The following is a 140,350-nucleotide window of genomic DNA, read 5'->3' on the forward strand; positions in this document are numbered from 1 at the left end:
AGTAAGTTTAGCGTGTTTTCGCGTGTCCACGCTTCACGCTTTTTAGCCTTTGACGGGAATTTATTGTTGGCGTTTGTGAGCGAGCAAGGCGCATTGGCTATGCTAACGCGAGCTCAGTGAGAGCTCCGGACCAGCGTTACTTAAGGAAGGAAGAGGGGTGACTTATGATGTGGGCTGAGGGAAGCGGTGGGTTGTCAGGCGAAGGGGAGCAGCAGCAGCAGCAGCAGCAGCAGCATTAGTTTGAACCAAAATCACTTCTGTCACGCTGCCCGATTTAGCGTAGCGTTCGCCCAGCTCGCGCCGGACGGACGGTGGATGGGGAGGAGGATTTGGGACCCTTGATTTTTTTTTTTTTTTCTTTTTCTGCGTGCTGGCTGGATGAATAGTCTCGCTATAGCCGAGTCGTGAGTCGTTGGCGGCCGAGCCAGCCTCAAGGAGAAGGGGTGTGTGTGTGTGTGTGGGGGGGGGGAGAGGAGGTGGAAGACAACCGCTTCGATTTCCACGCCGCCGACCGCAGCGACCCGGCCACCTCGCCTTGAACATGGCTTCGGCAGCCAGCATCGCCGCGTCTATTGCGAGCAAGACGAAGACCAAGAAGAAGCACTTCGTCGCCCAGAAAGTGAAGCTGTTCCGCGCCAGCGACCCCCTGCTCAGCGTGGTCATGTGGGGAGTCAACCATTCGGTGAGTGTCCCGTCCCATCCGCACACACACGCACACACACGCACACACACATGCGCGCACACACCAAATCCATCCCCGTCTACAATTAGATTTGCAACATGATGCGGTTTTTCATTTTGCCGTCAACCTCTGCGTGACCGGAGTTGACTGAGGGATGCGAGGTGACAGTTGTCCAGCGGTCGGCGACGCAGCTGTCAGTGGTGGATGTTGACTTCCTGCAAAGCCGTCCCGGGCCACCTCAATCCCGATCGTTCATTTATAATGCCACCGCCAATCCGCGCCCTTGCGTCCTGGATGCTGTGCGATCACCGTTTTTTCCCCCCCATTCCTTTTTTTTTTTCATTTTTTTTTTTTTTATGTAAGAAGCACAATCGTGCGTGCGTGCGCGCGCTCGGCCGACCCTACATTGGCTTCCTGTTGTGCACATGTAGGATAAGCTCCTCGGCCCCCGGTGTCATGAGAGATCTTCCCATGCAAGACAGCTTATCTCTGCTCCATAGCCTCCTTCTCTTCCTCTGCTGCATGTTTGCACTGGGCACATCGCTCTATCTTGATAGCATGTTAATGCCACTAAATCCAGAGGATAACAATAAAAGTATCGCGATAAATCATTTTTGTGTCCTTCCTTGGAGTCTTTTCTTCTTCTTTTGTTTTGTCTGTGATCTCCTTTATCTCTTATTCTCATTTTGATTTGAAAGGTCCAGTGCGTGAGTTTTACGAATGAAGCCAACAAATGGACTCCATTCCTTTTATTACGTCACTTCAGCCTCGACCGCTAGACAAGAATAAGACAGATCCAGAGGGAATGAATGTATCAATCATTTTGAGGCCTGCATCACTGATCACAATGATGAAGTCAGGTGACATCTGGCACCAGTCAGCCTCTTTTGATACAAACCATTTTTTTTTTTTTTTTTTCTGTTTCAAATATGGAATTAAATTGTCATTCGTGGTGGATGGCACAATTCCAGTTTTACTTGTACTAATTTGTGATTAATACCTGTTATATAAGCAAGTCGGTGCTCCTTAATCTGGCCTGGATGATGCTGCCGTGAGCCAGATATCTCCATACGCAAATATGTGACTCAATTTTTATCATTCATTTTCTTCTCTACCAGCGAAGAACAACGGGAAAATAACGGCTTGAACTATACTGCCTGTTAGTTAGAATTGAATGCGGCGTGTATTGCATTTCTCGCATTGGTTCAACCTCAGCAACATGTACGGAATGTTTACGACCTTTCAGCGAGGTCGTCTGGTCAAGGTGCAAAGGTCGTTGACCTTCGTCAAAAAAAACTTGAGTTGAACTCGGCTTTTTCTCTTGCCGCAGGTGAAGAAGGTGAGCCTGAGCTTTGGTCTAATTCCACCTCATCCCGCATGAGTAGTTTGAGTGCTTAAGAGGTGTTAAATGCACTTTGTCTTGCAAATATTATTTTTGATATAGTGCCAAAGGTGTTTTTCCGTGCTGCGGGACAGAGGCGCTATTGTTTCGATGGTTCTGATGGAGCATCGCCTCCCGATCGTCAGCACATCATCGGGAACCGCACGGGGAAATTAAACTTGATCACCGACCGAATGTCATTATGCACTGTAATCCTTCTCATCATGATGACAACTAAATGCTATTTGGGCTCTGAATAGCGGGAGGCAGAGAGACATGGCGAACGCGAGAAAATCAAGCAGGAGCCCCTCGGATGGTACTGAGCCAAAAGCTGTGAAGATCTGATGAAGTTCACGACGAGTGGAGGATCTGTCCATGTTTCATTTTTTTGGAAATTGTGTGTGAAAAATCTCATTTGCTGTCATAACATGCAAGTCTGTCAGCTTTCGCAGCGGTTTTAATTTGAAACAGGCCAGTACCTCCCTGCTTGTGAACGGTCTCGGTCCAATAATTTGGTCCTGTCAGCTGTCGGAGCTCCAAAAGCAAACTGCACCAATTTGGAAATTGGACCAGAGTTGGTGTAAACCAAAATAGCGTGGATAATTAAAAATCCCATAGCACTTTTAACTAATGGCCTAATAGAGTCGTTAGGATTTCTCAGCCCTTTTGGAAAACTAAAATCCCCTTTCTGATTCCCAAATGGTGTGTAAGCAGAGTGAGAATGACTGCGTCTGCTGTAATTACCGCGTTAGGTCTTAAGAGGGAGCGTAAAAAAAAAGAGAAGAAGATCAATTTGAATATACACGACGCAGCTCCCTCTTGCCTCTGTTGTCTTGTAGATAAGGTTGGACTGTGCGGTGCGCGTTCACACCTGGGCCGTTTATTCTTCCCAGTCCCAGTGCAGATGATTTGTTTGGAATAAATTAGCATATTTGCTTTGGACGGTGCGTTATTGCAAAGTGGGCTGAAGCATCCTCCTCCAACGTCCTCGCAGGGCTTTCCTGAGCTTTTGCCAATCCAGATTTTTCGATGGACTTGATCTGAGACCACCTCACTGTATCCACTCAACTGTAGCTGCCATTTCCATTACAGCTTTCTCGCAAAAAATAAAAGCGGTATTTCTAAAATTTCGACAAAGTACAATTGCGATTTGCAGATGTTTCCATTGAATGGTGTGAAGCGCGTAAGCCGCAATTCCCGTAAAATCTCATCTCGCGGGACGTAGTTCTCGTCAAATCTCGTCCCACAAGGTTTTTTTTGAAGTCCATTATCAGTTTTTTATTGCGATATTTAGGTTTTGCGCTATTCTAGGGGCAATGGAAACGCAGCTCGTTTAGCATTTATTTTTTTGTCTGTGTCTGAGCTACAAAAAATAAATTCTAAAATATATTGCTTTGGTTGTTTGGCTAATATTGCTTTGTATATCAAGTATAAAGATGATCAGATGTCTGAATTGCATGTATTAGCCTCGTGGGCCGGATCGTTGAGGACGATCGTTTTTTTTTCGCCTGACCTTTCGCGTCGTGCGAAAACAAAGAGAGAGAACGAGAGGACGCCCGGGATTGGCTGTTGGGTGTCGTAAAACTGTTTTACAGCAGCCAGATTTCCAGTTCAGCGAGTCACGTGAACGCTCACCCGCTCATCGCAACAGTCAGCAGCACTGAGAAAATGTTGGCTGTCGTCGGCAAGCATCGGAGCCGGCGGATCGAGCCTCGCGTCTCCCCGACCTACACAGGGTTAAACGCTTTGCTTTGCGCCGCGCGCCCGCAGCCCCAGTTGTGTTAAGTCTGTGAATTTTGTTAGGCGGGCTGGATGGCGGAGGTTAGCTCAAGTAGGCCAGCAGTGAATGCCAGCTGCCAGCCAGACGGCCACACAAAAGATATTTCCCAGCCTACTTTAGCATAATTGCGAACCACCGAGACTTATTTGAAAAAAAAATAAAAAAATAAAAAAATGTTTTTTTACGTACCCACGGAAATAGCTAATGTAATCGGACGCATGCATGCTAATGTGCCTGACCTAAATTTGTGCTGGCTGAGCGTTCCAGAGTTTGGGAGCTGCTTGGTTGGAGGTGATGAGATCACCTGCCACATCACAGGGAAGATAAACCAAAACAAACAAAAAAAAAGAGTCACTCTATTTTTTTTGTTTTACTCAGTTCCTCATCGGGCGTCAGACTGATTGCCGTCGTGTCGCCACTTACGCTTTTCCGTTGAAATTTAAATAGAGGATGTGAGTTGTGGAACAGTGTAGAATGTCTTCAACTGACAAAAAAAAAAAAAAATGATTTCCAGCAGTTTCATGTGTCTGTCAAAGTATACGTCTACTTCCAACGCAGCTCCCCCTGACTTTTCTTTTTCTTTTTTTTTTTTTTGTGAGTTGGGTCTCTACATGTTCAAACTCCAGCGGTGCATTTCTCCCTTGTGCCCTAGGCTGTCTCACTCACTTCCTCCCTGCTACCTGGTGGATCACAATTATTTCTCACATTGCTGGCAACAGGAAAAAGACATTTCCCGGGGGGGCCAGTGCGGCCGCCTTGTCCGACCGCCGGTTCCGTCCCAGACGGGTCGGACGACGCGCTTTGAAAGCGTTGCGGTGAGGCGGCTTTGAAAGCTGTGAAGAGCAGAGTCATAAGAAAAGCTGGACACTGCGACGGAATGAGCCGCTCGTAGCTGAGAATGCAGCCGGGTTACAGAGGCGACATGCAATCACACGCTCCGCATGCATTCTTCTAGACCAACCCGGTCCAACCTGTGCTTTTTTTCCATAGGCTGTGGCGTCTCACGAGGCAGCTTTACCTTAAGGTCCCTATGGGGGAAACCCGACAAATAATACAACGACAAAAAACATTTTGTTTTGTAGTCTTTAGTGTAAATTATGATTGGTTTGCCTGTGATATCTGCAAATATCTAATCGGCAGGATGTGATTAGTACGAGTATGTAGCAATGCAAAGTGAGTAAATGAACAGCAACCTAATATCCCGGCACCCTGAGGCATTATCAGATGCACAAACTCAACCTGAAAAAAAAAAAACCCAGGTCGACCGACGCTCATGTCTCTACAAAGCTCGACTGAAAACCTTTTTTTTTTTTTTTTTTTCCTTTTCGTAGTCGTTCGCGCTCGCCAGAACGCTTGCAGGCACAGAAAAAAACCTCATGCACTTGGTGCGCGTGTGTGTGTGTTTTTTTTTTTATCCTGCGCTACACAGCTTTCTCCGCCGGAGCCCCTAATGCAAAGTGACAAGTTGCTGAGCGGCCTGATTCAAGCAACAGGACGGGCCAGACGGAATTAGCGTGTTTGTTGCCTAAGCTGAGTGGAAAGTAGCGGATGCTGCACCTAATGTCTAATATTGGGCTGCGCCGGACCTGGATGCTAATTTGTGTACATCAGCGTGCGTTTCTGTGTGACAAACTAGGCTTTCACCATGTCTGCAGTGTTGCAGCTTTCACCGTAAACCCTCACAGAGCGGAGGTCTGTGGTAATTAGCGGCTCGTGTGTCTGCGGTCACTTTTCTAGACGCTTTTTACCTCCATTTGCACCTGCAGACATAGTCCTCTGTTTCAATGTATTTTTGAACCACTGCTCTACTTTTACGCTCTGTGTAACCTTATTATTGCTAACCTCGCTTCCGTGTGCTTGTGAGCATGTGGGGGTGGGGGCGCGGGGGGATTAAAAAAAGGTGCAATGGTGACTAGAAATAGGACGGAGACCTGATGTAACAATTTTTTTACGGGCAGGTCTCCTCGTGTCGTAATCCACGCAGTCTGGAGAAGGTCGGGGGATTATGTCACACGGGCCGGCCTTATAGAATTGGGCGGCGTGAGATCGCGTCCGCGCTCCAAACAATCGGCCCGACGCGACCTTTTCACACGGGCCGGCTGACTGGGAAGGGCAGAGCTCCATTTAGCCGCTGATGGCCGTGTTTTCATAGAAAACAATCCTGATAATAGTTGGATTCATGCTAACGTTGGGGGAACGTGTTCGACCGCAGCTTTTTACGTAATACACACATATGTATATGTGTGTATTAATGACAATCATGTCGCTCACAGTTTCAAAAGACCATTAAAGCTAAATGTGGACTCCTCGGCTTTCTGCTCGAGTCTTGTGATCTGTGATCGACTCCCAGCTCTATTTCTATTACACGCGGGCAGATTGATTAATTGCGTATTAAGTCTGTCTTATTTACACACTAGTTGGAGGAGCTCCGACTGCTGAGCAGCGTAATGGGGATGAGTGCAGTGCGCGCCAGGGTGGCACGCTGCCAAGTGTCTTCTCCGTCTCCGTCTTCGTCTTCGTCTTCTTCTCCTCCTCCTCCTCCGTTGATAAATGTTTTATTGTGGCAGTTTCTTTTATTCCAACGCTCCTGTCGCTTTTTTTTTTTTTTTCTTCCTCCAGACCCTAAAAAATGTCGGCGGGACAAACGGATGAGTCACGCAGAATTTTTCGCTACATCCTGGCTTTTTTCTTTTTTTTTCTCGGCCCATTTCTGCTGATGAGGTGGAAATCGCCGCTGTTTCTTCATGTGCTGATTTGTCACTGGTTCGGTAGTGCTTGCGGTCGCCCGGCCTTGTGTAGATTTTTTCCTCTTCTCGAACCAAACCGTGGCCCGAGGCCGACTGACTGAAGAAGAGGGGCAGTATTTTTGAATAGTTTCCAATGAGGAGGTTTTATTTTGAAAGCCTTCGATCGTCGAAAGGTCTCCCTCCGCGGAACCACACTGAGCGTCGTCTACCCCGAACGCCGCTGTCGTGTCGGATTTGCGCCGTCGACAATTTTTTGGGCGGGATGTCGCCATTGTTTGAGGGAGATAAGGCCGTGCCACGCTGCTGACATAGCACGCACGCCCCTGCCAAACTTCCCGTCCCAGCAGCAGCAGCGGCAGCGGCAGCGGCAGCAGCAGCAGCGGCGGCGGCAGCAGCAGCAGAGTTTTCTTGCCTCACTCCGGGGCCGGAAAACCCAGTTCTCGTCGCCTTGGCGACGAAACAGGAAGTGGTGGTGTGAAATTTTTTCTGCGAAGCTCGATAGCGGCGGCGAGATAAGCGGCGACGCTGGAGGCGTTGCCATCGAGCCGGGCATGGACGGAGTTTGCGGAGGGCTGAGGGGGCGTAAAATAGAGAGAGCGCGTTGCACTTTGCAGCAGGTCTTAGAGACACACGGGACGCGCCGGCTCAGTCACGCTCAGCGTGGGTACGAGCGGGGAAGTACAGAGCGGCAGAGGGTCGTTTATTTTGGAACGAGCAACTGCTCAGTTCAGTTTCTGCATCGTCGCCCTTTCAGCTCACATCAGCGCGGATGCAATTGTGAATTGAGACGCCGTTAAGCGACCCTCCTGACCCCTGTTCTTGCGGCGTTGCACGCACGCTCGCACCTCTGCAGGGGCGGGCACGGGACCCCGCCCCTCGTGCGGCCACATCTCCCCGCTCACTTCCGAGGCGGCGCCTGCGCTCGCCCGTCACTGCGACGTCGCCGCCTGCCACCCCACAGCGCCCAGACGGCTTCTTCAAAATGTCGTTGTGAAGCAGTGTGCTTGATTTTCCTTCAACTTATGTTTGTAGTAGTTGTGGTGTTTTTTTTGCTTTGAATTATCCCTTGTAAGAGTAGAAAGATTCCTAAATCTATCGGTTACATTTTTTGTTGTAATTTTGTTGGCTCTTCCTAAACGGCGGCCTCCTTTCAAGCCCGCCCGACATCGTCTGCGCGTCTTTGGCCGCTTTGTTCGAGGCCGCGTGCACAAACAACTCCTACTGAACAGGCGTTTTGTTGTGCGCGTAAGCTGATTCTCTATCGATTCGTCCTTGTCGTGGGAGGGGGAGGGGGAGGAGGGGGGACAAGTAATGCTGCGCTATCGCAGAAGGTTAGTCTGGTTTATTTTTGGATCCTGTGAAGATGGACCAGAAGATCTGCAGGCCACCTTGGCCCAACACTCTGACTCCCCGCTGCCGGCGCGCTCACCGTTTCTGTCTCTGTTGTCGTTTCTTCACATATTGAGCCAGCGCCGCCGCGGCTTTTTATAGCCGACAAAGCGGTATTTCCAACGTGGGAAGTGCTCGCGCCTCAACTTTCGCAAAAGCCGCGTTCGGCTGCGTACGTTTTTTTTTTGTTTTGTTTTGTTTTTTTTTACCGTTAAATTATGCTGCCAGGTCCGCCGTTCGGAACTTTCTGAGCGCGATTACAATGTGCCATATGCTAACTGAGAACACACACGCGCACGCGCACACACGCACGCGCTCGAGCTGTGCCTGAGTCACACAACCAACGTCGGCTCTCTGTGTCGCGGCCTCGTGACGAGCGCAGAGCTCCGAGTGGAAACCCCTGCGACGCACCTTATGCCCTCAGACTGCCGCTGCTGCTGGTTCAGGGTGGAAGCTTTCCGAAGCCTCTGCCCCACTTTGCAGCATCGTAGACGCCTTTGTTCGGGTCATTTCATTCAATCTATTGTTTTGTTGGGTTTTTTTTCTCACAACGAAGAGAGAAGAGAGCTTGGTGTCCGTCTCCCTCTTTCCGGACATTCAGAACACTGAGCTGCAGCGTTGGCAGCCCTACAGCCGTCCTTCAGGCCTGCTGGCTATGCTGGCCTGGGAATACTGCTGCGTAATCTGTCCCATCATCGGCTCTCCTCTTCCAAGACGTTTAAGTGATTTGATGGCTTGCACCGCTCGCTGTTATTGTTGGTCCTTTTTATGAAGACGATGAAGGAAAGTTGTTTCTCCTTTGTTGCTTCCGAGCGGATTTCATTATTAAGAGCATTTTGTTCAGGTTCGCTCTTCTTCAGCAATCTGCGATGCGTGAGATAAAATCTGCGCCGCCGTAAATTTTGCACGCCGCGGCAGCGGGAGGCTCACCCCCCCCGTTCCCCGCCGGTGCCTCGGCGCTCTCGTCCCTCTGTGAAATCGTGTTTTAACGGCGACGTCTTCCGCCTCTCCCCCTTGTGTCTCTCTGCCCAGATAAACGAGCTAAGTCACGTTCAGATCCCCATCATGCTCATGCCCGATGACTTCAAGGCCTACTCCAAGATCAAAGTGGACAACCACCTCTTCAACAAGTGAGTTGCCTTCAAACCGCACTTCGAGTACGGACAGCGGGCGAGCTGCTAATTCTGTTGCCGCTAATCTTTTGCAGTGTCTCACCAACTGTCTTTTCTTTCCTGTCTCTGCTGCACAGGGAGAACATGCCGAGTCATTTCAAGTTCAAGGAGTACTGCCCCCTGGTGTTCCGAAACCTCAGGGAGCGCTTTGGCATCGACGACCAGGACTTCTTGGTACGGAAACCTTCACATCCAGCCTCTGTTTGTTGCCACAAGCACAAGCACAATCACAATCACACAAGGCACTTTCCCTCCACCCCTTTTTTTTTTCTTTTTCTTTTTTTTCTTTTTTTTCTTTCTCTTTCCACGGCAGGCCCTGTTATTCTCTCCTTTTTTCCCTCCGGCGGTAAATCCCCGCTTCCCACTGCTGGGAGGCTATGAGTTGGCAGTATCTGGAGGTCATTGTGTCTTAGCTGGGTGCAGCTGTCCGTCTCATATGTTTACATTATGGCTCGGCCGGCTGCATTGAGTGGGCAGTCGGTTGGCGGGCGGGTTAATACAGCAGCCGGTCCAAAGGAATGCCATAAGGTCCCCGGCATTGAAGTCTTCACTCTTTTATGAGCATTAGTCACACTGTAGCCATAAAGCCTCTTGTGTGTTTTTATATCTCCTTATGCCGCAGCCATAAAAGCAGCCTCGATGGGATTATCTTAGACACTCTATTTATAATATTGCTCATTACACCTAATGGGTTTTTACGAGCTGCTACTGCGGCCTCCTCCTCCTCCTCTTGCGATGAAGTCTTAGCTCGGCTGGGTCGCCAAAGCTGCGTCACACCCGCTTTCCTTTGCGGTTGAGCATCTTCACACAGCGGTTACCTGTGTTACCGGTGTTCGGAGCAGGACGTTTAGCCCGCTGTTTAGAGGCTGGGAAAAAAAAAAAAAGTGTGAACTATGACTAGAGGGTCGTGTCTCTAACCCAGTGGTTCTCAAACGTTCTCTGTCACGCCCCACCTTGGAGGAAGAAAGTTTTCATGCCCCCCCCCCCCCCCACCCCCAAATTTGGGGCTAGAAGCCTCAAATGTGACGTGGCTGTGTCTTGAGGGATCCCGATCAACCTGCAAGTGGCCCCATGTCTCTAGGACACAGTTGACTTTTGACCCCATGGACTTGCATGGCATGACCAGCGAAGGTGTCGATGAGGTGCCTGTGATATCCCAGAAGGCTGAACAATGTGCCTTTCGCACGCACTTTCAAAAGAAAGTGGAGTGAGCAAAAGCAAGACTTCCTTTTGATTCCTGGTTTAGTGTGTTAGAAAGTTTTAAATACGCCGGCCGGTGAGAACATTTATGAACGCGAAGAACATCTTTGCAGAAAGAAAATCTTCAGAAAAACGTCTCTTGTTTTTTTTTTAAAAATAAGGATGTCAGTTTATCCTTCGACGTGAGCCTGGGATGCTATGACCTCAACACTGGAGAGGGAACTGCACTGGGGGCAGAGGACAAGAGGAATTCTTCCAGAATGAGGCATGAAGCCAGGGGTGTTGGATCAGATTACTTTTTAGCTCTTAAGTCTGGGCAGCAGCTGTTTGTGTGTGTGTGTGTGTGTGTGTGTGTGAGAGAGAGAGAGAGAGTGTAGGTTAGGACAGGCAGCAGGAATGGAGGTCAGAAAAGCCCCCCCCCAACACACACACACACACACACACACACACACGTTTAGAGTGACGAGGAGGCGGCCTGACAGCAAGGAGGTAGACGTGGAACAAAGCTCCCTCTTTAAAATTCAGCGCATGAGCAGCTCCCCAGACCGTGCGACGAGCCGCGAGTCTTCAGTGTCTCCGCCAGTCTGCTTTGAACAGGGGCCTCTGAGTCACAGTCAAACGCAAAAACATTCCGTCTGATCAGAGAGCCTGTTCGGTTCAAGTCGCACAACCGAGGTACGAAGTGCAGACGACGCACGCGCCTCACTCGCTCCGTATGTGTGTGTGTGTGTCACCCCCCCCCCCCCTCCAGAACTCCCTGACGCGCAGCGCCCCCCTGAACAGCGAGGCGCAGGGCCGGAGCGGCGCCCGCTTCCACACGTCGTACGACAAGCGCTACGTCATCAAGACCATCAGCAGCGAGGACGTGGCCGAGATGCACAACATCCTCAAGAAGTACCACCAGGTCTGTGCCGTCGCCGCCCTGGTGGCGTGACCATGCTTTTTTTTTATTATCGGGTTTATGGATTGACGGAACCTCTCCCGTTGCGTCCAGTTCATCGTGGAGTGCCACGGAAACACGCTGCTGCCCCAGTTCCTGGGGATGTACCGGCTCACGGTGGACGGCGACGAGACCTACATGATCGTGACGCGCAACGTCTTCTCGCACCGCCTCTCCGTCTACAAGAAGTACGATCTCAAGGTAGGAGGCGCTTGGGGGAAAGAAAAAAAAAAAAAAGAAATGTTTTTTTTTTGAAGGTCCCACATCGCGTGGAATTGACCTTCTTCTTAGAAATTCTTTTTTGGATTTGCTCCGCTGAGTCCAGGATAAAGATCTGAAAATAGCTCCAGTGTGTCAGCTAGCTTACCTGCGTCTCCCCGGGCTCACGCCACCTTGAAATATTTCACCTAAAAACATCGGAGACGTCCGTCAGCCGCGGATCGATTGCACTTTGATATGAATAATCTTCCATTGTAGAGTCACCAGCCTTTGGGGGGATTCCACGTCGTCTCGAGGCGTCTCGAGGCGTCTCGCCCTGCGCCGCTAATTGGGTCAAACTATTTTAAAAAGGCGTTGTAATTAGGTTGATGAAGAGACAATCTCCTCTCTCTCTCTCTCTCTCTCTCTCTCTGTCCCTCTCTCTCTCTCCCTCTCTCTCTCCTGTTTCCAGGGTTCGACTGTGGCGAGAGAGGCCAGCGACAAGGAAAAGGTAGAGTTGCCCCGCCCCGCACACGCCGGCGCCGCCGCACTGAACACGCGGAGACGGCCGACGTGTTCAGACATCACTTGCGTTTTTTTTTTTTAATTTTTTTTTTTTGGACTTTTTGACTTGCCATACAAATTAGCCTCAGGTTCCAGCGGTGTCAATCAAACACATGCGTGCGTCGGCCGTCGCCCAAACGGCCCGATGGATTTCAAACACCGGCCCCTTTGGGTGCACGCGGCCGCCGTCGCACACCGTGACTCATCTTCTTTCAGTTGGTGCCTTTTTTTTTTTGTTTGTTTTTTTGTTTTCATCATTCCCCTTTCTGGTCCCCCTCTGCACGCTACCGGTGCCCCGCCCCCTGGTTTTTTTGTTTCATTGACTTTATCTCCCCCCACCACCACCACCACCACCACCACCCCCGACCTTGCTTCCGCTGCTACAGTGGCTCCTCCCCCCCCGGCTTGCCGTCTGTGCGTTCCGCTTTGTGTGTCGTCGTGTTCGCTCGCGTGTTTTGTTGTGTTTTCGGTCGTCCCGTCTCCCAGAGGGATTTCTGTTTGTGCGTGCGTGTGTGTGTGTGTGTGTGTGTGTGTGTGTGTGTGTGTGTGTGTGTGTGTGTGTGTGTGTGTGTGTGTGTGTGTGTGTGTGTGTGTGTGTGTGTGTGTCGTCGATAAATGAGCAAGAGATTTCTGTGTAACCGACCGGCAGGAATGTGGATGTCGCTGGCAGTTTGAGAATGGCCATATTGACTTTTTCAACGTTTGTTTAAAGACGAGCGGTGGTTGAAATTCTCTCCTCCGTTTTGGTTTTTTAAAGGCTTTTGAGCGATTGAAGCCCCCGAACCGGATCATTCAACCCTGACTTTGGCCTTTGACCTTTCAGCATCAGTTGTTTTTTTTGTTTTTTTTGTTTTTGCAATAGCTGTATTCCGTCATCCTGCGTGTAAAAAAAAAAAAAAGAGTTCCCTGATTTTTTTTTTTTTTTTTTTTTAAACGCCCGAATGCCACAGCAGTCGACCCAGAAAGGGTTTCGAAGTTTCCAGCAGGTTTTTTTTCCAGGGTCATGACCACAGGGCACCATTCAGTGAGGCGCAGAAGACTTCAAGGAATCCCTAAACTAAATATAGCCGTCTGTGCTGGAAAAGGAAACAAAGGCGCTAGCGGGCCTAAAGCGAGGGGCTGAAAGAGTGGAAAACCAAAGCAGCCCAGTTTTCTTTGTACTTACTGTGTGATCCCAGCCTCTTTGACTGCTGGCTCCTTCCCGAATGAAAAGTCACCGGAGCACCTTCACACACCTGCAGACGTGTGACATCGTCACCGTCCAGCTGCGAGCCCCTCGTCCTCCCCACGTTTTTCTTCATTTCAGTCGGTGCAGTCATGTGATTACTGCGAAGGTCGCACACACCGACAACAAGCACGGCAAGGTTCCCGTCCCCTCTCTCTCTCTCTCTCTCTCTCTCTCTCTCTCTCTCTCTCTCTCTCTCTCTCTCTCTCTCTCCCTCTCTCTCTCTCTTCTCTTCTCTTCCTGACTGCATGACCATCTCCTCTCCATGCATGCGTCTGCACGGAATGTTGACCCGCATCTTTTTGGTTCTTTTTTTTTCTTCTCCAAGTCCGGGTTTTGGAAACATTCTCCCATGCAGGGTGGAGATGTTTTGTTCGGCCCGCATATGACATGTCTCATTTTGTTTACAGGCATATATATATATATATATATATATATATATATATATATATATATATATATATATATATATATATTATTTTTTTTTCTCTGTTTGGTTGCTCTCCTCAAAGCTGCCGTCTGAGTTTTCACCGCCACCACCATCAGCAGCAGCAGCAGCAGCAAGCAGCAGCAGCAGCAGCAGCGTTGGGCTCTGACGCGTTCTATGTGCAGCCATAGCGGTTTATCAGTGGCCTTGGCATTCAGTGATCCTAACCATTCGGCAGCTGTAGCAGGTCAAATAGGCTACGTTTGTGATGAGTTTCAGAAAAGTGCTGGCGTTGCGTTTATTGGGCCTCCAGCTGCAGAATTTTGCTACACTTCCTGGAAAATATCTTTAAAAAAAACAAAACACAAAAACGAAACTAGTTGCTCTCAGTAGAAAACATTTGTTTCCGTAACATCTCTGCTTCTTAGGTCTTGTATCATGGTGAAGGCTTGGATGAGTTGGACCCCTCCCGGTGATGTTTCAGTTGTCGTTGGCAAAAATCAATAAGCCTGTAGAAACGGGAAGAAAAAGAAATGGCAACACCTGTACGAGCCGAGCGGGTTCCTGTGTGTGTGGCGCTCGACTGTTACCTGTCTTTGGCATTTTTTTCCTCTTCTTCTCTTTTTTTTTTTTTTTTTTCCAGCCTGATAACCAGCTAAAACGGAACTGTTGTGTTTACACTTTAAACACTCTGCCTTTACTTCCAACTTCCTTCCTCCCCTCTTCCTCTTTCCTCTCCTCAACCCCTACCGTGCCCCCTCCCTCCTCCTCCTCCTCCTCCTCACCCCTCTCTAGCAGCCGCCCCAACCAGAGGATGTGCCCCCGCGGCCCAAATCTGGTAATGTTCAGCAAAGGCTGCAAACACTGCGGATTGCCACGCGCTTTTATTGCGCCATGAAACACGTAAGAGATGTAAGGAAACCAGGGCTTATATACCAGGCATGATCTATTCTACCAATCTTATGTTTTGTTTTTTTTTGTTCGTTCTGTTTTTCTTTCCGTTTTCTTTTTTTTTTTCTTTTTGAATGGCCGGGCATTTTTCACTTCCTCATTTTCGCCGAGCTTGAGGCAGCAGAGGCTCTAACCTTGCACATTTCATCCATTTACAGTCACTTTTTGCACAAGTTGCCAGCTGGCCTTGCCTTTTTTTTTTTTTTCTGCCTGACCGTGGGGAGTCCCCCCACCACCCAACCCCCACCCCCACCTCCGCACCCTTCACTTGAGTGGCATCGCATGTTTGAAACATCGGATAGCAAGAAGGGCCCACCCCCCATGACCTCCCCCCCCCCAAAAAAAAAAAAAAAAAATTTGGATGGCAGCGTGGAAACAGAGACACTTGAAAAAAAAAAAAGAAGCTGTTTCCTTTGATTCCCCATCCGGGTCAATTGGGCAAGCGTCCGAAAACAAGGGAGCCGTTCGTCTTTTGCCGGCTCGAACCTGGACTCGCTGCCTCTCGCTCCTCATTTGCTCTCGCCGCCGATGCCGCAGAGTGCGCGACGAGGCGGCCAGGCCACGGTGAAGCTTCGTCTTAAGCGTCTCAGAGCGCTTCTTGATCCCCTGCCACGGTCTCCTTTTAAATTGGCCGCGAGCGTTTTCCTGAGGTCGGCTGACGACGTCTAGCTTCCAAATTTGGATTCATTTTTCCACAGACAGCAAGACACTCTGGGTCTCCTCTTTATGTTTTTGGATTCTGTGATACCGTCCACGTCCGTACAGGACCTCAGTCGCAGAGCGGAGCGGTGAGGCGGCAGACGCTGTGAGAATGGGATGGAATCAAACTGCGGTGGGATGGATGAACATGAGGGGTTGAGCCGTCAGCTGGGTCGGACGGCGAGAGCCGCGGGAATGCTCTTCGGTCATTTCCAGTCCCCTCGCCGTCGAGCCTTTTGTTGCATCTTCATTTATTTATTTATTTATTTATTTATTTTTAATGTGGCGTTTCTATATGTGGAGCTCCTGGTCTGTCCATCCCATGTTTATCGCAAATTGGAGGTCTATGTCTGTGTATATGTATATATCTGCTCTAACGTCCTCTTGGGTGATATGTGTGTGTCCCCCGTCTGATCTGCGCGTATGTGTGTGTGTGTGTGTGTGTGTGTGTGTGTGTGTGTGTGTGTGTGTGTGTGTGTATGTATGTGTATGTGTTTCGTCGCCCCCCCCCCTCCCCCCGCCGTCGAAACTCTGCGGCTGCTGCCCCGTTGCCACACTTCCTGTTCTCGTTCTCTTCCCTTCCGTGACTCAGAACTTGGCCTCAGTTCATCCTCAGGCATCGCCTCCCTCCCCCTGCAGGCTGCTGGCAGCCCTGCAGCGGTCGGATTAAGCGCCGCACGTACGTGCAAATCGGGGGCGGAATAAAAAAAAATAAAAATAAAAAACCCTGTCGCGTCGCTGCGAGGAAGATGAGAAATTGTGTTGCCTGTAAAAAGAGAAGAATAATAGGATGTAAAAGCTCACAGTGTGGTAGTGTCTAGCAGCGTTTATTTCTGTGTTCTAAATGAAAGACAAATACTTTGGGGGGGGCAGTACAAGGGAACACATTTCTGTAGATGTAATAATAGTACAACGTCATCTGCATTTGTTGTGCTGCCACATCTCTAGATGAGAGTGGAGCACTACGGTCCCCCACTTCATCCACTTTGCTTTGCAAAAATAAATAAATAAAATGAAATTGTCCACTGAAACACTTAGCAAAATACCACAAAATCAAAATAGCAGTTTTGCATCCAACGCGGTTCCCCTTTTCAATTCGTTTTTTTTTTTTTTTTTTTTTTTTATCCCCGGATGCATCGGATGGATCTCCGCCTCCTTCTGAGCATGCCTGCATGTCTCCTGGTTCGCGTCGAGAAGCACGTATGGAGAGGCCGGTCGTGGTTTGGTGGAGCCAGCCAGACTCCGACTGCCAAACCACAGGCTTAAAACCTCGGCGGTGCCAAGAGGGAGGAGGGTGGTGGTGGTGGTGGGGGGGGGTTTGGACTGTCGTGTCGAGCGCCGCGTCCAAACCGTGCTGCCTCGGCCTGACTTGGCTCACCTGGACTGCTCTTTGTCACGCACCTTGAAAGGCACCTTTCACACACAGCCGAGCGCTGTCCAGATATTGGAACGGTGTTCCCTGATCGTTCTGGAGAAAAGGACGATGAATACTGATGCTGGTGTTACTTCATTTGACACGTCACGTCTAAAAAGGCTCTTCTTATTATGACTTTTGACAATTCGTTGAAGATCAAAACAAAAACAAAAACAAAACAAAAAAAAAATCATCCGCCAGGCACTTTTTGGCAGGCGAAAACCAAAAAACAAGCACCAGAATTCTGTCGTATTCTTTGTCCAGGTCTGCCGTGGGCCGCACCAGTCTGGTGCAGACAGTCTCGCCTGTCGGTTGTTGACTCTTTGACTCTTTCTGCTCTCTGCTACTGCCGGGCAGGCCAAGGAGCTGCCCACCTACAAGGACAACGACTTCATCAACGACGGCCAGAAGATCTACATCGACGAGGAGAACAAGAAGATGTTGCTGGAGAAGCTGCGGAAAGACGTGGAGGTGCGTATTTCAAACTTTAGCGTTCCGCACTTCTTTTTGCCCTCTTCTACATCCGTCCGTCTCGCCCCCGTACCAGTTCCTGGCCCAGCTGAAGCTCATGGACTACAGCCTGCTGGTGGGCATCCACGACGTGGAGCGGGCCGAGCAGGAGGATGTGGAGAGCGAGGACAACGAGGCCGAGGAGGAGGGCGAGAGCGACGGCGGCGGCATCGGAACGCCGCCCGACAGTCCCAGCAACACCTTGGACAGCACCAAGCCGCTGTCGCCCGGGGAGTTTGACCCCACCATCGACGTGTACGCCATCAAAAGCAACGAGAGTGAGTTGGCACGCGGGGCATGTTCAGCTCTTATTGCACGTATTTAGGCTGCGTTCACACTGCGGGCGAATCCGATTCAGATCAGATTCCTTCTCAATTCCGATTTTTTTTTTTTTTTTCTTAAGGGCTGACCATCCACACTGTTTTTAGCAAGTGTCCAAATGGGATCTGGCTCTGTTCAGACTGGGCCACAATGAGGCAATGAGTTTCCTCCTCTGTCCAGGGACTGTTGTTCAATACTTTTTCTGTCTTCAATCTGTTTTGCCAAAAATCAGATTTCATGTGACTTGTGACTGTCCGGTTTCAATCTGGATGGGGCTAAAATTCGGATTTAGGCTGGCAGTCTGAATGCAGCTTTAGAGACCCCACTGGGGAGTACAGCACATACGACTCCCCCTAGTGGTCACTTTGGGTGTAGCAATCCCCCAAAGAAATGTTGTTTCATCGATCGGCTGTCTTGCAAGGATTCTCATCCGGGGTGTTTGTTTCGCCCCACAGCTGCTCCCAGGAAGGAGGTGTACTTCATGGCCATCATAGACATCCTCCAGCATTACGACGCCAAGAAGAAAGCCGCCCACGCCGCCAAGACGGTCAAACACGGGGTACTTGAACGCCGACGATCGCGATCGCAGCGCGTGTGTGATTTCCGCCACTGACCCGCCGCCGTGTCCCGTTGTTTTGTTTTTTTTTTTTGTGTGTGTGTGTGTTTTGTTTTGTTTTTTTTTGTTTTTTTTCCAGGCCGGAGCGGAGATCTCCACGGTGAACCCGGAGCAGTACTCCAAGAGGTTTTACGATTTCATCACCACTATCCTGTCGTAGTCCCCGGGAGGGACGGCGGCACGGAGGCACGGTTGAAAGAAGAAGAAGTGGGGGGAAGGGAGGGGGGGGGGGGGACGGGGCGGCGGCGGCGAGGGAGTCGTAGAGGTGGAGAGGTGAAGGAGCGCGGCCGGGAAAAAAAAGAAAGAAAAGAAAGAAAGCTGCGTCCAGACGCTTCACAGCCGTGGAAGCGCCTGGACTGGCTTCTTGGTGTCGGCCTCCCTCCTTCGTCCTCCCTCCTCACTCATCCACCAAGCCCCTCTCTCTCTCTTTGTCGGCGGGGTGCCACGCTCTGCAGCTAAAGATGAAAAAGAAAAGAAATTACATCATCCGTTTACATTTAACCCTTCCTCTGTTTTTGTTTATTTGCTAACGTGTTCTTTTTTTTTTTTTGGATGATAAGGGTGTTTGTTCCTCTGTCCGTACGGTTGTTACTGTGGGCTTCTCGCTTCTCTCGCTCTCTTATCTGACATCCACGACCATTCACTTCTTCCACGCGCTTGTTTCCCCCCCCCCTTTCCGAGGCTTTGACGCGACGTAGGTAGGGGGCGGCGGGGGTGGCGGGGGGGCGAAGGGGAGGGGCGGAGCCCGGCAGAGTTTGAGGCCCCTGTCGTTCGTTGCGGAGAGAAGAAAAAAAAGCGTGCCGAGCCCGTTGCAGTAACTTGACTTTTGCTGCAGGGGGAAGCTGTCTTCCAGTCGGCCCACACGCTGAACAGGTCTTCCCATCATCCTCCCTTCCTCCAGACGAACAGACTGTGGGTTCTCTCCTCTCTCTCTCTCTCTCTCTCTCTTTTTTTTTCTCTGACTCAGTCGCATCAATAACGCCCATCGCATAACGCCCGCGCTCCGTCCCCTCCGTCCCCTCCGCCGCTTTGCCACTCCAGAATGATCAAGGGAAAGGACGGGTGCGCTGAAACAGGAAGAGGAGGGATCCTAGCCGGCGTTCGCTCGCGTTCGCCTCTCAGTATGTCGGCCGTAGAGCCAGAGGTCAGCCAGAGGTCACGTGTGGCCGCCGGGTGACGAGCGACTCGTTGAAGCGCAGTGAAAAACATCAGCGGCCCCGCATTATTATTATTATTAATTTTTTTTTTTCTGTTGCCATATGCACCTTACGAGTAAAATCAACAAAAAAAAAAAAAAATTGCACTTTTATTTTATATGACACGTCGGTAACGCCTGTTCTGTTACATGTGCTGCAACAAAGGGCAATAAGTGAATCTTTGGAGGCCGCTGTCTCACCTTCGGACGCCTCCTCCTGCAGGGATCGGTTGGGAAAACGCGACTGCAATATTAGCAAGGGAAAGTGCTCTCACGGCTTTTGGTAAAGAACCTGTCTGATGCTTTTTTTTAATTATTATTATTTGTTTGATTGTATTTTTTGTTGTTCTTTTTGTGCCGGTGTCGCCGGGTTTTTTTTTTTTTTTTTAGGCTCAATCCCATTCGACCTCTTACTCCTAACACTTAGCGCCCCCTACGGCCCTACGGAGAATCTGAAGGGACACTCTTCAACAAAAAAAAAGGGCTACGAACATTTTCCCGAATGGCTTCCGAAGCTGTCGCTGCAACAACGGAAAAACATTTTTAAACTTCATGACTGGAGTTAAATGTCACGTCTATACATCACGACCCTCTTCTCCACGGGGGGGAAAAAAAAAAAAAAAAAAAAAAATCCAGAAATTGTATGCGTCAGCTTTGCTTGTGGCAAACTGGCAACCCGTCCAGGGTTGACGTGCAGGATCCCCTAGCGCATAACATGTCTCGTGTTTTCACACATTTTAATGATCTTTTCCAACTTCACGTGTCGGAACAGATGGAGAGATGAACTCGTTCTTTCTTTCGGACTTCCGACCTTCGCTCTTTTGTAAATCGATGCCCAACGTGGTGGCGGTAAAAGCGTTGGCGAATGGGATTGAGCCTCGGTCGGAACCAGGCGACGCAGCGAGTCCACGTGCTTCGTCCGTCCGCCGCGGACAAGAGACGGCTTTACCTCCGGGCGTCGCACCAACACACCAAAATAGGCGCACGGGCAGACTTGTCGGCTTGCGTTTGCGCGTCGGTGCTACAATGTCTAGAAAAAAAAAAAAAGGGGTCCGAGAGGCTGCAGGTCGATCGCTCGAAGAGCTGCGAGTGTTATTTTTCCTTTAGCGGCGGTTTTATCTGCGTTCTCTTGCCGTTTGTCGCCCTTTCTCTTTTCTCTCGTTTCTTTTGTCGTCGTCGTCTTTTTTTCTTTTTTTTTTTTTTTGTACATTTTGCACAAGGAGGAATGGAACCAAATGTTACGAAGCCGTTTCCGTCGACGCGGTCTCGACAAGGGAATTGCAATACGGGAGAGCGCGAGAGAAGGCCGCCGCGGCGCCACCCAGACGCTTCACCGAGTCGTCCTCCTCCACCATTCCAACGCCCCCCCCCCCCCCCACCCCCCCTCTCGCGAAAAAGCTTCCATCGTAATCCATTTTGTTTGGATGTCATAGATTATATTCACACTTCTATTTTTACATTGGATTTTAGTCATAGAGCATAGTTGTGTTGAAACTTAACGACGAATAGAACATGGAGCCACCCCCGAGGAGTGACGGTGCTATGGAAAATGAAGAATGACACGGCTTGAACCCATTCAAGCCCCTGCTATAGGTGTACTGAAAATGAAAAAAAAAAAAAAAAAAAATGAAAAAAATTGCATGACGCAGGACTTTGTCCCCCCCCCTCCCCCCTCCTCTTGAGTGTGTTGTTGGCTGTTCGGGTTTCTCGTCATATCCTCCCACGTTAACCAGGTCTGTGAGCTTGTTTTTTGACGTTCAGTAGCCCCTCCCCCCCACCACCACGCTTTAAAATAACTGTCTTCGTTGTATACACTGTGCAAGATGTGTGCCTTTATACTCCGAAATTATTTAATTTTATATTTTGTAATCTTTTTTTAAAAATAAAAAATAAAAAAGCAAAGGGGGAAATGTTATTTTGGTAACAGGGCGCGGCGCTCACGCCGACGAACGTTTCGCTCCGCCCTCATTTTCTCCCCCCCGCCGCCCTCCCGCCTTTGTATTTAGCTTTATAACATTATTTGGTCAGGTAAACAAAACCATGCTAATGATTGTGTTTAACCGGACAAAAAAAAAAAAAAAAAATCAAATATATAGATGTATGTATGTATGTATGTATGTATGTATGTATGAATATAAAATGTGGATCAATGTCTCCGTTTTTGAATTTGGTGCATCGGTTTAAAATTGTATAAATGCAAACTCACGGTGAAGTCAGTTTGTAACGGGTGACCCCCATGACCCCGCTCCTCACCCTTTGCCCCTTTGTCCATGTGAGGTGGTGTCTGCTGGTGTTACTGATATCTTTTTGTTTTTTTGTTTTTTTTAATCGGGTCCTGCCTTTTTTTTTTTATAATGAAGACCGTCGCGTGTGTGGAAGTGCATTGTGGAACGTGCATGTGCTGTGGTCGTGGTTTTTTTTCCCCATCGTGCCCCCCCCCGCCGCCCCCTCCTCCCCGGCCACAACCCAAACTTTGCTCGACTCCCCACCTCAGGAGCTCGTCAGCCTCTCGCATCGCGCTCGACGACGCCGCCACGCAGCCACGTTTCAGGAAAAAAAATCTGTTTGTTTGTGAGTGTCGCTCTTCTCTTCTCTTCTCTTCTCTTTCCATTCCTTCATTTCTGAAGCAAGTTTGTGTTCTCTTGCGTTCTTTACCTCTTGTCTATTTTGTGCGTGACCCATATCAAATGTTTTTTATCAGGGAGCTTATCAGCTGGTAGTTCATCCTGAGTCGGTGATGTTACGGTTTTATTTTCTATATTGCCCTGCCGTCTTGCTTCCATTGACACATGGTTCAAACTGTACAGGTTTATGTCAAAAGGAAAACGGGGAATGAGGGAACACAGTTGTGTTTTTCTTTTTTTGAGGGGTGGGGGTCTGTGTGTGTGTGTGTGTGTGTGTGTGTGTGTGTGTGTGTGTGTGTGTGTGTGTGTGTGTGTGTGTGTGTGTGTGTGTGTGTGTGGTTTTCCTGCTTTGCTCTTTTCAGCCCAGGTGCCTCCCCAGGCATGACGAGTACAACACAGAGCAATACCTGCAGGAAGGCAGAGAGTGACATTTTTTTTCTTCACTCCCCCCCCCCCCCTTTTTTTTTTTTTTTTTTTTTTTTTTTTTTTCAGTTTTGGGTATCTTGCGTTGAGGAGGCCAGATTTGAACAGAAGCAAATTGAACACGAGTGCGCACCCTGCAGCTCCACAGCGAAAAAGCTTCGCCTTTGTGACTCGCTCCACGAACGAGCTGCGCGGTGGCCCGTTAACGTGCTTCTCCCGGTCACCTGCCAAAAGCATCTCTCCGCAGTCCGAAATTCCACCCCCCCCACCCCGCCCCCTTGATATACGAGCTCAAAGAACATTGTGAGTGTCCCTTTGTTTGCGTTTTGAAATGTTCCTGTTTGCTGTATTCAGAGAAGGAGCTGACTTTTCAGCACTTAAATACACACACCTGCACATATGGGAAGTGGGGCCTTTCAGGAGACAACTTGATCTGAAAAAAATGCAGCTGAATGTAGGCCAGTGCAGAGGGACAGAGCAGAGGGAAAGAAAAATGTTCTCAGATTTTGAAATCAATCAAATTTAAACAGAGAAGTTCAATAATAATAAATGAAAACAGTATTTGATTCTATTGAATTTGCACACCCCCCCCCCCCCCCACCCCACCCCATTCTTCCTGTGACTCTGCTGCAGTGTGTCTACAGTTTGGGACGCCAGCATCGTTTCAAGTATTACAGTGTGTTTTTATGCAAGGTGTGTCTGTTTAATTGCTGTCTGACAGTGGTTGGTGAGAGTAAACCTTTCAGTGATGGAGAGGCCAAAATGTTGTATGTATATTGTTCTTCACATTTAATGATGACGATGATAATAATACACTCATTCCATAAGCTTTCACTCAAACCAATTAAAGCACTTGTTCTGCTTAACCCACAGTCCTCTGTCGTTGTTTCCAAACACATTTGCTCAGATTTATCACATATGTTTGGCACTGAGACATTCAGACATCATGAAATGTTTCACGATTTTGCATTACTTGCACCAACAGTGGCACTGAGCTATTCTCCGACTTTGAAAAAATTGAAAAACTCGTTCAAAAATGTTTCAGACACAATTTATTCAAATGAATCGTTCAAAATAAACACTTTCAGAAGAGGCAATGTTGCGACCACAGTGGATGTAAAGTCTCCCACTAAAAGTGTGCGATGTGCTGCCATCTAGTGGACAAAAAGCAAATGGTGGGTTAGCGTTTGGCCTCTTGATGGGCATTTTTGAGCACGGCATGAAAAACTTTACCGAGAAAGCGTAATTTGTAACAACCAATTCCACATTATATAAACACTTGTGTTTGTGCCCAATGAATTCAGATGGATTTTGTGTGTCCCTGGTTTAATAATGCCATCGCTGTGTGCACTGGGGTTAATAAAATGTACTTGAATGCAGCAGAGCGGCAGCATGCGTGAATTGCTGAATCCGACTTTACATCAAGAGTCACAACAAAGCAGAGGATAATCATGACAACACATTCAAAAAAAAAATCACAAACAACGACGACGATCCTTAATGGAGATAATTTTCTTTGATGTACTTTCCCGAGAATTTCAAGCTGCATTTACACTGCTTTCACATGTGCTGTTTTTCATGTCCGTAGAAGCTGTGCACAGATTATCTATCGCTGCTAAAAAAACAAACATGGGAAGGGAATGATTTTGGAGCATCCTCTTACAATCATCAGGAATAAGAAAATATATATATATATATATATATATGTATATTTTAAATAAGCACATAATATCCCTTCCTAAAGCTATACGAGAATCAGTAAAAGAGGAAATCCAGTTCATGGACCTCTTTGAGCCTGTGGGCACATTAACATAACGGTTACATGGTACAGATGACCGCAAAAAAAAAAAAAAAAAAAAAAAAGGTTCATTAATCGTTCAGTCCATCCATTTGCGGAAAGCACAGAAAAACACGACCCTTGTCTCAGCTTCACGTGTGTATTTTCATTGGCTTCTCAGATATATTTTTCATTTAATCGTGTATTACATCACAATTCTTCACAACAAATCTGATTATCTCACAGCTGGACTCGGGGTCCCTTCCTAGTTCTGGACCTTTGGGTCCACTGCCACTAAAATACGAGATACGCTGGGATCGTCTTGGCTCTTCTCCGTCGGGACGGAGGCGAGCGAGCAGACGCTCGCGTCTTTCGTTCCGTCGCCTCACCGCCGCTCGCTCACTACCTGTGGCAGATCATAGACGATCGCGAGCGCCGACGTCCCGGGAGCCAACGCCTGCTGCCACAGGCAAGCGGGACGTTTCTCAAACCGACGGGGGAAAAAACAAACGGCCAAACGGGCTGATTGTGGTTTGTGTCAGTAGACACAGTAGGCAGGGTCTGCTGCTTGCGGGTATAACGAGACAAACGCCACAATCAAGTGAAGACGAGGAAAAATAAACAACAACAACAACAACCTATCACTTTGCTCTAAATATGACCCCCCACAGCCCCGCCCCCCCCAAAAAAAAACTAAACACAAACTCACACGCTTACTCACTTGCATCAAGATAAACATCTGCTCTCACAGGATGAGAGTTAGGCTGGTAATGATCACTCAGGTTGAATGTCAGAAGGCAGTGCATCGGGGGGGGGGGGAAAGGCAAAACTGGCGTCGAGGAGGGATCAGGGCTGTTGGCTCACGGGCGCGATCGGTGCTGGCGAGTAAGGGGGCGGGGCCTCGTTCCCGCTCACCGAGTCCGCTCCCTGAGAAATGACCTGGCTGTGATGGGGCGGCCGGGGGGCGGCGGGGCCGGCGCTGTGGTGAGCGCACTCGCTGTAGGGGGGGGGCTTCAGCTCGTCGCCTAGAAGAGAAGAAGAAGGAGGAGACGACAGCGGCGAAGAGAGGTTAGTTTCACCTCCTGTGCTGAAGGAGGGGAACACAGCGCCACCCTGTGGACTGGAAGAGCAAGTGACTTTTCTTTTGTCAACGCATTTTCCTCTCGAGAAACACTGTGAACAAGCGCCTTCTGTTTGAACAAGCAGGTCGAAAATGCAATAATTTTTCTTTTTTTTTTTTTTTTTAAAGGCGCAGGGAGAAAATGTGCAGCTACAATGTCGGCTAGTGCAGGGGCTGAAATGCAAGCGCTTCACTCTCTGTGAGCAGACCCAGCACCCTGCACTGAGTGAGGAAGCACGTTGCAAAGAGGAACTGAAAGTCTTCAAATCCCTTTTAAAGACTTGTCTCTTTTCGCAGGCTTTGGAGTCGCTCTCCTCAGCGGTCTCTTAACTTACTAATTTACTATTGTTGTTGCTATTGTATTATTTTTTATATATATATAGGTCAATGTGTCCATGCGTGCGGCTCTGCCGGTTGTAACTGTGCTGTGTAAATAAAAATGACCTGACTCGCACTTCAAAATAAAACTCTGTACGAGACAGAATAAAAACACGTTTTGAATCAAAAATCAAACTCCAAAGGCGCATTTTTTTCTCTCTCTGAGCTTGCGAGCGAGCTGCGTTGGGCTGCGTGTGCTACCTCCAGACACTGCCTCGTACGGCGGCGGCATGTCCAGGTTGGAGAGGGACGCGGCTGGCGGCAGGGCGGCCGAGGGCTCTTCTATCGACAGGTCGTCCTGAACGCCGTACAAGCTGGGCCACACTGACGTCTGCTGCAGAGAGAAGAAACACACAAGGTGAGGGTGGGAGGGGGGGGGTCACTGATATGTGCAGGAAAAAAAACACACGTTTGCTGTGTCTAACAACAGGCTGGCCAGCATGCATCGTCTTTTTCACCCCGAACCTGATGAACCGTGCGCGCCTCAAGGGAAATATTTACGCCGGAGTGCGACGCCGGAGTGCGACGCCGGAGTGCGACGCCTGCGGCGTGCAAAACAAAGACAGGCGCCGCCGTCGCACGACAAGAACACGACTTTCTCAACGGTGCCTCGTCAGAACCCAGTTTCCAAAACTGTGTTTCTCTCACCCCGCTGCTCCAGTAGAGAAGCAATGGCGCGATTTGCTCATCAAAAGAAACGAACAGCCGAATGGAAGAACGAGGAATTTACAGACGCACGTAATCCAACTGAACGACGATACGCTGCACAATGAAATTGCCCGCTTCAAGCAGCGCGTTCCATTTCAAATGCAAACAAACACGACGGGGGCGAAGAACCACGGAGGGCAGCGGCGGAAGAGGAGATGGACAAACTGACGAAGACGGCACCGCTTTCGGTCCGGACGTCTTAATAAAAAGCCAAACAGCACTTCCAGTGAACTTTGGCCTCAGAAATATTTCCAAGATCAACAGCATAAACTTTGCGTGGGTGCGTGTGGGCATTTCCTGTCACACAGATATTCCAAACACGGCTAAAATTAGAGAATCAGTCGGCGCGTCTTCCAGGGAACTGCAGCAGCCGCGGGAGAAATAACTCAAACGCAGAGGAAGCATCGAGATCAACCAGTCACCGTTTCTGGACAAATTCCTCTTTTCGTTGAAGAGGGAAAAAAAGAAGAAGAAGAAGAAGACAAGAATGTGAACTTCTGGTATCTGAGCGGCAACCTTTTGCATGACTCACAACATTATTGAAATGAGGATGAAGGAAGCCAGAACACGATATAACTCGGGGGCATTTTGAAAAACGCAAACTGCTTCAAGGCGCTTCGAGAGAAGCAATAAAAAAACCCAAGACGGCCCCAGAGGGGAATCGCAATCGTTAATAGCGTCTCAACATGTGTTTATGGACCACAGACGAGGCTCTGTACAAACACATGCCAATGTTAGCCAAATGCGGCTAATCTTAACACGCCGGTGATATCATTTCTGCAAAAGGAAAAAAAGCCTGCGATCGGGAGCCAGTTCTTTGGAATTTGACGCAAAAAGAAACGAGTGAGAACGTCAGAGAGCAACAACCAAAAAGTGAAAACGCTCTTTAAGGGGAGGCAAGCCAGACAAACCACCTGAGCTAATTGTAATGTCAAGTGAGCAACATGTCAGAGAAGGCCATCATTCTCTTAAGCACCTTGTGATTTTTAGCACTGGCGGCTTTTTAAAAAGAAGAAATATACGTGTGAAAGTGAAGCACGCAGGAATATGTGTCAGTGAGAACACTCCCTCGGCTTCTGCGGCCACATCATGTTTGCACTAGAAAGAAAGAAAGGAAGAAAGAAAGGAAAAAAAAAATTTCACATGCACGGTTGGAATTTTACAAAGTGATCCGAGTTCCCCTGAAAAGCTGAGAAGTGAGAAAACAGTCGCAGTCGGATGTGCTGTCTGGCCCTGCGACACCTCCGACGCTGAGGTGAGTGCAAGAGGAAACACACGAGGACCCTGCGGCGGTTGTCAAGGCGTGAAACTGACGTGAAACTCGAGGAGAGAGAAAAAAAAACCCAAACTGTCGACAGAGTGGAAAGCACCTCGACTCCCTCCCACAGCCCTTTGATGGAAATCATCAACTACGCCGCACAGAGTATGCTCGACTAGCCAGCGCCTCGTTTGTGGTTCCCTGTCAAATAAGGCCAACAGCTCTGTGGGGAAAGTGTGGCAAGCGCGTCCCTCCTGATCACAGCACTAAACACCGTCTCTCCTCATTGTCGAGCCGGATAAAGGAAGCGGCGCGCGGCGAACAAAGGCCACTTTATCGTCTAAACGGCACCTGTGAAACAACACACAACAGGGCCATCGCAGGGCCGGGTCGTTCACCAATGAACATGACTCATTCCGGGATCGCCTGCTTGGACGGGAATCCGTTGGGAAGAGGGTTCACACGGGTTTGGACAGAGCTGCGTTGTGTTGGCGCGTCTTGACACTTACACTCTGCCTCTCGCACATCTGATGGAGGTAGGCCCTCCCTCCGACGATGACTATCTGGGCATTGCGCGGATTGCTCAGGTACGCTGCCAGCTGCCTTTGTCTCGACCGGTACCAGCACACGTAGAAGAATATCTTGATGATGATGAAGATTATGACAACTCTGACGAGGAAAAGACGAACAACAACACGTTATTTAACCCTCAATAACGAGTTTTTATTTTATTTTATTTTTTTTAAGTTGTTTAAAAGTCACTTGTTCTAGGTATATTATGACATCACAGTATCTGCAGGTGAACTGCTCTTTCCTGCCACTACACTGTTAAAATGATATTAACTACCCGTGTTAAAAAAAAAAGAAAAAAAGTTCCATTAATTACGACTAATTGAATTTAATGGATTCAATTCTAAATCAACAATTAATCGATTGTCGATTAATTGTTAACATCCCTAAACCAGACGCAGCAGTTAAATTCAAGAGGAGAGACTCACATGTACCAATACAGCTCCATTTCCATGGATTTTTGAGTCACCGAGCCCCGGCTCTCATAGCTGGTGAACAACTTGCTGATCCTGGACCAAAAGCTCCAATTTGCCTGAAGGAAAAAATAAATAAATAAAAATCAATGAGGAGTTTCATCAGAGGATTCGGACTTTATTTACACAGACGGAAATAGCAACAAACAGCTTGCTATACGACCCGCCCCCCTGACTTGGTTGCTGTATATTATACACAAATACAGAGGTTTTACTCACTTTAAAGCGACAGCTGGAGCGCCTGGGTTAGCCGGAGAGACGCAGCATAGTCCTTGACGTCTGAGGATGTGAGGAGACAAGAGCTCCAGGAAACAGCCTCGGCTACGAGGAATCTTAGCAGCAAGGCCACAAGAGCAACAGCCCCCCTGACTAGTTTTGACCGCGCTGAAAACAAAGCGTCCCTCAGCATTAACCCTTCACCGTATATACATATTTTTCTGGTGAAATTCAAAAAGTCAGACGCCCATTTCTCGGCCGCTTCTCCTCACCGAAGCAGCAGGAAAACAGGCAGAGCCTCGCAGCTAGCGCTAAGTGCTAACAGCTCAGCTAGCCTCGAGCGAGCGAGGCTCCGTCCGTTCCGCCTTGGTTTTTTTTTTCCAGTGGGCGGTGCTCTGTTGCGTTCAAGGCTTCCCGGAAACACGAATTTCCCCTGAACCGCCATAACAGTACACGGTGTAAATACACGTTTCATGTTCTTAAAAGCAGAACTTCCCATCTGGAAATCATTTTGGACTGACTTATTAAATAGAAAAGGGAATGGTAGTGATTTCCGTCGCAGGAAACGTTTGCTATGCATACCATGACCAGTTTCGGCACAACGCTAACATTTCTTTCTAGTTGATTCCCCGATGGTCTATCATTGTCTGAGTGTCTGAGAAGGGGGCACAAGTTGTCGGGTTAAAATAAAAACACACAAGATTACAAAAAGAAAAAAAAAATACATGTTTCTGTTTGAACGTACAGTCCTTGTTAAAAAAAAACAACAACAACTTTATAGCTACTACTAGTAGTTCTTATGAATGTCCGTTTCCGCCTACGTTTTGAGTCGAAAATACGGAAGGTCAAATAATAAACTCGTCTTTGCCGATGTTGTCTCCATCTGGTGTTCATTCTTTAGTACTACAACGGTTAAAAGCCAAGAAATGTACCTCTTGGTTTAAATTGGAAACATTTGTTGCAAAGCACTACTTACATTAAAGAACACCAACTATTGTAATAGAATCGTTTTGTGCACATCTTTTTTTTTTAACGTTAGTTTAAAAGGTCAAATCAAAATTCATTACAAATTTACATGAAATAAACCAAAGCAAAAGTTGGAAAATGAAAAGAGGCAGAAAAGGCAGATTATCAGATCTTTACCATTGTTATTAAACAATGACAATGAGTACATTTATTTTATTTTGCAGACATTGGTGTGACAGTTTATAATGGTTGAGACTGAGTATACTTTTCTAAAAAAATATATCAAATTTAAATTAAATTTACAGCCTATTGTCAATTGTGTCTCCTCTGGAGAAAAACAATGCTCCGTTGTAAAAAAAAAAAATAAAGAAATACATTTGCTTTTTCATCGGTTGTCTTCGATGATGATAGTTCTTCTTGGGTAGGTGTCAACCTCCACAAATATATAACGGAACTCATACTTTCCGCTTTCAGGATTCTGCAAGGAACCAGGGGGAAAAAAAGTTTTTAAACTTTGCTTCATGACAGAAAGATTTCAAACGCGTGAAAGTACTTAAAGACTTTGGTATTTGTGTACATTTGTTTTGGAATGACACATAAATGAATCTGCTTTAGTAGGTCCTGTCTACACGAACCTCTTTTGACTCTGAATGCACAATCCCTTTGAGGCCTGGCTCGGAGCCTTCGATATAAAACTTGAGCTGCATATGCTTCAGTCCATTCTTGATGTACTCCATGTGCCTATTTTGAAATTAAACAAACAACTAAATTATTTGGTTATAACAGCATTCAAATTGTCCAGTTGACTTTTTATTTTCTTTAAAAGAGATACTGAATGCTAATTTTGCTTGGGTGCTAATAACCAGAACTCCCACCTCACTTGCTGTCTTCTTCCCCGACGGGTGGTCTCTCCATAGCACTTAATTGGCTCCCCAAAAGCACCAATCACCTGCAATTTAACATCAAATAACACTCATTTAATTGTATAATTTTTCAGAGTGAGCATTCACGCAGAGAGCACACTGGTGATATCCATTGATAACAAAAACAGAAAGTGTTTGACTTTGTTCAACTGTAATCTCATTCTTACCTCTGGGTCTAACTTGACTTTGTGGAAGGCTTTCCCATAGATTTTATTTGGACTTGACGAGGAAAACAACTCCTGAAACACCACATAAAGCAGACCACCTGGAGGAAAGACACAGCCACAAACACAGGACAGTGCGGATTGAAGCAGAGTTCACCTGTCGATTAACCCATGGGTGTGAATGTGGGACTTTAAGAATCTGAAAAAAAAAAAAAATGGGGGTTACCTGTGACACCAAGGCCGACGAGAACAACAATCAGATAGGTGAAGTCTCTGCCAGCTTCTTTAACTGCAAAATGTCAACAGATTATCAGCAACATTAGAAAAGCCTTCATATAAACGGTTCACCTCAGTGTTCATTACAATGCTAAACCAGACAAGCTACCCTAGAAGGTCTTCATTGATGCAGAAGAACAACAGTGCTTGCTTGAGTCAAGTAGGAGCTTGATCAGCAACAAGCGTGACTTTCGTGTTGCCTACCCTTCTGTGCAGTTGAAGGCTTCGGGCTGCTACCCTGAAACCTGGATACGGACTTGTCTCTGTCGTCGGGGCTGCTTTTATTCCTGGCAGCGGCTGTGAAAGAGATGCACCGACGTCGGTCCGTCTGCATGTGCATCAGGCGGCCCATCACGGGAACAACACACAGAGGCGCCTCTGTTTTTCCGTAGCTCAGCCGTGGCGTCGTTGACACCGTCCTGTTTGCCTGGATGAGCAGACATCTCTGCAAAGACGTCTGGCTGATCATCTTGCAGAGATTCACATGCAGAGCTTTGGAGAGCTGCGTGAAAGCCATGGCGGTGTAGATCAGGACGTCAGCGCCTAGCTAGCGAGCTAGCAAGCCGAGCTCTATAGCACGGTCAAGGGTTGCCTTTTACAACCTGTCGCTGCAAAACACCGCAAATTCTATTCATTCGCTTCGAATAACATTTACGCGGATTTTGTGCGTGTATTAATATCTGGCCAGTGCCGCAAACATACTGAGCGAAGACTGTTTTGCAAAGAATTTAACTTTCGAGAAGCCGAAAGGTTGTTGTGGCCATGTTTCATTGACAGCAAACACTGCTGCTAGACTGCCGCGGCGCACAATTATGACGTCAAACAGGGTTTGTGGGTTCGCTCGCTGGGAAATGGAGTTCTCGACGTCGCACTAGCAGCGCAATCGTTGTTTTATTTTCTGAGTATAATTTCTTTCCCCCCCTGTCTAGAGCACAAACCTAAATGCAACCAAATAAGAAATTGTGCCTAAAAAAAAAAAGATATCAGAGTGAAATCAGTAAACATTAGTTTATTTAAACAAAACATCTTTCCAGCATCATCTTAGTGTTTTTAATCAAATAAATTTATGAACAATCCGAGAAACATCACAATGCAATGGAAATTGTTATAGAGAAAGAGAGAGAGAAAAAAAATGCTCAGACATCAGTGAAGGTTGACAAAATCATTTGACTCGATCATGTTTTTGCACCTATTTGTGAACTTGAGCATCATTTCGTTTCATTCAGTTATTTTTGTTTTTGCAACAAGGCTTAAAAGTAGAGATATAAAAAGAGCCTGGTCATCTAAAGTCAAAGGGTGCAAAAAATTAAACAGATTCCATGGGAAATCAGCAGCTGAATAATGCAGATTTCTATTTGGTTATATGGTCGATGATGACATGAAAATGACTTTTAAAAATAAACTAACAAAAAAAACCCTGAATCTGATCCATTCCCCTCCCCCTCCCCCCCACCCCCACCATTCACAACTTTACATTAAAGGTACTCGATTTTTCAAAAGTTTCAGTCCCATTTCTGAAATGATCAGTAATTCCATGGCTCGTCAAATCCCAGCCAGTGGTGGAGCGCAGGTCAGGGACAAACGCTCCACTCTGGCCCGGAGCAAAGAAGGAGAAACTGAATGCACACACCACAAACCTTTAATCAGACTTTTTTTTTTTTGTTCATCACCACCACACTCTACACTGACTAGGGTGAGAGTTCATTCGAGATGCAAGGGGGAGAAACCTTAGTTCCGAATGCTGTCAAACCTGGCAAGATGCAGACGAATGGTGCATCTGTCTGATGTATCTGCAGAGAAATAAAAAGACTATTACTTGAAGCTTTATTTTCTCCCCCCCCACCCCCTGGTCTGGAATTAGACCTAATTAATCAATGAAGCGTCTGTCTGTATTTGTATTCGGGAAAGTGTGTTTGGACACTTCATGTTAGCAGATTTAGAGAGGAGAAGAAGAAGAAGAAGAAGAAGAAGAAGAAGAAGAAGAAGAAGAAGAAGAAGAAGAAGAAGAAGAAGAAGAAGAAGAAGAAGAAGAAGAAGAAGAAGAAGAAGAAGAAGAAGAAGAAGAAGAAGAAGAAGAAGAAGAAGAAGAAGAAGAAGAAGAAGAAGAAGAAGAAGAAGAAGAAGAAGAAGAAGAAGAAGAAGAAGAAGAAGAAGAAGAAGAATTAGATGAGAAAAAAAAAACAGAAATATGGGCCTGTTTTTTTATTTTTACGTTTGCAGAATTAAAACTCAGGAAACATACAGACATCAGCAGAACGTACACGTAGAAAAGAACAATTTTATTAAGCATCTGCAGAAATCTGTCTCTGTTTAATCATATGGAAGTGACAGAAAATGAAAACAGACACAAATGACCTATACAATCCTGGATATAGAAATGACACTAACTGTAGACACCGTCAATACTGTCGTGACTGCGATGCGTCCACCTGGACAATAGAATCACTCTTGTGGATCGTATGTGTGTCTGTGTGTGATGTCTTTGTGCTCTCCAGACGAGATATTTTTTTTAAAAAAATGTTACCTTCAGCTATTTTTTTTATGGGCATATCCGTCTTTATACATTTGGATCTAACTTACTTGCATTAAGACCAAGTCTCTCAGTCTGGCAGATTATAGATTAAAAGCCCTTGAACTGCCTTGCCTTGGGAATGGGGGGAAAACGTTGTGGTGGATTTTTGTTTGAGCTACAAAATATTAAGAGACACAGACAGTTTGGAGACACGTTAGAGGGTGAAAAATGAAGGTCTGTCTGCAAACCAACTTAATGAAGTAGAAAATTGACACTTAAATGTTCTTTTTTTTTTATTTATTATTATTTACAATGCATCAGTTAAATCAGCCCTGAAAGATAATTAGAACAACACCAAAACTGTCATTCTTTTGTTTTGCCTCTGTAAAAAATGTTTCCATACAAAGATCTCAGGCTTCTACAGGAGAGTTAGAAAACAAAGAGAGGACAAGTATCTGTTCAAAGGGGGGGGGGGGGGGGGGGGGGGGGTCAATTAATCTGCCTAAGTCTCTTTAACAATCATCTAACCAGGCAACAGCATGCGGTGCAGTTTACTTTGAAGATGGCTTTTTATTCGGCTACATTTTATGAACTTCTATTAGTAGGTGGTAGCTCCTCCTTATCCATGGTGCTATGTTAGAAGATGGCCAGAGGAGATGCATGCGCATGCCTTACGACTTGACTTTGAAAGTCTCAAAATGAAACCATTGCAGCTTATTCTGGACAGAGAGTTTATTCTGGAGGATTTAATTCAACTAGTTCAGGGTTTAGCTAAAGTTTGTTGAACTGTTTGCAAAAAAAGAATATGGATAAAGACTAAAAACAAACAAATGACAATCTCTAAAATCAGTTTGATCGAAATGTGTCATCGCACTGCTGTCGTTACTTTTGGATAATATTGATGACGGTGCTTCATATGCTTCTAACTAACATTCCAAATTTGAAATTGACGTATGAATAAGTGGTCACTTTCATTCTAAAGATACTTTCTATCCAATGCTGGGCAGCTGACTGGCTTTGAGGAAAAAAAAAAAAAAAAAAAAAAAAAAAAAAATGCTTCTGCTCAAATTGCTTTCGTCTAGTCCATTGTGTTCCTCATCATTCGCAGGGCTCATATGGAATTTCCTCGGCTCAAAGTGTCCCTTCATCAGCGTCACGCTGGTGTAAACCTCCGCTCCGCCCTTTCGCATGTCAGTGACGCCCGTTCGTACTGATCCAGGATTGCACTATTCTCAAGAAGTCTACATGGTGGAGACAATGCGACACAACGGACAACATAAATGGACAACAGACACAGGACAGGGGCGGCACAGCGTTTCCACACTCCAATAGAGAGAACAATGGGCGGCGGTTTGTGTGACTGCTCCACGACGTGCTTGGCGTGAAAGCAACGTGCATCGGTCGATTCACTGGGAGCCCAATTGAAATAAAACCCAATTGCAGTTTCTCTCGTTCTTACGGCCGTCACGTTGCGTAACGCGAGCACGTTCGCGGAGCGTTTAACACGAACCATTGCACGTGTGTATGCAAGGCTTCACAGAAAATCAAACTGAAAAACCAATCAGTACAACTCACATCAAACATGCAACTCTGAGGAGAGTGTTTTTGTGTGCACTGTAAATCTATAGATCTAAATCCAAGAGCAAAAACAATTGTTCCACTGTGTGCAAAATATCAGTAAGTATTTTTTTTCTTTTGCCATAACTATCTGAACACTGTTTCTTTCAGATTCTTGTTGGCCTACTGGGAGAAAAGTTCATGGATTAATTCAGTGACAATTACTTTTTTTTTTATTATTATTATTTTTTTTTTAACAACAGTTTCAACTAAGGTTAAGTGGAAAAGGTGTCCATGCTAATGAATGCCCACCGAGCAACACATTGTATGACCATGAGGACATACAGCTTCAGGAAGACTTGTTGAAGAGAAAAGAAAAGAAAAGAAAAGAAAAGAAAAGAAAAGAAAAGAAAGACACACAACTCACCCAGAAGGCAAGATGGCCGCAAGCAAGAAAACCATCTTGGTGAAAACAAGCCGACAGATAAAGAAAAATATATAAACTTGCACTAAAACCACAAAAAAACGGGGACATACAAAACATAAAAAAAAAGTATCTCTAAGTGGGCAAACAATGACTGCACAACATATAAAAATGGCGATAGCTGGATAAAGGTGCTTACCTTGAGATTGTCTCTTAGACCCTAGTTGTGTTGTACTCTGATTCATGTTTGCTCAAAGAGCCAATGAGGCAGAACCTGAAAGGTCACGGCTCTTTCGTTTAATATCATAAGTCCTCTTGCATAGGAAGGTAAGCATACGTCAAACGAGAGCTACGCGACAGCATTGAATTTCACGGCGCTTCGTCCACCGGGGGCGAGTCTGGCATGCAAAAAAAAATGAGGAACATAAATGAGAAAAAAATAAAATAAAAACCAAACCGTCGGGAACCGTCGGAAACTACAAATGCCTTTAGAAGGAACCAAAAGGGCTCAGTCAGGTCAAGTTCTCCAGAAGTGTCACGTGACACCTTTATACACACACATTCCCAATCATTTAACGTTCAAGCAACCGGGGCCTGCGTATCTACTGACAGACTGACTTTGCCTCTTTCTCATCTAGGTATAGTTCTTGATACAAAATCTATCTGAGGACCAGATACAGGCCCACGTGTGAAAGTTGGACTGATTACAGAATCAATATACTAATATAAACAAGGTCAGTACTTGCCTAAGGAGCACTTACATAATCACAGAGAAGACAAGACCTTGTTTGAATGATGCAGTACGTTACCACTTGGTGGAAACAGGAGGCTTGGGTTAGGGTGAGCATGCAGGAAGGGGGGAGGGGCTAACTGCGTGTCATGATGTAGCCCTTCATGGAAAAAAAAGTGCAAAAAGGGGAGAAAGATAAACGAGGATCGATGCAAAAGATAAAACAAAGAATGAAATGACAGGACGGACAAATCCGAAAACAAAGCTATCACTCGACACGCATTCCAAGCTGCCCCCATCAGAAACTCCGAGCTCCCTTATCAGAAATCTATGGATACTGACCGCTGCACTGCCTTTTCGTGGCGCGAGAGCCGGTGGCTGGTGGTGGGAACTTCCTCCAGGTCGTCGTCCAGGTCGCAGCTGTCCGCCGCCTCCTGCGAGTAGCTGTGCTTCATGACCAAGATGCTCCTCCTGTTCCCGGCGGTGGGCAGCAGGGGGCGCACCGCCATGGGCGGCTGAGGCAGGTCCGTGAGCAGGGCGGCGGCGTCCCGGGCGCTCAGGTTGCCCCGGCTGCCCCGCCCGCTGAGCGACAGCTGGGACATGTGGGCGGAGCCGGGGTTGGGCGAGGAGCCACAGTGGTGGTCGTGGATGCAGCGCGACGAGGCCCGGCGGAGGGCGTGGTAGTTGTCGAAGTCCTCCGCCAGGTCCACCAGGTCGGCCGAGGCGGCGGCGGCGGCGGCGTTGGCGCTCCGCAGGGTGCACAGCTCGTAGTGCGGCGGCTCGAAGACCTCCTGGAACATGGTGGGGTCGAAGTCCTCGCGCCGCAGGATGTACTTCTTGCGCGGCTGCTTGATCTGCACTATGACGGAGACGATGAGGAGGATGAGGACGATGCAGCAGGTCACGCCGATGATGGTCCCGTTGGTGTTGTTGAGGTTGTCCAGGATGTTGGCTTTCCTTTTTTCTGCGCCAAAGAGTAACAAAGGTCACCTGTAAGATGCTGCGGCTCATCGCAACGACGGCGTCCACGTCAACGTGATGCTGCGCTTTCATGATTGTACACAGTTCACTGACAATGCAAAGTCAAAGGGGATAATAGAGGGAAAAATAAACTTAATAAAAACAAAAATAAACCAAAGAAGAAATTTGTCACCGGCTCAAACGTAAGAGTTAGACGGTCAGAGGAACTGTCTGTTCATCTACAAACAGGGAAGTGCGTTGCTATAGCATGCTATATGATTAAAAAATAAATAAAATGACAGGAGGGATAAAATAAATATACTGTGAGCCTCCGGACTCTGGAGAGAAATGTTCCGAGGCTTAAATGACAAAACAAGCATGAGTGATGCAAGGCCTAGGAGCAGATGTGTGCCACTTGGCAGTGTGAAGCGGAGAAGAAAAAAAACAACAACTGACGCCTCATGCACTTCACGCTCGCATAATTATCGAGATTCCATCACAGGAGGAGCAAAAGTGCCAGAAGGAAGAAGCTGCAAATCAATGTGTATATTGAATATCTTTTAGATTCTGAGTGGAGTGATGGATCAAGCTACAGAAAAACAAAACAAACAAAAAAAAAAAACATATGCAAACCGTATCGAGGCATCAGAGGATGCAGATTGCCTAATTTGCCTCAAGGAGGAAAAGATCGGAGTCCGTTAAGTTCGCCAGGATGTCAAGCAAACCCAGTGACACTACTGCATGTACAGTAACACGTAAAACTCATTGAAATGCAATTTGGCCACAACTCACCTTTGCACTGGTTCTCGTCCCAGGGGTAGACGCAGTTCTGCATGCCGTTGCACACCAGTGTGTTGTTTATGCACATGTTGCTGTGGCAGAAGAAGGCGTCGGCATCACACGGAGCTGGAAAAAAAAGCAAACGAAACAAAGCTCATTCACGCCATGATGATAAATCAAGACAACAATTCACAAAAAAAAAAAAAAACCTGTTTAAATATAAGAGCAAGTTCTAAAGCAGGCGACGTCTAGAATGACAGCAGCATGAAACGCACAGGTCTATTATTCCAGGACGACAATGGCACACGTCACACTCTGTTTCCCTCTCAAACACAAAAGCCCGGCACTGAGAACTCCAGCATCTTGTCTGCTGGAAGGCAGAACAGGGGGACTGAGCTGACAGTGTTACCGCCGTGATGAACAGCTGTTTTCACACCAACACTCGTCCCCCTGTGAATCATAACGCACCAAATTATTGTTGACTTATTTCCGTCTGCCTCTGTAGTCCCTGCTGCCGGGGCCTTTGCCAGTATTTCCCTGACTCGCACAGGCCACGCCCTCCTGCTCGTCTCTCTCTCTCTTCCGAGTGGCCCTTTCCTTCCACACTTTTCGATGAGGAGCAGTCGGCAGAGGGAGCACTCTGCTTCTGTTTGCGCCTCCCCTCTCCGCAGTGCAAGACCTGAGCTAGAAATCAGCAATTTTAAGACCTTCTGCAGAACCTTTTGCTCACACATAAACATCTGCGTAAACCTGAATGAACTCCTAAACGAGGCACTGATGAAAACGGTCTGCGTCTCTGCAGAGCAGCAAGGGGCAAGGAGGCTAATGAGCAAGCGGACACCAGAGGCCTGAATTAGAATTTCTAAATCAAATAACTATAATCAATCTGTGCATTGTGTACTGTCTCTATAGTATGAGGTCACACTTGGAAATTATTTATTCTTGACTACTTTTTACAAATACAAATATGCTTCCTTTGATTTCAATTACAGCACGCAGCATCCCTTCATCCCTCCCTCCATCGCAACCCAACACTTTCCTTAGCAGATGTAAGCAGAATGTGATCTGTGATCTGGATGTAATCCACATAAAGTCATGGATACAGTACAGAGGCTCTGCTTTGGAAAAAAAAAAAAAAAAAAAAAAAAAAGATGGACTGTGCGTAGCGAAGACGGAGAAAATTTCCATCTGCGAGCCAGAAGATGAGTATTCGCTGATGAGGCGTAACAAGGCTGCCATCTGAAGTGTCGCATGAGCACATTTGTCCTCGCAGACGCTTTACTGGCATTAAACTGATAATGGTCCTGGCTGTGTGTGGGTCGGAGAGCGGAGCGGGATTGATGGCATCACAAGGTGTGGCGTGGGGGATCATCACTTCCGTTATTCTCACTGCAGTCACCAACAGCCACTAGGCCCATTGGAAGCCAGCAGTTGCCCACTATTTTTTATTTTTTTTAAACTAAGCTGAACTAGCTGGAAAAAGTATTCAAAGTTTTGTAATTGCAGGAATTTACTTATACAACAGAAAATACTTTTTTCCCCCCTTAAATAAATAAGTCATTTAACTGTGTTGAAGAAAAAACAAACAACAACAATCTGCCGCATTTGTATGTGTTCTTCAGTTTTCAGTGGATGGAATTATTGTTTAAAGTTTAGGTACACTTGGTACCTAAAAAGCTACACTTGGTACCTAAATAGGTACACTTTGTACCTCAGGTGCCCCCAGAGGAGCGGGGGGAGGAGGGAGGGGTTATCAGGGTGGGACTCTGATTGGCTGCCGCATCAGTTAGGCTTTTGATTGGCTTTGATGTATGCAGGTCAGTTAGAGGGACTCGTTGCCGTTCAGTACTGACTCTGCAGGGGGCATCTTGATCACTTGACAGAAACCGAGGGGGAGGGGAAAAATAATTGTTTTTAAATTTCAAACGTTGTCGTGCACTGTAAAGAAGTGTGAGAACGCTCAACTTTTCACGAACTGCAGTGAGAAGACCAGCCTGAAAAGATGAATTCCGGAGGAAACTGGCCCATGCCGTCAGGTAAAAACCCCTTAAATCAACTATGAAATGCTCTTGGTGACGAAGCAAGTTCATCTTTCAATTAGTTTTATAATCTAAGAGGCTAAATATGATAATCGGTCACATTTAACTGCCACTCGGGACGAAGCGGACGAACGAACGAATGATATGGACGAGTTGTGCAGCTTCTAAAGACTTGTTTATTTTAATGCCTTCACTTCTTTGTCATTTTACACTTTTAAAACGTTCTCAAAGTGGAACAATTTACTAAAATGTCCACTTATTCGTTAAAACGACCGTTAGAAATGTCAGGAATGTTCGCCACTTACTCGTTAAAACGGCAGTTAGAAATGTAGAATGTTCGCGGCAATCGATCGCCTACGTCATTAGCTCACGCCTTCCTTATTGGAAGGCGTGCCATCGTCATCGTTGTTAGTTTATAATTTATGAACTGTGATTGGCTGCTACCTCATGTGACGTATGCCGGTCAACGGCAGACCTCGTGCGATTAGCTTGTATCGCTAATAACTAGCTTGTGGCTAATCAAAAGCTTATTGCTAATCACTGGCAAAATAACCCCTCCAGAATGTAATAATGTTTTTCTTTTTCCTGTACCGTGCGGTATCAACGGAGGCACTCTCCCTCTTCCTCCGTCTTGAATGTAGAGAGACGGAACACAAAAAAGTAGAGCGTTCGAAGAGATTATTTTTGCGGCCACTATTTAGCGGTTATGTACAACTTTAAAAAAACAAACAAAACAAAATGTATGAACTTCGCGCGAAGCTCTGACCACAAACGGAACAACTGTTGCTGACTGGGCACCGGTGTTGTGTCCCAACTGGTTTCCTCACCGAACAGCTGCAGATGTGTTGCTCCGCCGTCAAACAGATTCGTCACAAATTCACAAACATGCACAAGAGCTATCTGATTCAAAGCCACTTGACAAACTTAACGACAGTAGTCCGTGTGTGCATATGCGCATTTTGGCCGAAATATCTTTGTGAATCAGACTCCTCAGTCTCTCCGTGTTTGTAACCCTAACATTCTCAACTCTCTCTGGCAGGAGTGCCAATCATTTCCAGCGACGACGGACACTACGCTTTGCTGAATTATCTTGGGGAGGGAAGTTTTGGCACAGTTCTCATGTGCCAAAACCTCCAAACCAAGGAGGACGTGGCGATCAAGATAGTGGATCTGGCCATGGTGGATAACACCCAGGACGAGGTTGGCATTTTAGACTCTAGTCTGATGCTCTCAGCATTGTGCATCATCTGCCAGAGGTCAGGGTTATGGCCGCCACGCTTCGCTTCACTTCAATGTTGTCCTGTCTCTCACCTTTTTCACAGGTCTGCATGTTGGATTACATCAACAAGTTCGACACGGATCGCTACAACTTTGTCAAGTTTTTCGACCAGTTTGAGTATGGAGGTTTCACGTGTCTGGTGTTTGAAATGCTGGACTGCGACCTCTACGATCTGATGCGGGAGCGACACGGCATTCCCCTGTCGCCTGCGGAAATTCGGCCAATTGCGCAGCAGGTACGGATGATTCAATCTGAACGCAACTTGAATTCTTCTCAATCGGAACTCGTGGACTTTATTTTGTCAACCGTTGCACTCCCGCAGATGTTTGTGGCTCTGGGCATGCTCGGCAACCTTGGCATCCTGCACACCGACATCAAGCCGAACAACATCATGCTGGTCAACAGGTGGGACCAGCCGCTGAGGGTCAAGCTGATTGACTTTGGCCTCGCCATCCCAACAAACTGCACCAGCCTCGGCATGAAGCTGCAGCCGACTGGATTCAGGTATCTTTCATCACGTTCGGCCCGCAAATCGTTCAAATATTCTCGTCGTTGGCAGACTTGTCACTGGTTGGTTCTCCGTCTTCTCAGAGCTCCGGAAGTATCGCTGGGCCTCCCCATCACTCCGGCCATTGACTTGTGGGGACTGGGCTGCACCCTGGGCTACCTCTTCCTGGGTGAACACTTGTTTTCGACCTCGTCCATGTTCCAAATGGTACGTCGGAAAACCTCAGATAACACACGCCTTCAAGCGTAACCAGTGTTGGCAAGTAATTTATTACCAAGTAATCCACTACTGTAATTAAACTACTTTTTAGTAACACAGTAATCTAACAGGATTACTCTTAGATTTCATTTTTTAAAGGAGTAATTAATCAGTAATCGGTAGTTGAATTATTTTTATGGAATAATACCAACAACACTTGGAGTAACTATGTCCTTTTTTTTTTAATTGCAGATGGGTTGTATGGTTCAGGTTTTGGGACAGCCAGATGACGAGCTTCTGGATCGTGCACTGTACGGCCACCACTTCTTTAAAGTGGTTTCCAGACAACAGGGCCTCACCTGGGAGCTAATGGTTAGTCCCATTCTTCCTTCTTGTTGGTTGATTTTCTTTGTTTTTGTTAATCCGACTCCTTTGTAATGTCTCAAGCCTATTTTGTGTCTGCAGACCTCTGAAGAGTACCATGCCATCAACTTTGGGACAATGGAAACGATGGCCTCCTACAAGATGTGCAACACTCTGGAGAACGTCGCCACTGTGAGTTGGTTCTCTGTGTTGTTCATTTCCTCAAGGCTGCGGCAACGTGTCAGATTACGCAACCTGAATCTTTTTTTCCTTGCTCAATCCAGATGAACCCATATGACGGGTTTGCCATAAAGATGGATGGACTGATGTTTGTTCACCTGTTAAGACGGCTGCTGGACTTCGATGTGGACCTCAGGATCTCTGCCCCTGGCGCTCTGAAGCATTGCTTCGTCACGATGGACCACCTAGAAAAACTATCGTGCCAACCCTAGTAAGTTGCAAGCCTGATCTTTCTGAAGCCGTCGGCTGAAAGCTCTATGAAATGACACAGCGTTTTGTTTCAGCTTGGAGGAGAGTCAGAGAATCATGGACTTGTGCCGACACGGTCAGAGGGTCCGACCACCGACCAGAAGAATTTCCAACAAGCCGTCACATCCCATTTGGAATTGGAAATTGTACAGCAGCCTTTGATCGGACAGAGGTCCAGGTAGCACATTCTTTATCGCCAATGAAGAACTTGCAGCAGTCGCTGGCGACTGCAGTGAAGCCCCGCTCACTTTAGAAGAACTGCTAGCTGAGGAGGCGCAACCAGACGTTCCGACCACTTCTGACGTTCCCACTGCTAATGGTGCACAGACAGAGAACAGATCACACTGAATATTTCTTTTAAATACTTTTTTTTTTGTTGCCTTATTTCGTTCAAAGTATGTACAAATACCGAATATATTTTGTGTATTTTACGATTCGTTGTGACAAGAATAATTGATGTGAATTGTGTTTGATGATTGTATGAGTGCATTGTATGGTGCACCTTTTGGTGTGTCTGGTCGTTGAGGAGGAAATGTACTTTTGTGCAGTGTATTGGGTCATTTTGTCAAAATGTCTTTTAAAATTGTGTCTGCTTTGCAGTGCAGCTTTGCTCACTGTAGAAGAATTGCTGGCTGAGGAGGCCACTTCTGTTATTCCCACTGCTCATGGCGCACAGGCAGAGAACAGATCACACTACATATCTTTGTAAATTTTCTTTGTAAATAGTTTTTCCTCATTTAACTCATAATGCTGCAAATTGTGTACTTTTAAAAAAGGTTTTATGATTGTATTAGTGTATTGTATGGTGCACCTCTTTCGTGTGTATTTGGTAGGAAATGTATATTTTTGTCAAAATGTCTTATTAAAGTTTTTAGAAATGTATCTCTCTGGTCTCCTCAGTTTTTTGTTTTTTTTTTGCTGGTCACAGTATTTCAATGATGATGAGTATGTGAGTTAAGGTAGCAACTTAAAAAAGTACGTGAACCAAATCAGTTGGTATAATTCAGGAAGAATATGTCTTAGTAAGAAGCTTCTTTCACGACAAATACACACTGGATTGTCAGCACAAGACTCCACAAATCACTATTTCAGGCCTACTTGACTAAACTTCAACAACTAAATTATGATGTCATCATCCAGGCCCTCCAAGAATGTTTCTGGCTTTTGAGAGTTGATCTGGTCAAGCACATTTTACCCAAGACGTGATGTCCCTCCCTCTTGCCAGCAGGTGGCACTGTGGCTACCACTGAGCCATCCAGCAAGCTGTGTAATTTTTCCAACACTGCTTATCCGTCCCTCAGGACTGCGAGAGACTGGAGCCACGGGGCATGGACAAACCACCACTTTTATCACAGTTGCACAAACAGCACAAACTGCACAGACGGTTCAGAGTCATCTGCCAACCTAAACTCTGTGTCTTTGGAGTTGGGAGGAAGCCACAAGCGCGAGCTCATGCAGAAAGCCCCTGGCCCTGGGGTGGCTCGCAGTTAGAAACATATTTGATTTTTCGTGGGTGCTCATTTCTGTAAACTTGATTTTTGTACCTCTTTTTTTTTTTTGCCATGCTATGGCAGGTGCACTTCCTGCATATTACAGCTTAAGATGGGTCTCACAATGCAATTCATTAACCTGAGAAAGCAAACAGCAACAATTTTAACAGGGTCTTTGCAGTATTTTGCCCTAGTTTACTGTGTGCATTATCCATTCAGCATTGGGCTTTACACATTTTTACGACTGCATATTTGATTGTCTGCAAAACAAGCCTTCAGCGATGGCGGTAAAGTAAATTCAAAAGATTCAGGCCAAAAAAAAATCCATCTGGCGTATCGGGTTAAACAAATTGAACAACAATCTTTTTCGAGACCTTTTACCAGCACACACGATGACTCAATTTTTCTTTCCCACCAAAGTATGCTTTTTCAAAATCACAAGAATCTGAAGGGTTCACCGTAACATCGACAAACCGTAAATTCTGGAGCCTCAAGTCTCTTCATTCAACTCTCCCAGCACAAAGTCAGCCCTCTGCGACGCCTAACAAAGCAAGAGCTCTGCCAGTAAAAAGCAGGAATGAGAATGGGGTAGCCTGTTCGTGTGCAGCGAGTGTGTGTGTGTGTGTGTGTGTGTGTATGTGCCTCTGCACGTGAGTGTATCGCCTCAAACAAAATAGAAGGACACTGATACAAAACAGCCCATCCTGATAAACCTTGATCTGCCGATTTATTAAGAAGGGCGCTGGTGGGGCTGCATTGTTGAGCTAATATCCAACAACACTGCCTAATTCACATTCACCCGAAGGCAATACCTCCTATAATGGAAATCATCTCTCTTGGCTTCCTGTTGTCTGCCGTCTTAATGGACGTGAAACTGAGCGAGAGCCACCGGCTGCACCTGCCTTATGAATGCCTCGCAATGCAACCTCGCCATTATGAAATTCCATCTCACTCGTACAGGATGCCAGAGCTGTTTTATTTCGACGGCCGCGCTGGCGACCGTGTTGTTTTCTGATTGACAAAGCTAATCCCCCACCTGGAAGCTGTGTCATTTTGCAGCCATCATCCTTCATAATGATAAACAACAGCTGTGCGAGTGGTCGCGTCTTACGCTCTTGGTAGGTCGTGAAAAGGATGCGGAAGCGACTTTTGCGGCTCGCCTCGTCCGCCCACATTCGGATGACGCCCAGCGTGGAGACCAGCATGATGTCGTTGGCCACCGTGGAGCAGAACTTGCTCTTCAGGTCCTCCACCGAACTGAAATGAGACAAATGCAGAAAAAACACAACCATTAAGACAATTTGTTTTGTTCAAATCGGACAAAAAATAGCCGCAATTTTAAAAGTGATCATATTTTCCTGCTTTTCACCGTATCGTGTTCAGCAGAGAAAAGACAAAACTCACTGAGGACGTCTTTGAAATTGGACAGAATGAGGGAAAAGGTTTAAAGAAAAACGTCTGAATCACCTGCCGCCGTCGTACACTGCTACAAAGTTGCGCTTGCACTCGTTGGAATTGGCCATCTCATAGTCAAGAAAACGCAGGTAGATCTGCATAGGGCAAAAGACAAGAATGAGGCATGAGGTGAGACACAGAACGAATGCAAACAAACATATCACAGTCTTTTCAACTCAGCAGATGAATGCAGTTTATGGGATGTGTCATTACACTTCAGAAACACGCCCTCACTGAGTGACGTACACCGCTCTCTAGCCACCTTGTCTCTTTAGAATAGTGACACTGAGTGAAACTAACACTTCCTGATTGCCTCTGAATCATAGTTCGGCGGTTTGTCATCAGGCGTAGATTGGCTATGGTTCTGGTTGGGTGGGCGCCGCGCTTCGGTTAATGGTTTGGACCGCACCCGAACTGTGACAGGGAGGAGACGCGGCGATTTAAATCGGCGAAGACGGAAGGATGATGGACGTCACCGTGTCATCTCAACTTCACCAGAATGACAGGCGGAATGAGGGCAGGAACGAGCCGACTCTCTGCGGCTCTAACCCTGCTGTCAATACTCCCACGTCCACTTCGAAAAATGTCACGTTTAGCTTTTGTTGGCTTTGTCACAAGAAAAGCATTGGAAAACGCGTGCTCCTGCCGGTAATACATGTTCAAAGGGAATGCATGTACAACACATACAATAGATGCCCTATTGTGTCTGTAGGAGCGTTCGCCTTTCCACAAATGAATTGGTCTCAGACACTGAATGGACTTTTATCGATCCCTGCAGGGGCCTGAATGGCAGAATGGCAGACCATTTCTGAGCCGGCCTTGCTTACAGAGCATCTTCTCTTGGATATTTCCTGTAATGTTAATAAGACGTTTGAGACGGTGGAGGTAAAATCTGCTGGCAAATCTTTTTTAAATATAAAAGATATAAGGTCAGTGACACAGGGAGGGGAAAATGCTGCAAGGATTTATATCTTAAGAACAAGTAATGCAGTGCATATTTTTTTAAAGGTAGATCATGTTTAAGGATGGCTCCACTCCAAGCGGCAGGCCGCCAACAGGAGTCCGCTCGTTATTGTTGAAGTCGTTTTCAAGGTTAGTATTATACTTCAGTATTATCTCTGTCTTCTTCTTCTTTAAACTTCTCAACAGCATTAAGCACCTATGACATGTCAAACATGTCTCAAGTGCCAATATTCAGCCCTCAGCGATACAAACCACTAACTCATTTCATTTTTTTGCAAGTCATTAACAAAACAAAACATTCCTCCAGAAGACATAATCTGCCGCTGATGGCTAATTGGAGTGATACATGTTCAGTCATTAGAGGTTCTGAATTGAGTCACAGAGTGTTTGTGTGTGTTGGATGAATTATCAATTTGAGGCATGATAAGGTTGGGTTGTGCATGAATCTGTGGATCAGTAGCCCTCAGATTTTGGTGCTAACTGGAATGTTATCCCATAATCTATTGGCATGGATCAAATACGTCATGTATCCAATCATGAATATCTGCCGGATCCAAGTCTCTGCATGTTTCTGTCCATGGTGCTGAAGCCGCTGTCCATGTTTACATCACTGTTTGGCTCTGTCCATGGTTCCAAAGTTTCCGTCTAGCTTTACATCACTGTGTGTCTTTGTCCATGGTGCTGAACCAGCCTTCCATCTTCACGTTACTGTTTGTCTCTGTCCATGGTGCGGAAGCTGATGTCCATCTTTCCGCATGTTGCCGTGTGTCTCTGTTCATAGTGCTGAAGCTGCCGTCCAGCTTTAATCACTGTGTATCTCTGTCCATGGTGCTGAAGCTGCCGTCCAGCTTTAATCACTGTGTATCTCTGTCCATGGTGCTGAAGCTGCCATCCAGCTTTAATCACTGTGTGTCTATGTCCATGGTTCCGCAGTTACTATCCACTTTGACACGTCACTTGTGTGTCTCTATCCATGGCGCTGAAGCTGCCGTCCATTTTGACACATCACCGTGTGTCGCTGTCCATGGTGCTGAAGCTGTTGTCTCTGCCTTCGTCTCTCGTCATCGCACTTGGCTGGCTTATGCCCGGGTCCTCACTCCGCTCCCAGACCGTTGCCATTTTGCATTTGTACCAAATTGATTTCCTTTGGGTTGCTTCGCGTTTGCAATTGGTGATTTCACAGTGTGTCAATGTAGACACCCTTGCAGGGATTTCCTTACACCCTTCTCTCTCTAACTAATACATGCCGGTCACCGTAGGACAGGAATGTGATGACAACACAATAAAATGAATTGTGGTTTAAGTCGGCGCAGCAAGGAGTAACAAAGACAGACTGCTGTCAATACTGACGAGTGACCTTAAGGGCAGAAGAGTCAGTGAATGAAACAGAGGTGCTGTAAACACAGAGACAAAGCAAGGCGTACAGGACCATATTAACAGTAAGGCTCTTTTGGCAGCTGTTGCCAGGCAGAACACATCAAGGCGATTTACTCTGGTTGCCAGCTTGATTGTTTTCTCACCATAAATACAGCAGAGTTGAAATGGAACTGAAAAGAAAATCTCTTTAAGGCAGTGGTTGTCAAACTTTCTCTGTCACGCCCCACCTTGGAGGAAGACAATTTCCGCAGCTACTCGCGGATCGATTCTACAGCCAAAAGTGGCCAACAACAAAGAACAGTGGCCACCGCCGGACTCCTGAATTCTTCTTTTCGTCCCTGTCTAATATTTGTCCATCCTGTGTACCTGAGCAGCGTTTTTCTTAGCTACAACCTACCGAACACTTTTTGTTAATCGCTCCGCCGTGGAAAAAGTTCCCACGTGAACACATTAGTTCCCCCGGGCTTCCCGTCTCCCCTCCCGCCCGGTGTTTTGACTCTGCGCCCCACAGACAACATGAAGATTGTTGTCTTCACTGAACCTGTAATACCCATCTTCCAGGGTGAAACTGTTAGTGAGATACATCTACCGTTGCACATACTGACGTTTCAATAAATAAAGAAGAGCAGCTCATTGCAAAGTAGAATTTACGCACCCTTATGCCTAGAAGAGGCCAACAATAGTTTAAAAGCGTTTAAAAAATGTGTAACTTTAATGTTATCTTGGCATCATTCCTACTATATGCATGGATTCCTATACTCACAAGTACGTTGGTCAGAGAGGCTTACAGCTTTCAACCAGCTCCATCACAAATTAAGCGTTTCTTTTTCTTTCTTTCCCTCTAATTGACCTATGATGAAGAAAAATCAGGGAGCACACGGCATCACGAAGCCAAATGACGCCAGCGGATCAGATACAATCACCAATTTGCGGGGCCAGAGATTGGCCGCGGCAGGAAAATGGGTTGCCTCTTCATCGATTCTACAGTGCCCAATAATGACGCAGAATCCATCACCGACGAGGAAGGGGGCGAAGGGGGAGGGGTTATGTTCTCACTGAGGTTTGCTGCGTTCATTAAAGTCTGAGTGATTCTTTTTTCTTTTTTAAGCAATTATCTTTCAGAAACGGTGCAGAAAGGCAGAGAAGAGAAATGCAATGCAGGCAGATGCAGAGGCAAACAGGTCACAGATGATGCGCGAGTGTTTAAATTCAACATGAGGCAGGTATATATTTATATATATAATCCCCCCACAACCAGCAGCTGTCAGAAAGCAGGCCTGGCCCCTGGCAGCTGTTGCGGCTATTATTTAAATGATTCATTATTTCTTTAAGAATGTTTCAGTTTTATCATCTATACACTATTTCTTTTTTTTTGCTATACAAGAGTTTGAGTATTTCCGTTTTCCAGCAGCACATGGCCATTACTGCTCGCCGTTGTCCCGTCCTCCCTGCCTTCCACTTCGCACCCGCTGTCACCGCCATCATCCATCCCAACCCCAAACTTCACCCGTATAGATTTAGATCTTGGATGGGATGTATTATTGAGCATATCTCTGCCCTCCCTCTCCTGTCCTCTTCCCATTTTCACCCTCCTCCTCCTCCTCCTTCTCCTCCCCCTCCCCTCTTCCTCCTCCTCCTCCTCCTCCTCCTGCCCCACTCCTATCCTCTCGTCTCTCTGGAGTGCTCTGGCGCAGTCTAATTAGAGCCTCCGGTATAGGATGTCATTATCTCTCTGCTGTTTCTGGGCACAGCGCAGCACTGTATCAGCAGAGGGGAAGCCCTGCCCCTGCATGCGGCGCAAACTTCCCCGCATGCTACCTCGGCGGGCGGCAGGCTGGGGCACTGCTGCAGTGGCATGCGTGTGGGGGTTTTATTAGAAGGAGCGAGGAAGCGGGGTGGACAGCGTGGCTGCGGCGCTCTATTTATTTTTAACAGTGGTGCGTAGCGCGCTGCAGCAAACGTATGCGACTCAGGATAGATTTGTGCTAAAAATTTTATTGGCCTCCTTCTCCATCAAGCGGCGGCGGCGGCTGTCAGCCTCTTGCCCACGACTCGACGCGTGGGACACTTTGTCAGGGCGAAATATGACACTGACTTGGACTGAGTAAAACATATCACACTGCCAGGATCGCTCACTCCGTCGCTTTTTCATGTCCACACGACGCAGACTCTCCCTCTGTCTCTCTCTCTTTCTCTCTCTCTCTCACACACACACACACACACACACACAGAGGCGCGCACACACCGAGGCATACGTGCAGCGCGCGCAGAATTGACTTATGGTCCTCTGCTGCTGCGGCCACAACGTCATGACTGACTTATGCAATTCCACTTAGCAGGATTGCAGAATTCATTCTCGTTTTCCACCTCCACCCCCCCCCCCCCCACCCTAAATGGACCATTTGTACCTGTTTCAATGGCATCCTATTGTGTGGCCTCACATCAGCACTGATGGGCGGGGGGGAGGGGGGGGGGTGAATCTTACAGCTCCTGTGGCCTTGGGGCCTTGGAGACGCTCCAGCTGAAGGACTTCCCTCAAACGCGGGCATTAGTGAGGAATATGCAATCACGAATCCGAACGCTGTGGCCGTGAAACACAGAGGCGACGCTATTATCGTATTATCAGCCAACCAGTGAGCACGCTGAGTCTGGAAAAACCTTACAATGTTCATCCAAGAAGAAAAGGACAAGCGCTGGTCTAACGCAGGCCTTGAAATATTAAAAATACTGGGGAAAACAAACATTTTCTTGGAAATCTGCGACAACAGTGGAGGCCTTATGTCACCCCTTGCATTAGACAAGAAGCTGTCTGAGTCACGCAAAAACAAAGCAACCAATTAATGCAGCCCAATTTCTTTGAGCCACTGTGCATATCATCTCCACAGTGTATGCTAACAGTCGGCATAATCAAATTATTTCACACTCCACCATAAGATCGTATTCTATCTTTTTTTCCCCGTCTTTGTTTAATTCGTGGCAAAGATTTAGTCGTAAGCTAATATTTGTGAACGCATCACAACGGACACTAGAGTAACTTTGTTGCACACGATTTCATCACTCTGCGCCCGATCATTAAGAGCTGTACTTGTTTCTGTAAGGCCGCTGTGTCTTCTGGCGACAGCTCACGCCTAATTGTTTATAATGCAAAACACACGATTGCCATCAGCATAAAATATCTTCATTATTATTAAGTGGCGGTGGACGGAGGTGCCATTGCGCAACGCTGTCGCTGTCAACAGGGAGCAGCCACGCACGCATGAGTCGGCTCATAAATCAGCTGATCCAACTATAAAGTGAAAAAAAAAAAAATATGCGGTGGAATTCTTTTAATTAACACCCTCTGACTGGACCCGGTGCTTTTTTTCCCCGACGCTATTTCAGCAGATTTACTGCGGACGTGCGCCGGGGACCAGTGTTGCCGTGTAATCTCTTACTAAGTAATCCACGACTGTAATTAAACTACTTTTTCAGTGGCGACGACGCACCAAAGGAGACAAAACAGTGATTGCGTTTGATAGCCCGAAATACAAACAACATTTTGAGTTCATCTGGTCTAAATGAAAGAATGTTGCGGTCCGATGTGCAGGAAACAAGACACTCTCAACTGTTATGCATCTTCTTTAAACTGAAGTAATTAGTAATTGATTACTTATGAAACAAAGTAGTTAAAGAAGCAATCAGATTACTTTTTAAAGGAGTAATCAGTAGTTTACTTTTATGGAGTAATCCCAACAACACTGGCCCGGGATGCTGGTGTGTCCCTATCCCCGTGCAGGTGTGGACGCGCATGGCCGCATGCTCGCAGGGGCAGCGACGGTGGAAGCGAGAGGAGGAAGAAAACAAAGAGGCAGGAAGGCAGCACCAGGGCCTCCGGGTCAGACTGCGTGGCAGCGCTATTTCATCAGCGGTAATGCTCCCTGTCTCTCCGTCTGTCCCGCCTAACCTCATTCCCTGCCCTCCCTCCATCTCTGTCTCATTCCCCTCCTCTATTCCTCTTGGCGATGGGCGGATGATTAAAAAAAAAAATAAAATAAAAATGTTGGCCTAACCCCGAGTAAACCCTCCCCTCGCCTCGCCGCCTATCAGTCTGACCCAAAGCAGGGGAAGCGGTCCACCCGCAGCCACAAACACCGGCGCTGGTGGAGTTCTGCTGACAGCTGCAGACAAAAAAAAAAAAAAAAAAAAACCCACATGCAATACCAAAGCCTTCCGATGCAACCGCTGACCTCGTTGCAGGGGTCAGGGAATAGCGAATGAAGACGGCCAATTAACGAGAGGGAATATCTGAATAGAGCCCCGGAGCTGGGAGAATCGAAAGAGACTCGACGTGGTCCGTCACTCCTCCGAGCCCCGGCGCTGAGTTGTCGCCAGGTGATGAGGCTCGCTGGCCTCAACCACCCCGTCGATGGGAGCACATTTTCAAATCCATTTCGCTTTATGTGGCGTTTTAAGGTTTGTCACTAAACTTGACTGGAGGGAGGCGGCATGTTTATGTGACTCACCTTGGAGCGTGGCGGGGCGCGGATGTACCACTTGCAGTCGACGGCCTCGGCGGCGCTGGCCTTCCCGTCTCTGGTGATCTGATGGGACTCGACGATACCTTCTGGACCAACCAAGTCATACTGACAGGCTGAAAGGCAGGCGCAGCGGGTGAGCTTATACAATTGAGAAATCGAACATCAAAGAGGTCCCATGTGGTATCCAATAATCACAGCTGGAGAACATGATGAATTATCCCTCAGAAAACGTCTGCAAAGAATGTTTGTCTTCAGCGTCCTGCTCTGTTAGAGCGTCCACCTGTTTGGAACACCAAGGTGTTGGGTACTGCTGCCCTTTATGACATCACAAAGGGACGATTCCCTGAGCGATGTGCTCTAGCACACGCCTCGTGGAAAACGGAGCAAGCCAAAGAAGTACAGGGTGGACTCCAGAGAAAGAGTGATCATTGCACAACAAGGGAACCTTTGAGGTACATAACAAAGGAGCGTCGCTAAACTGAGACGCAAGACTGTCAACACAGGCAAAAAAAACACCCCACAAGATACACAAACAAGCGTGGGAGAATCATGGGCAGATGGAGGAAGGAGTGTACCTACAGGGCAGAGGTGGAGGCACTCCCAGGTCCGCAAAGTCCGGATCTGAAAAGAACAGAAGCGGGGAGCGGGGGAAGGAGGCATTCATTTTTAATGCATGATCACAGACACAGGATCATCGCGCGGGCCAAAAAAAACAAAACAAGCAGCCGTTAACAATGCGCCGAGGAAGCTCCCGCTGAGAAAAACAACAAATTGACGACCGACTTGACATCCTTCAAGTGTTTCAATCCCCCTGAATGCCTCGCAACTCGCTCCTCTTTTAAGTGATCTAAAGGAAGAGCGGATTAAATATTTATCCTTTCCCCCCCCCCTCCTCTCTCTCCGTTGCCCATAAGGCCCGCTGCTGCACTTCACGCTCTCAGTGTGCGATTGTTGCGCCGGCACGGCCACGCGCGCAGACGTCCTGGTATTTACACCCATCACAACAACACATCGCTGCTGTCCAATAAAATTTGTTATGTTTGACAAATCTCAGACAGTTAACTCGAGAACACGCAGCGATTTCAGGCCCACCGCGGCGATTTAGAGCGTCACAATACAAAAAGAAGGAACTGGCAAATCTGAGAGCAAATCAAAATCAAACATCCCCACAGTAAAAGCCCCCCCCCCCACTAGCAGGAAATGCGATCCAGTTTAACCGGGCTTAACGGACGCGTTCCTCAGACATATATCACGCCTTCAAATTTACAGCGACATTTACTGGGTACGGGGGGGAAACTCCGTTGACCGTTGTGATAAATGTATACAGCAAGTCAAATAATGTTCTTGGCACAACAAAGGCGGCCGAGGCGCCCGCCCGCCCGCCCGCTCGCGCTGCTCCTTTTCGCCGCGTCAGAACAAACGAGCAAGAACGAGTGTAAAAACAGAGGCGCCAACACATTCGGCTCAGATTTTATTTCCCGCACTGCTGCAGAGTGCGAGTCTAATCCTTAGTCCAGACCTCAACGCACGAGGATAAAAAAACAACAAAAGGAAAACAAGCGTGCCAAGCGTGTGCGCTGTCTGTTTTTTTTTTGCCCTCGGACGAAAAAGAAGAAGAGCCTGAAAGTCAGCGAGGGGGCAAAAGGGGCTTTTGGCACTTTCATTCTGCATCGCCTTGCAAATGCATTACATCAGCGGGCTCAGGTGCTTTAACTCAAGTCGATGGTGAGCCATCACACCCCTCCACTCCTCTCCCAGTGACTACACACTGCTCCTAAAACCAAACTCCGTCTTAGATCCAACACAAAAAACCAGTAAGAGACGCTGATGCTGTCGTTCTCATCACTCATTTAAAAAAGTTGTTACGCAATCAGGCGATTGCAACAGACGCCTGGGAACAATCTTCTCCGGCTAATTTCAGAGCAGGAATTCCACTACAACAGCGCAGCGGGCCGCCTTTCTTTTTTTTTCCCTTCGCGACGCTGTGTTGGAAATTAGCGCCGACTGCATTTCCCGCTGAGTTTCATTTCATTCCCGCCCGGTGACGGAGTGGCTGCGCCGCTGCGATATGCCATTAGCCTGTCGCTGCACCCGCCCGCGGACGGAGCCGGCGGAACGAGGAAACACAAAAGGGGGCTCCACGTTTTAATCTGATTGTTCCTGGCCACGTCGAGGCCTGGCGGCCGCCGACTGGGCTCAGGCAGTGAAAGAGAAGCCTGAGGAGGCCTGATTGTGCAGCGGGGCCTCCTCGCTTAAATGTCACAGTTTTTTTTTGTTGTTGTTGTTGAAAAAAGGCCTCCTTTGGTCCTGTTACATGACCTAATTCCTCCGTCTAGACATGAGTCAACGCGTAGGTAGGTGTCAGAGCGCCTGGACAGAAGGGGCCGGACCAATGTAGTTGGGAAGATGGTCCAGGTCTTCAACAAAAACAAGGGGAACAGTTTTGGATTGTGTTAATTGAGGAGAAGCGGGCGTCTTGAGCTGGGTATTCACAGCAGGAGCCGCTCTTCTTTGAAAGCAAACATTTACTGAGGAAGAAAAAAAAAAAGAAACTCCAAAAAAAGAGGCTTAGGTTGCACTCAAGGCTTCTCCCAGCAGTCGAACCACTCCCAACAAGGCCTTTCAAGATCAAATCATTAAAAAAGTTAAATACTCAGCATTGATGTTGACACTTTCTGCAGCTTCTTTCTTCTTAAAAAAAAAGAGGAGTACAAAACAGACCCCCAAAATGCTTGATCTACACAGATGACGGCCGGCGTGTTCGAGATAAAACCTTTTCGCTTTGATCAAGAGCAAAACGGACACGTCACGTGATCATATTTCCAAAATGAACCCCCGTTTTTATTCTGTGTGTGATTTTTTTTTTTTTTTTAGCAGCTAATTTTCTCCTGCATACCCATTCGCAAAAGCAGCCGGCTGATTATAGAAGGAAATTAAATCGTAACAGCGCGGCGGTTGGCAAGAGTTTATATGTGCGCCATCCGTGCAAGGTTAGGGAGCACCTGCGAGCTGCAAAAAACTCCCCCCGACTTGTTACACCGCCCCATTAAAAAGCAGCGTGCAAACATTATAATGAGTTGCTTTGTAAGCCGGCGAGCAGATGTTCTAATCAAGCCCGTTTCCAATGGCACGCTGGGCTGAGCGCCTTGCCGTTAGCTTTCTATGTAGCGCAGCCGGCCAGCGCGATCCGGCTCTCCCAATCTCGGGGAAAATGAAAAAGTGTCAAAAAACTTTTCCCTATTCTCCGCGTGAGCCCCGCGTTCCTTTATTTATCGATGTGCATCTACGACGCCCATCCGTCGGCGGCGTCGAGGTGTTTGCATAAATCAGGCCCGGGCCCGGCGTGGAAGCAGACAGGGGCGAGGGCTGAGAAAATCAAAGTGGAAGACACTTAATGAAACAGTGACCTTCAGGGTCACCGGTGCAGGTTCCGCAAGAGATTTATTATTGGGACTTTGGCACCACTTAACCCTCAACGATTACAAGGCCGGGCAACCTCCAGAGGGAAGGGAGATGTCTGACGCGCCCGCTGCGCCAGCGCGCACGCACGCACGCACACGCACGTTTAATAAAGGCTACTCTTAACATAGCAACAAAGGTCCCGCGAAAGGCTGCTCCGCCTGTAAATACCTCCCCGCGTGACCCTTGACCTTTGGAGACTCTGGCCTCTGCATTTCAATCAGGTGGGCCTCATCCCGAGCCGCAATCCATCACCATCTCTCCTCCGCTGCCCCTCCCCCCAAACCCCCGCCCCTTGATTAACTGATCCAATCAATTACGCGAATTGAAAAAAATGATTGATGGACCACGCAAAGTGCGTGAATTGGCGCCGAGGCGCACGTTTCGACCCCCCCCCTCCTCCCCACACACACATCCTCTTGTAATTTACAAGCCTGGTGGCGTTTGCTCCATCAAACTTGATTACAGCGGATCCCGTTGGGGAAAAAAAAAAAAAAAAAAAAAAAAGGTAAGCAGCACGCGGGGCGATAAACATAACGAAACACCTGGACAGCCGCAGCGGAGCCCACGAGGGGAGATGCATCCGCCTCCGTCGTGTCGCCGACTGTGAGGCTCCCCTCTCTGCATTTCGACGCGTAAAAAGGGAAAAAAAAAGGAGAAAGAAAAATGCCTCTGCGCCGGCGTGGCGAATTCAGAGCACATCCGCACAAGGCTGCAATCCCCCCTCCCCCCCCCCCCCCCCACAAAGCCCAATAAGTGTGTAATCTTCTGAGGCTTACTGTATTTACCCTCTGCAACACAGAATGTGATCAGTTTAAAGCGCGGGACACAGTCTTGGAAGTCGCCCCGCAGCTCCGGAAAGGTCTTCAAAGCGAGGGGGAGAGAGGTGGAGAGAGCGTCGCGGCTCGCGAATACGTGCCGGCAATGTTCAAGCTACATATCTCACAAGTGCTGTATACACAAAATCGGGCTCGCGCGGCGGCACTGCGTCCTGACTGCGATTTCAAGAAGGCGCGATGGGGGGGGGGGAAATAAATAAATATTTGCTGGGAACACACAAAGATGTAAATGTGGATTAATATTGAATCCCGGCGTCTGGCTATTTGTCGTAAAAAAAAAATGCACATTAATTAGCATTAAAGATATTAATATTGCAATACAATACATATAACTGAGGCACACGCATGGGTGTTTGCCGAGCTGCCAGCAAGCAGAAAGTTTCGAGCAGCCTAATTGCATAATCTCAGTAGTTTAGCGTTGCGCTTCGTAATAAAGGCAAAGCACCATGTTTTATTAATGGGAGCCAATGAGTCTCGTTGGGAAATGAACAGACGGCTACGGTTTTAGGACGCCGACGTCAAGATATGCAAGGCAGCGCATGTATGGACGAACGCCGCGGTAGTGTTACAGTCCTGAATACACACTTGCGAGGCACAGTCAAGAGTGCACGCACACACACACACACACACACACACACACACACACACACACACACACACACACACATACATAGGAGACCCCCCCAACGCGAAAAACTCAACCTCCCAGTGGCCTTGTTTCCTCTCAGCTTCTCACCGCTGACATTTAAACAAGCATCTGATTAATAATCTCCGCTAAAGTGTTCAAGTGTTAAGTTAAAGTGATCAAGCTAATAAATGGCCAGCATTAATCACGCCGGCCAGAGGACCTTTTCTCACACTTCCATCCGGGAAAGAGCCCACAGAAAGAGTTTTGAAACCGACGGCCCAATCGGACAGACCCCACCTGTCAAGCAGGCCGATGAGATTTTTTTACTTCCGGTGCAGCTGAGCAGAAAAAACCTCAAGGTTTTTCCTCCTGGTGCGAGAGGCAACAGTAGTGGCTCTAGCAAAACTCAAAAGAGAGTCAAGAGAAAATAAAAGGTCTCAAGTGCTGCTTTATTGTCACTTTGATTCAAAAATGGAGAAAAAAAAAAAAAAGAAAACGGACCTGCACTAATCTCTTTAGCTGCCAGCTCACAGCCACTTCCTGTTTATCACCTGCGCCTTCGTCTGGGCTTTTTAAAGCTTTGCCAGCAGCGTTTGTAAAAACCAAATAGAGGAACCTGAATAATAGTGCAATCCGTTTTTAAGACTGATGGTGTTCAGCCTGAGCTGCAGCACTCGGTAATGTCGCACTCTCACCGTCGACTGCTGGCCTGCAGTTTGTCTGGCAGCGCACCTAGCTTTCCACCTCCAACATAAATATAAACACTGAATCCTGAATTCATTAAAAAAAAAAATGAATGCCAGAGCAAACAAAAGGACTTGGAAAAAAAAACAAAAAACAAGGGGAGAGGGGGCCCCTCTTTCTGATCAAACTGTGCTGTGAGGATTAACCGCAGAGCTAACACCCTGTGGACGGAGCTTTGTTGACCCCGCGGATGAGAGGCCTGGCGATACAGGGACGGCAGCGGCCGCGGAAAAAGAGAGGAGGGGAGGTGTGTGTGTGTGTGTGTGTGTGTGTGTGTGTGTGTGTGGGGCGGGGGGGTCACAGGATCTGCCGGGGTCTGATAGGATTCACCACACCCTGGGTGTCATGGCCAGTGAGCTGGGCCCTTGCCCTGAACAGTGATTAGCGCCGGTCTCTACCCCAGCGCAGCTCCGGTTCCATTTTCCCATTTTGTGGACAGTAAGGTATTTTTAGCTCGCAAAACATTTCAGAAAAGTAATTGAATCGTTACGTGATGAAGTAATCATGATATAATTACCAGTTTTGCCAGAGTAATCCCGTTACATTACTCCGTTACTAAAAACACTGATGAAGAGTGGTAATAGCTCTTCTCCTGAAAAACCTCACATTCACAGCAATACAGACCTGTAGAAGTGGACCTCAGTGGGAAAAAAAACCAAAACCCAAAACAACTAGTAGTGAGTAATCCAACCTTCCACGGTTCAAGTGCCCTTGAGCGAGCCACTTAACCTGGATAATGCGTGTGCCAGCGGCTGCGTCGAATTCTGAGAAATATCGAATTAAATACATTTCTGAGACGTAGATTACAAGAGCCGTGTGCCCTTGCGCGTGAACCGGTGATTCATGGCCATACATTATTGATCTCGGCAAAGGCGGGGGGGGGGGGGGGGGGGGGGGAAGGCTAAGGGGTCTCAATGCGTGACGTTTTCTCTCAAGGACGAGCCGAGTGTGACGCGCTCTCAGGGTCATCGTGTTCATCTCCGTCCACGTGCGTGCGCGGGGGGGGCAGTCAACGGCCGGTGTTGCGGCTGATTCACGGCCGCGTTCGCCGTGAAATACGCCGGACATCAATTCCAAGCCGCGTCGTTCCTGGCGGGGCAAGCAGCATCGCTGATATTCCCAATCCTGAAATCTTGCGCATCCATCAATGCCGAGCTCCGTTCGAAGGCCGCCGACGAATCAGGAGCTTTTAAAAAGCCACGGAAGAAGATGAAGAAGAGGAGGTGGTCAGCGTGGCAGCTTGACCACCGTTGCTCTTGGCATTTTCTGAATGTATGTGGAGAAAGATTCATCCAAAAAGTCACGAGTGCTTTCTATGGGATCTTCACCACATGGATACACCATGAATATCGAAACTGTTCCCATCCGTGGTGCCTTTGGGCTTCGAATTCAAACTATTTCTTATATTCTTACATTAACCTGAAAGCATCATGTGCACATTTGTAGTTATTTCCAATAATTTGTCCGTTGTGTTTATTTGTATTTTCATTTGAGTTATTATTTTTTTTTGCTCATTGGGATGTTTCAACACGTCTTCTCACACTGCACACAGCATTTGCGGGCATGACATGAAAGTGACTATCAAACACCAATAGAATTATTGCTGCTGTTTCGCGACATAAAGTGCACATGGTAACGGTTTCCATTCAAGTCAATCGGCATCTTCAATACTTTTTCATCTGAGAGGGCGAGAAAGATGATTCACACACTTCACTGATTTCATTGGCTGAGATGTCACGGCACCTCCTAGCGTTTTCACTTACTGAGTGGCGAGCTTGTCTGCGTGTTCATCTGCCTGCCTCCATACCTCATAACTATATGTTATTACTCTTTTCTACCGTTGCAGTTGCGCTGGAGCGGCTGCCTGTGCACTCACACTGTATCATATGTCACATCAAATAAAAATGTCCATCAGGTTTTTCCTCTTTCTTCCGTTCTTTCTCCCCCCACCGTTGTGGTTTGAGGGGACAGTGGGGAATTTCCTCCCTCGGATGGAGGTTCGCTTCATTTCGCAGCTTTGTTCACAATGATGGATTTGAGGGATGGCTGCTGCTGTGTTTGTGTATGTGTGTGTGTGTGGGTGTGTTTCCATTTCTCCCATTGGCCGGGCTGTTAACTGCTCTCCTCTTTCCATCCTCCCAGAACACCCCTGGGAGAAAGCGACAAGGACACAACGCTATTCCTTAAGCAAAGCTACAGCACTGTATTACAATGGCTGCGGATAATCACTGGCTGCTCGCTGCAGCGCTGCCTCAGTCAATCGGCACCTTGTAAGAAGTCACGAACCCAATGAAAACACGCAGGATTTAGAGCGTGAAAGTCACTCACGGGGTAATTGTACACTGTAAATACATGCACGAGCTTATTTCATCTTATACAGATTGAGTCTGATCAAAGGGATGATTGTCTCTAGGCTGACTTCTGCTGGTCAAAAGTAAGGCCGACGCCACAAAAGCCAATGGCATTAGAAAGCACCGGGCTGCTGGGATTTCGCGCCTGAAGTCTCGCAACAAGCGCCTTTTTCAAGCTCCAATCAAAACATTTTTCAATCAGCCTCAGTATTCCACAGTCAATCAGCTTCCTTTTGTGATGAAAGGAAGGTGGAGGCCGCGAGCCAAGCCGGTGCTGCCGGTCTTTGTGCTGAAAGTCGACTTTCCCCCCATTAAACCGTTCAGATCTAAACCATCCATCTCAAAAAAAAAAAAAAAAAAAAAAAAAGACACGCAGGGGAAGCCAAAGCGCTGCAACAGGGCTGACTAAAACGTCAGCGTTGGTCCTCGTCGCGGCCGGGTTGCTGCCACGCGATTGGCCAATCGGCCATTTTTGTGCGAACAAGCAAGCAGAACAATGCACCGACTACAGCGCCTAGCAAGTCACGAGGGGGGGGGGATGTGTGCGACAAAGCAGCAATACCCCAGGTTCATGCTGCATTGATTTTAATGCTTTTATTTTTTTAAGCCTCCATTGTCCTGCCACTGCCACTTGCGCACACCGCCGCAACACGCCCAGCGCGACCGCTTCTGCTTTGAGGCTGAAGGACTTTGCTGCGTGTGCTCGAGCGTCTCGGCTAATTGCCGAACGCGCGTGCATTTACGAGATGGCCGAGGCTGAAGCCTGCTCCTATTGGAGCAGTTAGCCCCCCTCCCCTACTCCCTCCACCTCCAGGGCATCTGCAGGTGTTTCTGCATAAGCGATGCCCCAGTGACAGACACATTCCATCCAGGTTCCATTTGGCCAGCCATGCGATAAATCAACACAGCATCGCCACTCTGCCACTCATTAGCGTGCACAGGGTGTTTTTTTGTTTTTTTTTTCCCCCGGCGAGGCGGCGGAAGCGAGCGAGCGAGGGCGAGCGAGAGAGAGAGAGAGAGAGAGAGAGAGAGAGCGATGCCGCGACACAAAGGCACAGAGAGGGGAGAGTTCTGCTGATCTGCAAACAATGTCCTCCCGAGAAAGGTAATTTGAGAGTCTGATTGCTTTCTTCAGATAGCGTTTGAGTCTGCTCGTTGTGGAATTATGAGGGGTAGCGAAATCCTGTTTCAATTTCCACTGCCACTCCGCATCTGCATCAGGCGGCCCGGGATGGGAGGGGAGGGGAGGGGCGGGATCAATGGCTTTTACTATGACAACGCAAAAGGCTGCAATTTGACCCAGTGGGGTGATAAACTGCAGGCTTCACGAGGCAACACCGACACCGGTGGATATAAGGGAGTGCGGGACAAATGGCTCGCCACGTTAGCGGCCAAAAACAGCCGCGGCGACGAACCCCCCCCCCCCCGAGATTAGAAATAATGGGATCCCACTCCGAGAATTGCAATTCGGCGTCAAGCCCCGGGATGAACTGAATCACGTGAGGAGCGATGAAGGGGAAGAACTTAAATCTGCAGTTGTTGCGGAGGGGGCGGAGACACTGGCGGATGCTGAGAGGGAGATTAGGGGAGATTAAGGAGCAGGGAGGGGAAGGAGAGGGGGCGAGATGCAGATTGAGATTTTGGCCCGCGGTGTCCCGCGCACTCCCGTTTACCGGAAGTGATTGACAAATTGTTGAAAAGAGGTGTAATAGGATTTGCGGCTGCATTAAGAATATTACACCAGCGGTGCAGCTGCGAGGCCCGATGGCCGGCTCTTGAGGGATGCGGTCGTGAGGCCGGAGGCGACGCCGGCCATAAAACTCACCGCCGCGCTAACGTTCGCCACTTCCCAGCCCGCGTGAGGGATGCACCTCTGGAAATTCACGCTTCCCCCGACAGCCTAATCTGTACGCCACGCCGTCTCGACGGCAGCTCCCTCTGATATATGTTCCTGACAGAAGGCTGACAGCAGAAGGTTTGCAGTCACGGTGTAGCGGAAAATATATGCACATGTCCACAGTGGAATTTGCCGCTGGGAAGTTTTGCTGCACTTTTCAAGCTTTTTTTCCTCCCTTTTGTCCCCGTGCGTTGCTACGACGCTAAAAAAAATTCCGAACTGTTAATGGCCAGCTACCGCCACCCATCTGTCAGTGGCAGACAACACCAACAATGGCCTCAAGAAGCGATGAACCACAACAAAGAAGACCAGGAGAAACCAGTCATGAAGAGCGGGCGTCGCTAAAGAGATTAGCGCCAATGCTGCTGTCGTGGCAGATTTGTTAGATGTGCAGGGGATGTTTCCACATCAATCCAGACCGACGTTGGCGCCGGCATATACGTCAGCTGGCCACAGGGCAGTGATGCAAGGTTAATACCAGGCTAACAGTGCCAATCCAGATTCCCCCCCCCCACCCCTCACTTCAAGGTGATAAAACAGCTTTGCCTTTTTCCAAATATAATAAATATACCATAGAGGCTTTAGGAGGTGCTCCATCTCATGTGCTAGGTCAGTGATTCTCAAACCTTCTCTGTCACGCCCCACCTTGGAGGAAGATATTTTTTCATGCCCCCCCCAAATTTGACTTGGCTGTGTCTTGAGGGATCCCGATGAACCTGCAAGTGGTCCCATGTCTCTAGGACAAAGTTGACTTTTGACCCCATAGACTTGCATGGCATTAGGGCATTGGTTCTCAAACTTTATCTGTCACACCCCACCTTGGAGGAAGAATTTTTTTCAGTTGGAAAAGCACATTAAATCCAACCCAAATAAGGCTGTCATGTGACACTGGGTACCTTGAATAAGTTTAGCATTCCGTCTGGCATTCCGCCTTTATCTGCACCGTTTTCCTCTTTATCAACTCACAGCTAAACAGACAAATGTGCCGCTATCTTCACCAGCTGCTTTATAACTTTGTCTTCACACTGCTCACTTAATTGATGAGCCAGCCAGCAGCTTTAGATAACAAATGCTCAACAATTTATCACGCGGGGACAAAGCAAAGCAGCAAAACCATCACAAATCGTTGTTTCGTGGGGAAAAACAAGCACTTCACATCTGTTTTCCGTTCCTCCCCCTTCTCGCGTAGCATATTTCAGGCTACTCCACGATAGCAAAGGAGGCATTAGGCACGAGAGGGAGTTGAGGTTCAGACCTCTTACCTCCACAGTGTTGAACACAACGTGTACCCATCAAAGGAAGGGATTCGGTGTGCTTTCCGCAAGCCTGGACCACAGCAGTCCCTGGAGAGACGCGTCAAACAGCTTAGCAGTTCCCGGAGAGAAATGAGCGAGACGCAGCAGCTGAGTGAGCAACAAGGACGGCTAAAAGTCATTAGCAGGAAGTGATGGGGAGCCAATCGGGGGAGGCAGACACGAGAGGAACATCTCTGAAGAGGCAACAAGGAGGATATATTTAAAAAAAAATACAATTTCTAGAGAAGAAGGTAGAGAAAACCGTGTTCTCCCCTCGGCAACATCTCTGATGGCCTCCAGGCCTCGACACCTATCTCGGAAGACAGCTGCCACTGCTCCGCGTCTCCTGGCGGTGTAGCTCGCCACCCCCCCGTCGCGCCTCGACTCTGGCCTTCTGACTTCGCAACCGCCGCCAAACGGCACCGACGCAGCGGGATGGTGTCACGGGAGAAGATCAAGCGCGAGAGCAGCCGAAGCCTGACGGACCGAGCCGCAAGTTTCGATGGGCTCTCCGCTCTCCTCAGGGGGGAAGAAACAGTCAGGGGCGAAAACACCGAGCGGGCTCGCCCCAGGTTGAGCTCCGCCACGCCGCGTCGTCTGGATTCCTTTCAACTGGCCCAACCGCTGGAGACAGCAGCCGCACGGGGACGCGTCAGGGCCACTCCCGATCCTCCTCTTACATCATTTCAGACTCATTTCCTGCATTTGCGCAATCCCTTCTTCGTGAGAGCAAAAGTAGGTTAGATGAGTTTCGAATGGATTCCCATTTCCCCTCTCGATACAGTCCAAAGCTCAACATTAAAAGCAATATAGTGTTCTCTTTGTTGAGGGACTGAACTGTGTCATTGTCCGCCTTCCTCTTATCCTCCTCCCAAGATTTTTTTTTCGACACAACGTTGCTAAATTTAGCCAACCCTTACTGTGGCAGGATGTGCCAGTCAGCAAATTTTCCTCGGAGAAGTGGCTTGACGTGGAGATTGGCAGCGAAATGACAAATCTGGCTTTGCACTCACAGGGACGGGCCTGAAAATTCTTCAACATAAAGCGAATAAAAACGTGTCAGCTGTACCAAGAGAGAAAAAAAAAAGAAAAAAGTGTGGCTGGAAGCGTGGCGCAGCGTGAATCTGCCGGAGAAGTAATCAGCCTGAGTGGTCAAACATAATAATGAGAAACCACGCGGGCCGACAGATTCCCTTGCAGCATGGCATACTTTCAAGCCAGAGGCGTCACGGCCAAAAAAAAGAGAAAAAAGAAAGCAAGCGCGATCGACAGAGAGGGCGAGCAAAGGGAGGGTTTCCCCGCAGTATAGTGCCACTTATATTTCAACCATCTTGACGGTAATGGAGGGTGACTGCAGTGTCGGACTCGGACTGCCGGAGACTCAGAAACAATAAAAACGGCTGTAGCACTGCAGACGTCGAGTGCGGGGAGCATTTATCCATCAAATGCGGCTGCGCTTTTGTCGCTCTGAAAGCTATGCAGACAATCATCGCTGTCGGTCTTTGTCGGCCTTGTTTGCTTTGGAGCTTCTGTTTTTCCCCTGCACCTATCCTGTGTCTGATCTTCTGACAGGTGAACTCAGTTCTTTTCACCGTTGCCAGCTGATATGAGTCATTCGGCAGAGACAATATGTCTTTGGAGTCGTCTGAGTCACCCGGGGTTGGACGCAAGCGGCACAAACTGCAAGTCTCCACCGACCGACTGATGCCGCGAAATTTGGAGAATGATCCGCGTCATTGGAAAAAAAGAGTGAAAGATCACTGACTGTCAAGCTACTCTACCAGCACTTCTGGGAGCAACTGTACTGGACACCTCACACAAGTAAAAGCAGTTTTTTTGTCTTACCCTAACCCATCACCAACCCGTAACCAATAACTTAACCAACAAGTCATATTTATATATGTGTATATACAGTATGTGTGTATATATATATATATATTGCACATTTCACTTTCCAATATCAATGTATACATGTATTTATATTTTTTATATTTTCCTATTTCCCTTGACTCTCCTCTACCATCCAAGACCAACCCAGGGGTCAAATCCCTGTATGTCTATGTACACATACCTGGTAATAAGAACCAGATTCTGACTCTGATTGATTTTTTCTGGAACAAGGAGCAACCGCATCAAAGCCACGACTCCCACGGAGACCCACTTCCTGTGTTTCTGTAGCAACAAAACAAAAAGGGGCAAACGCCATCATCTTTGCTCTCCCTCCGCCACCGATGGAACATTTAATTGGAAGCGGGGCGAGGTGAAGCTGCGCGATACGTTTGTTTACGTGCGAGCCATATGCGGCCAACACACAAAGGTGACTCGCGCGGAGCGCACGTCGGGGCGTTCCGAACGTGCGCGCTCGGCTTTTAAACGTCCAGCTGTTCCGTTTTGTCGCGCTGACGATTGCCGCCGCGAAAGCGCTTCCAGCGTGGCCGCCATATGGACGCAACCACGGTGACAGGTCCGTAATTATTGTCAGCCAAGGTCACTAAAACGCTCCCTAATCGGAGAGGACAGCAGAGAGAGCCCGGAGTCCCCGCAGAGGAAACCGGCGACTGGAAATCAAGTCCGACCCGTCAACACGCCTAGTCAGTGTCAGCCCGGGAGACGATTGTTTGAGATGCTGCTTTCGGAAAACCCGACTCGTGCGGCTTGCTAATACCCAAGGAGGAGTGGTGTGAAGGCGTCAAGCCGCAGTGGGAAGCGGAACCTCTCCGCTGAGAAGCTAATAAACCGGAGGAGAGGAAGCAAAGCGAAAGCAAAACAGAACAGGCAAGTTTCGCCGGGACACTTTGTCGAGCGGCTAATCCACTGCGGTGTTAGGCGCTCGGCCCGAGCTGTTCAGCTGAATCTATAATCAGTCAGCGCCGATGGACTCGGTGGAAGAATGCCCTTGAGTGCTAATCTATATGTGTCCCCAGTGCTTAGGATGCCTATGATATATGCCGGCACTCGGAGCCTCGGAGGGGTCGAGGCTGAGACCTTGCGACCGCACTCAGCCTCCGTCCCGCCTGGACCTCGGCCACATCCTGTTATTTTTTTTTTTTTATACCTGGCCCATTTCGCTCACTTTGTAAGTGCTGGCAAAGAAGAAACTGTGGCGGTGAGAAAATCAATACGGTAGATTTTATTTATTTATTTATTTATTTATTTTTTACTGCAGAGGCAGAACAACATCATCCACTCGGCCTGGCCACTTTATTAGGCACAGCTTGCTGGTACGTACACACACGCACCTCTTCGGAGTTGGAGGCTGCCCACTGTGACCTCACTAGGGGATTTTCCACCACGCAACTGCAACTCACTGGATAATTTCTCCTTTTGGGGACCGAGACGGGTGCCTGAACGCATCGAGTTGCTGCCACGTGATCGTCTGAAAGCAATTGAACCCTCTACATTTTTTACCTGCAGTGAAAAAGAAGTGAATAAAGCAGCTTTTGTCAGACTGTGCGTACTTTTGAGGTTTTAGCCTTGTGGTGGCTCCAGCGGCAGGCTGTCACTGCCGTCCCATAGGAACAGTTTCAAGATTCTCTTCCGGGAGATCCTGGCACACTTTGCACCCGAAAACTAGACATCATACTTTCACGTTCAAGTGGTAGTACTGCCAGAGCACCTACTTATTTTTGCATAGGGACACAGGGACCTGCATGCTTGGCCTCCGACGGGACGTGGTGAGAAAATCAAAGCTTTCCTCAACGCGTCGCTCCCGAGAGGGAAAACGTCAACGGCCGCATCCCAGCGTGACACGCTGTCAGCATTTCCGCATTAAAAAAAAAAAAAAAAAATCAAAGGTCCAGCCCTGTTGCAACATCCAAGCTTGCATAGAGTTCACGGCGTAGCTGTCTCTGGGTAGCTCGCTGTCATTTCTGGGGTCGGAGGTCACGAGAGCGAATGAGGCAAAGTGTCAAACAACGACAATGCAGAACCGGAGCCTGCGTCCTTCTGGCACGTCTCTCGCTCTCTCTCTCTCTCTCTCTCTCTCACACACACACACACACACCATCGGCATCGCCTTGCATCAAAGCTGTTGACGCGAATGTCATGACACAGATGTCACACTGTCAGATAACAACATTGTGTGATGCAAAGAGCTGCAATTGCTGCTTTATGTATGTATGTGTTCAGATGGAAATTCCCCTCAAGCCTGCTACAGTATGACAGTCGGTAGGTTTCAATGAATGCAATGGTTTGAATATGAAGGGATTAAAGTAAAAGGAATCACAATGTTTTCAAATCAGAGGTTACAGGGTTCGGTCCTAACCTTCGCAGCTCTCCAGGGCTACTCCACAGCAGCGTCCTGGACTGCTGCACTGCTGCGCTATGAAGGCGTCTGTAAATCAGCACCGAGAGAGGCAAACAGAGGGTTAAAAATCCTGCGTTCTGAAGATCTATAAAGTTTGCTGGGTCGTTAACCGTGCGGTTCGGCTCCGCTGGAGTCCAGGATTAAAAAACGAGAAGAGGATCTGGAGGTGGGTGGAAAACGCTTCTTTTCTTCCCCTCCAGCCTCATCGCATTGTAGGGAGGCTGCTTCTCCATCCCCCGCCCCAAACACACACACAGAAAAAAAAAAAAAAAAAAAAAACTGTTGCCGCTTTAAGGGAAGATCAGACCTACTTGGCAGCGGGACGTCTCGCCTGCCACCAGCACAATAAAGAGGCAGGAGGAAGCGGGCCAAGAAGCGGCTTTCAGGGTTAGCCGTGGGGTTCTTAGCGGCACGGAGGCTGAAGCGCGACGTGGCTCGGCGAGGCTGAGGTCCGGGTGCAGATTCTAGCATGAATAAATAAGCGCAGCGAGTATAGCCGTCCAATTTTCCCTCTTCCCCGAGGGTTCGAACCAGAACCAGTTCCGATCATCCGTTACTCACCTGCATTATTTCACACACGCCAAGTTGAAAATAGTTCCGTCCTTTTTTTGCGACGGGGGCGCGAGCGTGATTTATGGCCGTCTCACGCGCGCCAGATGAGGAGATTACCGCCGTTTAAGCCGGCCGCTGCAAACCGAGGGGCTCCGACCACGAAATGACTTAACGGGTCACAGTTCACTTGTTCGAAAACAAGGAAGTGTTTTTTGGAGAGCGGACGGACGGACGGACGGACGGACGGACGCCCGGTGCAGCCGCCAGGGCTTCATCAGCGAGCTGAACGGTTGGAGGAGTTTAGCGCTGCATGTCGCCGCGTTACGACTTCATTAAAAATCCACCCGAGGCCTCGGCTGCGTTTGAAGGGGTTCCCGGGCAAAGTGCCGCGCGCAGACGGCAAATCGTGCAAAAATGAAAATTGCGCTGGACGCGCTTTCAAACTCGTTCCGGCGAGGGTTCGCTCTGCGCCGCCGCTGGTTTCTGTGATTTCGTGGGGCTCCATCCCGAGCCACGCGTTATCCGTCCCTGCGACAGGACATCCAGTTTCCTCTTGAAAAGATTTGAATGACTAACTCAAACTCTTAATGGAGTGAAAATGATTTTTTTTTCTTCTAACAAACACAATTGCCACCCCCTGCCATTGACACAGCGCCCCCAGCTGGCCTGTTTGTTTTTTTTAACCGTAGTCGCGAGGTCCAGTTTCAACGAAAAAACGTTTTCTCTGTAATTTGTTTGGAAAAGTTTGCCACAGAGTCATCCAGAGAAAACTTCGTCCTTATTACGCGCGCGCGCACACAAACGCGCACGGCGCCTGCCGAGTGTTGTTCGGCGCTAAGAGACCGAGGCGAGGGTACAAGGTGTCCAGCGAAAAGTGACGGCAACAACAGGCTCGTGCGCGACGAGCGACAAAAGGTGGTAGAAAAAAAAAAAAAAAAATCGATGGCGGCTGTCGAGAGCGACGGCTTCTGGAGCAATCAACCCATAAAGGGAAACGGCAGGCGGTGGGGGGACGGTAAGGGGGCGGGAGGGGGAGGGAAATAAACGAGAACGCCATTAAAACAGCTGGGAAAAACAAAAAAAAAACAAGAGATGTGGACGAAAACGACACAGAGGCTGAGAAAATGAAAAGACAAACAAAAAACGAAAGGGAGATTGGCGAGGAGACAAATGGGCGTCCACTGCTAGCTGGTTAAATTCAAGAGAGAGATGGGAGGTTAGTGTGTGTTTTTTTCTGTTGTTGCTTTTGTTTTTGTATTTGTGCGACGGAGAGAACGGACAAAAGGCCACCAAGCAGCAGAGAGGTTCCCGCTGCCGCCCCGGGAGGAGCAGCATCCGTCTCGGCAAAGCACAGAGCACAAATCAATACCTATACGGTTAAGGCGCGTGTGTGTGTGTGTGTGTATGTGTGAGAGAGAGAGGGGGGGAGAGAGAGAGAGCGCTGCTGGTGCACTGGGGCTCTGCAGCTCGCCTGCTTCACCCTGCGTTCACACTGCTGCGATTTTCAAAAGGGGGCCGATTGGCCAAACAAACACGGCGGAACGAGCTCGCGTTTGCTGGGGTTTGTTTGCTCGGTGCGTCCGCGACACACATCCACCTCCCCACCCCCGCCCGGCTGCGTAAAGCACTTGTTTTTTTTTCACAACCCGGTGTGCGTGTAAAAAAACGTGGCACGGTGACAGTTTAACCTGATCGCCGGAACAAGTCTGTCCATAACCGGAGCGGCGACGCCAACATCTAATCAGCGGACGAGGCTTAATTATCGGGGTAGCTTTATATAACCTGGTAATGGATATTAATTTCCTTACATGTGTGCACGCACGGCCGCCCGCGCGCGCCGCGTCGGCTCCCTTTGAAGTCGAATGAAAAAGTGGGAAGAAACAGTTCAATCTCCCAGGGTGAATCATCGTCCGATTGGTCGGATTCGGCGCAATCAAAAGGCCCGTGTGATTCTCAGCTGGGCGAGGGAGGGGCGGGTGGGGGGGATGGAGGGGGGGTTATTAAGACCACCCAATGTGGAATCAAATCACACGGCGCCGGCTTTCATCTCCACCCTTTGGAATCGATAACGTCGACGCTGCCTTGTAATCTCGGCGACGGGCTTCGGGCAGAAACGCCTTTCCACCAATTTATTTTCCTTTTTTTTCCTTCCCCTTTAAGATTTTCAACCCCCGTGCGCTTCTGCCACGGCCTTATTTAGGGTTCCCGCGCCCCCCCCCCTCCCCCCCCACCGCGAGTTTGACGAACGTCCGCGGCGGAGTCGGCGGTGGGTTGGAGAGTGCCGGCTTTGATGTTCACACACACACACACACACACACACACACACACACACACACACACACCGCACTGTTGAACAGCGTTCAGGTTCACTTTGATAAAGGCCCATTAGAGTGGCCCTGTCTCTCCATCTTACCGCACCAGTCGCCTCAGACGGTAAAATAAGAGGGAAATTACATATGAAAGGCTGCGTCCGCGCTCGGTCATTTCCCAGCCGAAAAACGGACAGAAGAGCCGCGATCTGCATGCGCGGCGGCGCGGCGGCAGGCGATTGGCCGATACGAGTGGCGGCAGCCGGGGGGGGCGGCCTGGTTACGACTCGCCATGAAAAAGCCGATGACGCCTTTAGGAGGCCTTACGCGGGCCATTCACTCGCGAGATAGCATCTAAATTGAAAAAGCGTATTTATACCGACGGCGGCGTCAGAAGTTAATGGGAGCAGGCGGCGCGTCACTCGGGCGCGATAGCCGCACAACCGCCCCGCTTTGATACGTTTAGATTTGCTCAAATTGGCTTTTTCCCCTCCCCCTTTCATTTCGCGGACGTGTCGCCACCAGAGCTGGAGTCACAGCCAGACATCAGAGGGGGTGTCAATGGGGGAAATGAGCTAATAGAGTCAGATTCGACAAAGATCCAACTCCATGCAGCTCGTCGGCTGCATGTCAAACGGCAGGTGCAGAGAGCCGGGACGGCGTCTGCGGGTCGACGGCAAACTTCCGACCCGACCCAAGCGCGACACTTTCCTCTCGGTAAAATGTGACGCGAGACATAAACCCCCCCCAAAAAACATATTGAGCGCCCCCGCGGCTCCGCCACGCCGCCACTCGGAGCGGTTCCTCCCGCAGCAAGCCTGCCCTCTTCGGAGACGCAGAGAAATCAATGGCTCAGTCGCGCCCCCGTCGCGGTCGATCTCTCCCTCCAGCCACGAAAATGCAGCGTTTTTTTTTTCTTTACGAGAGGCTTTCAAAAACCTAATCCGTCCGACATCTCCCCGCACTTCTTTATTCGTCCGTCTCGCCGACCGGCGTGCGATTCTGCCCAAATCCCCTCCTAGGCTTTCACTTTGGTTTGTGCGGCGGCCGGATAAGCGCCGCCGCAGTGGGGATTAGCTCCCAAAATATGTGATTACAGACACAATAAACAACTGACGACTGGCCACTCCGGAGCGGGGCCCCTTTTGCGCACGGCGTGAGGGTTGAAATCGCAGTTGAGTCGCTGCGAAGCAGCAGCAGCAGCAGCAGCAAGTCAAAGGCGGGCAGAGAGTCCAAGTCGACGCTGCACGTCTTATTACCAACTGCAGAAAGGCACCATGGCATGACTTTTGAAATGACAGGCTGGGGAGTCGCCCAGAGGCTGGAAACAGTCTGACACACTGAACTGATATACACGTGTCCCACTAGGAACTGATGTGAATGTGAGCAGTACAGTACTTATCATGCATGCTGGACGTATGGGCAAAAAAGGAAGTGGATAATTAGATTTTTTTTTTTCATTCGTGCAGATATGACTGCTCAGTTTGTGTGTGTGTGTGTGTGTGTGTGTGTGTGTGTGTGTGCGCGCGTGCCCGTGTGGAAGGATTAGAACCAACGCACAGATTTGACTGGTTTCCTTGGGCTCAAATCCAGCTTTGCTGAAGCTTTGGAGGAGAAATTCACTCTCAGCGGCTTGTAAGGACACCCAACCCAGACAGTGGACGGCTACTCTGTCCTCGATTTAAACAAATGCAGGTCGTAATAATAAAAACAAGCTGTGTTTCATGAAGCTCAACTTGAGACACTAAACCAACTGGTCCTGGCCAGAAGAGTGGGCGTGCGCTCTTTTTGCACTTTGCACATCAATTGATCCTAAAGATCAGCAATGCTGCTTTCAGTTCTTACGTCCCCCATGCATAAAATGTTATTGAACACTGAAGAGGGGAAACTGTTCTTGTAAGGGGAAGGGCTGTTAGGCAGGAGGCAGGTTAAAAGCTGAAACCAGATTGGTTATTAAAGCTGGTTTCATATATGGTCTTTCTCCGGTACAAAATAACCAACACTTTGTATTTAACATTATTTCTTTTGGAATTTCCAAAGAATGCAGAGTCGGACCTGTGAGCAGATAAATTTGAGCTGCAGGATGGAACGTGTCTCAGCCTGTTCTGATGAACACAAAGTGCTTGACACATCCGAGCGAAAAAAAACAACACCAATCAGATTTCGAAAGTCGCCGTCTTTCGTTCTGTGGCAGCGACTGCCGCAAAACACCTGAAGTCAAGTGCCTTCCAAGGGCGAGTGCAGCCTAACTGACTCAAATTCCGGAAGAGAGAGAAATACCTTGTTCTTTCGCAAGCGTGGTGTCAGGAAGAGCAGTTTGCACTGCGTGTTCGGCAACAAGAGGAATTTCAGAGGCAACTGGCCTCCTCTTTACAGCCGGCGTCGGCTCCATGAATATTCAAAGCGGAGCCTCGAGGGGGGTGCGCGGAGCAAGCCCCAGCCTTTTATCGCCCCCCCCGCCGCCGCCCTCGAAGCGTGGCCATAACCTATTCGTAGCGGCCCAAATCTCTCTCTGAATCGTTGGATTTCTAGTTCCTCGTCGCTTCCTGCACTGGCTGGCTGTTCCTATTAGCTGCGCGGGGCCAGGGGATGGCGCTAGCCGGCAGCGGCGGCGGCCACATGCCCGGGCATCGTATAGGAGCGGCGTGATTAATTGAGCTCGGCAAATGGAAAATGAAACGGCGAGCGTGGCCGTGCTGTTCGGCAGGCTGTTAGCGCCGGGCCCCCGGAAAAGAAACGGAGATGAACACACGTGATCGACTTGCCGACTTTTCAATGGTCCTTGCCTTCGGCAGTCTGCCAGAAAGACTCTGGTCGCCCCCCCGACGGAAGGAGAGCGTCTTAATTGACTTTCTCCACTTCATCGGTGTACAATCAGCCGAATGAGGAGGACATAAAAACGTTGTACGGCGCCTCAATAGTCCCAGACGGATGTGCAGTCTCGTCCCCGTCGACAAGGACGACGGAAGACAAAAAAAAAAAACGCGCTGATGAGAAGCGACGCCTTCTCCCCCTCGCGCTCCCCCAACCGTGACGCGCTGTCAGCCTGACACCTCCACCGGCTTTCATGACTCAAGGTTTCAAAGGCCGGGCAAAACGTTTGACACCCTGGGATGGAACGGCTGAAACTCAAAACGGGCTCGCGGGGCACGACGCAATCTGTCACGCAATCTGTCACCGTGAAACTTTTTAATTGTAACCAAACAGTTCAGTAAAGGGACCATTTAATGCCCTTGCATTTTTTTTTTTTTTTAAATAATTTCTTTGCACAGATATTGAGGAAACTAAGACAGATGGGGCAACAAAAGCCTTTTTCTGATGATATAAACACCTGCCTGCAGCCTTCAGACATCAACAGATATTGACTATGATGGACTGAGGGCAGCCAGAGACTGTTTCGAATCATAAACCACTCGTCACCGCTTAAGTCTCAGGATGCGGGGGGAGCGGGGGGGGCTAATGAGATGCATTAACCCTCTAACACAGTCCCGCCAGAACACAGTGGCAAAGCCGCTATATGATCCGTGCCATCAAGCCACTCCGTTGTTTTCTCCTCTCAGGGGATATTGGAGGATATTGGACGCGGTCGCCCCGGCCTGAATGCAAAGAATCAAACTGTTTGTCATTCCGAGAGGCAGCGCGGATTAGTCAAATTCCACATCTCATGATCCCATAATGGTCTTGCCCTCCTTCACCGCTGACATCATTCTCCCAGCTGCAAAAAACAAAAGCTCCGCCACTACCTATTAAATTACTCGGGGATGCCAAAATGGGATTTAGATCCCTTTTTCCGAAATTCGCTCTCCGATCGCTAAGCCGGGGGTAACGCGGAGCCCCGCTCCCGCGCTGAAAGATGAATAGAATGCAGATAACTTCGAAGCTGATGGCTCATATTCCTTCGAGGCACTTGTCACGGGTTTTAAGAACTACCTAAGAGGAGCGGAGCAGCTGACGGGGGATGGCAACAAAACTCGTTGAGCATGAAAAACAATCTGCTCCGTCTTTTGTAATCAGAAGGGCACATCTGAAGCAACAAGCTCATTTATCTTCCGAGAGACAAAAAAAAAAAAAAAACACACAAAAGCAAAAGATTCAATGGATGGCCTGCTGTGTAGGATTTAGCAGCGTCTTACGGTAATAATAGCATATTGCGAACAATGGCGCTGACGTTAATCTCCCCTCTTTCTCATGTCAGTGTCGAAATCACAAGCAGGTCTGGCGCAGCAGGAATGTGATGCAGGTGGAAGATACTGGGACCGACTCGGAGAATGATGATGATGATGATGATGATGATCGGGCGAGGAATGGTGGTGGCTCAGTTGGAGGGGGCGCACACATTTCAAAAAGGAAGCAATGCTGACAATGAAGGAAGGAGGAGGGATGCCGAGGAAAAAACGTAGATGTTGTTGGGATGTCGCGCACTGAGCTTTTTGAGACGACAATTCTCAAAAGATACTTTCAATATAGGTACAAGCCTTAATGTTTGCATTAATCTTTGTTTCCCCCCCCCGCCCCACCTCTCCTAATGCAGCTCAGCGGCGAGATTCTGGTCCTCAGCCTTGACAGCCAAGGATCCATCGCGGCGATACGCCAACAAACAATGAGGTGTGGCGGCAAAAGCGGAGGAAGGGGATAAATATCGAAAACATGCAAATCTGCACCAGTCGGATGCCTTGCGCAACACAAGCGTCATATAGGGGGAAAGCGGGCGTGCGACCAACGGCACAATAGGCGGCTCCGACTACGGACGCAGCGCGGGAAGGACACCGGGGCCTTTTTTTTTTTGACAGGACGCCCAGACTGATACGCGTGCTTACAAGGGGCAAATACGGAGCGCAAACAAACAAATTCAGCGGCAGCCAACGTTCGCTTCGATGCCCGCTTGTCGAGCGACAGCAGAACGGCGTTTTTGAACCCCCTCCCCTCCTGCAGCATCTGCGGCCCAACAGCAGGCCTGGCGAACAAAACCGCCACAGAGGACGGGAGGCGGGGGGGCGGCCCGAGCCGTTGATTGATCTGCGGGGTAATTGCCTGGGAGGGCGAGGGAGCGGCTGCAGCGGCCAAAGGACATAAATATCAGCCATCCGGTTTGGAGGGTTGAGTTAAGTCCCCGCGGCCGCGATAAACTCCAGACTGGTTGTTCCCCAGAGTGAAGGCTCACCGCCTGATAAGCCGGCAAAAGGTCTCACGGAGGGATCTCGGCATCGAGGTGTGAAGTCGGCGGGAGGGTGGGAGAGGAGGAGCCAGGTGGGCTGGAAGTGGGTCAGCGAGTTGGAGAGCGTCACGGGAAGTCTTTTTGTGTGTTTTAGCGGCGTCGCTGAGCTGCACAGAAGGACTTCTAACTCGTGTTAAAAAGTTTCATCTGAAATATTTGCAGCAATAGCGAGAAACGTCGATCCCAGTGTGACATTTTCATGTTCTTTTTGTGCACGTTTTTTTTTTTTTTTTTTGCTTTACGTACACAGAAACCCTGTCACTAAATCAGTAGGTTTAGAGAGAGAAGAACTAAATACTGGACTGGCGACAATGCGCCGTGGCTTATTTTTTTCCAGTGGTCACTCAAGGTACTGCAGCCAAAAAAACCCATACGGCCCAAAAAGCATTTTCCCATTGCTCGCAATACAAAAAGCAACTTGTAAAACGGCTGACAGGATGATTGTGACCTGAAACGCGGTTCATAGTAATTCTTTCTATTGCCAATTTTTATATCCTGGACTTTTAATCTAGCTAGCTCCATGGGGCTGCGTAATGCGGAAGCAACCTGTAACCCAAAAACCCCCCAAAATGAATGAGCGGATAGACTGGATCTAGGGAGCTTCATTTTAACATTGTGGCCGCAAACACGATGGTGAAAAAAAAAAAATGGGGGCGGGGGAGTGTGCATGTAAAAGTAAGGTTGCAAATTAAATGTAGTCTCATCTTTCATGGAGCTGAGTCAACAGCCTTTAAGAAATGCACAGGCGCGGCCGGCAAGCAGAAAGGAGGCAGTGTTAGTCAGCGAGAGCGTGTGAGGGACAGAGGGATGAGTGAGCTGGGCTGGTGGGGGTGGTGTGCTGGGATTGAGGTGGGTGGGGGTGGTGCCATCGACCTCTCTCACAGCTGCAGGAGGTGTGCCTGCAATGCTAACCTCCCTCCATCCATCTCCCTTGCAGCACGGCCAGAGGGGAGAGCGCAGAGAGAAGGGTGTCCTCCTCACTCGGGCCCCGGCCAGGCAAAGACCCTCAATTCTTATTTTTCCTTTAACCATTTTTTTTTTTTTAAATCAGCAGAAAATTTCTTCCTGAAATGAGACTCAAAGACACAGACAGATGAGGGGCTTTTTTTCCCCCTCCACCTGGTAAAACCGTGCACGTACGTCTTATTTCTTTTCTCTCCTCTCTCCGCAGGCAAGAGAAAGCACAGACCCACGAAACATTCACGAGAAGGTATCCTCAGGAGTTCATTTCGCCCGGAGCTGCTGGCTTTGCTCGCACCTCAGCGGCGGCGGGGAGGCGTAAGAGGAGGGGAGCTAATGAAAACAAGCATCAGAGCAAAAACATTTATTCTTTCGGTGATTCACGAGGATCAGGTGAAGCGCAGTCCGGGCCTGGGCTGAGATCGCGAGGAGAAACGCCACGAAAAGCACACGGCAGGAGATTCTTTTTCTTTTTTATCTTCCCTCCCACCACATTTCTCCTCATGAATTTCATCAATCTACCCTCGCCGCTCCTTTGTGGACGTGAACCTCTACCGGTGTCGGGGCCGCGGAAAATGGATTTTTTTTTACTCCTGGCGCCCTAGGTGTTGTACCAGTGTGGGACAAAGTTACGACAATGTTTTTATAATAGACTCGGCTTGAGAGCGATCCCATAGGAATGAAGTGGAGGGCGGGGAGGAGGGTAAAAAAGAAAAAAAAGAAGGCGAGAGCACATCTTACGAGGCTCCGTTTCATCTCGGGATCCTGCACGGCCTCGTTGCGGCCGGGCAGCTAAGTCACGGCTCGTGCATGCTGAGCGGTGTTTTACAGGCCTCAGTCAGTAGCTCGGCTGATGTGGGCACAGACAGCTTGAATAGGAAAGTGAAAACCTTGAAAAAAAGGTTCAATGCTAACGGAGCAGATCTTCCCTGTAGCTACAGACAAGCTTCATTTTGCTGGTTCAGGCAATTTTAACAGTGTATTTTACTGCAAACTTATGTCGATTGTTCCTTCGTTCTCCGATTTCCGTGCACCTGGGGAGCAACCTCTGTCACTTTGGGTTGGAGGATGCAGGTAACGGTGATCAGGGGTCACGGCTGTGTACTCTCAGCCAATCTGGAGAATGCCAGCGTCTTTGGAACCGCTGCACTGACAATCCAGCAGCTGTGGCTCAACACAAAGCCAGTCAAACATTTAAAGGTCACACGCCGCCGCCGGGCAAGCAACTCCGGAGACAGATGTGTGACTATGCAACCGGCGAACTTTCTGAAAAAGCGGCAGCAGCAGTAGCGGCAGCAGCAGTAGCGGCAGCAGCAGTAGCGGCAGCGGCAGCGGCAGCAGCGGCGGCGGTGTTAGCGCAGCCGTGGAAGGAAGTTCCCGCCAAGAGCAGAGGAGTCCATCTCTCAGGTTCAATTTTCAATTTTCCAGTTTGAGCCCATTTGGACTCAATCTCACGGCCCAGCCTCCTTTATGAAAGGGCCATATATCCTATTCCAGCTATAATCTTATATGACTTCATTCCATTGTAGAAAAAAAAAAAAAAAATCTCATTTCAATTATAACTTGGCCAGGCTTTAAGGTGCTGATATCAATCTGTGTCATCTTAGGTCTAGATTTATTAACCGTCGCCCAAATCTTACGTAACGGAAGACGGATGGGTGGTGGCGTCGCGACAACTGAAGGTGACTCAAGTTGCGCTGCCGCACCAGGCTGATCACCTGTTGTGTTGTACTGGGGAGTTGAACCCACGCCTGTACAAATATTACTCTTGAGCCAAGGTCCCACTGATTCAATGACAGTCTGATCCCAGTTTGGGCCCTGCAGAGCTGACAATGTCATCGCTCCGTCCCTACCCAGACATTAGCATTAGTCTGGGGTAGTGTGTAAATGTCAGAGAGGGATTCCATCCTTACCAGAGTAACCAAGCCTGTGTCCCTCAGCGAGGGCGGCCCTCCGCCCTGCAGCCCTGACGGTTCTTCTCGATCATCTCCATTATTTCTGGAATAATCCAGCGCGACTGCTGAATTCTTCACATTTTCTGTTCTTTGGCGTCTTTGTTTTCTTTAGTCCCTGGTCTAGTGGGTGTTTCACAAACCCAGAAATGAAAACAGTCATCCATCCATCCATTTTCTGTCACCTATTAGAGTTGCCAATCATCCCAACGTGGATGTCAGGGTGTACCTGGTGGGAAGCCACACTGGCGACTGTAGCCCCAGGGCAGCTGTGGCTACACATGTAGCTTACCACCACCAGTGTGAATGTGGTGTGAATGAGTCATGGGTTCAATGTAAAGAGCTTTAGGTGCCTTGAAAAGCGCCATATAAATCCGATCTATTATTACTGCCACGAGGAGAACTACAAACTCAAAAGGCGTCCGGAGTCCAGGTGCTCGCGACCTCCTTGCCATGAGGTGGCAGCACTAACCTCCGCACCATGAAAACAGACTTTCCAAAACTTGACAGCGCAGCATGACTTCTTTTTTTTTTTTTTTTTCAAACAATGACGATATTAGACACCAATGCCATGCAAGCAGATATGCAAGTATACAGCGTGCACATCCTTTGATATTTTCTCTTTCTAGATAGAAGAGTGTGCGGCATACAAAGGCCTGCTTCAAAACCCTCCCAAAAACAAGCTGCAGTGTATGCTGCAGAGGTACAAAAAAGAAAAAGAAAAAAGAAAGTAAGAAAAAGAAGCTCGGCTGTTGATGCAAGGAAAGTATGATGCATCTGGGTGTAATTTTTTTTTTTTTTTTTTGGACAAACAAATTGCACATCACATCACTGTGGCAGCCAACTTCATTTAATCACTGCACTGACTCAACCCTCTGGAGGGTGTTACACCAGCGCTTCCTCACGTCCTCCAAAGCCACGTATAAAATTGGATGCATCGCGTCTGCAGACTTTAAGTGCCTCACCTCAGCGCACGCCAAACCGGATACTGGGACAAAAGCCTGCCGATGAACGGAGGAGCAGCGGCGGCGGCTGCATTATCCGCATTAGTCGTCAAGAGGCAGAGACTTTAAAAAAAAAAAAAAAGGGTGGGGGGAGAGGGGGGCTGAGTGTGAAGGGGAGGTGTGAGAGTTGTCTCTCCCTCCTCCCCCGTTTTTTAATCTCTCTGCCGCTAAAACGCCCGGAAGTACAACAGGGTGGGAGGAGCCGATTGACGCCACCTTTGCCCCCCCCCCCCCCCACTCCCCTCCCAATTCATCAGCGTTAAATTAGCGCGGTGAGCGAGAGCGGCCGCAGATGGGGAGACGCCGCGGCACCCGCCAGATTCCCCAGGAACAAAGTCAAGTGAATTTTAATTCACTTTAATTATGCAAATCATATGCCACAGATATTCGGTGTCAAGTTGAGAGGCTGAGCTTTTTCTTTTCTCTCAGCAAATTTTCAACGAGGCTCCCGGGAGGAGCAGGCGGCGGAAGCGACACTTCGAAGGCACTCCCATATCCAGGTCCCAGCTGGGCTTTTTGTCGTCCTTTTGAGGGCTTCGACGAATGACAAATGCTCCCGTTTCTTTTGGGTTTAAGTGGAGCACGAGTGGCGTACTGCGTGTTTTCAGCACGACCACTAATGCTTAGTTTATTGACTGAAAAAGATAGGAGGGAGCTGTGAAGGAAGCCAAGTCATAGGGATATGATGTCTATCAAAATAACCATTGAAAAAAGATAAGTGATTTGGACAGAAAAAATCATTTTAAACTGCTGTCATGTTTCCGTAATGTTAACGGGATAGCGGTAAAATATGATCCTAAAACTATGCAGAACGGTTGATTGGTTGCAGCGTATCAGGATGTATTTTCATAAAAATCCCGTGGCGGCTGAGTTCATAAACTGATCCTTATACACAAAGGATCAATGGAAACAGCTCAACTGAAGTCATCTACTTTTTGCAATTACAGGCCACTAATGCCTCCGGTCAGTCTCATCTCTGGACTGTAAAGCTGCGCCAAAAATCTCAAAATCTGACTTAATCTGCGTATTTTCTGTTGAACTCCTTTCCATAAACCAGTACAAGTACTCTTCTGGGTATAGAACCGACTCATCCTTATGTTTAATTCCCTTGACCTCCATGTCATTGTTGAATCCCCCCCACCCCCCCACCCCCCGAAAAAGATGACATCCTGACAGCACATTGACGGTATCTTTCATCCATAGCGCCGGTCAATCTCGTCACTAAGCTAGTGGCAAAAGGTTAACGGCTAAACAATAAGTACACTTGTGTCTCCCCAGCACCTCTGAGGAGGCTGTGGGATGTGGAACCAAAGCATACAGTTCACGTTTCCTGGGACGGTGCCATCCAAGCCTCAAACTCAGCAAATTAATAAAAAAAAAAAAGTTGACAGTGTTATTAAATCCAGTCAAGTGTGGGAACGTTTCCCCGTCTACGGCACTAATTTCTCCTGATCCATCCGCTCACTGCTTCAGCGGCGGCATCTCAAGCAGAGATAAGGCAAATTAGGAAAAGCAAGCTCTCCATTTGCCAACATTGGTGGCATTTTTCCTTTTTTCCCCTCCTTTGGCTCGCTGCTGAGAGACTGCGTAAAAAATAATAATAAAAAAAATTCACCGTTGACCCACATCACTCCTGATATCACTCCCAGTGATAAATAACAGCCTATAGCCCAGCTCCAAGAAGGTCCGAGTCACTGGCAGTATATCTGCAGTGAAAACACTGAGCGTGTGCAGACAGACAATCAATAAAACTGGAAGAGGCTCCCGCACCGGCGAGCCCCCCGCTTGTTTGCTAGTCGCTCGGAAGTGCGCTGCTTAGCAGCGTGAAGCCCGCGCACGAGAGCGAGGGGCCAGGGCGGACACGACGGCGGCGTACCTGCGGTGAAGTTGTAGCTGGCCGAAAATCCCACCGCTTCCAGCTCGCCGTCCGTCACAAATTTTATCCACAGGTATCGGCCGCTACTCCTGATATCGGGCGGGCTGTGCTGACCGCAGTAGCGCCCCAGAATCGGGGAGAAGCCAAAGGGTCCATCCCGAACCTCGATGTTGTCAAATTTACATTCCCAAGAGGACTCGATGGAGTAGTTCTCCTCAAAGTGCAGGTCGATGCACTGGCGTGGCGGGGCTGGGCGGCGCAGATGAATCAGGAGAAGAAGACGAAGAAGAAGAAGAAGAAGAAGAAGAAGGAAAATATTACAAAGTTACACAGAGCATGGATGAGCAAAAACCTTCATCAGCAACCGGCAGGTAGCAATACAAACATCCAGCATTGGTTATTTTTTATTTTGAAAAATATTTCACATTGAAATTACTTAATGTAGACAAAATTTCATATTGGGTCACTCAATCTGTGCTTAAAGGCCCAGAATGTCATAAATACTACCATCTCATGGTAAGAATGTGTACTGCAGGCGCTGTTAAAGTTCTTCCCTGTTTTTTGATGTTTCTCTGGACTGCACATCATTCTTACAGTAAAACACTTTCGTTGCAATGTTGCCCCTCTTTCTGCAATTACAAATGCTCTGAAAAACCGCAGATGATTTCAAGGAGCTAAAAAAAAGACCCAACTGCTGCCACTGGATACCTTTGAATGTTACACACCGGGCCTTTAAAGAGAGTCCTAAGGAGGGTATTTACCTTCAAGGATGTAAACACACTCGGTGTCTGGGGGGTACTTGTTTGGGTAATTGGGGGAAGTGAAGAGGCCTCCTTCTGATTCCTTCACCCACGTTCCACACTGACCGGCGGGCTTCACCCCTGAGTTGTTTTTCACTGAAACACACAAGGGAGGCGTGAGACTACGTACTTAAGGAATGGGTGTTTAATGAAAGGAGACGTGGCAGCAAGCAGCAGCAGCAGCCGCCGCCGCCGTGGAGATTACCGGCTGTATCCTTCCTTGTTGCCCCAGACAACCCGAGTAAGAGAAGACTTGCAACAACTGGAGGAGCAGAAGAGACAAACACATTTCTGATGAAAGACTGTGACGTTTGCAGGTGTCAGCCCGCCCAACCCCCGCCCCCCCACCCCCATTTTCTAAACAAAGCAGCTGTGATTCAGACAGGTGGAAATGAAAATGATTTTTTTGTTCCATGCATTTTAACAGAGCAGCGTGTTGCTCAGAGGGCTGAAAGTTGAATAGAAGAGTTCCTCGATTGTGTACCGCAGCAAGAGATTCCATTAAATATCATCGCTCACCATGAATTATCAAAAGAAAAAAAGCACAATAAGAGCTAAACCATAAATTAGACTACGTAGCCTGTGGAATGTAGCTTAGTCAGAACCTTTTGACTCGCTGCGTCGGGCAAGACTGACTTAAATCATTGCCAAAAGTTAAATGTGCCTCACGTGTGCCACGAAATCTCTGCATCACAAAATGCGACACAGGTGAGGAAACGGTGAGAAAACGCAGGCGAACTAACAAACAGCATTAGCACCGGCAGAGGGTTTAAGAACGGAGGAATGGATTTCACTGCCCAGAATTCCAAGCTCCGCGTCTATCTGTTGCTCTGACGGCGGCTTCGGGAGCAGAGTCCTCTCCCTTCTTAGTGACCCGAACGAGGCGCGAGGTCTTGGAGCGGGGTCTCCTGCGCGCTCGGCTGGCTGACGGGTTGTCTTACCGTGAAGGAAGCTGTGCCCATGTACCATGTCTGTTCCTTTCACAAACGGCTTCAGACTCAACTACTTCCATTTAGATCCAGGGGATACTTGAGGTGGAACGCAAGGAGGTGGTGGAGACGTGAGAGTGTTCACACCTGGGGAGCCGCTCGTACCGAGGAGGAGGAGGAGAAGAAGAAAAAGCAGAAATATACTTCCTTACTGTGTGATGGGGAGGGTGAGTTAAAATCCTGGAGAAAAAAACAAAACAAAACTAATCACCAGTTTCATACAGAACCAACAACAGTTCCAAACATTCGTCCGATTTCCATCCAAGCTTCTCTAATACCCTTTGGTGCTTTTGGTGCACTGAAAGGATTAATAGTCCCGTCATCAGCGCTCCTCTAATCGCTCCACCTTTGCAATCTTCTTTTGGAAAATATCATGGACAGCCTTATTTCGCCCCCTCTGATCCCGTTATCAGGAGAGCAGATCCCGCGGCAGGAGCACGCCAGACCGCGCGGCGCTCGTCATCCCCGCTGCGGCTTCTGTGGCTCTCGCCGGATGCGTGGAATCCGTCGGAGGCGCACATTTAAAACGAAGGATGAACGGAAGGAGGGGTGAAAACAGAAGAAGAAGAAGAAGAAGACGAAGAAGAAAAAACACAACTAAGTGGATTTTCGTTCGTTCGGCGTCTTGAAAAATATCAGTGCTGCGCGTGAGCTCATCCCTCCGCCTCGGCTCCGGTCTCGTGTGGAGTCCCCGCAGCCAGCAGGAGTTAATGTATGATCTCCCTCCTTCTCTCCCTTCTCCCTGCCTGCCTCCCTCTGTCTCTCTCTTTCTCTCTCTCTCTCTCTCTCTCGCCCTCCCTCACTCCCTTCTTCCTTCCGTCCTTCCTTCCTTCCGTTCACTCAGCGCGGCAGTCCAATGCGCCACGATCCGCGCGTACTTTTGACGCACGCATTTAAAAACTTCTTGGGGGTTGGCGCGCGCGCGCGAGCACGCAGCCGCATGCGCGCAAAGGGGGCCGTCGGCGGTGAGAGAGGGGGTTGGTGGGAGTGCTCGTGTGTGTGTGTGTGTGTGTGTGTGTGTGTGTGTGTGTGTGTGTGTGTGTCGAGGCATTCGCGCACCGCAGAAATTCATTTCGTCTCGCTGCGATTCCCCCCCCTTCGTCTTTCCTGCGTAACGGAAACGGAAAGGTAAGCAGAAAAAGGCAATGAGCGGGGTAATGGAATAAAGAAGCAATAAGGCGCACATGCCGAGGAGTCCGACCACTGTGACGTGGAAAGACCGCGGAGTGAAGGGGGGATATAAAGCAAGACTGTCCTCTGTGATGGAAAACGCAAAAAGCGCACCGGATGTCATCCTCCGTTTTTCCCCCTTTATCTCCAAACCACTTTTTTTCTGCATCAAACTCAGATTTTTTTTTTCTCCCCCCGCTGTATTTTTAAGCGGCGCCCTTTCACAAGACAACACTATGCATCGCTGCTTGAATGCGACGGACAGAGGGCTCGACCAATCACCTTTCAAGTTAGTTTTTTTCTCTCCCTTGAAAATGGTTCCAAACACCGTCTGTGGGCTCTTAACCAAATGGATACGTGAGGTAAATGCAAAGGGCTCATTCCAGGAAACATTCCAACCGACGTGCCCGGTTGATTCCCTCCCACGGTCATTTTCAAAACACTAAATCAAAGGCGTCTGAAGTTGTGACAGAATGTGACATTCCCCACCTTGCTGCTGTTGTTGTTGTCGTTGTTGTCGTTGTTGTTGTTGTTGTTGTTGTTGTTTTTACCCCGCTTCTTTTCCTTGATTTGAACCACCCTCTCTGGCAGAATACCCACACACACATCCTGTGAGTGTGTGTTATAGTCACACTCACACCTGATGACAAAGCTGATCTGAGCGCGCCCGGGGGACGAGTCAGGGTCTCAGCCATCCCCCAAAAATAGTCTTGGCACCTGGCAGACAATATCCATCTTCAGACACGCCGCTGCTGCAGAGGCAATCTTGGAGCCAGCGTCTATTTTAAAATCGCCCGCTGGCGTCGGGATCAGCCTAAAATACGCTTGTTGATGAACCGCCCTGATGGTGGACAGCCTCTGGCGCGCTGACTTTGTCTGTTCTTCTTCCTCCAACGCGTTCCTCCTTCAGCTGCAAAAAGGGGGCCTCTTGAGATGTCCAGGATGAAGACTCACCGTCTCCCACGTCCTCCTCTTAATTACATCCTCCAGCCGGGGACTGGCCTGTTGTTAGTCGCTGCTCAAGCGTTTTTGTTTCTGGTTTCTACGGCAGGTGACGCACGTGGGAGCAGAACCCTCTGCGGGCTAATGGGCTCCTGCTAATCTGTTACACAGAGTGATTTAGTAGCCGTGGGATTCAGACCATCGGATGCGAGAATGGGAGCTTAGCCGCTCACTTTTTCTTTGCAGCAGGACAATCAACTCCCAACTCCCAACTCCCAACGGCCAAATTTCAACAAATAGAATTCGAAAGGTCAATTTTCAGCAAAGCGAGAGGGATGCAGCCAAACACAAAGCAGCGGCCCGCGGCTTGTATTATTGCCGAACAACGGGGGGCGGGCGGGGGGGCGCCGCGGGCGCCTCCACGACTCCTGCAGCTGCAACACGGCAGAGTTCCTGATGGCTGAACTCGCACACGGAAGCGGCGGAGCCATATGGGAGTTATTCAAATGAGGCTTATCTGGTTCGCCGTACGCAACAGCAGCAGCAGCACCAGCAGCAGCAGCAGCCCCGGTGAATTCAACAGTGGGGCCTCCACTTAAGCCCCGCCCCCCTCCTCCCCACCCGCCGCGCACACAGAGCTCGCGCACGTCCGTCGGAGAACGGAACGCCGCGGAAGAGGAGGAAGCGGCGGGAATTATTCATTCAACACAAATCTACAAGTCCACAGTTTTTAATGAAGGAAGTCCGTTGTTTGGTGCCGGAGACACCGTTGTGCTGCGTCGGCCCTCGCCAACATTTGTAATTGTAATCAGTCTGGGGGAAAAGGGACACCTGAGGCAGGAAGTGCACACACGCGCGCACTCACAGCCAGACAAACACTTTATATTCATCTTTTTGCTGTTGTATCTACTGTCAATTGTGAGGCTACAGACAAAAGCCCACACTTTATTATTGAGCACGTCAATTCTATTAATCCAGGACTCGAGTCTTTTCCGCCCAGTGAGTGAATGAAGAGACGATGGCTTCCACCAAGGCCCGCCCCGTCTGTCGCACTGAAATAGATGTTTTTAAAAAGATTTTTTTTTCTTTTTCTTTTTAATCTTATGTGCTTTCACCTCTTTTGTCCGCACAGACTTTTAAGTTCCATTACGCGAGCGACATTTACAAGAAAGGGCTTGAAGTGGCAGCGGGTGAGCTGCTCTCCACGTCACATTAGTTGCCTAGCACTGCGGTTGACTGAGTTGCCTGCATCCAGGCTCTCTGCACCTGCAGCCGCTGGTGAACTCCTACTTACGAGCGTCACTTCAGCTCCGTAGTGTCTCCCTTATTTTGCACTCGGGGGTTTGCAGCAACCTCATGGCTCCCGACGGTTTCCATGAGAGCGCGGCCAAAAAAAAACACCGCTGCATCATATTTTCTTGATGTCCTTAAATCCACTGGCGTTGCCACTGCTGGCGGATCCAAAAAAAATCACAATCTGCCAGATAATAAACCTCCCTAATTTCTCTGGGGAAATTTAAAGAATGGACTGTGTTTCACTTTGAACTGCCCCCCCCACCCCCAATCTCTCCTTCTCTCTCTCTCTATCTCATCTCTTCGATGCCGCAACTCATCTGTCAATCACCACTGCTTCATCCATCCAGCAATTAATCCCCGTCCACAAGGAGCAGCTGCACTGGCGATGAACTTGACTGTCTACTGGTTCGACTAAATTTATGCGCTGAGAGGTGTGTGTTGTGGCGGGAAGAGTGCTTTTTGGTTTGTTTTACAGCGCGTCTTTTGTCCTCATGTTACCTCTAAGATGTCTTACTTCCTCTCTGCCCTCCTGCGACGGACGGAGAACAAAGGAAACGGCGACTTTCCGCCTTGCGCGCGCCCTGGATTTGGCCGAGCGGACCCTCCGCAATCTGTTCCGCGTACGAAGGGGCCCCGCGGCTAAACTCACTGTGCAGTTCTTCCATCCTTTAACCTCATTAAGCACTTGGTGGGTGGGCTGCAGACACCGTGGAGTGACACTTCTGTGGGCCTTCACACCTCTGCTGGGGAGAGATGCCTCACAGCCACACAGATTGTTTTTTTTCCCTGATTCAACAAGAAGAAAAATATGTCGCAAGGACAAACTACACGGCGCGATAAAACAGCGATTATGTAAGAATACATTCTCTAATATGTCCATCATCTGTCGTCCGACTGTGATTTCTCCGTAATACAAAATTTCATCCAAATTCTTACTAAAAAGTCAATAGAAAACTATTGGCAGCAGAAAGATGGGGGGAACGACAAGACTCGGAACCACTAGGAGGGAAGTGGATTAATAAATAGTCGATTCGGCACTAAGCAGAACCGCATGTTGAGGTCACAGTGGGTAATAAAAATGACTAATGTGTCTGCCGTGTTTATTTAATTCGCTCTGCCTCCCGCGTACCAACGTCAGCCGTCCTTCGCCGGCGTTCAAGGAGCCTCTGCCGCCGCCGCCGCCCCCTGACAGGGACGGACGGCGGGAAGGAAGGACGCAGATCATTTCCACTAAAATGCCAGGTGGGCTTTCGACGACCTTTCGACGGATCCCCGCGCCATGTTCGGAGAGACAGCGCGCCCGCTGAGATCATCTCACCCTTAAACAGCCCCGCCGGGCTGTGGCCTTCGCACGCGCCACATTTCACTCGGGCGAACTTCAGTGAGCGAAAATGTCACCGTGAAGTGCACTTTGGGGGACCGGGGTTTATGTGCAGAGAGACATTTTCTCTGTGGAAAGTCTAATAAACCTAGAAAGGTGCATCAGGATTCAGTTGGGGTTATTTGTTTTTTTATGAAGATATTTATATATGCCCGGGAAAAAAAAAGCATGAATATGCTTTGAAAAAAAGTAACAAAGCTTGATTCCCCCCCCGCCCCCCCACCAAATAACAGCTTTTTCATCCATCCACAGGCGCCGCAGGGCTCAGAGCTGTGTGATGTTGGGGCCATGGGAGGGGCGTCCTAACCTAGTCATTGATAAGCCGAGTCGTTCGAGTGTGACAGTCTCAGTTTTCTGGGGCAGCGTTTCATGTCTGCGTGAAGGAGGAAACAATTTTGAACTTCAGTTGAACAAAACCATTTTTAACCCTCGCCAAGGAGAAGGACGCTGACTCAACAAAAAAACAAATACACAGGAAAATGTTTGAGTCTTTCTGAATGCTAAAACTTTGGTTGTCTTCAACACGGGCTCTGATTGAGCTGTAAGTATAAAATGCCTGCAGATATCAAGCAAAAATGTCGTCAAATTCATCAGCCAGACATTGTTTGCGTTCATATATTGAATGGCTCACCTGAAGCAATCAATACAAAAAGCTGATAAATGACAAAAGAGGATTACAAGAACAAATGCGGTGGAAAAACCGCAGAAAAACTACTTCAGCACCACGGACAGCGGCACAGCATTGACCAGTGCTTTTTCCTCACCTCCTTTTCCCGCAACAGTGATATGTTTTCGCAGCCACTCACGATTCTCACGTCAGACATCTCTGGGTGTTCAGCCTCGTCCTCTTCTTTTTCCGGCACCAGTCGTTCCTGGTGAAGACTTTTGCGTCGACCTCTGCAGCTCAAGAACAAAATAGATGAAAGCCATTAAAACGGTTTATGCTGTCGTCAAATACAACCATTAAAGAGGTTGTGACTCATATATGTATTAGTCGGGTTTTTAGTTTCCTGCATTTTCTTTATGATTAATATCATAAAATATTTAATCAAAAATGCTTTATGCTCTGGACGTACTCGTGGGCCGGCGTCGTGTCGGGCACATTAACTGTGCAATTTGCATGCACATCTTTCCCTGACGACTTTTACTGCATCCGAGCCATTAGCCCCCGTTAGCGTTATCTCGCCGCTGCAGCCCGAGCGCAAACGCCGAGGCACGAGACAACAACAGAGGAGAGCCGGCGCGGTGCTGTGGAGGAGGGAGAATAAAGTGGGGGCCGGGGCGGAGTGAGGGGGGCGGGGGGGAGCGGGGAGAGGAGAGGACAGGAAAGGAGAGGAGAGGGATGATTAATGATGACTGTGAAGATGATGGCCAAGGTGGTTAGCGAAATTAACTGAGGCTTAGCCAGCCGCAGACCACGGGGAATAGGAGCGCCCGGACCGGCGCGGACTGCGCTTGTGTGCGCTGGCGTGCGTGCTCAGAAACGGGCAAATGCACAAACATAATGTTGTCGCGGTCAGGAAATTGCTCACAACTGTCGCTGGTGACGTCTGATTTATACCGAAAGACCTTACGCTTGGAATAAATTGCAATCGGAACGTCAACTTAAAGCCCGTGTTACATTAAGGAGGTTTAAAGCCATGGTGAAATTATTGCAGTCTGCTAATTTTTTCAGTGTTCACTGTTTTTAATGTAATTGTGTTGCCGCCATCTTGGCCAGGTCTTCCTTGAAAAAACAAATCTTTCTGGGACTCAATGGGACTGACCTGGTTAAATAAAGGTTAAATGAACAATAAATATACCGTTACGCTGTTTCTGCTAAGAAAAGCTCTGCAAAAGACTGACTTTGACGGGCCAAGTGGGAGCTGGAATCGACTGATGAAAAGAATGACAAACCACACACGTTTTCACACTTCCTAAAGGGCGTGAACGCCTTTCGACACAAGAAGATCCGCACGCGTGCGGCCACTTCATTAGGCGGGCAATGACATGGCAGCAGCTCAGCGCATTTTCGCCGAAGGCCTGAACGCGACTCCCTGAAATTCAAAGCGAGAAGTAAAAGTGGCTGCAGGGTTCGATCAGGGAAGGGCAACTAATCTCCTGCAACAGCCAAAATACACATGCAGCTTCCTGCAGGTAGAGTCAAACGATTATAGGTTATAAATGGCAGATTTCAGCAGAGCCTCCGTCGCCGCAGTATTAATGGGGATAAAAAATACTACAGACTATGCAGGCAAATCAAAAACGTCTGTGTCCAATTCGTGAACTCTCTTTGCAAAACCCACACTCCACGCTGCCAAATGGTTCTCAAACTTTCTCTGTCACGCCCCACCTTGGAGGAAGAAATTTTTTCATGGGGCTAGAAGCCCCAAGTTTGACGCGGCTATGTCTTGAGGGATCCCGATGAACCTGCAAGTGGCCCCATGTCTCTAGGACAAAGTTGGACTTTTGACCCCATAGACTTGCATGGCATTAGGACAGTGGTTCTCAAACTTTCTCTGTCACGCCCCACCTTGGAGGAAGAACATTTTTCATGATATCAAAACCAACATTCTTTTTTTTTTTATATCATGAACATTCATTTCACATTCATTTCACTTTTCTCTTCATTCATGAAATCATTTACTCTGTACAAATAAACAACTTTAGCAAATCACTCTTTGCGACATCAAATCCTGAACACTACTTTTTAAACAAGAACACTCCTTTCACTTTTTTGCTGTGCAAATAACGCCTGGGGTTTCGCGCCCCCCCCAGACGTGACTATGCGCCCCCCAGGGGGGACACGCCACCAACTTTGAGAAACACTGTCCTAACGCTTTTGATGAATCGAAATAATCAACGAATTGGAATCGACGAACAATCAGCCAGGACAAGGAATCGCTTTTCGCGGCGCTTTAGGAAATCAATGATTTTTAACTGTGCTGTGGGACACACACACACACACACACACACACACACACACACAGACCGTCCAGGCGCTTTAATCAATCTTGTGCTTCCACTGAGAGCTCATCATAAATGCAGCAGAAATAAGACGGTGACGAAGAAGAAGAAGAGGAAAAAGAACAGCAGGGACTGGAGGGAGATAGACCCGTGTCGCTTTCATTAGGATTCTTGCGAGCTAATAGAAAACATTAATTACTCCGGCAATGGGATGAAAAAAAAAAATGTTGAAGTTGTTAAACAGCCTCTATAATAATGAAACCGTTTGATGAAGTGAATAATTCCGGTATTACGCAGGAAATGCTCTTCCTCTGAAGTTTTTTTTTTTTTTTTTTTTAAACATTTTCCTTTTATTTGAAAAAGCACACCGGCTGCATGTCACACAGGCGCAGTTACAGCAGCCCTACAAGCCCTCTATGATACACTGCAAGCACTACTAAATAATGCTAATACAAAACCGGTGTGATCGCAGGAAATGTCCTTTCCGAGCAAAAACGACAAATGCTCAAATCAAGAGATGAATCAAAGAAGCTCTTGTTGTATTTTTATTTACAGCTCCCTCCTCTCATCCGGTGTCCACGTTGCTCTGTGACCTCTTTAAAAAATCTTAGTAGATTCAATCAACCCAATGCCCCACCGCTGCCAATGCACCCGTGGCGGCCGTCTGCGAAGGGGTTGGGGGGTTTCACTCATTGAATGGTTTGGCCACAAATGAATGGAAAAGGTTGCGTGACGACAGGCTGAATTAGGCCGACTGCTCTGTCCTTCATGCTGACAACTCCCACGCAGGAAACTGGTGGTGGCAGAGGCGGCCTTGCCACTCCCCCGGTTCCCCCGCCCGCCTGTAATGAATTGCTGTCACAGGCAGACGGAACGTTTCCAGTGGGTTGGACGGCGACGGCCAGGTCGGGTCGCAAGGCCGGCAGCTTGTCGGGCGCGCCGTCGGGAGCTTCCAATCAAACGTTCAGTCAGAAACAAACAAAGCCGTTTGCCGCCTAATTGGAAGTGGTGCAGTCAGCTTGTCCCGATTGTTTGAGAAGCAGAAAGAGAAAACGATGACGGACAGGAGTCCGGGAAAAAAGAGGCCGTGGGAGTTTATAACGGTGCTGTTGATTTTCCGATAAAACCCACAGCTCCAGTGTGAAGCAGAACGGGCTTCGAGTGAGTCTATCTTTCTCTCTCCACACACACAGGTGAAGCCACGGAGCAAAGGAGACCAGACCTCACCGAGGGGCTGCAGACGGAGCGGAGCGGCGGCCCATTTCTGAATATGTTTATCCGCTCGTGGAGACTCTTTGGCTGTAACCAGCTTGCATAAAACCCTTTGATGATGGCCACAAGAACATCTGCTGGAGCGCTAAAAAAAAAAAAAAAAAAATCCAGGGAGGGAGGTAGGAACGTATCCGGCGGAACAGATGCAAATAGACACGTGAGTTAGTCGAAAGTTTGTGCCTGACTGCCACGATATGATATTTCCCACTGGCGGACGGACAGCCGTATAGCGATCGAACCACGCACAGCGGATGCAGGTGATGTTGGGCTTAACTCCTTGAGGCTGCTAAACCGAGTTCGTCCGTCTCTGGGCCTTTCCTTTTTCCTCTCCTCCCTCTCCTCTCTGTTCTCCACTGCAGCTTGTTCAGATTCGTACCTTCACAGGGTCACGAGCGCTCGCAGGCGGATCACTGCGCACAGTTTAACCGACAAAATCTATCCAGGCGTGGCGATGGGTGCGAAGCGTGCGCCTGTGGGCCACCCCGTGTGTTCTTTTTGCTCTCGCTGAAGCTTTTAAAGTGTCGCTGCTTCTTCCCTATTCCGCCTGATTTTGAACGTATAACCAGGAAAGACGGCACGAGCAACATTTTATCCCACAGACACATTCGGATGAACTGTTCTGCTTTCGCTAAAGCGGAACAGCTGTTAAGATACATTAGCGGACGCTAATGTTAACTAGCACCACTGCGGCACTTCCTGTGCCTGTTATGTCACCAACGTTGAGTTTGTTGTGGTGGCTTTCAAGCTCCAATCTACAAGTCATTCTTGATTAACTGCATTGAATGCAGGCTTCTATTTATCATTATTTATTTTTTTTACAGCCCATTATGACACGCTGTGGCCGTCTGCTCTCTGTGAAGCTGTGAAAATAGAGGGATTTGGATTTTACAAGCGGCAAACAGATTTGTTCAGTCCCGCGAAGAAAAGCACTGTAAACACGGGCTGTTAACACATAAAAGTCAACGTTACCAGGCAGCCGGCTTTATTGGCTTTTTTTGCTAAATTAGTTATTGAACCGTGCTGGTTTGGTCTGTCTGGGATTTCTTATGTAATTCCGCACGCTCATGGGCGCGAAAAAACGAATGAATCCGCTTACCTAAATCATAATGCTTAAACTACGAGCTAACTTGGACTTAATCTGTGCGCTGCACGTTGCTACTTAAATATTAATCACAGTAAATCTAATTTATTCATGAGACGCCAACATTGGCAGGCACGGCGCTCACGGTCCAGCCAAATTGTTCTCTAAAATGAGATTGCACAGCTTGAAAGACGTTTTAAATTTCTTTTTACATAATTTCCCTGAAGCCACGTTGGTTGATGATTTAATTATTTCAGTGGTGGTGTTGTACCAAATGGTCAAAATATGTGAGAAGGCCAATGAAAAGGACTGTTTTTGGCACAGCGAAACAGGGATCAGCAAACCTAACGAGGCTTCTGGTCTTCAGATGGTGAACTGCAAGGTCGCAAAATAAAGACGCAGAGACTCAACACACACCGCTGGGCGCACTCATGGGATACTATGGACACGATTACAGGATAAGAATCAATAATGATATGTTTGTGTTTTTTGGCTTTGCTCAGCTGAGAATGAATGTCAACTTAAAGGTCCCTGTTACAACAATTGAACATTATTTTTTTTCCCCCCAATGGACTCCTGGTGGAGCAGAAAGATCAATGATCAAACAAAAAACACACTGAGAAAACAGCATATTTAGAGCCCTCTGTTTAAAGCCTCCTGCAAAAAAAGGATTGAGATTGGCTGTACTCTCCACCTTTACGTCTCAAGATGGTTCGTTTCACCTGGACGTCTGGCTGGAGGTGTTGTCACAGCCCTGAGAGTGGTGTCACAGAGGAATAAATGCCCTTGATGACATCACAAACTGTATGCATTGGCACATGGTCTCTAAAATGAGGGCGGTAGCAATAGCTACCCATTCAATTAGGGCCAAGAGAACAATATTCTCCACTGTTTCAACCACTGTTCTCCATTGAGATAAAAAAAGAGTTGCAGTCAAAATAGAAACGCAGGAAAGTGTAACGTGTAATTTCTTCGGAAGATTGACAGGAAACGCATCAAGAACGGAAGCTGGTGCAACCTAAATTATGTAGTCCTCTTGTCATGTGTCAGGCTGAGTTAATTCAGAGCGCGCGCAGCTGCACGGGCGTCTCCGTCCGGGGGTAACTGATCCATTTTGCGGGGCGTGAAAACCGCCTGCGGCGCAGCGGGGCCGAGACACGGCTCCGGGAAAAGGCGCAACCTTCCCCACCACTCAGACACGGTGCCGCGCGAAAACCACAAAGCGCCCCCTGCCGAGGGCTGCGAATTCGCCGGGCTAGCGCTCTCTGTAGGGAACCCGCGGCGCGTCTCTGCGCCAGATATCCGACAAATATTCTGAGCTCTCATCAGAACAAATTCTGGCCGTGTAAAACTAGGAATATCCATTAAGCATTCATGTATTTATTGCGTGCAGTATTAATTTGCTCTGAATATTGCAAGAGAGTAGGAACCCCCAGAATGAAACACATAGCAAGGCCTGGATGTGCTGCTGTTTTTATTTCTATTTTTTTGCTGAGGAGTATTTGAAAAAACGAGAAGAAAAAAAGAAAAGAAAATTCAGCTGGGCACTCATCAAAGTGAGGAGCTGCATGCGATATGTCAGCGTGCCCCGGCTCAAACAGGATATTTTGCTTCCATGTGTTTAATGTCTCCAACACAGCGAGCTCTCGCGTTGCCTTTGGAGTGTGCACTTCAGTTAGTGTGTGTGTAGAGAGTGAGAAAGAGAGAGTGAGGCATAGCAAAAGAAAACAAAAGTGCCGAGGGAGCTCGCGCTTGTTGTGCTCGGTCTTGTGAGTGAATTAGAAAGTGTCGGCTCGGTGTGAACAGAAAGACGAGAACGCGCGAGACTCTTCCTGGAGGTCTTGCAGGAGATTTCAACTGTGAAATGTCACCCGTCTGTCCGGGCCGTCTTAATCGCTTTCGGCGCTTTAGTGCCTCGATCCATCAGCCGGACTAATGAAGACGGCGGCGGCAGACAGCAGGGGTCGCTTTAAAGACGAAAATGTAAAACGGCAAGGTTTTGACGTTTCGCGACGGCCGCGAGGGGAAGGCAGCTCCCAGAACAAGACAAAATGCTATTAACCTAATGCGTCAACAATAAGCTATTCTTCGAAAAAAAAAAAAGAAAAAAAAAAAGAAAAGAAGAAGAGCGAAACCACCTCGAGCGACCGTGACTTCACTGAGAGAGGAGTCAGGGTCGAATGACGCCGCTCCCAGGAAGACAAATTCTTCTTAAAGCGCATTAAAGGGCTTTATGGGAACTCGCTAATAGGTGGAGGCGAGACTTGAGGGTGAAAAAAAACCCCTCTCCGCCACGGGGGCCGCCAGGTCGATATAATGACGCCCGCACCACGTACGAGGAGGAGAGGTGGGGGGGGGGTAGAACAAAGCGAGAGAACATCTCGTACCAGGAAAAACCCGGAACGGCGCCGCTTTGATCCGCTAATCGACGTTACAATTTTCTCCGGGGCCGCGTCCGATGTCCGGCGAGTTGGTCGAGTCGCTCCCTCGGCGAACCGTCAAATACCATCTGCATAAATCTCTCATTGAGAAACCATCAACAGTCACTGTTTTTTTTTTTTGTTTTGCTGCCCGCCAGCATTTCTCTTTTGTCGCTTCCTGCTTGTATCGGCGGCGGCCGCATGTGCGGATCCACACCTACACATCACGCCAGCCAACGTGCAGATGTGCTCCTTTGAGGGTGCTGGCGCCGACTGATCCGCCCTGGTGTGGGCGCGCCTGGCGCCGGCGCGTGTGTTTGTGCCTGCATATTTGAAGGGGGCCCCCGCTTCCCCCCTCTCTGCGCAGCCAGACTCAAGGCCACATCATTAGAGCGAGAGGGGCCGTAATTAGGCAGCCCCATGCATATTAAACAGCGCCCCTGCATCCAGCAGCCTTGAGAGCCAACGGAGCCACGGTCCATCCAGAGGGTCTCTTGCCACTCGGCCGCAGAGCACCGAGGGCGGATTGGCTAACCGGACCCAGTGGATCAGGAGGACTCTCCCTTCCAGACCTTCAGGCTGTTCTCTTTTTATTTTCTTTTTTCTTTTGCGGTTAAGCTCAGCCAGGTTGTTTTGTTTTTTTTTGCACGAAGAAATGCAAAGACAAGCGTGGCCTTTGAAGCAGCGCTACGCAGGAGCTAGTGAGTGTAGGAGGGGTGGGGGTCTGGTGGTGGGAGGGGTGGGGGGTGGTTACACGGCGGCGATTGGCAGGGGGCGCCGCCAGGGCGCAAAAACGCTACGACAGAAGGGCGTCCATCTGTGCCGCTTGTCTCCGTCAGCGCAACCGAGAGGAAGGACAGAGGCTCCGCTTCTGTGTGTGTGTGTGTGTGTGTGTGCGTGTGTGTGAAAACATGAAGAGACAATGAAAGGACTGCAAAAATATGTTAAGCTGTGCCAATGTGGGAGAACGGCTGCCGTCGAGTCTTTCATTTACATAATCGCTGCATCTGAAGATGCTCGGGTTAAAAGGCCCAGCGTGCTGGATTTACTAGAATCGAAATGGTGAAATAAGAAAATAAATAAATGAACGGACCGAAAAAAAAAAAAGAAAAAAAAAAAGGAAACTGTCTCGCTGATTTGCCGCTTCCTGGGAAAATGAGATGCAGTGGGTTTATGCAAACATTGTGAGAGTTTCAGACCAGGGCTCAGGGTTCGTTTACTACACATACTGAAGTGGTGGCTGGATAATTAAAGGTCTCGCGTCCGTGCAAAATGAATTCCGACAATGTTTCCCCAACAATAACACGTGTCTCCATCCCGACTACTTTTTTAATTTTGCTGCGTCTCTTTTCGGGAAATGTGCCACCAGCTGACAAACCACTGACTTTCTTTAGCTCGCTCCACTTTTCACGTCATATTTGGTGGAAATCGGTTCTTTGTGATGTCACGAAGGGCACTCTACCCCGTCACAGAACGTTCCGACAAAGGCTTCAGTTTTAACATGAAGCCAACGGCTGACTTTTTGATGTGCACGGGGCTGCAAACAGAGGGCTAAATGTGCCATTTGCTCAGACATGGCGGGGGCGGGAAGGTTGGTCTGATTTTTTTTCGGGCTATCGGACGTCTGCAGAGACGCGGGAATCCCACTTCGAACCCCACGTCATTGCTCATCAGCGAGACGGAGCAGCTGGAGAGAAGCCCCGCGTAAGACAAATGAAGGCGATAATGGCTAAAGAAGCCCGATCTCCTCCTCCGCCGCGGCAAATTGTGTTTGAATAATAAATAATAGCGACTGAATCAATCATTTAAAACCGCCGTCCACTTGGGAAACGGCCGGTAAATCACCAAATGCAGGGGGTGGGAGGGGCGGCGCTGGGGGCTGGGGGACGCAGCTGCTTTACGGCAGCAATTTCAAGATGGATGATTGTTTTCGCGGTAACCCGCGTCGGGTCTGTGGCTCCAAATGATGAATAACTTGTCTGTCCCTTCTTTGGCTTTTTTTGTTTTTTATTTACCGCCGTGCCATTGGACACTCCAGTGACCCTCTGATGGCTAAACCTCTATCTATCCATCTATCTATCTATCTATCTATCTTTCTAACTGTTCAGGGGAGTCCACGTTACACAAATTTAGGGCCGGTTTCAAGATGCCAAAACGCCCAGTTAGCTTGCTGACAAACCTCCGATGAAATCCACTTTTTACAGCGTGACCTTTTGACACTTTTCCTACCTTTGTGAACAACAACCTTTGGAGGTGCAAAGAAACAAAATCTCTTTCTCTGTTAGAGGGGTTGGAGGGACGGTGCAGTGCACAGAAGACCCAAGACCGAGAAGAGTTGGTTGGCTAGCTGGCATGGCGAGGAGCTGCACTATAGTTCGCATCGTACTGAGTCAAGCATCCGTCAACACCTCCTCCGCAGGAGAACCAACTGTTGACTCGGGTCTGACACCCAGCTGGAACATCATGTCCTGAAGTCGCACTTCTCCTTGCACTCGCTGACCAGCCCACGCGGGCCTTCGTTTGGCTTCAATCACCCGGTCTTCCCGCCCCTACGGTACGCTGCCACGCCACAGTCCCACCGATCACACGGCAGCATAATTCCCGGCGTGGGGACACAAGAAAAATAGCGCAACCTCCAACTTCGTCCTCCCTTGTCCCACGGTGATGGAGCGTTTTTCCCTTCCGCGACCCTCACGACGCTGTCTTTTGCATCCCCTTGGGGAGGTGATCGCAGTGCGGAGTGCATAAAACACAAGTTTGATAATATAGGTCGGACGGGGAGAACGCGTACGTTCCGGCGTGGACCTTTTTCTTCACAGCACGCCGACCTTAACTTCCTGCCTCGCTTCGCCCTTCCTTCCTCAGATCCCATCGCCGGCGCTTTCACGACGGGTGCAGAGGACGGCGACGGGGGGGGCAAGGGGGGGTCCGATTTGATTTGTCTCGCGAGTTATAGAAAATAAATTGGTTTCCTGCGACGGAAGTCTTGCAAAGATGAGCTGAGACTCAAAGTGGGTACAAGAGGAAGGGAGAGAGAGAGAGAGAGAGAGAGAGAGGGAGACAGAAAAGAAAAAAAAAAATCACTTTTAATTTGGAAGCCGGATCTGTGATCAAAGTGTGACATTTTCGAGTGAGGGCTTTCCAGGAGCGGCGTACCTGACACTCATATACATCTTCAGAGGGTTGCCAAATTTTAAATGACACACACACACACACACAAACACACAAACAGTCACCTGCCTCCTCTCTCTGTGCGACACTCTGCCTCTATTTACCGCTCGACCTCGGCGTGAACCCGCCCCAATGGCAAAGCGCAAAAAAGTCCGGCCGGCCTTTCCGGCTTCTCCGTCTCCCTCGTTTGTGAGAACAACAACAACAACAACAACAGGCCGGCGGCTCCTCGTCTTCGCCGGCGGGACGTGAAAATGTCGGCTGTGAAGCCCCCCCGCGACTTCCAGCTGGCGAGCTCGCCAAAGCTGCAGAAAGGGCGGAAAAGACAGAAAGGGAACGAAGGACAAAAAGAGCAATAACTTGTGACATAATCATTACCCGAGGGCTTTTTCCTTTGCCGACCTCCTTCCCCCCGCAACCCCCAATGGATGGCTCTGAAAAACGCAGACTCAGCCTTCCGCCTCTTTATTGCGCTTTTCTTTTATAGAAAAAGGTGATGAACAAATGATCACTTATCAGGCGGACGGTGAAAGATGTCTCAGCGGAGAGGATTTTGGCGCTCTTGAAAATTGCACATCACTTATTGAAGAAAAAAAAATGGAACAAAAAAAAAAAAAAGCGAGTCCTTGTGGAATGTCTTAAAGGACCCCGGCGCAGAGCGCGACTGGGCTCTGGTGTGAAAAATATTAATTGGCGACTCTTTAATCATAACGAGTCTCAATTTTCTTAAGAGCAGTCTCTCTCTCTCTCTCTCTCTCTCTCTCTCTCTCTCTCTCTCTCTCTCTCTCTCTCTCTCTCTCTCTCTCTCTCTCTCTCTCTCTCTCTCTCTCTCTCTCTCTCTCTCTCTCCTTAAAGACTGAGTCAGCAGCAGCAGAAGCAGCAGCAGCAGCAGCGGTGGTATTTATGGATCAGGCACCTCGCGACTAGTGATGGGAAAACTCGCTTCTTTCTCCCGACTCAAAATTCAGGTGAGCCACTCGGCCCGACCCGAAGAGAATTGGGTGGGTTTTTGAGTCACTCACTGAGAATCTGCTGAGTGATTCGCCCGTTCACAGCCAGGCGCAGCTGGAGTTGAAACAAGTCACGAACTCAGCCCAAAGACTCCGGAGTCTTGTTTTTTTTTTTCAACCACTGATTCACGACTCGCTGCGCGGCGACATCACGTCGCGCTCTGCGCCGCCTCCCTCGCTGGCGCCCAGGGACAGCAGCTGCGCGGAGGGATAAGAGCGCTTCCCCTTCCTCTGAACTTCTTCCGTTCCCTCCTTTTTTCTCACAACTTCCACTTTGTTTGGTGACTGACGCAGACCAGGGCCAGACATGGCTGCGAGCATGAAAGAATTCACGGGCGAGATAATTCCACAGTAATCGCAGGACGGGAACGATGAGCGGAAAGTGGCGCCCATTGAAAACCAATCGAGTGCGGTTAAGGGCGCCGCCCGGTAGTCGTCCCTCGGTTGACACAGTCCGTTAGTAGTGGAATAGAAAAATGTTGGAAGGGCTGTTTGTCTCCGTTGCATCCTATTTAATGATTCCCCGGAATAACCAGAGCCAACGCTACACCCCTATTAGACTCACTGGGTTCTTAAACTGACTCAGGGAAACGCACAAGGAATTCCAATGTACCTGTTTTAACCTGTTTTTTTTTAAGGAGCTTGGCTCAGAAAATCCTCCCTTTTTGATGACGTTAGAGATGAGCGTTTCTGCAGGAGGCTGTAACCGCACTGCTCATCCCGAGACTGTATTGATTTTCCAGGGAAAATGAATCATGTGGTGCTGTTTCGACGACATCAGTGGTGAAAAACACAAATTTGAAAATTCCCTATTCAGTCTTTGGAAGCTACAGAAAAAAAACAAAAAAAAACAAACCAGTAGCCAGCAACGGTGCAATCAATCCTCCGATTGGTTGCATGTCTGCCCAATTGCACTGCAGAGGCCTCTCAGTGAGCAGCCCCCTCGCACTGCACTGCAAAAAGTGCCGGCTTAATTTTAAAACTGCGAATTAGTCCCCAGGCTGGAACAGCAAACCCGGCTTGTCCTTTGACAAATCCATTTAGTAATTGTAAACCCTCACGAGCGGAGTAATGAATAATCAATGGAATGATTATTTGATGTTTTGCTGATTTTGCTTATTAACTACCTTATTGATTGCGCCGTGTCAATACCCGCTCCGGCGCATTGTGAATTGCTTTGATACGCCGAGTGGCCCCCCGATGTAATTACCCCCGGCCGGCTCGTGAAAGGCAATGATCCACAGATGCGAAGCGGCAGAAACAACAAGCAAACGACCCTAAGCACACACACACACACACACGCACACAAGGCAAACGTGAAGAGTCAAAAAGACTCCGAAGCGGAGGACGGGGGCGACGGCCTCATCTTACGCTGGCGGTCAGCATCTGCACGCTGAATGTAAACTGGCTGCGTTTCTTCCCTCTCAAGGCCAAACTGAAGATGTGTGAGAACAATCACCCCTCTGCCAATTGGATGGGCTGGGGCACTCATGTCAGAATCACATGACATTGAAACAACTCAATGTTGCTCATAGTTATGTCACTATTTTTATTTTCTTTTTTTAGCCACCTGAAATACTTACAGGTGAAGAAACGCATGCATTAGACTTCATAATGTGTTTGTATCTGGTTGTAAACCAAAGTGTTGCATGAAATAAAACAAAAAAACACTGCAGTTATTAAGGCCATAAACAATGCTGTTAAATAGAGTGGGCACAATTTTAAATGTTTATGCCCATAAATATTTAATAGTCCTGTCTGTAACTTTTCAGTAACAATCGTCTCTTCTCTTGCAGTATGAGAATGAGTAATACTGAAGCTGGATAATATAGAACATCAGACTTTCAGAAAAAACCCATATTAATTCAACTAGAATTTAAAGTTTGAATCTTTATATACACCCGCAGGCCACATTGTAAGGATATTAACTATATTCACGTTGTATTTTGAACCTTCAGATTGAAGAAAACTTTATTCATCAAGTATTTGATACAAGAAATAAAAAAACAACAAGTGGCAAATTTGTAGGTGCATCTGCAAGATAATGTACACTGGCTGTTTACATTTTTTGGAATTTTTCCTTATTTTCTTTCTTGTACATCATGGTTAGCGGCAATTCATGTTCAATACAATAGCACTACAAGGTTCCACCGGTCTCTTTGCTCCATATTGAGAAACCTCTTTTAACGCTGCGTATCGTCATTATTCCAAATAGACCAAAAAAAAACTGCGTAGAAGCTACGTTATCTGGGAACAACCTCAGCGTTAAAACACGGCACAGTCTCGTATTCAATGAGTGATTTTCTGGCGCAGTACAGTAAATCCACCTCCATCCTCCTTCCACCCCCCTGGTGAGGAGGGAAAGCCGGCTGCGAATGAAAGCATTTTCTCCTGAAGCCGGGCACTGAGCCAAGAACAATGTCTGTTGGCAGTGCCAGCTCAAAGGATTGTAGCTATTTATTTGTCTCTCTTTTTATGTTCGGCACACGGGAGACAAACCGGGGGGAAAAAAAGGAGAGAGAGAAAAAAAGAATTCATTCCTGGCCGGTGGAGAGGGTCGGCTGTTCAAACGTGGCAATTAACCTGCGGCCAAAGACTTTCCCTCTTTTTATTTTTTCCTGCGGATTCGTTAGAAGGGGAGATAGAACCTCAACTTCTTAGCTGCTGCTGGTCGTTGCTATTTTATTTTTTTTTGGGAGGGGGGGGGGGCTTTGAAGGAATCGCAAATTGCATAAAACCTAATTATGGAGCAGATGTATTTGGATTTGACCGAACACAGGAACACAGTCTCTGTCGCTCTGTCCCACGCACGCTTTGGGGCTTGTTTACGATTTTTGCCGGCATCAAAGCAACTTTAATCAAAATAACTGCAGCTAAGATTGAAAAAAAAGAGAAAAGAATCATCTTGTGCAGCAGACAGAAAGGTGTTAAGTTAAAAATAATCCAGCCGTCCTGCTCTCCGCAGCGGTAAACAGTCCCCCGGAACCCGCAGTCCTGAACGTCGGCACCGGCTCTGATTAACGACGGAGCCCCCGATTAGCATCCGACATCTGGCGCCGCCTGCGCGCACAGCTTGCGCCGCCGCGCAGGAGAGCGGGTGTCGTGGAGCCGGGTGAGGAGGGGGTGGGGGTGGGGTCAAAGGGCACGTGTACGGCACGCGGCAAACATGGCCCGCCACCGGCTGCCCGGGCGAACCCCGTCATTAACCTTCAGTCGGCGCCATCTGATGGCGAAGCCCACCGGAGCGGCAACTCATTTGCCTAATAACGAGCCTGTCTGAGGACGGGAGATGGAATCGGCGAGCGTGTCAGCGCGAGGGAGGGGGTCGGGGGGATGGAGGGCGGAGCGGGGCGTGCGCGCATGTGGCCCCGCCCCGTCAGCGCACCGTGCCGCCGAAGCGACTAAGCTAAAAGTTTGCGCACGACAGTGAAGTTTGACCCCGAGACCCCGCCGATGATTAGCGCTCGTCAAAAAAAGCGCAAGGAAAGTCTTTAAACTCCGGGTTGGAAATTGGCGCCGTCGCCTCGCTAATGAGACAGATCCGTGGGCAGCGGCGTTTAGCCGAGCTCTGTCGCGGACAGACGCCGGCATTAGTCACCGGAGGAATTGGCAGCTCGCAGTGGGGGACGGCGGGCGGGCGGGGAGGAGCGGGCGGCTGCCACAGTGCAGCAATTATCAATCAAGATTGAGAGCCTGCGAGTAGTGATTCACGGTGCCGTCCTCGTCAAACGGCAGGGAGGGCGTAAGGAGTTCAAGACTCAAGTTCAAGACATTTCGAATCTGCACGACAGCTCTGGAGTTTCACAGTTCAAGACGGAATTTCAAACGATGAAGGCTAGCAGCCGACACAAGTCATAAACATCAATTAAAAAGATTGATTAAAAGGCTCTCGTGCGATGCCGTACATCGTTTTATCACTTGGCCCGACGATCATGGCGCCCACCAACGCGTCTCAAATGGCAGGTAGGCGAGTCGGAATGACTTGTGACAGTGTGATTGTGATTGAAAAGGGAGCAGAGTGCCGGAGTCAAGGGGATAAGGAGCCACTGTGGTGGGCAAACGGCGGCGCTCGGAAGTGAAGAGATGGGACAACCATCGCGGACCGATTACGCGATCGACGTTTGATTGGTTGTTGAAGTTGCCCTGTTGGACTTGGTGCAACGAGCACAACTGAGCAATTTCTGCCGTGCCTGTGCAAACACAGCAGAAAATGTAAATCTAAGAGAAACAATTTACTTGCAGAAGTTTGATTTCGTAGGTGTAGCCTCGCTGGAGCAGGCGTCCGGGACAGAACCAGCATTTCTAATTCCCCCCCCCCCCTCAGACACAGCGAACACCGAAACAAGATGAAACAGACACAGTTTTGGGAGACGCTGTACGAGAGAACCGCACAGAAGCGACTGCGGTAAACAGAATTTGACCTGCGGCTGAACCGGGATATTGTAAATTACTGCTGTTCAAACTGCAACAACAGCAGAACCCCAGCCAGCAAAAAAACAAAAAAACAAAAAAGAAACAACACAGGAAACGTCTCTTCCAGTCTGTTTGCATTTCAAAACCGAAGGAGGAGCACTTCAGCTGCGGATTGTTGCTCACATCTGGCAACGCAAAGACATTGCAGATAATGAAAGTCTTTGTTGAGGTAAATACTTCATGTATGAATTGCGTCGAAAAGATCTTTAGGATCAAGCCTGGTGGATAGAAAACACAATCCAGATATGTTTGCCTTTGACCCGACTATCTGTGAGCGGATGGAATGTTTCAGCCTTGCACAGAGGGCCAGACCGCCCAGACTTCAGGTCGCTCATCCGTCTTGTCAACCTCCAACACGCAGTGTTTTCAATCACCGCCAGCTCGACTGTCACCATTGCACAGATCCGACTGCCAGTCAGTCTTAATTTTCCACTGACTCCACACGTAATCAGCTCCCCTGACGAATAGAGAGAGGTCGAGTCGGGCTCGAGTGAAGAGATTAGCATAGACGTTGCAATTGCAGCACTTTTTTTTAAAATTTTTTATCAGGACCGTAGCCGTACAACGTCCTCAGGTCGGAAGGATATTTATTTGTTTTTGCTTCACTCCCGATTGGTGTTGACAAGGGTTTAGTGAAACACTGGGGCGCTAATTGTTAGCGCGTCGGCCTACGCGCTAACAAGGAAGGCCGAGCTGTCGCTACTCGGCTGAAGGCAGCCGGGACAAATTTGGTTCGCCCACGTAAAAGTTATTGTCAGTGTCAACGGTATCAGTATTTTTTCTCCAATTTTTAAACCTGTGGGCTCGTTGCCAGATGGATACTCGAAACAAACTTGAAGGATTCAGGAAGCGAGACGCTCCGCGGCAGGAATGTTTTCCTCGCCGGGGAATGCCCACAACACGAGTACTCATTCCATCCTCCCCCGTCGTCTCATCCTTCGTATTGTTTAGTGTAACTGTTGCTGCTTTTCTCTCCCCCCCCCCCTCTCTCTCTCCCTCCCTCCGCTCATCCTCCACCCTTTCCATCCACAGCGCTGGCATTAGTCGGGAATGGCGCTGAACCGTCTCTCTCATTACCGTTAAATCATCCATTTGATTGCGACTGACATAATTGGAATTTATTGCGGTAATGTCTTTTCCAAAATAGCAATTTAGAGCAGTGTAGCCATGGGCAGAGAGGAGAGGACTGAGGGGAAGAAAGGAACAAGCGGGGACACAAGTGATGAAAAGTACGAGAGGAAAACTAAATGGAGGACTTTTATTTTTTATTTCTTTTATTTCTTTTTCTCCTCCCGGGGGCCAGCCGAGCGGCAATTGCTCTGCACAGTTGAGCAGCGAAGATAAGCCACATCGCAGATGCCTGCATATCAAGTGCTCGCCTAAGTTGCCACATTTCCAATAGCTGACTCACGGCTGCCATTCACCAGAGGACGGGGGCCGAGCACTTGTGCGTTGTTATGCACGGCGGCACGTGTTTGTGCGCGCGAGTCGGCTCGAAATTTTTGGTTGGGATTAGGCGGCATTCAAGACAAAGGGAAGCGTCTCCGAGAGGGTCGCGGTCTGATCGTTCCCTCCGCTCAGCCTCGGAGATGGGAACAGAAGGAGGATCTGACTGAAAAGTGAAATATAACGCGTTCTCTGTATCGCGACAGGATGACTGATGGACGTGTTTTCACAAGAAAACAACCATTCAGAAAGCTTACCCAAGCAAAAACACAAAGACAGAGATGAGGGATCCTGACATGGATCGATCTCTGGCTTGAGTTGCTGCCGCAAACGCGTGAGGCAACACAAGGGACGGAACATCATCACAATAATACCTCAGTGACAAGATCCTGATGCCACATGAAGAGCACAGACGGCTTTGCGGCATCGCCCTTAATTGTTTTTGTTTTCCTTTCTGCGCTCCACTGACGCTTCCAATCGTGTTTTCATCCCCGTTCAATTTCGGCCCTTGTCAACGAGTCGCGCCCAATCTGGTCCGTCTCTGATGTTTTTAATCAGGCGTGTGCATTTTTTTTTTTTTTTTCGTGTTTGTAACAAAAATGCTTTCGCAAGCGTCTGTCCGTTGTGCAGCGATAGCTTTGGAGTCATTTACTGTTAGAGCGCGCAAAAGTAATTACCGCGTGCAGGACTCGCGCAACGATTGCCCAGCGCGATGCAGTCGGAGTGCGAACGCAGGAGCGAATAACTGCGCTGGGACGAAGCCGCAGACGGAACACACCTGCTAATCCCGCCGTCCATCTAAAGGTACAGAGGCCCACGAATCGATGAAGCCCTAAAACGTTCCAAACCGTTCCGTGCTGCCACGCTAATTAAGCCATGCGCTCAGAGCGGCTGAGCGGAATTAAAGAAATCAAGGCAGGGAGCAGAGGACCGAAGCTTTGGCTTTTAATGAGCAAACACCAGGTTCAGCGCGGCCAATTAACAGGCGCTCTGCAGCAGGAAGTGCCAGAGCGCGCAAGATAACCGATTAGCATTAGCGCACGGCGCTGTTACTAAGCGGGCCCTGGGAGGCTCCGAGTGGCAGCAATTTTTTTTTTTTTTTTTTACATTTTTTTGTGCTGATTAAGCACACGTAAACACCAAGATGAATGTTGTGTGAAAGCTGCCTATTGATTTTGGCCCGCCGGAGGACACACACACACACACACACACACACACACACACACACACACACACACACACACACACACACACACACACACACACACACACACACACACACACACACACACACACTGGGACTATTGAACCTCTTCTGGGTATCGCAGACGCAGAAGGATTTGTCTTTAAAGGTCGATGGAGATGATGAATGGACATGGCGAGTCTGGTTTTGCACATTTTGAAGGCCCCTACAAACAGAACAAGAGCCCAAGAGGAACCGCGACGTTCTGGAGAAACAGCCGGTCGTCTACTGCCGTCGATCCTCGCAGCCTCCGTTCGGATAATAAGATACGTTTGATAGGTTGAGATGAGAAGATGCAGGCGTTCGTACGGATACTTATGTAAAGAAAAACCACACAACAGCATAATTAATTAATAATTAATAAAGAGCTCCACTCCAAGCAACACCTATAATAACAATAAGTTAATTACTTGAAATAGAAATTGCATGTTTTAAACACAAGAGTAACGTAAATGTTTTTTCCAACGTAAGGAGTAAAAAGTAGAGGAAATTGTCAACAAATGCATGGACGTCAGAAAATACTCAAGTGCAGATACCTGAAAAATCTACTGAAGTACAGCAGTACTTGTGCTTTATTACCTCCCACCACCGCCGCACAGTCCCTGCAAACGATCAGATCAGTCCCTTCACAGGGGTTTTGACGAGATGCTCACGACGTAATTGCGCCGCGATTCCCCCGCGAGGCGTCCCTTTCAAAATAGAAGGGCTCACGGAGATGCACGATTATCTGTCTTTGTCGCACTTAATTAGCCATTATTTACTCAACGTAGCCCCATCAGGAGGTTTGTGTTTGAGAAGCTTTACGAGCGCCGCTCTCTCCTCCCACAGAAGAGAGAAAGAGTGAGGGGGAGAGAGAGAAAGAGTGAGGGAGAGAGAGACAGAGAGAGATAGAGGGAGAAAGAGAGTCCCTCGCTCAGCCCCTCGCATTTGCAAGTAGAAAATCCAAACAGCAGTAGCCGCTCTGTGAAATATCTCCTATTCATTCACGGCGCTCATCTCTATGCCTGTTTACAGCTGCCGCTGAAAGTGCAGCAGTTGCAATCAGGTTGCACAGCCGGTAAGATACACTAGAAACTCAATCAGGAGGGACTGCGGGTCAGCCGGCAATTGAAGTCAGGCTGGAAGGTTTTGCCCCAATAATCACTGGGACCACGAAAAAAAATAACAATCGGATTCCACCGACAAAAAATGAGCACGAACGAGAATAATTGTTAACCTCCTTTTTCCACATTGCTTCCATCTCCTTTAGGGGTCAGTTGGGGGAGGGGGGGGGGGGATTTACAATGCTGCTGCTGCCACTTAATGTTGAAGGAGTGCAGGATTTACTCCTCCAAACCGCAATGAATTCCGACGAAGCGCTTCGGAGGGACGGGGGAAGTTATTGTAGGAATCAGGGGCGTTTGTTTTTCGGGGCTCCCGTTGCGGGGAAACACCGCCTCGGCTGAGGGGAGAGGTGACCCCCCCCCACCCCCCCGGCGGTGGATCCAGCCTCCGAGAGAGAAATCATAAGTGGGATCTTGGTGCATAATGCATGCGGGCCGCCCCGCCCTCCCGTCGGCGGCGACGACGCACGCCTAATAAAAATCGGCATTTTTCAAATTATGCACAGCGGTTAACGACATTACAGATGTGACCTTAAAGAAATCTGGGGGGGCGGGGGGGAGCGAGATGGAGAAGGGTTGCACTTTATACCGTCCAGTTGTGGATGTCGCCTGCCATCAGCGTCTCAGCCAGAGCGTAGAGCAAACAACGTTACTTTTAACCTTGTAACTTCCAGTCTTCCAGCTCGGAAAAACGGCAAACCCAAAGACCACACCCACATTCTGGACCACTGCAGACACATGGCCCCCTCCTCACATGTACATCTGCACCTTTATGTAACTATACATCCTTATTACGGGTCATTGTTACTATTAGTGATTGGATTAGTCGTGAATCTCCAACTAAAAACGCGTTTTCTTTTTCCTAACGTAACGGAGCCCTTTAAGTTTTGAACACACGGCGGCGGTCCTTTCAAAATTGAACACGCTCGTTGGTCTCTATTCTAGTTAAATATTAGCTCAGCTGTCTCAGAGGTCACTTTCAGAAGACATTAATAAATCTGTTATTCCTGAAAGACGCACTACATCACAGACGACCGTCCGATCCAACGCTGAAAAAAAGCAAGTTTTGCCGAGACGAGTGCGCATGCACACGGGGAGGACATACATCAAGCTGGCGTTATCTCGCGCTTTGATTTATTCGCTCATCCGCAAACAGACAATTTGCCTGGCTGCAGCCTTTCAGGCCGACGCGTCAGCTGCTGCGTGGCGTCGGAGGGGCGATCCGGACAAAGCGTCTTCAAAGAGTTTTTGCCGCGTCGTCGGGAATTGTTAATGTCACTCCCCCACTGTCCCCCCGCCCCCCGAAGATGATTAATATCAGGATGGGATACACGCACACGCACAGACACACTTACACTTGGGCAATCAAAGGCAAAGAAAACGTTTTTCACTGCTTGACATAAAACAGAACGAATGACTATGAAGTTAATCCAAGCGTTGAATAATTGTCGATTTTACCGCAACTACAGAATCACAGCTTGTAGTAATAAGCTTTTTTGCCCCGATTTAAAACACAACTGATTGAAAAGACCATTAATGTTGTAGGTGCGACAACATGCTGTTTGATTCGGGGAATATTCTGAGGCAGCCGGGGCGTCTTGTGTGACAGCAGCAGCACAGAATCAGAGAGGATTAAGTCGCCGTCTCCGCCGTCCTGCATGCAAAACACGGGGGGGGGGGGGGAGACGGCTGCTTAAAATGCTACGGGAAAAAAAAAATACATGGATGGCTTCGACGCAGCAGGGCTGGCGAAAACATTAGAGGTATTTGGCTCGCCGGTGAGACGGCCTCACGTGAGGATGAACGTTGTGTTTGCGCGTTTTTTTTTTTTTTTCTTTTTCATTTACCCGAGGAACATCTCGGCAGATTCACCCGGAGATTTAGCGGCACTCAACCGAGGAAAGGCTTTAGCTTTTTCCGCTGTGACGTGACTGACAGGAGATATATCTGCTGTCGCGCAGCCGACCGAGGCTCACCGTGCTGCATACAGTCATTTGATTAAAAGAGCCCCCAACACTTTGAAATGGGTCGCAAAGATCATCGTTTGGCAATCCGCTCGTCCATCTTTAAAAGCTCCGTTCGACAGCATTTTTTCAGCAGGCCTTGGCACTGGGCAGCCAGTTCGTTGAAAGGTTTGGCGACATGTTTTTATATTTTTTTTTTGCAGGAGGATAAAAGTACTGAGGTGACAGTTTTTCCAAGTAAAGTACAGTTCAGCGAATCGAACGCACCCTCACGTTGAAACGCACCTCTGCAGACGTCTTGACGTCAGGACTTCACTGCTGCATTTAGCTTCTCGCTTCTCCCCCCTTTGAAAGTCTCTCTGTGTCTCTCGCGCTCCCTCCGCCTAAAAAAGCCCCCCAAAACTGTCTTGAACATCTGCAGACGGCTGTGTGCCCCTGAGGGAACAAACAGATTGAGCCTCGCCGGTGAAGTGCCGAGAGTAATTATCGCACTTTTACTGAGCTGCCGCCGCCGCCAACGCCGCCGGCACCAGCGGAGGTGCTGGCAAAATATTGTCTCACCACAACAAACAGACGCGCGGGGTGAAAAGACGGCGCACGCTCGCCTCTCATCATCCCCCTAATTCAAAACATGTGCTTTCGGAGATAATGAACCTTTAGCAGGTTGTCGCTCCCTGGGGTTTAATTAGCCGAACACGCTAATGGAATCAAAAAAATTCCTAAAATTCCGTTGCAACTTTTCCATGTCACATCGTTTGCTTCATGCAAATGCGCCGTTTGATCGATCACTTGCCCATCACAGCTGTTCGTTTTTCCGCACTGCAATACAGATTTAATGGGTGGGTGGTTTTCCCGCTGGTATCTGGTGTTTTACTGTCACTGCGTAAAGGGACAGTGACCGACAGTGACTGAAAACACGAGGCACGGCTGTATTGTTCAGATTGTGGAATTCTGAGTCGGGCCTAATGAAGCCTGCCAACCTCTGGCTTTCAAAATTGCAACTAGTAGTCCTTAGATTCCACAGGCGACTGGTTTCGAACACAGCGAAAGCGCTGAGAGGCTAAAAGAAGGAATGATGGAGAAAAAAACAACAACACAGAAGACCTGAGGAAGGATCCATTATAAATTGCAAACACCTGCTGCGACAGAAACTCCACACCTTCTTCTTCCCCAGTGGAATCCGTCGTTGTGGTGCTAAATTGATAACTATCTTTTTTTCTTTTCTTTCCAGAATCCCTTAAGGGGAGAAACATTCCCCCGCATCCCCGAGGGAAGATTAGGGTTCGGTTCAACTGTCTGACGAACTCATTAAAGCTGCAGGGATGTTTGATCAGGCGAGGATGCAGCCGCTGCAGGGTTGCCATGGCGAAACTAAAAAAAAAAACCTCTACGAGGCGCCGCGTTGGGCACGTGGTCGACGCAGCTGCTAAACTGCACAAAAAGGAAAATTTGTTCACCTTCAAGCAGCTTGGAGTTTAACACATAATGTTTCAGTGCTGGTGTCCACTAGTGGATGGATGACGGAGGTCGCAGTATCTTGTGTTAGCGCCTGAACCACGGCATGTCGTCTCTCCCCTCCGGGATGCTTCCTTTTGTCTTTGTCCCAATTTTTTTTCCCCCCGTCCTGGCCCCCTGACAGAATTAGCGCTATTAGGAGATGCATTCATCACGGTGGGACAAAAACAGACGCCAGTGACTGATGAGTCCTTTTGACTGAAGGTTAAAGCGGCGAAATCGAAGGCCGGCAAAAGCGTTCCCCTCCGCACTGCTTGCTCACAACACACCCAAAAACTCATATTTCAAATTTAGGGTAAAAGCTTTTTTGTGCATTCAAAAAAGGTTGGGACTGTCCTCAATCAGCAGCAAGCGGTCAAAGCGGTGATTTTGCAGCATTTGGTATTGTTCAAAATGATGCATGTTTCGCTTTGATTGGCATAAAGCTCTTTTTTTTTTTATTATCGGTGGAGGCTCTCACAAGCACAAATGACTCACTCGCAAATGCTTGAATGTACTTCATGACACATCCCGATGAACCTATGTCTCTAGGACAAAGTCCACTCAACTGCAGCGACAGTCCCAGTCGCATGACCCTCCTCTAGCAAAGCGACAATCCGAAGCTGTAGAGCAAGTGGAGTAAATGATTGCCGTGTCAAACTCGAGCTGGTTGCATTAAGAAGAGGGGTCCAGTGGTGCAGCCTGCACACTCACAGCAGCACTCGCAGCAGCACAGGCGGCTTCCACAGCAGCAGCAGCAGCAGCAGTGTCATGAGCAAACTGGCGAGTACAATTCATTAGCTGTGACAGCCGGCAAAACATACAGCGACTGCGGAGCGAAACCATTCAGCCGGCTGCGGCCGTTAAGAGGCGAGTCGTAGATATTCTCTGCCTCCGATAAATAAACAGTCCCGTCCCGTCCCGAGCACCTTTAATATGTAAATGTCATCATTGGGTTTGAGCCGCCGGAGCGACTCCCGAGCACCGCAGCGGCGCTGCGGCGGGGACAATGGATTCGATGTGCGGCTATAAACCAGCAGAGGCACATGACAGGGAAGGGAGAGGGGGGGAAAAATGAGAAAGTACGAAAGAAATATATCTAGTGCCTTCGGTCTAAAAACGATTGCTGCGGCATCAACAGACTGTCATCAGCAGCCAAATAGCATTTGGCCGAATAGACATCAGCAGCAGCAGCAGCAGCAGCAGCGCCGATTGTTTTCGACAAACTGCCTCCTGCGCAGAAGAGACAAACTTCATACAAAAACAATTTATCTTCCTTCTTGTCTTCTACAAAATAGAGTGAATTGGTTTAGGAGGTTTTGGGTCCAAAATATCATGAATTCAATACCAGGGACTCAATTCTTGTCTTTTCTTTAAAAAAAAAAAAAAAAAAAAAACATACCCTAGTTGGGAAATGAAGTAAATAATCAACCTGTTAACCCCTGACCTTTACCTAATGGGCCTGCAGCACATTCAGCCCACGCCTCTCTCTCTCTCTCTCTCTCTCTCTCTCTCTTTCGCAGCCGTCCTGTTTCCTCCCCCATGTGCGTCTCAGGTCTCTCCTGAACCAAGGTCAGCGCATTACACCGAGCCGTCCGCCGTCCTAAATCCCAATTATGGCTTTGACCTCTGCACTCGGTGTGTCGCAGGGAAGTCCTTGACGGCCCCCCCACGGCCCCCCCCCCTCCTCGTCCCCATTACCGTACATCAGCCGAAGTCGGAGCGTCGGCGTCTGTGTCGCTGGAGGTGAAACCGCTATTTTACCGACGGCCGCCCCGACGTGCGTCACGCCACCGCGAATACAAATGAAGTCCCCGCATACAGCGAGCGAACGGGCGTGCACGTGCACAATTGAGCGTGCAGATGACTCGAGGCCCATTCTGCAAAGTGCTGTTGAAACGTCGCTGCGAAGCGCCGCCAGTGAACCCATCAGCAAGAGCAGCTTCATTTGAATACACTCTTTCTTACCTTTCTTAAATAATCTACATCTTTAACTGCTCAGATATCTGTGAGGTGCGAAAACAAACCCTGGACACTGCTGTCACTGCAATTACAGGAGCCCACATAATGCGCAATGCCTCATTGGAGGAAAGTCTGCCCTGTCCGTCTCGTGAAACCCGCCCCCTGTGATGTCACAAAGGGCACCGGCACTTCACCTCAGGTAAGCAGCGCTACCCTCCCCCAGGCAGGTGTTTGACACAAAGCCCCAATAAACAGTTTTAGCTGGAAGGATTTTTACAGGAGACTGTAAACAAGAGTAAGTTGTCGGATTCTAAACTCATTGTGGCCCACCAGTGAAAAAGTTTGCCCACCCTTAGAGTTAGACAATCGATCACTCTGCCCCTTCCGTACAAGCCAATTAAGATTCTCACTGAACCAGTGGAGCCGATAAGTTCATCGAATCAGATGTGAGGCCTCCAGGATGAATCAGTCTTGATTCTACACCTGAAATCCCAGCGACCCCGCTTGCTCTGCAAATGGATTACAGACACAGGGGGGGGGTTGTGGGTTAATGTCTGAGCTCTGAACCATCAGTCAGCCCCCCTCCAACCATCTTCTTTACACACTTTAGTGTTTCAAGCAGCTGCACGCAGCCCTTGAAGAAAACAGATCCACCAGTAAAACCAAACGAGAAAAAACTTTGCTCCGTCTACGCCGCTGTGCTCCGCGCCGCAAGCAGCGGAGCGCTCCTGCGAGTGCACGCATTAAGCCTAAATGACGCCAGGCTAGGTTAAGCGTGTGCGATGTTAATGACTTTAAATCGGCGACTTGTGACGAGGAGCGCTGACGGGAGCCCAAGCAGAGGGTTGCATCAGGAGGGGAAGAAGAAGAAAAAACAACAGCGACACCGCAGAGCTCTGCCTCAGATGTGAGGCTCGTCGTGATGAAGTGCACCTGGCCTGGAGTCAGTCAGAGGAAAGCAGACTTCTGGACGCCTCGCTCCTGACTTTCAAACTTTTCTCCTCGGAATTTCAATTATCCCCTTGTGCAAAGAATTTTAAAAATCACAGCGCGAACGAGACGCCTGTTCCCAGGTTCCCTTTTTCCTCCCACTCTCTGATTCTTCGTCTAATCAGACCCTCCGCTTTCGCTTTGACAAAGGATCCTGCAGCTTGATTACGATATGAAAGATTCATGCGTAATTGCAGGTGTGTGGACACTGTTTATGAGAGTAAAGGTCTGCAGTTATTATGGGGGGGGGGGCATGGCCAGGCGGCTGAAGGATGGATGTGTGATTGGTCTCCTGGAATGAAGGTTCATCCAGTCACTGTACAGGTTTTGCCTCGCACTTAAAAATGCTTTGTACAGGCTTCTTTCCCCCCCCCCCCTCTCACGGACACAGATGTTTGTAGTCTCAAATCTCTATGAAGACAAATGAATTCAAGCAATTCAGCAAGAAAAATAGTAAAGAAATAAAGCCAACTGTGTGTTCAAATTAATTTATTTCCCCCAAAAACAGCTCACGGTGAGAAAAACTAAGAATCGATACAATGCAATAGTATTCTGCGATGTATACTACAAAGTAAAAGCCACCCCATAAATAGGAACTGTGATGGTACATCTTAGAAATAACATAAACACACAAACACATTAAACACGGGAACAAAAACAAAATACATTTTAAAACAATTGGGTGAAAAACATTAAAAAAAAAAAAAAAAATACAATTGATATGATGTCTGATTTGGACCCATTACAGTAAATTCTGAAAAAAAAAAAAAAGCAGCCATCTGAAACAATGTCTGTCATCAGCAGTAAACACAGAAGGTCATGCTCTCTGTTGCAAAAAAGAACAAAAACTTTGTCCTGGAGGTGATTTCTCAAAAATTGCACGGCTTGCATCAGCGAGGAATCCCCTTAAAGTAGCACACTGGTGCGCATCACAAACAACCCGACACAGATCACGGCCAACGAGCACTGAGCGCTCTTTGTGCGATCGCAGGTGGTTTATGCTCCGTCTTGCAGCGCCGCGATAAACACGGCGAGGGAGTGGACGCGAGAGGTTTTCCGAACATCTCCGGATGACCCGGCAGGCAAAAATGAAGCCCACTTTGCCTCGCGGAGCCGCTGCCTCATCTCTCAAGGTCAGACTGCTGCTTTTTTTCCTTTTTGCCAAAAATGGAACCATTAGGTGTTTGTTTTGCCGCCGTGCATTCTGGGCCTGTTTTGCAAAGATGATGAGGGACGGGGTAAAAAAAGAAAAAAGCCAAGAAAGCCAGCTGCGCCCCAAGATGGAGGATTTAGTAGACTCTCCACTCTCAGTTATTATATCCTGTGTCGAGTCTCATAAAAATGCTGCTGGCCTCACGGAGAAAAAGGGAGCATCCTGACTCTCATCCCCCGGGGAGAACACTCCCGCACGAGCCGTAAAAGTCTTTGAAACATCGGTAGCAACGCATGTGTCATTTTGCAGCCCGTTGATTGCCTCAAAGCCCTTGGAGCAACAGGGGGTTTTCGTTTAAGTGAATCTAGCAGCAGGTGAGCTGGAACAAGGAGACCCAGTTCAGAAGCATCCAGCCCTTTTCGGGTCATCCTGGTAACCGGGCAGAGTCTCTGTTGTTGTTGCTGAAGCAGAAAGTGGCAGATTTTCTTTGATTGAAATGTTGGGCAATTGGGCTATGTTTTTTTTTACAATGTTGGGGGAAAAAAAAAAACATTTTGTTCAATACAGGTTTTTTGATATATATATATTTATTTTTTGAAGGAATCTGAATCCAGTCTTAAAAGCGCCGATGATCACAGCGATAATGGCGGTGAGCGACGTGCGCTGACAAGGCCTGACAGAGCGCGTCGGGGTCCATATGTGACAAAACGGTTCTTCTCCAGTGAGCAGAGGTGATTCTGAGATGAGGACTGAGGCTGTTCCGCCCAAGCTGTCACAGGGAGCTCCGAGCATCGCTTCTTCTGACACATCTAAAATTGGCCCCGGTAAACATGCGCATACACGCCGAGATCCACGTCAAGCCCCCGCTGCACAGGCCAACTCCAGGAAGAGAGTGCCTTCTGTGGTGACTGCTTAAAATTCAGAACTGTTGTTCTGAATTTTTCTGAATATCTCCGAAATGTTTCCATTTTTAAATTCCAAAATTGACAATGGTTGGACAATGGTTTAAAACACTCGGAAGTTTTTTTCAAAATCTGAAAATCTGAAGAGATTTTTGGCTAACTGCTTTTTCTTAAAGTCACACACAATTGTAAGCGTCTGTCTGAGACTGTGAGCTTTTCCAGTGACCCAGCGTCCGTACAGCAGATTTGAATGATGGTGGTGTCGGAGTAAAAAGGCTCATGCAATTTTAATGTACAACTTCCTCTCGGGCACGTTCGGTGTTGTGTTATGCATATTGCATATCTCCAGCGAGTCAAGAGTGGAGGATTTTGCATAAAAGCTGAGAGGAAACAACAAAACCGAGTGTTTGCTGCGGGAGTTTCTCTCTTGAAAGGCAGCTTCAGACCTCTGAATGTTTTATGTCTGGCTAAGCTGCTGAGGACAGGATGTCCTCAGGGTGTCTGCTTTATAGATTTTCAGATCTGTTTTCTTTTTTTTTTTCCACCCTTGAAGTCCATCAGCGGAACATCAGCATTTAGACACTTTGTGGTTTGAAAATTCATCAACAGATGTCTATGTTTGTTGAGCACGTGGCATTACAGGTCAACTGTTACGTCTTTGTGTGACTTGACTGACCCAAAATATTATTAATCATGAGCCTTTAGAAAAGGGGGAAACTGAGAACAGACCCAAATTTTGTTTCCGGATAATTTTCTCAAAGCAACTCATCCATCTGCAGATATTGATCGTGACACATGTGACTCTGTGTGTGTGTGTGTGTTTTTCATCGTAACACCCTTCCTAAACTGTTGCACTGTTAATGATACTGAATGTGGTCTCACACTCATCGGAGTCTCGAGAGGGAGGCGTCGCGCACCAGTGGGCGCCGCAATCAATGAATGAGTCACGATTCACAGATAACGGTGACAGTTACCTCGCAATCACAAACTAAATTAAAGCCGTGATCTGGAGATGAGGACAATCTGACAAACGATCTCCGAAAGAAAAAAACGATATTAAAAAAAGGTACGTTTGGGTAATGTGGTCGCTTTTATGAACGCTTATGCAGATTTGCCAGTGATAAACATTTGCAATTATCTGTTTGAACATTAAAAATATTATCTTTCTTCTTTCTTTTTTCATTAAAAAGAGCCAAAGCAGTGTCCGCAGCGCTGCTGGATGCGCGGTGGGAGGATATGAGCTGAGCAAACACTAACGCAGGAAGCGGCAGAATGTGAGACGCAGGTTCGTATCAGCAGAAACCCGAGACTGTGAGGAACCTTGCACGCCGAGCCGGCGAGGTGACGCAGGTCACGCTGGAAAACTGAACCGGAATTTCGAAAGGGGCTGGCGGCAGAAAGGAAAAACGCACCGCTGGCAAAACACCTCCGTGACGTTGATGAATGCCGTCCTCCGAGTGTTAGCTAACGCCCCGCGATGAGATGTAGGGGGGCAGCAAGGTCGCCGGCGTGGCGGAAAAGTGATGATGTGGAGGCTGCGGGTGCGTCGAGGCCAGCAGGGGGCAGACAGAGGAGTCAATTATTTACGGCATCAAAACCGGGACGCCACGGGTGAAGAAAGCAGAGACGCCGGCGCTACGGACACCGGCAGAGACTCCATATAAGGCGAATAACAGGTTAGTCAGGTGCGTTTGTACCGCTGTGCGTCTCCAAAGTGCGAATTCCATACCATCGGGTCGGAGACTGAGACAGCAAAGGCAGGATAAGCCCCTCCCACCAAGCACAGGACGGCTGCTGCAAGTCCCCTATCAGGTCCCGCTGCGGAGTCGCTGCCGTCTTAATTAATTCCTCCGTCCGCCTGCGAGGACTTCGCTTGAGTAAATTTGGCCAAATCCACTGAGTGGAGTGTCCTCCAGCGATTAGAACAGAGAAAGACAGGGAACTGTCACTGGCCGAGCGCGATCGTCGAACCAGCATTTGACCTGACAGTGCGAGACCAAGATACGAGTGACACAAGATGCAAGGAAATGATTCACAAAAATGCAAAAACCACAATTAAACCAATTCAAGGTTCATCACGAGTAAATAGCAGTTAACAACCGTAGGTAGCCAATTAAGTAGCCAATTCTGTGAGGTTTGTGAGTTGCAAACTCTGCACACCAGCCCCATGTTACATTTCATACTATGAAAAAGAATTGGAACGCACGTTACATAAGATAAACAAACAAATAACGACAAAGACACCCTGTGGAAGGTAGTTGAAGAAGTCACAAAGGCACATCAGCGCCTTCCTCTGTTCGTCCGGCATCTTCCACTTAAAACATGGAACATGCAACGCTAATAAGACCTCCTATTGCAGTGGCTCTCAAACTTTCTCTGTCACGCCCCACCTTGGAGGAAGAAAACTTTTTTTTTATAATCAGTTGAGGCTCTCACAAGCACAAATGACTCACTCGCAAATGCATGCACTACTTTCCAAGTGGTGGATGTTCATGTAAACCAGTGGTTCTCAAACTTTCTCTGTCACGCCCCAAAGTCAACTCACTCAAGTCACTCGGACAAAGTTGACTTTTGACCCGATACACTTGCATGGCATCATTGTAACAAACTGGTTGGGGTTGTTTTCAGGTAATAAAAAAGAAAAAAGTTGTTCCTCCGTTTCCTTGTTTTTACTGCAGGGCCTCTTATTAGGTCTAATTAAAGTTTAAGCCTCTTATCTCAACACAAAGTCTACTCACAGCTTAACAAGCCACAGGGGAGTTAACAGCATGACAGCTACTGCAAACACGAAAAATAATGCTTTGGATTTATAGCGGCCGCTGATAAGCTGCTGCTGTTTGCGCCCTGATGTGATATCCTTCTTCTTCTCTTTTTCTTTTTACTCCTCCGCCGACCCCGCCCCAACCCCTCCCTCGCGAGCGCTCTCGTGCACGCATCTCCATCAATGGAGGATCATCCATCTCACTAATACCGGAGGTGAGCGATCACGAGAGGGTGGAGACCGGAGCGAAAAAGTTGAGACCCGGCAGTATCAATCATCATCAAAGGTGTGAACGGAAATCCCTCTCGCTCCACACTCAGAGCACGCTGCAGGAGGGGGCGGGGTCCGAGGGACTGGGGGGGCGGGTATGAGGGGGTGTTGGCCTCTCGCCTCAGCAGGAAGTAAAGTGTGCCAATTAGTCAGACGTGTTGCCGGTCACTGAACAACGGCGGTGCTTTGACTGCTGCGGCTCTGATCCAGTCCACGACGTGTGGGGGGTGGGAGGGTTTAATATAGTTTAATATACTGCCCATAAATACATTAACAAAAGTGTACAATCAAGTAATTTGGTTTTCCAACCCTTACAACGGTTCTCATATCTATCTATCTATCTATCTATCTATATATATATATACATATATGTTTATATATAGGAATATATAGACAAGGGTCTTGTTACAGGCAGCGCGCCTGACATCGTGTTTTGGATTTAGTGTGAACGCCTTCCCCCCAAAAAAAAACAACGAAGAAGAAAGCGGATGTGGTATCCAGGTTTGGGTGTGCAGGTCATTGTAGTTCACTGGCATGCTCGGGAGCGGGAGGGTGAGAGAGTGAGCGCTGCAATCTAAAATGCAACTGCTTGATGCCACTTGTTTCTCCAAATATTACACACTAAACCTTTCCAGGTTTACATTAGCTGTAATGTATCAGTTACTGCATGGCATTCCCTGTCGGTCCGTTATCTTTTCTCCTCCCTTGATGGCCTGAGGAAACCAAAAATGCCTCCATACCTTCGACTCTTTTTATCACGCTACCATCCTAAGTTCGAAAGAACCTCAGAACCGTGAGCGCCTCACACGCAGCACTTGACTGCAGCATAATTGCACAACCGCCTCGTGTTTGGACGACACAAAAGGCCGGCGCCCGAGCGTGGACTCGCCGCCAGTTAGGTCATCGTCATGGTAACGGTCGAGGTGGACCTCATTAATTCAATAAGCCTCGTAAAGACAGGTCCTAGCTGCGGCGCGCGCACGGCGGAAGATCAAAACTCTGAGCTGTACGCCCCCCCCCCCAAAAAAAACAAGACAGAAAAGACGGCGCCACGGCAGGTTGGACACATAAATATGAAAAGACGTGCTCACGGAGTCAGGGCGGCACTCTGAGGAGAGGGAGCGCGGCATCAGAGCGCCACCTCGGCCGCAGACCCGTCTTAATTTGCCTTTGCGACGGGTGCATGTCTGCGGAAATGTCACGCCGGCCGCAGTGACAGCCGTCGACTTTAATGGGTGTCACGCACAGGCGGCGCCACAAGGGGGAGGGGGGGACGTGATTAAAATGCAATCATACGTCTGGCTGCGGCAACTCGTATGCCCTCAAAGACCAATTCACTCCTAAACTGAGCGTTAATTTTTAATAGGCTCTGCCAGCGTGCACCCAAGTGCCCAATGGAGCCTTTACAACCAAGACTCACATGGCTCTGATATGCATGCATGACTGTATGAATTCTTTCACAATCACACCTGGAGGAGGGCCCGTAGATGGACCAGAATGTCTCCAACAAATTTCCCACAGGGGAAGACAAAAGTGCATCCTTGACCTTCTATGGGCGGGGGCAGAGCGGTGGAGGTGCCTTTTTGGGTGGAATTGAAATCCAGACCTGTGGACAAGGTCGAAGGCTGATCGTGCCTTGCTCACACATCAAGAGAAAGGCTGCCGCCGTCTCCTTTTGCCTCTGGCTCCTCCCCTCCTCCGCCTCCGCCTCCTCCTTCTGCTTCGACTAACCCTCTTACCGACGGTCCTGATCGATAAGAGTCCGCCTCCGGCCGCAGACCTTTACACCGAGACCAAATGGAACCTTGTGTACGAGCAGCGATCGGGCCGCTCCTGTCAGGCCTGTTTGATATTTGTGTCGGCAGTTTGGCACTGAGTCAGCCGAAGCGGTGACTTTGGATAAATAGCGAGCGGGAGTGAAGGACTGGCCTTGTTTTGACTCACGGCGTCGACTAGAGTGACGGCCACGACAACGCAGCCGGGGTCCTTTAAAGGAACGCTCGGATCGGCGCCACCTGCAGCCCTCACGACAAACATTAACTGACCCACTCTCACTCCTGCACCCAGGGGACGAGGGAGTTTCATTATCCCTATCTGCTAAACCAAAAGGGAAATGTACAAGAGGCTCTAATCTGTGCTGGGTGCATTAGTATTCCATTATTGTCAGTATTGGATTTACAGCACCAGCGCAATTTCCGCGTCCGCAGCATTTTTAACGAATCGAGGTAAAGATTATGTCACACTGTTGGTTTGACCTAAACGCACAAGGTTTTATGATTCTGCCAACAAAAATCCAAAGGTCTGAAGAGTTTCAAAAATCAAATAAATAGCAGATCACTAGCAAGACTTGAGAAAAGATGTTGGAGCATCTCATCCTGACTGCTGACTGAAGCACAACTTTCTGTTCTTTGAGCCGTCAACAACAAGACTGTATAACAAGCGCCTTTTAAAAAAAAAATCCCAGTACAACACTGCAGTCACTTGAGGAGAAAACGAGTAAACACAGGTGTCAGTTTTTTAATGGCGGCAACAACAAAAGATTTTGCTCAATTAAGCAGCTGTTGTGGCTTCTAGCTGGGTAAAAATGTACCACACTGTGTTTTCATACAACTACAAGGCTATTAGTTTTTCTCCAACACGCTGATGAATGTTGGAGCCGTAAGGATCACAAAAGGGTTTGTCAAGAAATATAAATTAGAGGAGAAAAAAGATGACTCACACTGACTGCATAAACAAAATCAAACGTGTTTCCATGTTAATCAAACTGCCGCCCACCGATTTACATTAATTGACTGTTTTCCCTCCTGCAGTACAAAAAGGAATATGTCATCTTCTTCCAAGGCTGAATTGTCTTCGGACCCAGCTGGTCAGTCACAGGGGAGGGAATTAGAGGCTAAAAATGGAAGCAATTTTCTTTCAAGATTAGCCTGCGAGGAAACTAAGAAAGATGAGTCTAATGAAGCTTTATGTCACCAAATCTACCCATTCACTGCTTTGGGCAGTGGATTCTCTTAATTTGTGTGTTGTTTGAGCCGTTTGAGGTCAGATTAACATAAAAGGCCTGGAAAGCTTTTGCGAATGAAAATATAATAATAAACATAACAGAGGATGGGAGGATATGGTTTGTTGTTGTTTTTTCCATCTTGAATGACATTCACAAAAATTTGAAAACTGTTAGGCCGGTGACCACATTGCGGTGGCTCTCATTTATTTTTGAATATTTATAGTGACCATGATTTAACAACCCTGAAGCAGTTGTGCCGTTTAGGGGTGTTTCCAATTCTAGTGGAAGGGAGCCCTCTAGTGGAGAACCGATAGTATTAGAATACATTTTTTAAAAAGCGCTGACTTGTACCTTGCAAGTTAAAAAAAAAAAAGAACCAATCATAAAGTATGTGCTGACCAATGTTGCACGTGTGTTTTACCAGTTTATAGATTTATTTTCAGCAGCTAATATTGCGGCCTTCACCTCTTCTGCAGCACCAGGAACAGACCTGACACGGTCCTTGCACCGAGAAACAATATTCCGTGTTTGGCCATTACGCTGACGTCTGAGTAAGTGGCCTCATGTCCGCCCGAGTCCATTATCTTACTCTCAACACCCTGGTGCCTTTTTTTTTTTCAACTTCTAATAAAAGGGAGGATGAAGGATCGGCCGTTTACGGCGGCTGATGCGAGCGGTAAAGGGTGGTGTGAAGGTCGCCTGGAGGAAATTGTGCTGTAACGCACTTGTAACCTAAAAACTCTGCCAGGCGCACATCATTCAGTCCGAGTCATTGTCAATCTCATCCAATTTGTCACCGTGTAACGTGTTCGGGCGAGCCGACCAATGAACTGCGCGACGGCTCTCATTTATATAGTGGCTTTAACGGGCGCGTGGCCTTTGGGCAGCCCTGTCGTGGCCACAGTTGGAAAGGACAAGGCCTGACAGAGACGCTGTAAATGGAACAATGGACCCATATAATTCAGTGTCTCCTGCTCCCGTCATTAAAACTTTGTTTCAGTGTATTGGGGAAAGGATTAATAGTCCCATATTTTAGCTATTTTCACCGAACCTCAGACAGATCTGCAGGGGAACTAAGCTAACTTAGCCTGGTGTTTATAGTCTACCCTAAAAATGGATTGCTAGATCATTACTACAACTGGAATAAGAGAGGCATTGGTGCCTGGATGGATGGATGGGTTCAAGAAGGCATGTCGTACAGACCTCTAGACATTTTAACCGAAACAAACAGGGCTCAGTAATCCCGACCGAAGTGCTCGTTGACCTTGTCAACCGTCACACGCACGACCAAGCTGACGAGGAAAACCTGCTGTCGCGGTTCCTCCGTGCGCACGAGTTCCATCTCAACTTGGCCGTCTGAGTCCCGGTGGTGGATGAGGAAGCACTCACCGTCACGATCGTAGCAGACGCTCGACTTCTCCGGCCGCATGGACACCAGGGAGCTGACGCACCAGAAGGGCTTCCGGAATTCGTCCAGCAAAGTGACGCTCATGACGCAGCAGTCCTAGGAGAGGAACATAGATCGCTGTTCTACCGTCCTTTAAGTGTAAAAGAAAAATTAAAAAAAATTGCAAGTCGCCGACAGCCGGTTTTACCTGCACGGTTCCCTCCAGGGCCTCGCACCTCCAAGGCAGGGCAACGCTGGCCGACAGAGGCCTGTGCTGAGACAAGTCCATCCTGCTCACGGCGGTCAGCTGCACGAGGCCATTATTGATTTTGCCTGTTTGAGCAGAGCAAGGCGCAGCGCTCAGTGGAATCAAATGTGTGTTGATGCAGCTGATTCAAAACTGCAATGTCTCAAAATGGTTTTTAATGGTCAGGAGGACAGAAAAGGGGAAAAAAAACTGTATTTGCACTTTTTCTTTGAGCCAAGTCATTGTGCAGATGCAGATTATTGATGCAACTTTGCACATATGATAATATTTAAGAGGCGATGATAACACGCTTCAGTGAAAACTACTAGTAGTAATCTATCCAACATGCAATGGTGAATGAATAATTAAAGATCAGAGTCGCAGAACGGCTAAAAACACATCCAGCTTCAAAGACCTCGTACGGGCCGCAGTTAATTTACTTTCCTTCTTTTATTTAAGCACCACCTTGACCTTGGCTGCTCGACAGTGAAGGTGGACGACATCAATCACACTTCCTCACATATGAACAAGATTCTATCAATGAATTACTTCTTTGGCAGGCGAGCTGGGAGAAGCTTCCAGAAATGATCTCCTGCTCGGTGTTGTGGAGAAGCAGGTGCAGGTGGTAGCCATGGAGACCATACTGCGGGTCGATGTCATCCAGAGGGGCTCTGTACACTGGCTCTGTGTAAGGGCTGGGGGAAAGGAAAAAGGAAAAAGAAAGTTGAAAGTAGGTAACTTGTAACTGGGTAATTGTAATTCTTAAAAATATGTACATATATAAGTGTGATCTAGCAAGGCGCCAGAAGAGGGGGCTGTGAGCACACGACTCAGGAATCCAGCACATCTCAGCGCTTCAAAGGCCCCTCATGCATGTGAGCCCGACTACGGATGACAGCCAGGATATACAAGATGGAACAACTGCTCAAGAGTCCACTGTTGCATCAACCCTCTCACCGGAAAAACCGCCTGCTGGGTTAAAACCATGACCGAAAAATAGAGTCAATAAAAGAAGGGAGCGCAGTGATGCAGCGTTTGGCTGGAGACGCTCTGAAGCAGTGATTTCCAAAAACACGAACCAGAAGAAAATCAACAATATTACTGCTGGTTTGATTTGTTTGCATCCTCTGTTGACTTGCGGGTTATGATTATGTGAAAATGATAGATCCTATCAGCAGCAGTCATTGCAGGCAGCAACCATCATCCATCTCTAGGAAGAATATGCTGTAAATTCCTGATTTGGTTTGATTTAAAAAAAACAGAAATTTAATTGTCGGGTTTGGGAAAAAAAGATTAGCATCCACCAACAAAAAAAAAGAAATAATAAAAAAAACAAAAACGCATGTTGCCGCCTAATGTGTAAAGATCCTCATGACGTCTGTGGCTATTCCCCTGAGCACACTCACATCATTGGCTGTGAACTATTGATGCGGACGCTTTCCGAGGCGGCATGCTGTGCGCCTCAGACAGGCCACATCGGGGGATATCAGCCCCCTTCCTGTCATGAATCGGGCCCTAACCAGCTGAAGGTGATTCACTGCACGCCGTGTGAGCATGTGCATAAAAAAAAGGTGCCTTTTCAAGTGCTTGCTTACCGACCCCAAGATCCCTCGGTGCTGCTCTCCACCAGCGAGAGGAAGTGGAGCGTGAACATTACAAAGGCAACCGAGTTCTGGCCCTGCAAAAGAGAGCCACAGCTTGCGCTCAAAGACGAGGGGGCGGGGGGGGGGGAATCTGCTGTTTTGCGGCGTAATCAAGTCACTCGTTTCGCTTGAAATGTCAATCTTGGCATGGAAATGTTTACCTTCCAGAGGCCGATGGTTATGCCTGGCTTGAGCAGCCTCAGCTCGACCAGTCTGTCTCCACCGATCGTTTGCGCGTTTTGCGCCAAAGTTTCCACGTCTAACTCTGCCATGAGGGACCTCCAGCCAGGCCTGGAAGAAGCAGGCGAAGAGAAGAGAGTGGGTTTTTCAGCGCTGGGGAAGGGGGAGGCAGAAACACAGTCCAGTGTGCCAGGCAGTCTCACTTCTTCAGGCCCGGGCAGTTGAGGGCTACTCTCCTGACACCGTGGAGTTGAAGGGTGGAAATGTGCCGCTGGTCGGGCAAACAGCCTACCCCGCTCCAGCACAGGGTCGCAGAAGTCTCGGAGAAGCGCGCCCAGCTCAGCTCGTGAGCGGCCTCGAGCCCCGACTTATCTGAGACCGTCAGCTCCCAGGTGACGTGCAAGTTCCTGCAATCAGACGCCGGGATGAAGGATTCTGGTGACACAGAGCTTTTAGGGCCAGTAAACATGTGTACGTGCATTAGGTACAGATGAGTCCGTGTAGGGAGCAACCCCACACGAGCATAGATATACGCCACCAGTCGAGAGTCTGGATACACCTTCCCATGCAATAACTTTCTACACTGTGGATACTGAAAACATCGAATATATGAGCAAGATATATGCAATTATGCAGCAAAGAAAAACACCTTCAATAACTGTAAAGCTTTTTATGAAAGGTGGCTATTTTGAAGAATTTGAATATAAAGCATGTTTGAGTTATTTTACATTTTTATTGTTTCCTATATAATTCCATGTGAGTTCATACGTTGTTTTGACGTCTTCAGCGAGAAACTGCAATGTCAATAGTCAAGAGAATGAAAGACAAGACATTAAATTCATAGCGTGTGTCCAAACCTTATATATATATATATATATATATATATTTTTTTTTTTTTGAGGATGGAAACAAGGAGACACATTCAGATATTCTGTGTCTTGCCATTTTTACATTTTTAACTGTCATTTTAAACCTTTCGTAGCAATGACCTGAAGTGTCCTGAAAGGCGCTTTTAAATAAAATGCATCATTATCATTATTATTATTTAGATAGCTTTGCACCGCAAGCAACTGGATTACCCAATCATCCTGCCAACCTCTGACACAACATTAGATCTGAGCACGAGCGTCGCTTTCAAATCGGCGTCCTGCCAGTGGTCACAAGGCAAGAATCTAACATCTGCTTGCAGCCCTTACAGCAACACGGCAGCGTCAAAGCATCAAACCTGTGAGACGTCTCAGTAAAGCTGCAACACAACGCAGCTCATGTCATCCGGAGCCGGACTTTTGCTCTCGGCTTCAGCGCGGCCGTCGCTAAACGAAATGATATGCAGCGGCTGAAATGAAAACCGCGGCAGCGGCTCGTGATGAATCTCTTGATCCAATTGTGTCTAAACTGCGACGCGGGGGGAGGCGAGGCGGGAGGCGGGGGAGCTTCACCTACTGTGATGAAGGTGGTGTCCCGCTGAGGTGCCATCCAATATCAATTAAGGGGACAGGGGGGGGAAAAAAAATGCTGAAAGAACAAAACAAGACAAAAAAAACAAAAAAACAACAACAATAAAAAAAAATGTGGAGCAGCCCAGGAGGGCCCCGGGTGACCCTGGGGAATTCCCCTCCTGCACCGTCTCCTGTGTGCGCGAGGCCTTGTGAAATGATTATTACTGAGGTAAATCGCACGCGCCTCAGCGTCTGAAGCCTCCGCGGGGAGTTGTCTGAGCTGGTGGGAAGAGGCGGCAGAGGAAGATGAGGAGGAGGAGGAGGAGGAGGTGAGAAAGCATATACGTGTGTGCGTGCCCCGCTGCAGATGAGGAGTTGCAGGGCTTGGTAATTTATTTCAACAATTCCGACAAGGCTCTGCGAGGGGCGCAGTTATTCCTGCCTCCTCCTCCTCCCCCTCCCCCTCCGTCTGCCAAAGAACTCAAAATTGAGTGCAGCGCAGCCTCTAATCAGAGGTTATAAAAACACAGCAGAAACCGCAGTCGGAGGCGGTTTCTGCTCCCCCGGAGCAGACGTCGCGCTCAGACAGAGACCTCCGCTCTCGCCTCTAATAAGAAAGAGTCATTAAAGCGGCGTATGAAAAACAAACCGCGCTTTTGTTTTTGATTGCCGGCGGCTTGACCCGCCACGGCCCTCTCGCCTCCGTCGCCCTCCCCCCTCCGCCAGACCCCTTCTCCCTTTTGCCCTCCAACTTTCTTGACAGCGAGGAGTCCATCTCCCGAGTTTATTTATTTTTTTCTCTTTCCTCCCCCTCTCACTGTTGACTTGCCAAACCGCAAGCACGTCACAGGCTCCCACGACGATGCGCGCAAGACTGCGATTGCGGCTGTGCGCGTGGCAGATGGCGAGGAGGAAGATTGCGCCGGGGTTTTTCAAAGTCAAATCCACGCTGCTGTCTTGACGGCGGCGAGAGCGGCCAACCGTAACGTCGGCAACTTCTGGAAAAAAAAAAAAGAACGCTGCCGAGATGTTTTTCCTCTGAAGAGCAGCCCTGCAAACCCGGCTTTTGAATGCAGCTCCTGCATTCAGACACGGCGTATGTGTGCGGCTGGTATTTGCGCAGTCCCACTTCTTACCAACCATCAGAAGGTGCCGCATGATGCAAAGTTATTTTTGTTTTCCTGATAAACGTGCCTCTAGATGGCCATGACGCACCAGTTTCTGGAAAACAGGTGTTCCGTTGTGCGTCTGCAGGTACGTATCACTAGAACGCTGCACCAGAGGTGAAAAAAAGCACCCAAACTCATTCACCCTCCAACTCAGAACTAAAAACAGTGATTTACTGATGACTGATGACAGAGGGCTTAATAAGCTGTTTTATGGAGATCCAAGATATATATGGAAATATATGTGTATATATATATGTATATATATATATTTATACACACACACATATATATATATATACGTATATATGTGTATGTATATATAAACATATATATATATATATATATATATATATATATATATATATATATATATACACATATATATATATATATATACATAAATACATTTTTAGATAAAGCTTTAGATTAAACATAGGAACAATACATAAAAATAAGTTTCAAGTACACCTTGAGTCTGTTAAATAATCCATCTATCTATCTATCTATCTATCTATCTATCTACCTACCTATCTATCTACCAAAGGCCTCTTGTTTTGACTCTTACCGTAGGACGCGCTCTGTTTGACTGGGCAGTCCTGTGTAGTTGCTGATTGCTCGAAGATGCCTTTTCCACTTGTTTGAGTCACGCGCAGCCACGGACCTGAAGTACACCATCTTCCAGTATCCCAGTGGCTGGTCCTGCACCACCGCTGGGGCCGTCGGCACAACCAGCTGCTGCTCATCCACACTCTTCTGCTTTGCCTTTCGATCCTTGCAGAACTCTGCCACGTACATCTTGGCCCATGGAGCGCTGCAGCGACAGGGGGAGAGAGAAGATGGCCATCTCTCTCTGCCATAGCAGAAATACTGACCTTACCCCGCGACACTCACTTCTCGTTGGCGAGCCGACAGAGGAACTTGTCGGTGAAACTGACGGTGAAAAGGGCGGAGGCGTCCAGGTAGGACACGATCTTGTCCAGGATCTCAGCCGGCAGCCTGCAGAAGACGTGAGGCGTCAGCAGAGGGACGTGACAGCTGTGTCACAGCAGCGCACAGCAGTTGGGACAAACACGGCATGGATGTTTTCATTTGAGCGGCGGTCTAACTCTTCATTAGCCCTAATTGAACGCTTGATAGAGCGACAGCATTTACTTCTGTGGAAAGTGCTGGTGTCAAAGGAGGCACTTGTGGAGTCACCGGGAGGGATTAATCAAAGACGAAGTAAAGGGAATCAAAGCCGAGCGATGCATGAAGTGCTGAGTGGTAAGATATTCTAAAGCCAACCACGCTCCAACAAGCGCTGTTGGAAAATTCCACAATTACACACTGATATGAATTGAAAATTACATACAAAAAAAGTGCGTTTAGATGAGAAGTTATGAATATCTGTAATTATCTTGATCATCTTCCTCTGTTCTGCAGTTCCCTTCAGCTTAGAAAAACTGACTCCAGCCTTCACTGATGTAAAAAAAGTACTTCCAATACATTTTTACCACATGACCGTTAATAACTTGAACAATATGAAGTTTAAGCATGACCTCCTTGAATATTAAACCACAAATAATTCTTCAAATAATTCAAACATCATTTAAATTCAAACAAATGTTTGATTGCTTGGGATGCTGCATTTATTTCTTTCACATCAGAATGGGTTTGTTCTCCTTGTTAAGCAGCCGAGTCATCGATTCCCTGTCCAACCCTTGCTCACGGTCCGGTGCATGTCATCACTTCCCCTTACAACATCCTTGCACCCCACGTCTGCGAGCACAGACACACCCACACATTATGTGCCTCTAATGAGCAGTCCATTTGGGCTGAAAAGATACACGAGTTGAGATGCAAGTTCCACTTTCTCACTCAGTTCCACTCATAATCATAATCCACAACAAATCTAATTGACATGGATTCTACTGTCGTTTAGTGGATTATTGTGATAAGAATGCACTGCACCATATGATTCATCGCAAGAGCGAATGTTTTGTTCTGTTCCACTTTTATATGATCCCTTAAAAGTCCCCACCTTGACAACTGCTATTATGATATAACGTCAAAGGAGCAGGGATAGACAGACATCGCAAAAAAGAGATATCAATGCATGAAACTGCAGAAGGATAAAGTTAAAATAAAAATAAAATGTTTTAACGCAATGACTGGTGATGATGGGCTTGTGTACAAGTGTATGTTTGTGTGTGTGTGTGTGTGTGTGTGTGTGTGTGTGTGTGTGTGCGTGTATGCATGGAGAACAGAGAGGCTAGCTGACTTCTTTGTGTGAACTGTTCCGTGCTGCATTTACGGCTCACGTTAAACCGATTCAGGACGCCTAATAGGAACACCCAGTGGAGTGCCTTGCCCCCTGTATTGATTCTTGCTTTGGTTTTACAGTGTCTGGCTGCAAACCAGGTGCATAAATCCCTTTACTAACTGGGCAGCAAAGGTGGTTGGAGCTGCAAGCTCGCAGCCACCCTGCTGTTGTTTTGTTTTATAGCACCAAAGGTAGAGAAAGAAAGAACGAGATAGATAGATAGATAGATAGATAGATAGATAGAATGTAGATAGTGTTGCCAGCTTACAATAACAAATACATAATTATACATAATATAATAAACACAACTGAAAAGAACAAGAGATTATGATTCATAGCCTACTCTAAGCAAACTACGCAGCCAGTCTGTAGTATGGTATTGCCCGCAGCTACGCAGGTTACGGTCTTGAACGCAAACTCTATGGAAACGAACGTGAGTTTGTATCCAAAACAAGTTTACATTCAAGACAACTTAGAAATACGAGACACGAGATACGTCCCGCATCTGTTTAAAACGGGATTTAAATACAGGGCAATTCTATATTTTAAGGGACGATTGGAAACTCTACATGTAGCGCGAGGGACTAGCATGTAGTGCTGAAGAACTAGTACCTTGAAAAACAGTTCCGAGACGACACTGGCCGTATTTTGGAGACTCTTTTGGGGGCTACTGGTGGTGTCGCCATGTATCTCCCAGGTCTGAAAACAAATGAAGAAAAACAAACTGCTAGAATTTAAAGCCAGAATGTCAGTATCCGTAACCGTGTACGTGCAAAGGCCCGCTCAAACATCAAAAGCCATTTGCCGCTGGAAAGCGTCCCGTATCCATGGTGACGTCAGTTATGCGACCCGAGCAAAAACCAAATTGAGGCGCGGCACTCGCGCCTTAAGGAAACGAACGCGTTTGTCGACAAATGTAAACCACCGACGAAATGAGCTCATTTATGTTCTTGTTCTGACGATACTCTTTTGCTTTCGTGCGGCATTCCTACGAGGCCCAAACACACGTTACTTTGGCAAAACATTTGAACGACGTCACAGCTTGTGTTCGCTTACCTGTGGAGAAGCCTATACGATAAAAGTCTGGTGATTTTTCAGAACGTTTTCTCTCCACAACTCTAAATCATAGAATTATTCGGGAAACGACGTGTGCTTTCAACTCAACTCATTCGTGCAGGCTAATGGAATAACTCGCACGTGCCCCTCAAACGAGAAGAGTTAGCTCCGCCCACGTCACCAGCCGTCGCAGAGTACTAATACTACAACACCTACCACGACTGCCATTCCTATACCATTACTAATAATACTTAGAATTTTACATTTTTTACATTTACATTTTTGCAAACACGCAGAGAGTATTTCATGTAAAGAACAATGAGAACAAATGAATAACAAGGTTGTATTTTACATTTCAGTTTTATTTTAATTGTTAGTTAGAAAATACTTTGCTGCTCCTTTTGAAGTCGAAATGAATAATATATATAGCAGCAAGATTGATTTATGTTATTCCCAATAATTATAAAATGAATTATGTAATATGTGGAGAATTATTCTGCCATGTAGTGGATAAAAAAAACATTGTAAAGAATTAAAAAAAAAAAAAAAAAAAAATGATGCATCTGCTCCTGAAAACATAAAAGCATGATTTTCAAATCCTGAAATGGTTGTCAATGATGCTTATTCCTGTACTCTAAAATATGCCTTACATACTGATTCAAACAAATCAGTATGTTCCTGTGTTCTGGCAGAGCAACAGTGTGGCCCGCACTGTATTGTCCCCCCCCCCCCCCCCCCTCTCTCTCTCACACACACACAAACAGACAAATAGCATTTACTGTGAGCTCCAGCGGGCACAGTAGTCTGCCGTAACCTTTCTCTGGGTTAGCAATATAACTCCTCATCAGGGTGTTAGCGCAGCGGGGGAGGAACAAGATTGATGTTGCCTCCTCAGACATGTTAAGATAGAGGTCACATCTCACTGATGTAAGACAAGAGACACATAACAAAAAATCCGAATCCCCTCCAGTCAGACGGGTCCTTTCAGGGCTGCGGCAAAGGGAGGAATATAGCTCCCGAATGAACCTGTTTCAAAGTCTGACCCCGTTTCTGACGCGAGGACACTGATTCGTCTCTGTTTGCACACGAACAGATGGACAGACAGACGGATGGACGCACACTATTTTAGTGGGTACTTTAGACCTTGCGAAGCATATGGCAGCTTTAGAACACAGGGGATGATTTGCATATAATTTATACAAGTTTTTATGAAAGGTAGGACACTGTAAGGACTCATTTTTCAGTTACAGCAAAAAAAAAAAAAAAAAAACTCAGCTAGAAGTGATGATGCAAAATAAATTTCTTTTATTCGCACAGATGATGAGGATAGATGAGGATATATCACTAAAATCTTTTAATTGCCAGCTTTGGTTTTAAGAAAACAATTACGTTACTGCCTTCTCCTCCACCCCATCCTGGAGAGCCAATGGACTCTACTGTCTGTCAGGGAAAATAACCGTAACACTGTTGTCAGTTTGGCCGATCAGCTTTCCGCAAATTCCTTACAGGGCAACAGCAGCCGCTGGTATGGTAATGCCATGTAGGCCGCAGCCTTTCCTTTTGCATGTTCCCACATACTTGACATTTGATGTTTTCCGTTGCTATGTGTCCTTCTGCAGGCCCGGGGTCAGTTGTGGCTCTCGGATACCTGATGTCACTCTTCCGCATGGTTTGTCAGTCAGCTCTGACAGTGCACTGTTTTGTCAAATGGGGCTGCAGAGAGACACCAAGGATCCCCCATCTCCACCCAGTGATGAAATCTGAAATAATTCCTCCACTTTTCACTGCACGTTTTGAATTTATGTGCAAGTATGTTGCTTTTGGAAGCAGTCGGCAGTCACTGTGAACAGTTAGGTGCAAACTGAACGCCAAAGAGCCTCCAGGAAACGTTAAATTTTGTCTTCTTCAGATTGGGGTGAAGCAGAAATGAAGAAATTCTGTGCAACAATCGTCTTCTGCCGGTGACGTCCGAGAAAGGTCCACGTAGTCGCTTCCCCCATGCGACGCAGTGGCCATGCATAATGTCACCAGGAGCATATCTTTAAATGGGAAAATGACAGCTCATTAAGGGTGTAACATGAGGGCTCACCTCCTTTGAAGCCCACTCGCAGACTCTTCAGAGGTGTGGAGCGCTGATAGGGGCCCCTCTACACGGCTCTTCAAAGGGTGATGACATGTCAGGAATTGAAAATAAAAAGGCTACGGCTGAAGTACAGAAGGGGTGCGGGTCATTCTCTGTGAAGTGGACATTTTCAGAAGTTTTCAAGTGCTTTCAACTTGCCCCCATGGCATGTGTGGTAAGTGTGACTTGCATGTGAGGAGTTTTTAAAAAAAAAGAAAAGAAAGAAGAAGAGACCTGCTGATTTGCCGGTACACACTTATGAATAAAACATGCAAAGCCACAGCATTCACATCATTTTAATCACTTTTGGGCTTTGATTTTGCTTCCCCTCCTCTCACTCCACCGTGCCTTTGATGACAAGATGCAATAGGTGTGAAATCCGCCACTGGATGGCGCACGAGTATTTTTATTTGAGCTAAGGTGGTGAGCGCGCTGTCCGTGGAAGTCTCAAATTAGGAACATGTATGTGTCAGTGCACTGCATGTCCCCCCCCCCCCCCCCCCCGGATTGCAGCGTGAACATCTCTAAGCGCGTAAACGACAAGACATAAGGGCGAGTGTTCACTGCCCTCGCAGCCCCCGCCGACCCACACACCCAGAGTGATCTCACAACACTGGACTAATGAATGCGTAAACAAGAACCCCCCTCCTTAGTCCACGCATGTGCTGTTTATTGCAAGGGGATTGGTCTTCAAATGAAATCCGTGGCAGCAGGGCATCACACAGCAAAATGGGCGTGAGTTGTCCCTCGAAAGGGAGCCCAGAGACTCAGACTCCTGCTTTTTAGCATCACTGATCTGAGCGCTCAGTTCACTTCACAGTCGGCGCGAGGCAGAGCGAGCGGGATGGAGAGCGCACCGCAGGTGGGTCGTGTTTTGCCTTTTGTTTTATATTTGTCGAGCAGAAATACTCACAAAGTGCTTGTTTCACAGCGGGGTAATTCATACTGGCAGGTGGTTCTCATTTTTTCTTTTTTCTTTTTTAAATATAGAAATTGGTATAACACTGCAGAACGTCCAGAAACAGTGGGATCAAGCACCGATTGTGGATTGTTAGCAGTGGCAGGCGAACAGAAATACTGTGCGAATTTTGCTTTTCACCGATCCGCTGTTTTCTTTCATTTTGATCGCGTAAAAGTCATTTTTACGCACAGGGAACGCGTCGATTAGTGACTTCCTCCTTCGATTTTTATTCACTACCTCTGTCTCATATTGACTCACTGACCCCCCTCCCACCCTCTCCATCTCATTTCATCAGGATCTGTAATCACAGCCGCCTGAACGTCCTCCCAAAATCAACTTAGGCGACCAGGAGGGAGGAGAGTGGCAGCCTTGGGAAGGACCTGAGCGCTCTCGCGCGCGCTCGTGTGTGTCAGAAGGTGTTCGGAAGAGTGAGAGAGCGTCTCACACATACACACACACACACACACACACACACGCACAGAGAGAAACCGAGGGAGAGGGGGGAAGGAAGAGAGAGAGAGAGAGAGAGGGAGAGAGAGAGAGAGAGAAGAGGAGGAGGAGAAAGTGGAGAGAGAGAGAGAGAGAGAGAGAGAGAGAGAGAGAGAGAGAGAGAGAGAGAGAGGAGAAAGTCCGGACCAGGTGATCGAGTCCTAACAAACCTCCAAGGGGCTGACGGGTCTGTGCGAACGGGAGCAGCGATCCGACCATGGTGCCCGCGCGCTGCCCGGGACCTGCCATGCTGGCTCTGACATTCCTCATGGGATGCGGCGTGGCTTTCAGCCTCGGCCAGAACGACACGGAGCCCATCGTGCTGGAAGGGAAGTGTCTGGTGGTGTGCGACTCCAACCCGTCGTCGGACGGTGGCGTCACCTCGTCACTGGGCATATCGGTCCGCTCCGCCGGGGCAAAGGTGGCTTTCTCCGCTGTGCGCGGCACCAACCACGAGCCGTCGGAGATGAGCAACACGTCCATGACCATCTACTTTGACCAGGTCAGGTACTCGCGTTGACTCAATCCACACAGTCAGGAGAAAAGTGACACATAAAGAGATTATTGTTTTCCCTTCACAGTCACAGCATAGTAACCTGAATGTGTATTTATGTGAATGTGAAAGCCATTTTTAACCGACTGTATCCATGTGTGTGTTCTGACTAATCTCTAACCTTAAAACACACAATGGCGAAGCGCTGCCGCGTATCGCCGTGCGTAATTGGCACGGTGTGTGGATGCGCTGCCAAAACGGATAATCGCTCATTCAGGATTATTATCACATATGCGACGGAGGCCTGGCCTCAACTGACATGTCTGTTGTTTCGCCTTAAAAAAGAAAAGAAAAGAGAAGAAAAGAAAGGAAGAAAAATCTGCGATAATTCAACAAATTCCTCGCCATTGAGAGTGTTTGGACAGCTGCCCGACACGCGCAATCCGAGCAAGAGAAGCGCCCCAAATGCCACGACTGAAGTTCAGACGCATGAAGAACCGTGATTGATAAGCCCCCCTCGATGCACGCTGTAATCACCGAGCATGGCAGATGCGAACGGCAGATTAGTTAAACACAACTGTTGTGTTAATCGTAGCATGCAAATTAGCCAGAGGGGAGGGTAGTGGTGGCGGGAAAGGCTGATTCTCGTCGTCTAACCCCCAATGTTTTTTCATTTTATTTCTACTTTTGCTTTTGGTCACAGGTTTTAGTGAATATCGGCAACCACTTCGATCTGAAGGCGAGTGTTTTCCAGGCACCGCGGAGGGGGATTTATAGCTTCAGCTTTCACGTGGTGAAGGTCTACAACAGACAAACTATACAGGTGAGGAGCAAGATACGTGCGTGTAGGACGCACACACACACACACACACACACACACACACACACACACACACACACACACACAACTGGTGAGATTCAAGGGGTGATCCTCTCTCGTGCAGGTGAACCTGATGCAGAACGACTATCCTGTTATATCGGCGTTCGCCGGTGACCAGGACGTGACGAGAGAGGCGGCCAGCAACGGGGTTCTCCTGATGGTGGAGCGGGAGGACCGGGTCTATCTCAAGCTGGAGCGCGGCACTTTAATGGGCGGATGGAAGTACTCCACCTTCTCAGGCTTTCTGGTGTTTCCTCTATAATTCTGACGCGCGACGGTGGAGCGCCGCAGCGGAACTGTCTCCTCGTGTCGGAGGAAGGAAAGAAGAGGAAGGGGCAGGAGTAGAAGAAAGAAGAAGACGAAAATGAGAAAAAAGAAAAAAAAAATCCAAAAACACGTCATTTTATTTTTAACTTTAAACAAACTGTCAGCCAAGGAAGCCGACGAATATCTGTATACCCAACACTCGACCACTATCTAGTCAAATACGAACGTTTCCTTGGAGTTTTCATATATACCAAAACCCATCAGTCAACTTTTACGCAACATGGATGATTTAAACGTGTTGATCGACCGGCGTGCGCTTGTCCAGTATGTGGATTTGTTCTTTTTTTTTTCTTTTTTTTTTTTCTTGGAAAAAAAACAAAACTTTTTTCTTTTTTTCCTTTTTGCCAATAGACATAAAAACCGGTGCACGGGAGCAGACAAGTGTGGCGGGAAGAACTGATGACCTGGACAGGCCTGTAGTGTGTTATGTGCTGCTTTATGTTTGTACAGCCTTAAAGAATATCGCTTCCGACCCGGTGAGATAGGCTGATGTGGAATTATGGACACCAGAGAAGAATTGTTTTCACGCCAGAGGCATTTTTTTTTTTTTTTTGCACGAGTGGAAGTTTTTACTTTATGTTTCTTTGTGCTGTCAATGGTGTTTGCGTTTGGATGCTGAACATACTAAAAATAAGCCAAATGTAGGCCGCCGAGGAGTTTATTAAAAGAGAGAGACAGAGGGGGGGAAAAAATAAGGCGACATATTTGAGCCACCCGGAGACGACTTAGAGACCTTTTATTTCAGAGATTTTTCCTTTATTTAAAAAAAAAAAAAAAAAAAAACCGACAGAGAAGCATAGCTATATAATTTATAAAAGTACATATTCACATTGTGTGTTCGACATTTCGGAATCTTCGTAGCTTTTGACTGATTTAATGTTCAGTGACGTTGCTCACCAAATGTACATTGTGGAAATAATAGAGGAATCCCTATATGTCCCGCTTAATAAAAATATATTGTATTGTACTTTAGGCTGAGAGCATTTATCGCTTGTTTACTGACACTATACACTGCATTTAACGAGAGCAGGCGGGATTTGACGTTTGATTAAAAAAAAAGAAAAAGGAATTTTTTGCGATTTGGAACGGGGGCTGAAACGTCAGGCCGCTTCTCAGCAGGAGCTGTCCCTGGTGCTGAAATATGCAGCCGGCCTCTTCGCAGCACTTGTCACACGAGGGCAAATACGTGACGGCGTGAAGTCAGAAATATACTTGACGACATCGGGAAGATTAACGTTTTAAAAATGTCGCGTCTTTTTTTTCTTTTTTTTTTTTGGTTTGGCAGGTGCGCTCATGGTGTTATTATTTAAAGCGGGGACCTAGTTTGGAGCGCGACGCAGCGCCGGCGCGTCTCTACCGGGCTCTCGCGGCTGCGGGAGAGCAAGGCACAGACGACTTAAGAGGGGGCGATGTCTGCGGTTGCTTGCAGCTTCTCGGGTGTGTGTTTCTCTCGCTGATCGCCGCTTGTTGTTGTTTTTTGTGTGTCTTTTTGTTTTAATTCGTGGGACGCTGCCTAAAATATTAGAAGTGTTTATTCGCCTTAACTGTGACACCACCGCAACCCCCCCCCCCCTGCTGTCTGCGCGCTCGTGCGCGCGCGCGCACACACACACTCACGCACACTCTCTCTCTCATGTCTCCCTCTCTCTCCCTCTCCCTCCCTCCCTCTCTCTCTCTCTCTCTCTCTCTCTCTCTCTCTCTCTCTCACACACACACACACACACACACACACAATATTCATGCCTGATCCTCACGTAAAACGAAAGGAATATTTTTATGGTTTCTCTAAATCTATTTTTTTTTTTTTTAGATATTGTAGAACTTGACAATGACAAGCTGTCAGGCAAATATGATGTCTTTTGCAGATTCCTCTTCATTGACGTTTGACTTATCACAGCAGGAAGTGGATTTCACTTTAGGGAATCGGATGCTAAACACGATGAACTTTTGCTGGATAACTGAAGGATCCAGATGGAGACTGTGACTGTGGATCGACTGGGATGTGGAAGAGAACAAAATTAAAAACACGACTGCAGCTCACAGAGAGAGAGGGGGAGAGAGAGAGAGACACCACTTGGACAACTTGTAGTTGCGCCC

General features: G+C 48.1%; 6 protein-coding genes across 17 annotated transcripts; 3 read left to right on the forward strand and 3 right to left on the reverse strand.

The window, feature by feature from the left end:
- Positions 1–478: 478 nt before the first annotated feature.
- Positions 479–23,324, forward strand: pip4k2aa (phosphatidylinositol-5-phosphate 4-kinase, type II, alpha a). Of its 2 annotated transcripts, XM_076050483.1 has the most exons (11): positions 479–682; positions 9,012–9,109; positions 9,229–9,325; positions 11,103–11,255; positions 11,346–11,492; positions 11,962–12,000; positions 14,501–14,617; positions 17,127–17,240; positions 17,317–17,557; positions 18,056–18,159; positions 18,296–23,324. In XM_076050483.1, exons 1-11 carry the CDS (start codon positions 542–544, stop codon positions 18,374–18,376), a joined length of 1,332 nt encoding a protein of 443 aa, XP_075906598.1. In that variant the 5' UTR covers positions 479–541; the 3' UTR covers positions 18,377–23,324. The 2 variants fall into 2 exon arrangements, with proteins under 2 accessions (XP_075906598.1, XP_075906599.1); XM_076050484.1 differs by lacking the exon at positions 14,501–14,617.
- Positions 23,325–24,309: 985 nt separating this feature from the next.
- Positions 24,310–32,077, reverse strand: timm21 (translocase of inner mitochondrial membrane 21). Of its 2 annotated transcripts, none has more exons than XM_076050486.1 (10): positions 31,492–32,077; positions 31,238–31,300; positions 31,015–31,112; positions 30,800–30,873; positions 30,560–30,665; positions 28,962–30,402; positions 28,698–28,801; positions 28,209–28,368; positions 25,935–26,064; positions 24,310–25,260 (listed from the first exon to the last, which is right to left on the reverse strand). In XM_076050486.1, exons 1-6 carry the CDS (start codon positions 31,802–31,804, stop codon positions 30,310–30,312), a joined length of 747 nt encoding a protein of 248 aa, XP_075906601.1. In that variant the 5' UTR covers positions 31,805–32,077; the 3' UTR covers positions 24,310–25,260; positions 25,935–26,064; positions 28,209–28,368; positions 28,698–28,801; positions 28,962–30,309. The 2 variants fall into 2 exon arrangements, with proteins under 2 accessions (XP_075906601.1, XP_075906600.1); XM_076050485.1 differs by having other exon boundaries at positions 25,935–26,067.
- Positions 32,078–32,278: 201 nt separating this feature from the next.
- Positions 32,279–85,109, reverse strand: neto1l (neuropilin (NRP) and tolloid (TLL)-like 1, like). 7 transcript variants are annotated; one of them, XR_012929377.1, is made up of 12 exons: positions 84,057–85,109; positions 83,321–83,377; positions 83,077–83,211; positions 82,316–82,564; positions 53,508–53,549; positions 52,914–53,041; positions 46,084–46,166; positions 45,728–45,873; positions 38,263–38,376; positions 36,853–37,474; positions 35,980–36,670; positions 32,279–33,077 (listed from the first exon to the last, which is right to left on the reverse strand). XR_012929377.1 is itself a non-coding variant. In XM_076050343.1 (12 exons), exons 1-11 carry the CDS (start codon positions 84,082–84,084, stop codon positions 35,994–35,996), a joined length of 1,665 nt encoding a protein of 554 aa, XP_075906458.1. In that variant the 5' UTR covers positions 84,085–85,109; the 3' UTR covers positions 32,279–33,077; positions 35,980–35,993. The 7 variants fall into 7 exon arrangements, 6 of the variants coding, with proteins under 6 accessions (XP_075906458.1, XP_075906460.1, XP_075906457.1 ...); XM_076050343.1 differs by having other exon boundaries at positions 35,980–36,054; XM_076050342.1 differs by lacking the exons at positions 32,279–33,077; positions 35,980–36,670 and adding an exon at positions 34,834–35,040 and having other exon boundaries at positions 84,057–84,202; positions 84,316–85,109.
- LOC142904329 (homeodomain-interacting protein kinase 1-like) lies at positions 40,121–43,589 on the forward strand. The gene is made up of 9 exons (XM_076050356.1): positions 40,121–40,286; positions 41,329–41,489; positions 41,612–41,803; positions 41,891–42,072; positions 42,160–42,283; positions 42,527–42,646; positions 42,740–42,829; positions 42,922–43,088; positions 43,162–43,589. Exons 1-9 carry the CDS (start codon positions 40,253–40,255, stop codon positions 43,286–43,288), a joined length of 1,197 nt encoding a protein of 398 aa, XP_075906471.1. The 5' UTR covers positions 40,121–40,252; the 3' UTR covers positions 43,289–43,589.
- A 4,584-nt stretch (positions 85,110–89,693) lies between the features above and the next one.
- Positions 89,694–133,137, reverse strand: fbxo15 (F-box protein 15). Of its 4 annotated transcripts, XR_012929378.1 has the most exons (11): positions 132,538–132,928; positions 130,515–130,619; positions 130,189–130,434; positions 127,219–127,422; positions 126,997–127,126; positions 126,788–126,870; positions 125,742–125,887; positions 125,154–125,278; positions 124,948–125,062; positions 89,970–90,141; positions 89,694–89,796 (listed from the first exon to the last, which is right to left on the reverse strand). XR_012929378.1 is itself a non-coding variant. In XM_076050350.1 (10 exons), exons 1-10 carry the CDS (start codon positions 132,609–132,611, stop codon positions 117,021–117,023), a joined length of 1,290 nt encoding a protein of 429 aa, XP_075906465.1. In that variant the 5' UTR covers positions 132,612–132,928; the 3' UTR covers positions 116,715–117,020. The 4 variants fall into 4 exon arrangements, 3 of the variants coding, with proteins under 3 accessions (XP_075906465.1, XP_075906463.1, XP_075906462.1); XM_076050350.1 differs by lacking the exons at positions 89,694–89,796; positions 89,970–90,141 and adding an exon at positions 116,715–117,082; XM_076050348.1 differs by lacking the exons at positions 89,694–89,796; positions 89,970–90,141 and adding an exon at positions 132,982–133,137 and having other exon boundaries at positions 124,793–125,062; positions 132,538–132,624.
- Positions 133,138–135,670: 2,533 nt separating this feature from the next.
- On the forward strand, positions 135,671–139,220 carry cbln2b (cerebellin 2b precursor). The gene is made up of 4 exons (XM_076050479.1): positions 135,671–135,965; positions 136,360–137,055; positions 137,750–137,869; positions 137,991–139,220. The coding sequence occupies exons 2-4, from the start codon at positions 136,771–136,773 to the stop codon at positions 138,186–138,188; spliced, it is 603 nt and encodes a 200-aa protein (XP_075906594.1). The 5' UTR covers positions 135,671–135,965; positions 136,360–136,770; the 3' UTR covers positions 138,189–139,220.
- The last annotated feature ends 1,130 nt before the right edge of the window (positions 139,221–140,350 follow it).

The sequence above is a fragment of the Nelusetta ayraudi genome, unplaced genomic scaffold (assembly GCF_046127955.1).
Source record: "Nelusetta ayraudi isolate G7.1 ecotype Tasmania unplaced genomic scaffold, CSIRO-AGI_Nayr_v1 ptg000127l, whole genome shotgun sequence".
Classification (NCBI taxonomy): domain Eukaryota; kingdom Metazoa; phylum Chordata; class Actinopteri; order Tetraodontiformes; family Monacanthidae; genus Nelusetta; species Nelusetta ayraudi.

What these genes read in the sequence shown, in the direction of transcription:
- pip4k2aa (XM_076050483.1), top strand. Translation starts at nt 542, where the DNA reads ATGGCTTCGGCAGCCAGCATCGCCGCGTCTATTGCGAGCAAGACGAAG. An exon ending in AGGCCAGCGACAAGGAAAAG is followed by an intron (nt 12,001 to 14,500) that starts GTAGAGTTGCCC and finishes ACCCCTCTCTAG; the next exon opens with CAGCCGCCCCAACCAGAGGA. An exon ending in CCAAGACGGTCAAACACGGG is followed by an intron (nt 18,160 to 18,295) that starts GTACTTGAACGC and finishes TTTTTTTTCCAG; the next exon opens with GCCGGAGCGGAGATCTCCAC.
- timm21 (XM_076050486.1), bottom strand. Translation starts at nt 31,804, where the DNA reads ATGGCTTTCACGCAGCTCTCCAAAGCTCTGCATGTGAATCTCTGCAAG. An exon ending in GGAAGAAGACAGCAAGTGAG is followed by an intron (nt 30,666 to 30,799) that starts GTGGGAGTTCTG and finishes ATTTCAAAATAG; the next exon opens with GCACATGGAGTACATCAAGA. An exon ending in TGCATTCAGAGTCAAAAGAG is followed by an intron (nt 30,403 to 30,559) that starts GTTCGTGTAGAC and finishes GGTTCCTTGCAG; the next exon opens with AATCCTGAAAGCGGAAAGTA.
- LOC142904329 (XM_076050356.1), top strand. Translation starts at nt 40,253, where the DNA reads ATGAATTCCGGAGGAAACTGGCCCATGCCGTCAG. An exon ending in AAACTGGCCCATGCCGTCAG is followed by an intron (nt 40,287 to 41,328) that starts GTAAAAACCCCT and finishes TCTCTCTGGCAG; the next exon opens with GAGTGCCAATCATTTCCAGC. An exon ending in CTGCAGCCGACTGGATTCAG is followed by an intron (nt 42,073 to 42,159) that starts GTATCTTTCATC and finishes CCGTCTTCTCAG; the next exon opens with AGCTCCGGAAGTATCGCTGG.
- neto1l (XM_076050342.1), bottom strand. Translation starts at nt 84,084, where the DNA reads ATGGTACATGGGCACAGCTTCCTTCACG. An exon ending in GCAGTGTACGACGGCGGCAG is followed by an intron (nt 45,874 to 46,083) that starts GTGATTCAGACG and finishes GTCTCATTTCAG; the next exon opens with TTCGGTGGAGGACCTGAAGA. An exon ending in CACGAAAAGGCAGTGCAGCG is followed by an intron (nt 35,041 to 36,852) that starts GTCAGTATCCAT and finishes TCCACCATGTAG; the next exon opens with ACTTCTTGAGAATAGTGCAA.
- fbxo15 (XM_076050348.1), bottom strand. Translation starts at nt 132,611, where the DNA reads ATGGCGACACCACCAGTAGCCCCCAAAAGAGTCTCCAAAATACGGCCA. An exon ending in CAAACAGAGCGCGTCCTACG is followed by an intron (nt 127,423 to 130,188) that starts GTAAGAGTCAAA and finishes GTCTGATTGCAG; the next exon opens with GAACTTGCACGTCACCTGGG. An exon ending in ACCGAGGGATCTTGGGGTCG is followed by an intron (nt 125,888 to 126,787) that starts GTAAGCAAGCAC and finishes CCTTTCCCCCAG; the next exon opens with CCCTTACACAGAGCCAGTGT.
- cbln2b (XM_076050479.1), top strand. Translation starts at nt 136,771, where the DNA reads ATGGTGCCCGCGCGCTGCCCGGGACCTGCCATGCTGGCTCTGACATTC. An exon ending in TGACCATCTACTTTGACCAG is followed by an intron (nt 137,056 to 137,749) that starts GTCAGGTACTCG and finishes TTTTGGTCACAG; the next exon opens with GTTTTAGTGAATATCGGCAA. An exon ending in ACAACAGACAAACTATACAG is followed by an intron (nt 137,870 to 137,990) that starts GTGAGGAGCAAG and finishes TCTCTCGTGCAG; the next exon opens with GTGAACCTGATGCAGAACGA.